The 126806-nt window shown below is 38.3% G+C and overlaps 3 protein-coding genes across 5 annotated transcripts; all 3 read left to right on the top strand.

The window, feature by feature from the left end:
• The first annotated feature begins 4356 nt into the window (after positions 1-4356).
• Positions 4357-5591, top strand: LOC128689636 (uncharacterized). The gene is made up of 2 exons (XM_053777993.2): positions 4357-4454; positions 4629-5591. The coding sequence occupies exons 1-2, from the start codon at positions 4440-4442 to the stop codon at positions 5322-5324; spliced, it is 711 nt and encodes a 236-aa protein (XP_053633968.1). The 5' UTR covers positions 4357-4439; the 3' UTR covers positions 5325-5591.
• A 2058-nt stretch (positions 5592-7649) lies between these two features.
• Positions 7650-8777, top strand: LOC128689635 (uncharacterized). The gene is made up of 2 exons (XM_053777992.2): positions 7650-7687; positions 7811-8777. The coding sequence occupies exons 1-2, from the start codon at positions 7673-7675 to the stop codon at positions 8504-8506; spliced, it is 711 nt and encodes a 236-aa protein (XP_053633967.1). The 5' UTR covers positions 7650-7672; the 3' UTR covers positions 8507-8777.
• Positions 8778-18527: 9750 nt separating this feature from the next.
• Positions 18528-120332, top strand: Nedd4 (E3 ubiquitin-protein ligase Nedd4). 3 transcript variants are annotated; one of them, XM_053778057.2, is made up of 22 exons: positions 18528-18687; positions 20180-20256; positions 36731-36824; positions 39208-39246; positions 40775-40935; positions 42768-42930; positions 52659-52786; positions 60899-61046; positions 72292-72465; positions 77287-77397; positions 82233-82323; positions 85030-85200; positions 86383-86507; positions 94762-94893; positions 101402-101499; positions 101669-101790; positions 101923-102029; positions 107918-108051; positions 109020-109128; positions 109376-109495; positions 118202-118371; positions 118629-118844. In XM_053778057.2, the coding sequence occupies exons 1-22, from the start codon at positions 18631-18633 to the stop codon at positions 118729-118731; spliced, it is 2634 nt and encodes an 877-aa protein (XP_053634032.2). In that variant the 5' UTR covers positions 18528-18630; the 3' UTR covers positions 118732-118844. The 3 variants fall into 3 exon arrangements, with proteins under 3 accessions (XP_053634032.2, XP_053634033.2, XP_053634034.2); XM_053778058.2 differs by lacking the exon at positions 72292-72465 and having other exon boundaries at positions 118629-120332; XM_053778059.2 differs by lacking the exons at positions 18528-18687; positions 20180-20256; positions 36731-36824; ... (5 more) ...; positions 72292-72465; positions 77287-77397 and adding an exon at positions 80906-81758.
• Positions 120333-126806: the final 6474 nt, after the last annotated feature.

A 126806-nucleotide genomic window follows, 5' to 3' on the forward strand; every position in this document is an offset into this window, starting at 1 on the left:
GTAGAGCTACAAGTGGAGGGAAAAGCAGGAAGGCCAGGACGAATGAAGCCAAACTACAAGAAACGGGACTACACGGGAATGAGGAACTTCCTGAACGGGGTTCAGTAGGACAGAGAACTGACAGGGAAGCCAGTTAATGAGATGATGGAATATGTAGCAACAATATGCAAGGAGGCTGAGGAGAGGTTTGTACCCAAGGGTAACAGGAATAATGAAAAAGCCAGGATGAGCCCATGGTTCACCCAAATGTGCATGGAGGCAAAAACCAAGTGTGCTAGGGAATGGAAGAAATATAGAAGGCAAAGGACCCAGGAGAATAAGGAGAGCAGTCATAGAGCCAGAAACGAATATGCACAGATAAGAAAGGAGGCCCAAAGACAATATGAAAACGACATAACAGCGATAGCCAAATCTGACCCGAAACTGTTATACAGCCACATCAGGAGGAAAACAACAGTCAAGGACCAGGTAATCAGGCTAAGGAAGGAAGGAGGAGAGACAACAAGAAATGACCGTGAAGTATGTGAGGAACTCAACAAGAGATCAAAGAAGTGTTCACAGAGGAGACAGAAGGGGCTCCAGAAAGATGGAGATGTGGGGCACACCACCATGTGCTGGACACAGTGCACACAGCCGAGGAAGAAGTGAAGAGGCTTCTGAGTGAGCTAGATACCTCGAAGGCAATGGGGCCAGATAACATCTCCCCATGGGTCCTGAGAGAGGGAGCAGAGGCGCTATGTGTACCCCTAACAACAATATTCAATACATCTATCGAAACAGGGAGATTGTCTGAGGCATGGAAGACAGCAAATGTAGTCCCAATCTTTAAAAAAGGAGACAGACATGAAGCACTAAACTACAGACCAGTGTCACTGACATGTATAGCATGCAAAATCATGGAGAAGATTATCAGGAGAAGAGTGGTGGAATACCTAGAAAGGAATGATCTCATCAACAGCAGCCAACATGGTTTCAGGGACGGGAAATCCTGTGTCACAAACCTACTGGAGTTCTATGACATGGTGACAGCAATAAGACAAGAGACAGAGGGATGGGTGGATTGCATATTTTTGGACTGCAAGAAGGCGTTTGACACAGTTCCACACAAGAGATTGGTGCAAAAACTGGAAGACTAAGCAGGGATAACAGAGAAGGCACTACAATGGATCAGGGAATACTTGTCAGGAAGACAGCAGCGAGTCATGGTACGTGGCGAGGTGTCAGAGTGGGTACCTGTGACCAGCGGGGTCCCACAGGGGTCAGTCCTAGGACCAGTGCTGTTTCTGGTATTTGTGAATGACATGACGGAAGGAATAGACTCTGAGGTGTCCCTGTTTGCAGATGACGTGAAGTTGATGAGAAGAATTCACTCGATCGAAGACCAGGCAGAACTACAAAGGGATCTGGACAGGCTGCAGACCTGGTCCAGCAATTGGCTCCTGGAGTTCAGTCTCATCAAGTGCAAAGTCATGAAGATTGGGGAAGGGCAAAGAAGACCGCAGACGGAGTACAGTCTAGGGGGCCAGAGACTACAAACCTTACTTAAGGAAAAATATCTTGGGGTGAGTATAACACCAGGCACATCTCCTGAAGAGCACATCAACCAAATAACGGCTGCAGCATATGGGCGCCTAGCAAACCTCAGAACAGCATTCCGACATCTTAATAAGGAATCGTTCAGGAGCCTGTACACCTTGTACGTTAGGCCCATATTGGAGTATGCGGCACCAGTTTGGAACCCACACCTAGCCAAGCACGTAAAGAAACTAGAGAAAGTGCAAAGGTTTGCAACAAGACTAGTCCCAGAGCTAAGAGGTATGTCCTACGAGGAGAGGTTAAGGGAAATCAACCTGACGACACTGGAGGACAGGAGAGATGGGGGGGACATGATAACGACATGCAAAATAATGAGAGAAACTGACAAGGTGGACAAAGACAGGATGTTCCAGAGATTGGACACAGTTGGAAGTTGAAGACACAGATGAATCACAGGGATGTTAGGAAGTATTTCTTCAGCCGCAGAGTAGTCAGTAAGTGGAATAGTTTGGAAAGCGATGTAGTGGAGGCAGGCTCCATACATAGCTTTAAGCAGAGGTATGATAAAGCTCACGGTTCAGGGAGAGTGACCTAGTAGCGATCAGTGAAGAGGCGGGGCCAGGAGCTCGGACTCGACCCCTGCAACCTCAACTAGGTGAGTACAACTAGGTGAGTACACACACACACACACACAGTGACCCAGTAGCGACCAGTGAAGAGGCGGGGCCAGGAGCTATGAATCGATCCCTGCAACCACAACTAGGTGAGTACACACACAGCATAGGATCAAGGAATGTGCCATCGAGTTATCAGTATTTTTTTCTTCAGCGCCAAGGTGGTTAGGAAGTATAATGATCTACAATAAGAAATTTAAGAACCAACTTAAAAAGTATACACAGACAGGTACGAGGATGCCCAAAACGACAGAAATCTGTAAAATCGTGAGTAAGAGGGTAAGCAGGAGCTGCAGCTCGACCCCTGACATCAAAACCATGTGAACGCAAGAACTGGGTCAATTAATGAAGGATGCCTGTCACTGTTTATCACCAACCAAGAATACCTGCATCCCTAAAAAAAAATTAATGATTAGATTAAAACTCAGCGTATATATGCTAGGAGACACAGAGACCTCTCAGTGTATATACATTGAGAGACACAGACACCTCTCAGTATATATTCGCTGAGAGACACAGACACCATTCAGTGTGTATACGCTGAGAGACACAGACACCTCTCAGTGTATATACGCTGAGAGACAGACACCTTTCAGTGTATATACGCTGAGAGACACAGACACCTTTCAGTGTATATACGCTGAGAGTCACGGACACCTCTCAGTGTACGTATATACATGGGTGTGGCTACCTGGTTACTGTAGTGAGCGACAGATGACGCACCCTCCTTCAACGACGGTGAAAGTAAATGATGAGTGTCGCTACTATTACTCTCAAATACCATTACAAGACTAATCTCTTTGCGTATCACTGTCAAACAACGTTGATTTAAAAAACTAATGAGAATATCGTACATGTAAGCGGGCACTTCATGACCCTCTACGGGCTTAGAGTTTCCCACGAAAATAATAACTATGACAGCAGTACACTATCGAGTGTAAAATATTTATAATTAGTTCCCAAGTAAGTAAACCATTCAGATTTTGTCTAATAATAATAATAATAATAATAATAATAATAATAATAATAATAATAATAATAATAATAATAATAATAATAATAATAATAATAATAATAATAATAATGCCCTAAAAAGTTAAGGTATTTATTTAGACTTTGAAAAACGAGAATTTTCCTGCTATTTTGATTACTAAAACGGGATTTATTTTAACCAGGGATGTATGGACTTTTGTATGTCCGAAAAATAATTTATATTATAGCCCTAGAATACAGAGTTAGTATATACATCGTAATTCATGAAAATTCCAGTCATACATCTTGTTTTGTCAGGGTGATGGTGGTGATGGTGGTGATGGTATGGTGGTGGTGATGGTGGTGGTGATGGTGGTGGTGGTGATGGTGGTGGTGATGATGGTAGTGGTAATGATGGTTGTGGTGGTGGTGGTGGTGGTGGTGGTGGTGGTGGTGGTGGTGGTGGTGGTGGTGGTGATGATGATGGTTGTGGTGGTGGTGGTGATGATGGTTGTGGTGGTAGTGGTGATGATGGTGGTGGTGATGGTGGTGGTGTAGCGGTGGTGGTAGTGGTGGTGATGGTGGTGATGGTGGTGATGGTGGTGATGGTGGTGGTGGTGGTGGTGATGGTGGTTGTGGTGGTGATGATGGGTGTGGTGGTGGTGGTGATGGTGGTGGTGGTGATCTATTCATCAGGAAACAGGACAATGTCTCCAGATAACTGTCCTTGATGATGACACTTTTATCTTGGTAAATCTCCTTTGGTTACAGATTGAACTTAATACAAAACAGTGATAAAGGAGTGTGCAAAAAAATACACATAGGAGAGTAAGTTCATTTATAATAGATCTTGATGAAGTCCTAAACAGGATTTTATCAAGTCTATATGTACAAATTACGTACGTACTACAGTGTACATTTCCAAAATGTCAACTACTCGTCATTCACTAAATAACTGTTGCAAGGCATCGATACCTTGCAACAAACCTTAAGGAACTCTCGATTCAGTTAGCTAAAATATGGTTAAACATTAATTATATTTAATTGACACAGGGTAACTGAAATGAGGATCATTTGGTTATCAGATAAATTGTTCACACTGTGATCATCCCATCTACAGTATACAGAGAGCGTGTGAAAGCCAGAAACATGGTGTGTGGTTGCGTCACTAGACCAGAAGACGTCAGCGTGGCAGGTATATAAGATGATGTGTGGAGACGGAAGGCAGCAGTACGACTCTCACATCAACACTTCATCATGGCTCGTGCTCTGGTACTAACTCAATATTCTGTGGTTGTCTTTCATGAAAAAGAAAATACGCTATTCTATGTAATTCTACGCATATAACTTTCCTCATCACTACTGACTAATTCATATTGCATTAGTTTATTAAGTATAATGAAATCTTTTCAGATAGATATGACAATGCAAAATTTTCTTTTTCAGTCGGTTGTTCTGGCGTGCGCTGCAGTTGTTCTTTGTGAACCTCCTCCTCCACATCCATATAGCTACCCAACCCCTTCCTATGGCCCACCACCCGCCTACGGCCCCCAGCCTTCCTACAAGCCGGCCTACTGTGACCCAACAAAACCTCCATCCTGCGCTGCCGGCTCCCACTTGCCCTACTGCTTAGATGATCCAGAATATCCAGAGTATGACATAAAAAATGCCATTACTGCTGACCATCTCTTCGCCAAGAAGTACGCTGATGTTGCCGACCAGTCGGCTGATGACCTGGTTGAATATGTGACCAAGAAGCAGGAAGAAGGCTTTGACTACTCCTATTATACTGGTGCCTCCACTGGTAAGTCTCCCTATGATGCCACCCACTGGGCTGGTCCCCAGGGTTACATCTGTCCTTCCCACGTGGCCTATGCCAGGCCCAGGCGTGCCCAGAATGTGGAGGGCCAGTGGCGTGTTATTGTGAACGATGTTCACTACTACACCCAGACGGCCCGCCTGGAGACCTGCTTGTACCCTAATGCTGCCTGCCGTGCTCTTGCTCCCTGCTACAAGAGCAGCTGTGTCCAGAAATATGTCTACCACCGCCTCCTCTCCTTTGACCCCTGCGATCACTACAAGGGTCTCTTCATCGACATCTACAAACTGCCATCCGCCTGCTCCTGCCACATCCCCGCCTAAGAAGTTTCACTAATGAGATTTTACTTAGAACCTTCATGCCACGACAGAGCGACCGACTTTCCCTGAAACTTTAACCTCTGCCGCGAAGGAGAAGCCCCGAGATGACTGGAGAACTGCTTTCTTTACGTACCATCAACAATAATGCCAGGGACTCCCGGGACGCTCCTCGTTGCTCCTCTTACTTCTCTTTCCTCTTATTGATGGTCATGTGAGTGCCAGATGCGAGAACTTACTGTATCATTTACATTTAATTAAATACAAAACTTATTTTTGTTTTGTTTTATATAGGATCCTGTTTTCAAGTCATTATGTTTGTTGTAGTTACAAAGATTCACTGACGAAAGCTTCTCAGTCGAGTTACAAAAATGAGTTTACAAACATACCTACATTTGTGGTGCGTGCAGTTCCCTTACGTTGATTCAAAAAATTAATGCTATTCAGAACAATGTCAAGAACTGTGGAAAATGTTCAGTAAAATACTATCACACTTAGTAAAAGAAATGACATTGATGAATATAAATTTGAGCGTTAAATGTTAATAAGAACATGAAGGTATGAGATCGTTCAATATTTTTAACATTTATTACTTTCAAAGTAGAACAGTTATAATGAAAGAAATACAACAATAGATTAAACTGCTGAAATATTCACTGCAGTCATGGTATTAATGGTAATGGTACATCGCTGGAACTCACTCTCAAAATTTTAGTTTATAAAAAAAGATATAGAACCAACCACTTTAACCAAATACGAGACACTGCAATAAGAGTGACCTTAAATATTTCATTAAAACACGCTGGAAAAATCCGGTAATGAACCACAAGAACCAAGGTTTACACCAAGTTCATCGGAGCTAATGGTTAATCCGGTTGTAAACTTCAACTGTGGTTCATAAATGACAGTATCACACAGCGGTAGCACACTAGTACTCAATGTACATGTAATCACTGCTTTTGCAAAACTTGCCACAGCTCAAATTTACCATGAAAAGAGATGCATCTACAAAATGTTGTCGAACAATAGAGTTTTTTGGTATGAGTTCATTACATCAGGTTAAGTTAGACTGACATATACATCAGCCAATGAGAATGACCAAGAAGTGACCACATCACCGAGCATGTCGCTTCAGGAGCACATCAATCAATCAATTTCAGCAGCGAAAGATTTTTTTTTAATTTAAAACCTGCATTTAGGAATTTCATCAGTCACGGCTAATATCAGGTATATCTTGTTCACAGCAGCAACATGAAGCCCACATCTGGTAAAGCATTTCAGTATATTAGAAGAAGTGCAAATGATTGAAATTATACCAGTACTTGAGCGAAGGCGAAAGAACAGAGAAGTGACTAAATGAACGGAACCTAATGACATTAGATGTAATAACGAAGATATGATAACGACGTATAAAATACCCAGAGGAATTGATGGGGTGAATAAGAAAAAAATGCTCAAGAGGCGGAAAAGTAGCACTCAAAGGCAGAGTTAGAAAGTTAAAAACACAAATAAGCCTCAGGGTGGTCATGCAGGGAAATAACCTGGATGAAGCAGTGGAAGAGGCAGCTACATATACATCTTTAAGAATAGGTATAATAAAGCCAACGAGGCCAGGAGAGAGTTCACCCATCTACTCCCAGGAGCTGAGACAAACAGATGAGACCCTATGACTCAGTCTTTTACTGATGAGAACACAATCTCGGGAAAATATGAATAGGGGAAAGCTATTAATGTCTCTTATCGTATTATAAAAATACTGATGCTGTTATGAATATTTTTCTGCAGCTTCACAAACATAATCATATGGTACAAAAATGGAGTTATAAATGGGCAGCAAAAGATGATCAATGAGCTTTACATATGATGGTGATACATACTGCTCCATCACTCCGGTTAAGTGCAGTCCGGTAACACCATGATCAATAATATTGATATAAACGCCCACGTAATGCTAATGAAACGTCCCTTTGTATGGGAGTCCTACCCCTATCTCCTTCATTATCCGGTGTTAAGGCAACATACAATAATATTCATTAGAGTGAAAACTGTAAGATGAAAATAATTTCTTATTTCCATTAGAGGTTTAGACAATTATCTTCAAAAAATCTTAACAATGCGTCTCATTAACAGCAAGAACGGTTTCTCGAAAAAAATTGGCTTAAATTCCCCTAATATCTTTCAGTAATCAAACAAAAACCTAGTAAAATTTAAACGTCCTTTAATAGATCAAGTGAAAGTTAAGATGTTATTCTTGGGTGGAGTTGCGTCACTGAAGGTGAGGTCGGGAACAACAGGTATATAAGACGAGGTGTAGCTCTGGTAGGCAGCAGTACGACTCACATCATCACTTTATCATGGCTCTTGCTCTGGTAAAAAGATAAAACTCTGTAGCCTACTGAAATTTTTCCTTCATATTTGTGAAAATGCATCGCATGCAATTTGGCAAGCTCTTAATTCTTAAAGTAATATAACAATTCAACATTTTTTTTCAGTCGGTTGTTCTGGCGTGCGCTGCAGTTGTTCTTTGTGAACCTCCTCCTCCACATCCATATAGCTACCCAACCCCTTCCTATGGCCCACCACCCGCCTACGGCCCCCAGCCTTCCTACAAGCCGGCCTACTGTGACCCAACAAAACCTCCATCCTGCGCTGCCGGCTCCCACTTGCCCTACTGCTTAGATGATCCAGAATATCCAGAGTATGACATAAAAAATGCAATTACTGCTGACCATCTCTTCGCCAAAAAGTACGCTGATGTGGCCGACCAGTCGGCTGATGACCTGGTTGAATATGTGACCAAGAAGCAGGAAGAAGGCTTTGACTACTCCTATTATACTGGCGCCTCCACTGGTAAGTCTCCCTATGATATCACCCACTGGGCTGGTCCCCAGGGTTACATCTGTCCTTCCCACGTGGCCTATGCCAGGCCCAGGCGTGCCCAGAATGTGGAGGGCCAGTGGCGTGTTATTGTGAACGATGTTCACTACTACACCCAGACGGCCCGCCTGGAAACCTGCTTGTACCCTAATGCTGCCTGCCGTGCTCTTGCTCCCTGCTACAAGAGCAGCTGTGTCCAGAAATATGTCTACCACCGCCTCCTCTCCTTTGACCCCTGCGATCACTACAAGGGTCTCTTCATCGACATCTACAAGCTGCCATCCGCCTGCTCCTGCCACATCCCCGCCTAAGAAGTTTCACTAATGAGATTTTACTTAGAACCTTCATGCCACGACAGAGCGACCGACTTTCCCTGAAACTTTAACCTCTGCCGCGAAGGAGAAGCCCCGAGATGACTGGAGAACTGCTTTCTTTACGTACCATCAACAATAATGCCAGGGACTCCCGGGACGCTCCTCGTTGCTCCTCTTACTTCTCTTTCCTCTTATTGATGGCCATGTGAGTGCCAGATGCGAGAACTTACTGTATCATTTATATTTAATACATTACAAATAAAAATAATTTTTGTTTTACTCAGAATCCGAGCACATAATTTTCATATATATATATATATATATATATATATATATATATATATATATATATATATATATATATATATATATATATATATATATATATATATATAAATATATATATGTGTGTGTGTCGTGCCGAATAGGCAGAACTTGCGATCTTGGCTTAAATAGCAACGCTTATCTTGCCATATAGGACAAGCGAAAATTTGTGTATGCAATAATTTCGCCAAAGTCATTCTGAACCTATTGAAAAAATATATTTCACTGTGTTTGTTTAGTATTAAATTACTGTAAACAAATCTAAAATATATTTAGTTGGGTTAAGCTAAAATAAATTGTTCTTGTTATAATAAGGTTAGGTAAGTTTTCTAAAATTCTTTTGGAGCAAAATTAGAAATTTTTGCATTAACATTAATGCAAAAAATATATCTTTAAGCGTATAAGAGAAAATTTTAGAAAGGACTTAATTTTAAATAAGTTCTTGCTAATTGACCAGTTTTTACCTATTCGGCACGACATATATGTCCTTGACCACATACATCATCATTTAGGTATGTGGTCAAGGACCTGTCGGACACATATTCTACCCAAGCTTTAAAATTTTAACTTGTCGAATATATTTTAAATTCTTCCCAAATTGTATTAATTATAAATTAATCCAATATGAATAATCCAAGAGCAATATTCATAAATTTCAAAACTATTTTTTTACGAAACTTAATTCTATTATATTTCTCTCAACCTGCTTTATACGACTTTCAACATTTTCAGCTCTTTGAAAATCAACTGAATGGTTGTGGGATATCATACAGTGCTGCTGTAGGGAGGTAATATAGCGCTACTGCTGTGAGGGTCATACAGTGCTGCTGTAGGGAGGTAATATAGCGCTACTGCTGTGAGGGTCATACAGTGCTGCTGTAGGGAGGTAATATAGCGCTACTGCTGTGAGGGTCATACAGTGCTGCTGTAGGGAGGTAATATAGCGCTACTGCTGTGGGGGTCATACAGTGCTGCTGTAGGGAGGTAATATAGCGCTACTGCTGTGAGGGTCATACAGTGCTGCTGTAGGGAGGTAATATAGCGCTACTGCTGTGGGGGTCATACAGTGCTGCTGTAGGGAGGTAATATAGCGCTACTGCTGTGGGGGTCATACAGTGCTGCTGTAAGGGGGTCATATAGCGCTACTGCTGTGAGGGTCATACAGTGCTGCTGTAAGGGGGTCCTACAGTGCTGCTGTAGGGAGAGGGGTCATACAGTGCTGCTGTAGGGAGGTAATATAGCGCTACTGCTGTGGGGGTCATACAGTGCTGCTGTAAGGGGTCATATAGCGCTACTGCTGTGAGGGTCATACAGCGCTGCTGTAGGGGGAGGGATCATACAGCGCTGCTGTAGGGAGGTCATATAGCGCTACTGCTGTGGGGGTCATATAGTGCTGCTGTAAGGGGGTCATATAGCGCGACTGCTGTGAGGGTCATACAGTGCTGCTGTAGGGGGGTCCTACAGTGCTGCTGTAGGGGTCATACAGCGCTACTGCTGTGGGGGTCATACAGCGCTGCTGTAAGGGGGTCATAAAGAGATATTGCTGTGAGGGTCATACAGTGCTGCTGTAGGGGGGTCCTACAGTGCTGCTGTAGGGGGTCATACAACGCTACTGCTGTGGGGGTCATACAGTGCTGCTGTAGGGGGGTCATACAGCGCTATTGCTGTGGGGGTCATACAGTGCTGTTGTAGGAGACATACAATGCTGCTGTGGGGGTCACACAGCATTGCTGTAGGGGGTCACACAGCGTTGCTGTGAGGGTCATACAACATTGCTGTGGAGGGTCGTACAACATTGCTGTGGAGGGTCATACAGTGTTGCTGAGGAGGGTCATACAACATTGCTGTGGAGGGTCATACAGCGTTGCTGTGAGGGTCATACAACATTGCTGTGGAGGGTCATACAGCGTTGCTGTGAGGGTCATACAACATTGCTGTGGAGGGTCATACAACGTTGCTGTGAGGGTCATACAACATTGCTGTGGAGGGTCATACAACGTTGCTGTGGGGGTCATACAACATTGCTGTGGAGGGTCATACAACGTTGCTGTGGGGGTCATACAGCGGCTGGTGTATGAACTCTCGATCCAAGGAAGACAGCTCAAATTTCTTGGATCTAGAGTCCTTTTCCGAGTCACCATGACTTCTCCACGAGAGCACTAAACCGCCAGGTGTAATTAAAGGAGAGCAGCTCGGATTCCTTGAATCAAGAGCCTTCACTATAAGTGCTCCCCTTTCAATTACATTCATGGGGAGCAATAACCCGTAGGGACCATAGTCTGGGGGATTAATATTATAATCATGGGGGAACGCTAAACCCGTAGGGATTATACAGAGCCTGTAGGGCGGGCAGGATGGAAGGTATTCAGGCTCAATTCATGGAACTTGAGAACAGATCCAATTCCCTAGATCAAGAACCCCTCACCAGCGTCAAGGAACCTCCCTTGAGGGGTGGGAGATTAATAATTAAGGGGAAGCACTAAACCCATAGGGGTTATACAGAGTTCGTGGGATGAAATTGGGTTCTAAAAAAGAAAGTGGACACGTCCAATTCCTTGGATCAAGAGCCCCTTACCAGCATCTAGGAACCTCCCTAAAGAGAGCGTCTGGGGGAATTAAAGGAATTCAGATTCGATTCAAGGAATTGAACCTATGCTCCAATTCCTTGGATCAAGAGCCCCTCACTAACATCACAGAACCCCCTTTCAGGCAACTTGATTATTATATTTAAGCCCTCAGGTCATACAGCAGGTCCCTTAATATTAAAAATAAGGGGCTCTGAAGTTCTAAACCTACAGGGGTCATATGGCAGCACCTCGATAAACGGGTAATTGACCGGACTGCTGGAAAGTGCAGTCCATATTCTTTTTGCTCAAAACAAACAATATTTCAAGTTCCAGCAAGCCTACTACACTTGTCGCCATCCTTGTCGCCAGTGAAAAAAAATGACCTCACGAGATTGATAAAGGGAATTTAAATCTACACGAAGGTCATGAAGGCTGCATGTTAACTGTTCACCACCACTCAAGAATACTTTAATATCTGAATAGGGGTAAGTAACATAAGCTCTAAACCCGGGAAAATAAGATTTAAACTCTGTACATGTAGGTATACACTTCAGTGTATATATCACACCTCCAATACGTTATGCCTAAAAAGTTTCAAAGATTTTTTCATACCTGTTGAAAATCGTATATAATATCGAAAAGTTGACGAGTAAGATAAATGTACAACAGTTAAGTATCTTTATTATTAAAACTTTTCGCCTATGCAGTAGACATCTTCAATAAATACAGAGGGTTGTAGGCAGTAGTGGCGAGGTAAAGATGAAGCAATCAATCCATCAACCTTGGACAAATAGTTTGAGGTGGTCAGTCCCTCAACCTGGAGAAGAGTTCAGCTCCATGGTCTGGAACAATGCAAAGTTGAAGCATGAAAATTGAGACTCAAATACTCGAGGGTGATATGTGGAAGATCTCGAAGACGTTGCAGGAGGCGGGGTCCACTAACAGAAGAATTATGAACTGCAGCAAGTCTGCTGACATGCTGCAGTTCTATTTCTAGAAGGTTGATGGACTGATTACATGATCTACCTCGCCACTCTCCTGTTGCCTACAATCCATTCTCTATCTGTTGCACACGCGTCTTACTCATCAACTTGTCGGTAATATATATACCGTTTTCAACATACTTGTCAGACACAGCAACATAACAGTGTCTTGCTACAGAAGACATATTCCACTTCATTGTTTAACTACTAATTTTAAGAAGGGTTGTATTCCAGAGGGACCTGCTAAGCAATGACCAGTAGGCTTGCTGCAGTTTGCATCTCTTACTTCCATTAGTGGAGCCCGCCCACCTGCAACGTCTAGTTTAATATGTTTATTATGCACCCCATACCCATCCTGTGGGCGGTAGTCAAAAGATTACAGAGGTACATAATTGGTCCAGGGACTGGACTCCAAAGTTTTGATAGATGAGCAAGTTACAAAGGTAATGAACTAGATCTGGTCATAATCATGACCAAATTACAAAGGTAATAAGCTCCAGGTAGAGCTGGTCACACATGAATAATTGCAAAGGTAATGAATCATAAACACATTAATCATGAGAATTTACAAAGGTAATGAGCTCCAGGTAGAGCTGGTCACAATCATGACAAGTTTCGAAGGTAATGAATGATAAACACGTTATGACATGATTACAATCATAGACAAATTACAGAGTAATGAGCAGTTAACAAACATAGTAGGGAATTCATCCATTGCCCCAACGTTGGTTTGCGTGCAGCCAGCAGCAACAGCCTGGTTGATCAGGCTCTGGTCCACCAGGAGGCCTGGTCACAGACCGGGCCGCGGGGGCGTTGACCCCCGGAACTCTCTCCAGGTAAACAAAAGATGAGATTAAGACACATGTGCAACATCTGGGTATCTTTATTGTAGACGTTTCGCCATCCAGTGGCTTTATCAATACAAATTCTTAGGACATAACTTGAAGACAGTAGAACTATGTACAGAAGATGAGGTAATCAGTCCCTCAACCTAGGAATAGGTGCGAAGAGCACCATAGTCGTGGAGATTCTGAAGCAGAAGAAAGGAGCCTGGCGCTTATATAGTAACGTCAGGTGTAGCAGACGAGGGCATATTCACTGGTAGGCGGGATTCCCCAGTGGAAGTAGGTCCTTCCCAAAGAGATGGGTTAGTTGTAGTAGTCGTGAAGGTTATGTACATGTCCTCAGAATTAAGATTCCATGATGTTGCAGTGTCTGACAAGTTCTGTACGAATGGTATATAATACCGACAAGATGAGATTAAGACACATGTGCAACATCTGGGTATCTTTATTGTAGACGTTTCGCCATCCAGTGGCTTTATCAATACAAATTCTTAGGACATAACTTGAAGATAGTAGAACTATGTACAGAAGATGAGGTAATCAGTCCCTCAACCTAGGAATAGGTGCGAAGAGCACCATAGTCGTGGAGATTCTGAAGCAGAAGAAAGGAGCCTGGCGCTTATATAGTAACGTCAGGTGTAGCAGACGAGGGCATATTCACTGGTAGGCGGGATTCCCCAGTGGAAGTAGGTCCTTCCCAAAGAGATGGGTTAGTTGTAGTAGTCGTGAAGGTTATGTACACTGGGGAATCCCGCCTACCAGTGAATATGCCCTCGTCTGCTACACCTGACGTTACTATATAAGCGCCAGGCTCCTTTCTTCTGCTTCAGAATTTCCACGACTATGGTGCTCTTCGCACCTATTCCTAGGTTGAGGGACTGATTACCTCATCTTCTGTACATAGTTCTACTATCTTCAAGTTATGTCCTAAGAATTTGTATTGATAAAGCCACTGGATGGCGAAACGTCTACAATAAAGATACCCAGATGTTGCACATGTGTCTTAATCTCATCTTGTCGGTATTATATACCATTCGTACAGAACTTGTCAGACACTGCAACATCATGGAATCTTAATTCTGAGGACATGTACATAACCTTCACGACTACTACAACTAACCCATCTCTTTGGGAAGGACCTACTTCCACTGGGGAATCCCGCCTACCAGTGAATATGCCCTCGTCTGCTACACCTGACGTTACTATATAAGCGCCAGGCTCCTTTCTTCTGCTTCAGAATCTCCACGACTATGGTGCTCTTCGCACCTATTCCTAGGTTGAGGGACTGATTACCTCATCTTCTGTACATAGTTCTACTGTCTTCAAGTTATGTCCTAAGAATTTGTATTGATAAAGCCACTGGATGGCGAAACGTCTACAATAAAGATACCCAGATGTTGCACATGTGTCTTAATCTCATCTTGTCGGTATTATATACCATTCGTACAGAACTTGTCAGACACTGCAACATCATGGAATCTTAATTCTGAGGACATGTACATAACCTTCACGACTACTACAACTAACCCATCTCTTTGGGAAGGACCTACTTCCACTGGGGAATCCCGCCTACCAGTGAATATGCCCTCGTCTGCTACACCTGACGTTACTATATAAGCGCCAGGCTCCTTTCTTCTGCTTCAGAATCTCCACGACTATGGTGCTCTTCGCACCTATTCCTAGGTTGAGGGACTGATTACCTCATCTTCTGTACATAGTTCTACTGTCTTCAAGTTATGTCCTAAGAATTTGTATTGATAAAGCCACTGGATGGCGAAACGTCTACAATAAAGATACCCAGATGTTGCACATGTGTCTTAATCTCATCTTGTCGGTATTATATACCATTCGTACAGAACTTGTCAGACACTGCAACATCATGGAATCTTAATTCTGAGGACATGTACATAACCTTCACGACTACTACAACTAACCCATCTCTTTGGGAAGGACCTACTTCCACTGGGGAATCCCGCCTACCAGTGAATATGCCCTCGTCTGCTACACCTGACGTTACTATATAAGCGCCAGGCTCCTTTCTTCTGCTTCAGAATCTCCACGACTATGGTGCTCTTCGCACCTATTCCTAGGTTGAGGGACTGATTACCTCATCTTCTGTACATAGTTCTACTGTCTTCAAGTTATGTCCTAAGAATTTGTATTGATAAAGCCACTGGATGGCGAAACGTCTACAATAAAGATACCCAGATGTTGCACATGTGTCTTAATCTCATCTTGTCGGTATTATATACCATTCGTACGAAACAAAAGATGTTGCTAGGTGCCTGTCTCTCCTCGGTAGACAGCCATTGCAAACAGCAGCAAGTTGCCCAGGGATCTGCTGCTTGCACGAGCACCATCGACCCTCCCCAAGAGGTCCAAGAAGCCAGTGACTCCGTTAGCAGCCCGATGGAGAGCTGTCCTAGGGACATGTCAGCGTCCTGGTGGACGCCAAGTTGATTGAAGATCCCAGGCCCTCGTGTGCATGGATGTTGAAGCTTGAGGAACTAAGTACACACTGCCTGTGGCACACCTGGCAGCTGCCTCGCGGTCGAACTCCACGATGCTGTCCCTGTAGTGGAAGTTCCTGTGAGCCCGGCACTCCCTGTGGCTGCAGTGCCATCGCTGACATCGTGGGTTAGGGGAGAAGTACCCTCTACAGATGGGGTGGCGCTGGGAGTTGGGTGGGTGAGGCGGGGGAGACGCGCAGGGGTGAGGCGTTATGAGAGGGTCACTGTTTACTACAGACGCCCTCCCCCTCCTCCCAGCGGAGAGGGGGGAGGCGCTGACTGGTCCTGACTCTACAACACCAAACCCTCTAAAACTGCACAACACTTCAACTATTTACGCTGAAACGATGCACTGGGATCTTTCACGCATCACATTCGACAGTATTTAAATCTCCATTCTCATGCTTCACCTTCATAGTTCCAAACCATGAAGCTGCAACCTTCTCCAGGCTGATGGTCTGACCATCTCAAACTAGAGCTAACAAACAATTTTGACCATGATATTCATTACCAGTGACCTAGTATTAGTTGGAAATTGCTACTCTGGCCTCGGGAGCATTTTAGTTGTTGACCAGTGTTATAAATGAATCCAATTTATATAAACCAAAAGAAATATTCACATTATTTTCAAAACTGCTCTTTATGGAACATGATTCTATTATAGTCATGTCGACCATGGACTTGTTTGATACAACTTTTTCAGCCTTTTGAAAATCAATTGGATGGTTAAAATGTCTCACATGAATAAACAGACTGTGAGGTGTAGTCTTGCATATGCCTTCCTGTTAATGTTTTATTTTTATAGTTCCTTGATAATATGAGACGTCACGAAAGCCCTTGGAATTTCACTATTTTTCACAGTGGTTGTTCTGCATATATATATATATATATATATATATATATATATATATATATATATATATATATATATATATATACATATATATATATACATATATATATATACATATATATAGGATGGGGTCCACCTCTGGTGTAAATTGTGGGACCCATAGCCTCGGAGAAGTGGATAAAAAGGCTTCAAGGAAAAATATTTGGATTTCTTCCTGAAGCCGTTTGAATATTCCACTTCCCCTACCACCCCATCTTTTCATATTTATTTTTTTTTTTACTAATAGGAATATTTTATTACATAATATGGTACAGAAGATCCAAGAGATACACTATTGATATAAAGGTGGCACATACGGTACATGTTGTTACGTGTGTATCACCGATTATAAGGCGAAAATCTCATCCAGCTCCTCAGAGCTGGGGCGTGTGCCCAAAATACAGCAGGCATTACCCCTTTGAACAGCCGCACTGAGCCGCTGGAACAGAAAACTAGCTGCTCTGGGATCCCTAGTTACCCTGATGAGTATTTTTCCCAGCTCCTTAAGGAATTTAGATGCATTCTTTCCCCATGAGCCAAGGGTCTCTGAGCCTATGGGAACAAACATATAATGATGGGCAAGTTCTCCATATTTTCTAGACTTTTGGGACTCCCTGAAGCTGGCAGCTGCCCCTCCTTCCTCCCTGGTGTATTGGAGATAGGTATCAGCCAAGGTAGATGCACATGTATATATATATATATATATATATATATATATATATATATATATATATATATATATATATATATATATATATATATATATATATATATATACATATATATATACACACACGACAAGCCACGGAGGGTGGAAATCTTGAGCTTAAGTACTTTCACACTTCTTAGTGCATCAGGAGCTGTGCTATGTTACAAGGGCAACAGCAGGAGAAGTAGGTTAAGTTTTCAGAGTATGGTAGCGCGGTGGCACCAACCAGTCTCTGAGATCAGAGACTGGGTTGTGTACGGCCAACAGTAACAGCCTGGCTGACCAGGCCCTGATCCATCATGAGGCCTGGTCACAGACCGGGCCGCGGACGCTCTCCATACATATATATATATATATATATATATATATATATATATATATATATATATATATATATATATATATATATATATATATATATATCCTATTGCCCTCTGTACTCTTCTTATTGTATGTATCGAGGTAGAGGGGCTTGGCTAATGTAACACTTGGTTACCTTGCTCGGATCGTACACTGACCGAAATACATTTGGTTAATATATGTATAAAGTGCCTACGTCCATTATTACACTGGATCAGTAGTCAGGGTTAAGTGGTTTCCTTTAACACGTTTACAGTAATAAAAATAATTATGTGTTCATTAGTGATAATTGTATACACCATTACGTCACTGGTTACTGCACGTGATTGAAGAGAGTTAATTGTGCAATAAATAACCCTCCTTGATAACTGTTATCATTATTCAATACCATGGCTACCCGTAAACGAAAAAGCAGGTCACATTATAACTGAGAGAAATGATTTCCCTATAGATAAGTTACACATGTACGTGTGGGAAATATTCAGTTTAAAGTTAACAGAAAGGGGCAATAGGAAATATATTGCAATAAAGTGTGTGCATCGTCTGTTTACATGGGATAATATAAGTGACAAGACCTTGCACAGCCTCCCACTGATTCTCCTGTATATTACCTTGGATTCTCTTTTACTTACATAGTAACGAACCATATATATATTTCCCACAAAGCTACACTTGTTTAACAGTATGATAAAGATAGCAATATAGTTGTTTATGTGCATTAATTTTAAAATGATATCCCTTAACAATTACAATAAACCTTGTTTTTATGATTGTAGAAGAGGATCAGGTTGATGCTTGCTTCATGTTTGTGCAGGGAATATTTGCTGATAGTTACAGTGTTTATACCGAGTGTCAAGTGATTAAGGAAAGGGAAGTGATAGGGGAACATTTTATATTTGATAAATACTAGCAAAATCTAGCTGATGGGGGAATGGCTCATACTGGACGTGTTGTAGGATACGTTCCTCAGCCCAGTTATGATGGACAGGTACGTCAGGTGAATGCTTCAGGCTCATTAAATAAATGATTATTTTGTAGTGTCTACAGTCGTCATTACATGTTTTAGATAGGTCAAAAGCATTTACCTCGAATTGAATTATTTGACCTCAGTATTCGTCTGTAATGCGCTATGATTCCCTAACATCACATTCTACTGTCAGAATTTTAATTAAGTTCGAATTTAGTTATATGAATATATTAGCGTGTAGGAAAGTGTCTTAATGACAATCTGTCATATGTATGTAAAAATTCCTTACAATCAGTTGCCTAATGACCCACACGGGTTTAGCTGATTTATTAGGCGAACTTGGGCATTTCTATACAATATATACAACTTATGTACACCACGGAATCAGTATTTCTTGTCCAAATTTTTATTTTGGAAGATAGCAAAAACAGTATATTTGTTTTGATTTCATAGCACGTCCCCTCAAGGTTCCTTGATGTTGGTGAGGGGCTCTTGATTTAGGGAATTGGATCTGTGCTCCAGTTCCCCGAATTAAGCCTGAATGCCTTCCACATCCCCCCCCCCCAGGCGCTGTATAATCCTCCGGGTTTAGTGCTTCCCCCTTGATTATAATAATAATAATAATAATAATAATAATAATAATTCATAACACGTCTGAGTCAATCAGTGGATAGTATTGAGTTATGTTATGGGCCTAGTCGAATGTAAACCTAAGACTCGCCAGTACTGATGGCAGAGTAAGGTTAAGTTATGTTAGGTATTCTAGGTTGGGTTAGGCGGGTTTCATTAGGTTACATTACTTTTTTTTTTTTTTACTGTTTTCAAAAATTATTGTGCAATTCTATTTATTACTAGGTAAACATGTAGCGGGTGTGAGGAGAGTTACCATGTCATATTTTGCTTAGGAATTTAACCTGGGTCCTTTCAGCTTGGAATTGAATGATGTAATCAAATAAATATTATCTTACTCAATTTATTACAATAGTTTCACATTGTTATTGCATTGCTTATATTTAGTAAATTAAAATTAGTCCGGTTGGGGTGAGGACATTATGTTATGTTGCATGTTGACCCAAGGAAAATCTCGTGTAATTGTAGCATATACAGTAAATCTTAATGCAAATATATGTATCTGAAATTTCGTAATGAAATTTCTTGGCACATTTTGTTTTAGTTTTTGGTATGTGAGACGTATCCTATTTACATTATGGTACATTTGAATTTACATTCAGTCTGATGTGATGACGAAAGTGGAGAGAAAGAAAATTTAACTCATGCCTATGTTGTTAGAAACCAAAAAATATACAGGGTATATACATATTTTACTTTTAGATTGACTGTACAACAGTATATATATATTTTATTTTACTAAACTAAGTACTTGTCTATCTTACTGTACAAGATATTATTATGCCTGTTAACCTATATACCACATAATTTGGGCATCAAAGTTTATCAGTGTAACAAACTTCTCTTTTAATTTATATATTTTTTTCTCTTTCTTTTCTTACAGATTGAACCAACAAAATTACTACGATTGCGTGTTATAGGCGGTAGTGGTTTAGCAAAAAAAGATATTTTTGGAGCAAGGTATGTAATGATAGCATTTTTTTAGACATGAATAATGTGCAGCAATATAGGCTTATTTGTTTTGTGACATACAGTCAACTCCCTTATAAAGCTCCTCTTGTAGTGTAATTTTTTTAAATGAGATTGAAAAAGTTCATCTAAAATTTAATAATATGAAGAGTTGATAAATCAGACACTTGAGAAACACTTAGGTATCCTAATTTTGGAGGTGTTTTGCCAGCCAGTGGCTTCATCAGTCCAGTACAGAAAAATGGTGTAAGATGAGAAGGAATTCATGGTAATAAGACTCTCAGCTGGAGATGATGTGTTCATTCCATCAATCATGATAGAAGTACAGCATATGCATGGAGAAGCGGGAGGCTTATATACTGGAAGCAGGCGAGTTGAAGCAGTTAGAGGTGGCATCACAGGTGGAGAAAATCCACTGATGGAAGTAGGTCATGCCAGTATGTTAGGCAAGCCTTGAAGAAATCTCTGTATTACGATCCCATTATGTTGCTGTGTCAGACAGGTATTATGTATATAAATGGTATATCAACATGTCAGTTTTCTAAATCATTTATATAATAATAAGCATGTGAAAAGGGCTTCATAGAATGTGCTATTATATTTTACTGTACTTTTTCAGTTTCATTTGCAAAAAATTGCACTATATAAGCAGGCTGACTGTGTGTATACATTACATAATTGTCAATGGTTTTAGATGGTCCTTTCATTTTTAAATGGATAATACAGGTTAAGTTACTTGAATATTTCAAACTGTCATCACATTTTTCAGCCTGGTACTGTCGATTCTCACTGAATTATGCGCACAGCACACTTGAAGTTCAAGTTAATCATAATGTATGCCATTAAGCAAAATTCATTAATAATGTCTATAAAAACTACATTATGTTCTTCCTTGTATAGATACTGATTATTGAAAAAATTATATTCATAAATATTTTGCATGTACAGATATGCAGGAGGGCTCTGCCTACACAGCACCTTCTTTTCAGGATTCCACATTTTCGTTGGACCATTGTTCATTATGTTCCACCTGCCAGCAATGGTCACTGCAGGTGGAACAATGACTCATTTTGAAAGCCAACAGAAACGTAGAACACCGAAAGTAGGTGCTGTATATACAGAGCCCCTCCTGTATTTTTATTTGTATTTTGATTAATTATAAGATCTGTCATAAAATAAACGAAAACTGATGTACAGTACAGGTATCCCTGTGCTTAGAGCTTAATTAATTCTGGGAGCAATGTCAACAGTCCAAGAGCTTTAATTCAAGCCATTATTTCCAGTAGGAGCATAGGAGCCATGTGATAAATGTTCGTTCAACTCCTGAGAACCATTTCCATACCCCAAGAATAAAAATTTTTAATGGGCTATCTCAGTGTGAAAAATAGTCATTAATATGGGGAGTGTAACTTGAGCTGTTATAAGTTGGGCATCACTATCATATTTGTTCATTTTATTCAGCTGATTCATATTTATTTGCTATAGAACTTAATTACTCAGTTGATAAAAGGCATTGTTGCTGTACTTTATGGCTTATTGAACAGTTTCAACTCTTTGAATTATTAAGATTCTTCGATGCTATTCTGTATTGTAGTTTATATAGGCTACAGTATAGTACAGGGTGATCATCACTAATCCGGCATCATCGGGATCTGTATGATGCTCAATTAGTGATTTTGCCAAATCACATAGTGATTAGGTTAGAATACACTGAACCCAATGGCGATATTTTTACATTGACAATTTCACCCACTTTACACCCTATTTTTGACCCATTCCATTGTTTTAGTATACCAAACTCACAGCTATTTTGCTAGTATTCCTTCTATTCTGTCGATTGAATACAAGAAGCTGCCCAATTACCTATTTCAACTACCCAGTAATGTGGTCAGAAATTGGTAATTTGGCAAATTTCACACAAATTTCAAGAGATGCCAATTTCAAAACAGGGTCCAGAATAAACAGTGCAGACATTCCTGGAACTAAAATAACATTTTCTCTGTTCATTAGTACACATCCCATAGATTTTGAAAAAGAAATGGACAACATGCCCACTCACTCAGCACCTGAACCAGATTCATGGAATGCTCTATTTATAAAGAAGTGTTAAGTACCATTAGCAGGAGCACTCAGCATTTTTTGGAGAAAGAGCTCTAGGTGAAATACCGGAGGCCTTAAAGAGTGCAGACATAGCTCCTTTGCATAAAGGAGGTAGTAGAGCACTAACTAAGAATTACAGACCAGTAGCCCTAACTCCTCACATCATAAAAATCTTCGAAAGAGTGATGAGATGGCAGATTACAAATTTCATGGACCAACACAACCAGCATAACCTGAACCAGCATGGTTTTAGAGCAGGATGATCATGCCTGTCAGCTGCTGAACCATTATGACAGAATTACGGAGGCATTGGAAGACAACCAAAACGCAGATGTGATTTGCACAGATTTTGCGAAGGCGTTTGACAAATGTGGTCATGGAGTGATAGCGCACAAAATGAGATCTATGGGCGTTACGGGGAAGGTAGGCAGATGGATTTTTAGGTTCCTAACATACAGAACACAAAAAGTAGTAGTGAACACGGCAAGATCCAGCATCAGTGAGGTCAAAAGCTCAGTGCCCCTAGGCACTGTCCTGGCACCTCTGCTGTGTCTCATCTTCATGGCAAATACAGATAAAAACACCCAGCACACTTTTGTATCATCATATGCAGATGACACTAAAATAAGCATGAATGTCACTACGGTAGAGGACACTGAAAAAGTACAGGAAGACATAAACAGGGGTTTCCAGTGGGCAGTGGAGAACAACATGGCATTCAATGGTGATAAGTTCCAGCTGCTTAGGTATGGAAAGAATGAAGAACTCAAAAAGAACACTATATACAAAACTCAAGAGGGTCACCAAATAGAATGTAAGGAACATATAAAACACCTGGGAATAATTATGTCAGCTGACCTTTCTTTTAAAGACCATAACAAAACAAAGATCACAACAGCCAGGAAGATGACAGGGTGGGTACTGAGAATTTTCAAAACAAGGGAAATAATGCCGATGGTGACACTCTTCAAATCACTAGTGCTCCCTCACTTAGAATATTGCTCAGTGCTAACAACCCCATTTAAAGCAGGAAAAATATCAGAGCTGGAACAAATACAGAGATCGTTTACTGCTCACATTGAGCCAGTAAAGCATCTAAACTACTGGGAACACCTTCAAATCTTGAACATGTACTCATTGGAGGGGAGGAGAGAGAGATACACGATAATATATACCTTGAAAGTACTTGAGGGCCTGGTCCCAAATCTGCACACTGCCATAACAACATACTGGAGTGAAAGATATGGGAGGAAGTGTAAAATAAACCCAGTGAGGAACAAGGGTGCAGTGGGGACAATAAGGGAACACTGTATCAACATCCGGGGTCCCAAACTATTCAACATCCTACCAGAAGATATCAGAAACACGGCTGGAGCAAGTGTAGAAACCTTCTAGAGGAAACTGGACAAGTATCTTCACCAGGTGCCGGATCAACCAGGCTGTGATGGATATGTGGGGCAGCAACAGCCTAGTTGACCAGGCAAGCACCAGACGAGCCTGGCCCATGGCTGGGCTCAGAGAGTAGAGAAGCTCTCAAAACTCTTCAAAGGTATATCAAAGGTATGTTTCGAGGCCCCTCTTATATTATACTTGCTTTCATTTTGAATTTTTATTCACACAAAAAATAGAAGATTTAGTGTTATGCAGACTACTGCATTATTGTAACAATTGTATAAATAATGTCTGCCCATTTGTGACTGTATTAGACTGGCCAGTTGGACATGTATTGGACGGTGACATAATTTGTTTACCCTTGAACATTGGCTACTTTGAGTTCAATCTCAAGGTACTTTCCACGTGAAACCAATCAAAATCATATTTATTTCTCTACTATATCTTCCATTCTATCAACTGAAACCCAAAAATGAGAATATAACCGTAAAAAACATACGAAAATACACCGCAGTCACTATTTTACACTAAAAATAAGGTCGTAGTTTTTTCTCATTATGCACTGCGTGCTGCAGGATTTTTTATATACACATAGTGCATACTTACCACACAGACATATTCTCTCACATATAGTCTAAAATTTACCGGTCACGGCTTATCTGAGTGGGACTGAGCTCATGGCGACTGCTGGCTTCAAAGCCACCTTATCTTTTATGGACAATGTATGGTGTATGTGCTTTAAACAACAAGAAGCATTTCTTTTATTCGTTGGAACCATGACTAGTGCTAAAAGCGAGTAGGTTATAACAATAAATGGAGAAAAACAAATTGTAATGTCTTACGCAGCAAGTAGCGGCAGGTTGGTGTTTTGACCCTGCAAATTCGAAATTATGCTAGCCGAAATTAGTTCTGGATTACTGATGAAACCGGATTACTGACTGCCGGATTAGTGGTGGCCAATCTGTACTTAGGCTGAATAAACTTTACCTGTAAATGTACTCAATCTTACAGTACAGGACATCTCAGAATATAGGATAATTTTATAATCCACAGAGAGAATTCATTTCCTAGGTTTGACTATTTTTCATAATTTTTTTTTTTTTTTTAAGAAATGAGGCTGGTTAAGTGCATGTAACCTTTTATCCATAACAGTTGATTTTAAAATTAACATGATAGTTAAGACAGTGGTAAGTATAGTACCCTCTACTCACTTAGTGATGTACTCGTTTACTGACGACTCAGACTTACGACAGGCTCTCTGACCAGTATGCATACCTAAATACTGTGGATTAGAGCTGATTTTGTCTATTCTGTTTATTACAATATACTGTATAAACATTTAAAAATATACCTGAAATGTTATAAACGGTGCAAAGGTGACATTAAAAAATATCAAAGATGGTTGACACAAACCCACTACCATTATAGTATGCTCCTCACTTAGCGATGAATTCGTTTACTGATGCAGTCTTAGGAACGGAACTCTGTTATAATCTAGTAAAATTCAGTTATGCTTGCTGCACAATAAATTGGGACTAGTAATGTAATATGGATAATTTTGTTGAATTTCTTATACAGTTATAAAAGTACAGTGATTAATTATTTTGCATAATATTTTTTTTTTTTCAACAAGTCAGCCATCTCCCACCGAGGCAGGGTGACCCAAAAAGAAAGAAAATACTTTGATCATCATTCAACACTTTCACCTTAATAGGGCATATATTAATATTGATTGTACACACTTAAAATTCATATCATTAACTCTTTCAGAGTCTTCCAAGTAGATCTAAGTTATTGACACCAATGTCATTCACATAGATCCATGTTATAAGCATTTTTTTTTTCAACAAGTTGGCCGTCTCCCACCGAGGGAGGGTGACCCAAAAAAGCAAGAAAATACTTTCATCATTCAACACTTTCACCTCACTCATACATAATCACTGTTTTTCCAGAGGCGCCCAGATACAACAGTTTAGAAGCATATATAAAGATATGTAACATATCCCTCCAAACTGCCAGTATTCCAAACCCCTCCTTTAAAGTGCAGGCATTGTACTTCCCATTTCCAGTACTTAAGTCTGGCTATACAAAAACAACTGGTTTCCTTGAATCCCTTCACTGAATATTACCCTGCTTGCACTCTAACAGCTCATCAGGTCCCAAAAACCATTCGTCTCCTTTCACTCCTATCTAACACGCTCACACATGCTTGCTGGAAGTCCAAGCCCCTCGCCCACAAAACCTCCTTTACCCCCTCCCTCCAACCTTTTCAAGGATGACCCCTACCCTGCCTTCCTTTACCTTACAGATTTATATGCTCTCCAAGTCATTCTACTTTGATCCATTCTCTCTAAATGACCAAACCACCTCAACAACCCCTCTTCAGCCTTCTGGCTAATACTAATTTCCACACTTCGAATTCTCTGCATAATATTTATACCACACATTGCCCTAAGATAGGACATCTCATCTGCCCCCAGCTGCCTCCTTGCTGCAGCATTTGCAACCCAAACTTCAAACCCATATTAGAGTGTTGGTACCACTATACTTTCATACATTTCCCTCTTTGCTTTCATAGGTAACGTTTTTTTGTCTCCACAGATACCTCAACGCACCACTCACCTTTTTTCCTTCATTAATTCTGTGGTTAACCTCATCCTTCATAAACCCATCTGCTGACAAGTCAACTCCCAAATATCTGAAAACATTCACTTCTTCCATACCCCCTCTCTCCAGTGTGATATCCAATTTTTCTTTGTCTAAATCATTTGATACCCTTATCACCTTACTCTTATCTATGTTCACTTTCAACTTTCTACCTTTTACACACCCTCCCAAACTCGTCCAATAAGCTTTGCAACTTTTCTTTAGAATCTCCCATATGCCACAGTATCATCAGCAAAAAGTAACTGTGTCAACTCCAATTTTGTATTTGATTCTCCATAATTTAATCACACCCCTCTTCCCAACACCCTAGCATTTACAGTGGACCCTCAAGTTTAGAACTTAATCCGTTCCAGGAGCTAGTTCTGAAGTCAAAATGTTCGACAGTTGAACCAATATTTCCCATAAGAAATAATGGAAATACAATTACAGTAATCCGTTCCAGAAACCCAAAAATATTCACAAAAAAATACATTTTATAGAGATTACATTAGTAGTAGGTTGGTAGACAGCAACCACCCAGGGAAGTACTACCGTCCTGCCAGATGACTGTGAAACAAAAACCTGTAACTGTTTTGCATGATGGTAGGATTGCTGGTTTCTTTTTCTGTCTCATAAACACGCTAAGATAACAGGGATATCTTGCTACTCCTACTTACACTTTGGTCACACTTCACAGACACGCACATGCATATATATATATACATACATCTAGGTTTTTCTCTTTTTTCTAAATAGCTCTTGTTCTTTTTTATTTCTTCTATTGTCCATGGGGAAGTGGAAAAGAATCTTTCCTCCGTAAGCCATGCGTGTCGTATGAGGCGACTAAAATGCCGGGAGCAATGGGCTAGTAACCCCTTCTCCTGTATACAATTACTAAAAAAGAGAAGAAGAAAAACTTTATAAAACTGGGTTGCTTAAATGTGCGTGGATGTAGTGCGGATGACAAGAAACAGATGATTGCTGATGTTATGAATGAAAAGAAGTTGGATGTCCTGGCCCTAAGCGAAACAAAGCTGAAGGGGGTAGGAGAGTTTCAGTGGGGGGAAATAAATGGGATTAAATCTGGAGTATCTGAGAGAGTTAGAGCAAAGGAAGGGGTAGCAGTAATGTTAAATGATCAGTTATGGAAGGAGAAAAGAGAATATGAATGTGTAAATTCAAGAATTATGTGGATTAAAGTAAAGGTTGGATGCGAGAAGTGGGTCATAATAAGCGTGTATGCACCTGGAGAAGAGAGGAATGCAGAGGAGAGAGAGAGATTTTGGGAGATGTTAAGTGAATGTATAGGAGCCTTTGAACCAAGTGAGAGAGTAATTGTGGTAGGGGACTTGAATGCTAAAGTAGGAGAAACTTTTAGAGAGGGTGTGGTAGGTAAGTTTGGGGTGCCAGGTGTAAATGATAATGGGAGCCCTTTGATTGAACTTTGTATAGAAAGGGGTTTAGTTATAGGTAATACATATTTTAAGAAAAAGAGGATAAATAAGTATACACGATATGATGTAGGGCGAAATGACAGTAGTTTGTTGGATTATGTATTGGTAGATAAAAGACTGTTGAGTAGACTTCAGGATGTACATGTTTATAGAGGGGCCACAGATATATCAGATCACTTTCTAGTTGTAGCTATACTGAGAGTAAAAGGTAGATGGGATACAAGGAGAATAGAAGCATCAGGGAAGAGAGAGGTGAAGGTTTATAAACTAAAAGAGGAGGCAGTTAGGGTAAGATATAAACAGCTATTGGAGGATAGATGGGCTAATGAGAGCATAGGCAATGGGGTCGAAGAGGTATGGGGTAGGTTTAAAAATGTAGTGTTAGAGTGTTCAGCAGAAGTTTGTGGTTACAGGAAAGTGGGTGCAGGAGGGAAGAGGAGCGATTGGTGGAATGATGATGTAAAGAGAGTAGTAAGGGAGAAAAAGTTAGCATATGAGAAGTTTTTACAAAGTAGAAGTGATGCAAGGAGGGAAGAGTATATGGAGAAAAAGAGAGAAGTTAAGAGAGTGGTGAAGCAATGTAAAAAGAGAGCAAATGAGAGAGTGGGTGAGATGTTATCAACAAATTTTGTTGAAAATAAGAAAAAGTTTTGGAGTGAGATTAACAAGTTAAGAAAGCCTAGAGAACAAATGGATTTGTCAGTTAAAAATAGGAGAGGAGAGTTATTAAATGGAGAGTTAGAGGTATTGGGAAGATGGAAGGAATATTTTGAGGAATTGTTAAATGTTGATGAAGATAGGGAAGCTGTGATTTCGTGTATAGGGCAAGGAGGAATAACATCTTGTAGGAGTGAGGAAGAGCCAGTTGTGAGTGTGGGGGAAGTTCGTGAGGCAGTAGGTAAAATGAAAGGGGGTAAGGCAGCCGGGATTGATGGGATAAAGATAGAAATGTTAAAAGCAGGTGGGGATATAGTTTTGGAGTGGTTGGTGCAATTATTTAATAAATGTATGGAAGAGGGTAAGGTACCTAGGGATTGGCAGAGAGCATGCATAGTTCCTTTGTATAAAGGCAAAGGGGATAAAAGAGAGTGCAAAAATTATAGGGGGATAAGTCTGTTGAGTGTACCTGGTAAAGTGTATGGTAGAGTTATAATTGAAAGAATTAAGAGTAAGACGGAGAATAGGATAGCAGATGAACAAGGAGGCTTTAGGAAAGGTAGGGGGTGTGTGGACCAGGTGTTTACAGTGAAACATATAAGTGAACAGTATTTAGATAAGGCTAAAGAGGTCTTTGTGGCATTTATGGATTTGGAAAAGGCGTATGACAGGGTGGATAGGGGGGCAATGTGGCAGATGTTGCAAGTGTATGGTGTAGGAGGTAGGTTACTGAAAGCAGTGAAGAGTTTTTACGAGGATAGTGAGGCTCAAGTTAGAGTATGTAGGAAAGAGGGAAATTTTTTCCCAGTAAAAGTAGGCCTTAGACAAGGATGTGTGATGTCACCGTGGTTGTTTAATATATTTATAGATGGGGTTGTAAGAGAAGTAAATGCGAGGGTTTTGGCAAGAGGCGTGGAGTTAAAAGATAAAGAATCACACACAAAGTGGGAGTTGTCACAGCTGCTCTTTGCTGATGACACTGTGGTCTTGGGAGATTCTGAAGAGAAGTTGCAGAGATTGGTGGATGAATTTGGTAGGGTGTGCAAAAGAAGAAAATTAAAGGTGAATACAGGAAAGAGTAAGGTTATGAGGATAACAAAAAGATTAGGTGATGAAAGATTGAATATCAGATTGGAGGGAGAGAGTATGGAGGAGGTGAACGTATTCAGATATTTGGGAGTGGACGTGTCAGCGGATGGGTCTATGAAAGATGAGGTGAATCATAGAATTGATGAGGGAAAAAGAGTGAGTGGTGCACTTAGGAGTCTGTGGAAACAAAGAACTTTGTCCTTGGAGGCAAAGAGGGGAATGTATGAGAGTATAGTTTTACCAACGCTCTTATATGGGTGTGAAGCGTGGGTGATGAATGTTGCAGCGAGGAGAATTCTGGAGGCAGTGGAGATGTCATGTCTGAGGGCAATGTGTGGTGTGAATATAATGCAGAGAATTCGTAGTTTGGAAGTTAGGAGGAGGTGCGGGATTACCAAAACTGTTGTCCAGAGGGCTGAGGAAGGGTTGTTGAGGTGGTTCGGACATGTAGAGAGAATGGAGCGAAACAGAATGACTTCAAGAGTGTATCAGTCTGTAGTGGAAGGAAGGCGGGGTAGGGGTCGGCCTAGGAAAGGTTGGAGGGAGGGGGTAAAGGAGGTTGTGTGTGCGAGGGGCTTGGACTTCCAGCAGGCATGCGTGAGCGTGTTTGATAGGAGTGAATGGAGACAAATGGTTTTTAATACTTGACGTGCTGTTGGAGTGTGAGCAAAGTAACATTTATGAAGGGATTCAGGGAAACCGGCAGGCCGGACTTGAGTCCTGGAGATGGGAAGTACAGTGCCTGCACTCTGAAGGAGGGGTGTTAATGTTGCAGTTTAAAAACTGTAGTGTAAAGCACCCTTCTGGCAAGACAGTGATGGAGTGAATGATGGTGAAAGTTTTTCTTTTTCGGGCCACCCTGCCTTGGTGGGAATCGGCCGGTGTGATAATAAAAAAAATAAAAAAATAAAAATACATTATCGTTTTACATACACAGAACACACATACATATACATGTATGTACATAGTACAATTAGTAATAAATTTAAATAACATATAAAATAGCATTTTTATTTAGCTTTATTGAAGATTGGTGATGGCATCTCGAAGATAGGGAGGAGGAGATAGGGAGTTGGGGTTAGTGTTTGGAAGGGGAATCCCCCTCCATAAGGACTTTAGGTAGCAAAGCCCTCTCTGAGGTTCCCTTCTCTGTCTTTTAGTGCCACTAGGACCAGCTTAAGAGTCACTGGACCCATGTCCCACAAAATAACTGTCCACAGTCCTCTGTGTCTGGCACCTCTTTAAGATTTCCCTAAAATGGGACATGATTCTGTCACTGAACATGTTGCAAAGATGACTTGTTTCAGCTTGCTCAGGGTGGTACTTTTCCACAAACATTTGGACATCATTCCACTTGGCACAAATCTCCTTAATCTTTGAGGAAGGCACCTCATCCACTCCCTCTTCCTCCTCCTCCTCCTCCTCTGAAGCAAGTCTTGAGCTGTGGTCTGATACTGTTCCAGATGAAGCTCTTCCAGCTCCTCAGTGGTTAGCTCTTCCCTGTGATCCTCCACCAACTCTTCCACGTCTTTTGCCACTCCCTTAAAGCCCCAGGGTGTTCCTCAATGCCACAGTAGAGTCCACAACAGGCAGAGGGTCAGCAGGGTCAGGGTTAGGGTCAGCCTCAAACCCTTCAAAATCCCTCTTTTGGACACAATCTGGCGAGAGTTGTCTCCAAGCAGAGTTGAAAGTCCTGGAAATCACTCCTTCCCAAGCCTTACCTATAAGGCTTATGGAGCTGTAGATATTGAAGTGATTCCTCCAGAACTCCCTTAGGGTCAACTTAGTGTCTGTGGTCACTTCAAAGCACTTGTCAAACACTGCTTTTGTGTAAAGTTTTTTGAAGTTAGAAATGACCTGCTGGTCCATGGGCTGGAGGAGAGGAGTGGTGTTAGGAGGCAAGAACTTCACTGTGATGAAACTGTAGTCCCTAGACAGTAGATCTACCAAGTTTGGAGGCTGTGCAGGAGCATTGTCACTTAACAGGAGGCACTTGAGTGGCAAATTATTTTCTAGGAGGTATTTTCTCACACTGGGGCCAAACACTTCATGGACCCACTCTTTGAAAATTTGCCTTGTGACCCATGCCTTATTATTTGCTTTCCACAAGACACATAACTTGTTCTTAATGACATTGTTTTTTCTTAAACACACTGGGATTTTCTGAGTGATACACAAATAAAGGCCTCACTTTAAAATCACCACTGGTAAACTCCAGTGTTAGCAAAGAACAGAAGAGTTAGGCTGTCTTTCATAGGCTTTTGTCCTGGGAGTGCCTTTTCCTCCTGTGTGATGTAGGTCCTCTTTGGCATTTTCTTCCAAAACAGGCCTGTTTCATCACAATTGAACACTTTTTGGGGTTTTAATTTTTCAGTGTCTACGTACCATTTAAACTCCTGTACAAACTTCTCAGCTGCCCGTTTGTCTGAACTGCCTGCCTCACCATGCCTTACAACATTGTGTATGCAACTATGCTTCTTAAATCTTTCAAATCAGCCTTTGCTGGCCTTAAATTCATTGCTTCTAGGAGTTTTCTTTGCCAGGTCGGCATGCAACTTCCTTGCCTTTTCACAAATGATTGTCTCAGAAACATTATCACCTGCCATCTCTTTATCCTTGATCCACACCAGCAACAACTTCTCAACCTGATCGACTGTCTATTTTTGGTTAGCATATCAACACCTTTTGTCACATCAGCTTCCTTGATATGTTCTTTCTTTGCCAGGACAGAAGTGATGGTTGACTTGTTTTTGTTGTACATCCTTACAAGCTCAACAGGTCTCACACCACTCATATTTTTGTACAGTGGACCCCCGGTTAACGATTTTAATCCGTGCAAGAGGGCTCATCGTTATGCGAAATAATCGTTATGCGAATGAATTTTCCCCATAAGAAATAATGGAAATAAAATTAATCCGTGCAAGACGCCCAAAAGTATGAAAAAAATTTTTTTTTACCACATGAAATGTTAATTTTAATACACACAAACTGAAAAAGGCATGCACAATTACATGACACTTACTTTTATTGAAGATCTGGTGATGATTGATGGGATGGGAGGAGGGGAGAGCATTATCTTCTTACTGTTTAGAAGGGGAATCCCCTTCCATTAGGACTTGAGGTAGCAAGTCCTTTTCTGGGGTTACTTCCCTTCTTCTTTTAATGCCACTAGGACCAGCTTGAGAGTCACTGGACCTCTGTCGCACAACAAATCTGTCCATAGAGCTCTGTACCTCCCGTTCCTTCAAGACTTTCCTAAAATGGGCCATAACATTGTCATTGAAATAGTCACAAGCACGGCTTGCAACAGCTGTGTCAGGGTGATTTTCATCTATAAAGGTTTGCAGTTCAACCCACTCTGCACACATTTCCTTAATCTTTGAAGTAGGCACAATGGATTCCACAACTGGCATAGGCTTCTCAGGGTTAGCCCCAAACCCTTCAAAATCTTTCTTAATTTCCATACTAATTCTCACCCTTTTTACCACAGGGTTGGCACTAGAAGCTTTCTTGGGGCCCATGGTCACTTATTTTCCAGAAACAGCACCGAAAATACTGTAATAATACGAAATATTCCGAGTGTATGCTTGGATGTTACCGCGGAGGCTGGCTGGTAAACAATGGGACGGAGCGGCACATGTGAGGCAGGCTGAGGGCACATTGGACGCGTCTCGGACGAAAATCGGTATGCGGGTTTTTAATCGGTATGCGGGGCAAAAATTTTGCGATAAAAGTAATCGTTATGCGGAAAAATCGCTATGCGATGCCATCGTTATGCGGGGGTCCACTGTATTTCCTTCTTCAAGTCTATGATGTTTCTCACTTTCTTTACCACAGGGGTACCACTAGAAAGTTTCTTTGGGCCCATGGTAGCTTATTTCACAGTCACACAAGCACTAAACACAATGAATATTTGAATGAGCGTGCAGGTTAGTGTTCACTCGAGCATCAACAAAGCCAGACTGCTCGCGACACCTGCACAGGGATACGGACAGGGTGAGCTGGCGGACAGGTCCGGTACCCGGCGGTTTGAAAGACGGGTAGAGTTCCATACTCAAGACAAAATTGGTTCAAAAAAGTGGTCAAAACTCGAAAAGTTCGATAATCGGTAGGTTCGTCACTCGATGGTCCACTGTACTTCTTTTACAACCCCATCTATAAATATATTAAGCAGCCATGGTGATATTACACATCCCTGTCTAAGACCTACTTTTACCGGGAAGTAATCTCCCTCTCTCCTACACACCCTAACCTGAGCTTCACTATCCTCATAAAAACTCTTTACAACATCTGCCACATTGCTCCCCTATCCACTCTATCATATGCCTTTTCTAAATACATAGCTGCAATGAAAACTTTTTATTTATTATATTTATTAACACACTGGCCGATTCCCACCAAGGCAGGGTGGCCCGAAAAAGAAAAACTTTCACCATCATTCACTCCATCACTGTCTTGCCAGAAGGGTGCTTTACACTACAGTTTTTAAACTGCAACATTAACACCCCTCCTTCAGAGGGCAGGCACTGTACTGCCCATCTCCAGGACTCAAGTCCGGCCTGCCGGTTTCCCTGAATCCCTTCATAAATGTTACTTTGCTCACACTCCAACAGCACGTCAAGTATTAAAAACTATTTGTCTCCATTCACTCCTATCAAACACTCTCACTGTTCACATATATGCTTCAATGTAAACACTTGATCTACACATCCCTTACCCACTCTAAAACCTCCTTGATCATCTGCAATCCTACTCTCTGTCTTACCTCTAATTCTTTCAATAATAACCCTACTGTACGTACTCTTTTCCAGGTATACTCAGTAAACTTATTCCCCTATAATTTTTACAGTCTCTTTTGTCCCTCTTCCCTTTATATAAAGGAACTATACATGCTATCTGCCAATCCCTAGGTACCTTCCCCTCTTTCATACATTTATTAAACAAAAATACCAACCACTCCAACACTATATCCCCCCCCCTGCTTTTAACATTTCTGTCATCCCGTCAGTTCCAGCTGCTTTACCCCCTTTCATTCTACATGCCTCTCCCACACTTACATCCTGTTCTTCTTCACTCCTAAAAGATGTTATACCTCCCTGGCCAGTGCATGAAATTACCGCCTCACTTTCTTCATCGGCATTTAAAAGTTCCTCAAAATATTTATGCCATCTACCCAATACCTCCAGCTCCCCATTTACTAACTCCCCCTGTTCTGTTTTTAACTGATAAATCCATTCATTCCCTAGGCTTTCTTAACTAGTTTAACTCACTCCAAAAATTTTTCTTATTTTCATCAAAATTTCTTAACAATGCCTCTCCCACTCTATCATCTGCTCTCCTGTTGCACTCTCTCACCACTCTCTTCACCTTTCTTTTACTCTCCATATACTCGGCTCTTCTTATAACACTTCTGCTTTGTATATATACAGTGGAACCTCTACTTGCGAGCGTGTCCACGTGCGAGTTTTTCCAAATACGAGCAGTCGATGGGTCGATTTTTAGCTTCCATACGTGAGCAAAATTTCCATAAGCGAGCAGACCTCAAGACTGGTTCCTTGACACTGGTGAGGGGCTCTCGCTCTTGATCTCGGGAATTGTATCTCATTTGTTTGTTGGGCTATCTTATTGAAACTTGGGCAATGTATGATCGAAAGATGCTTCTTAACATACACCAAAAATGAAAGAAATCTAAGCATAAATAATGGAGCTCACTTCTCAGCAATTAGCCACCCCTTAGAGGTATTTTTGTACGTTTTTATGGTTTTATTCTCGTTTTTTTTGGTCTCATTTGATAGAATGGAAGATATATTACAGAAATAGATATGATTTTGATTGCTTTCACAACGAAAAGTACCTTGAAATTGAGCTCAACGTAGGAGAAATGGTCCATTGCTTGTCTATGTTTAAGAGTAAACAAATCACGTCGCTGTCCATTCCAGTATGCATTCATGAATGGGTTAACATTATTTATACAATTATTGCAATAAAAATAACAGTAAATCTTATATTTTTTGTGTGAATAAAAATTACAAATTATTTATATAATAATAATAATAATAATATGAGTAATAATAATACGTATAATAATAGTATAATACTACAATAATATGTACTAATAATAATTATAATATATGTATAATAATAATACATATATAATAATAATATACTACATATAATAATTATAATATTAAATGGCTTCAAAAGGCCGTCACTAGATAGCAGTGTTTACCACAACAAAGAGGGAGCGGTTGTGGCCGCCTCCACCTCTTACATAATGACATATTTTATTCATTCTAGAGTATGTCAGGTTTCTATGTGGTTTATGTTGTTTATTATTTCATATTAGACGAACTGTGATAGATAAATAAGCCGTAGAGTTGATGATAGCGAAATATTCAAGGAGTATGTTGTCCTGTCTCTAGACAAACTCTCGTCGGCCGCCGACACCGCCCATACCATTACATGAATGACATGTGTTATTCAGTCTAGAGTATATATCAAGTTTCTATGTGATTAATATTGTTTATTATTTCATAGAAGAACTGTGATAGATAAATAAGCCGTAGAGTTGATGATTGAAGTATTTTGCCCGGTCTCTAGACAAACCTCTCGTCCACCTCCGACATCGCCCATACCACTACATGAATGACATATTTTATTCATTTTAGAGTATATATCAGTTTCTATGTTATTTATATTGTTTATTATGTAATATTAGATGAAGTGAGATGGATAAATAAGCCGTAGAGTTGATATTAGCGAAATTATTGAAGTACAGAGTTCCACTGGAATGGATTAATTGCATTTCAATTAATTTAAATGAGGAAAATTGACTCTGCAAACGAGCAAATCCAGTTGCAAGCAAGATCTTGGAACGGATTAAACTCGCAAGTAGAGGTTCCACTGTACTTGTAGAAATAAAAATATTATTGTATTATATTATTAGTAAATAAAGTAAAGATTAAGGTATACCATGTAGTATATTCTATACATTGTGTTTTATGTTTAATTTAAACAGTACAGGTAAAGCGGGTTGGTTTGCCGTGTATTTGATGTACTCTTACAATGTGTACAGTACTTGTCAGAAATAAATTATTGTTCATAATTCATTATCTTAATTCTTTCAGTGATCCCTATGTCAAAATTGAGTTAGTGAATGTGACAACAAATGGAAGTGATGATGATGTTGTTGACTGCGTTCTCACCAAAACCAAGAAAAAGGTAAAACCACAGTACTAAAAATTATGATTCAGAATATGGCTATACACCATAGTTTCCCATTGGAGTAAAATAAAATTATTTATTCCTAGTTGTACATTATCAGTGTTTATTATATAATCATTTTATTATCCTGAATTAATAAAATGATGTTCTAACCTTAATGGATGGTGTGGAATGCTGATGTAGCACAAGTATGAAAATTATGGCTAGAATGGTAGAAATACAAGCTCTAAATAGCATGTGTGCAGTTAGGCTAGCTAGAATTGTAGGAATAATGCAATAATAATAATACATCTAAAAATGTGTACTGTGAAGGCCTGAATAATGAGATTAATTAAGAAAGGCATCAGACTGTGCGGTGACCATGTGGAATGAATGCATGAATGATGATAATGTACATGAGTGAATTTGAGAATAGGAAAAAAAAAGGATCATTGAGTGCACAAGAAGTGGCAGTGAGTGAGATGGAGTGGAAGTTTTAGAAGGAAATAGACAGTTGATGTTTTTGTTTCAGTTTCATGGAGTTTTTTTTTTTTCTTCCAAGTAGTCTGTGAAATGGTTGAAGTGTTGCACTATATTGGATATTTTACTAATATGTATAATAATAAATAATTTGGGATTTTGTTATTCTTGAGGGCCTGTTCTTTTAAGAAATTCATAAGTGCTCACACATCAAGCTATAAATGCAAAAACAGTGATGAAGACAAAATTCTTATGTTTATATTCAAGTGTGACAATATAATGATCAAGATTATTAGCTCTAGAAAAGAGATAAGCTTTCAACCGAGACTTGAAAGCTTGAGCAGCCTCTTGACTCTGAACAAAGCTGTGTTACTTTTCCGTGCTGCTGCTTTGGTTAACCCTTTGACTGTCGCGGCCGTATATATACGTCTTACGAGGTACTGTGTTTGACGTATATATACTCATAAATTCTAGCGGCTTCAAATCAAGCAGGAGAAAGCTGGTAGGCCCACATGTGAGAGAATGGGTCTGTGTGGTCAGTGTGCACCATATAAAAAAAATCCTAGAGCACGCAGTGCATTATGAGAAAAAAAAAACTCCGACCGTTTTTTTTAATTAAAACGCCGACTTTGTGGTCTATTTTCGTATAGTATTTATGGTTGTATTCTCGTTTTCTTGGTCTCATTTGATAGAATGGATAACATGTTATAGAGATAGAGGTGATTTTGATTGATTTTACTATAAAAAAAAAACTAGAAATGGAGCTCAAAGTAGGGGAAATGTTTGATTTTTGCCAATGTTCAAAAGTAAACAAATGATGCCATTGTCCAATAAATGTCCAACTAGCCATTCTAATATGCAGTCATGAATGGGTTGATGTTATTTATACAATTATTACAGTATTGCAATAGTCTGCATAATAGTAAGTCTTCTATTTTTTGTTTGAATAAAAATTCAAAATAGAAAGCAAGAGTAATATCAGAGGGGCCTGGAGACGTGACTGATGAACAAAGAAAATGTTATTTTAGAGCCAGGAATGTCTGCATTGTTCATTCTGGACCTTATTTTGAAATTGTCATATTTTTTAGTTTTCGTGAAATTGGCCAAATTGCAAATTTCTGACCACATTATTAGGTAGTTGAAATCGGTAAATGGGTAGTTTCTTGTACTCAATCGATAGAAAAAATGGAGTTCTAAAGAAATAGCTATGAGTTTGGGCGACTGGAACAAGGGAATTAGCCGAAAATAGGGCTCAAAGTGGGCGAAATCGCCGATATGTAAACAGCACCGAGGTCGCTAACTTCGCGAGAGCATAATTCCGTCAGTTTTCCATCAAATTTCGTTTTTTTGGTGTCATTACAATCGGGAAAAGATTCACTATCATTTCATAAGAAAAAATAATTTTTTTTTTTTTTAAATTTTGCGACACCAGGAGACACCTCAGGATTAGGGGTTGCGACAGTCAAAGGGTTAAAAGTGTGTATGCAATATGTATCAAATGAGTATCTTAAATCTTTTACCTCTGTCACACACTAGTACAGTGGACCCCCGGTTAACGATATTTTTTCACTCCAGAAGTATGTTCAGGTGCCAGTACTGACCGAATTTGTTCCCATAAGGAATATTGTGAAGTAGATTAGTCCATTTCAGACCCCCAAACATACACGTACAAACGCACTTACATAAATACACTTACATAATTGGTCGCATTCGGAGGTAATCGTTATGCAGGGGTCCACTGTACTTCTTCATCCTTTTTTGGCAGGTATCTTCCTACCCAGTGAAGATGGTGAAGTGGTTAGTAATGATGATGCTGAAGATAATCTTACAGTTTTTAACACATGCATATCATTATGACTTGAATATCTTATAAATTTATATCATGTTTATTAATTACACTATTTATCCTTTTATTTTTCAGACCTTAAATCCACGATGGGATGAAGAATTTGTATTTAGAGTAAGTGTGGCAGTATGTTTCAGTATGGTACAGTGTGATCAGTTTAGATAAATTTTAATGGTTCATAGATAGTACATTAACTTTGTAATCAATATATACAGTACATATATTGACATAGGGAAATAGCCATAAGTCTTCTTTTTGGTATTTATTTTCATCTTGACACTAGGTGGTCAGCAAGGTATTTCACAGCTAAGCAGCAGTTTATAAAGAAAATGGTGGCTAGTGTTTCATTTCATAATGGATCTTTATCAAGTCAGTGTTGACTTGATAATGGTCCAGAACAGATCATGACATCATCTAAAGTTTCCTTTACAAATGGCAGGTTATTTGTGATTTGTTTCACTCATGGTATTGTGGCTTTTATTCTTGAAGTTATTATAATTGCCACTGGAAGCACAGTTTTTGAAGTAAATAAGAAGTTCATTTCTTATTATTTCTGTATAATTGTTCTGTTCATACACCCAAGAGGATGTATAAATCTGGGGTAGAAGGAAGTGTAGGGGTCATTCCAGGAAGAGTTGGAGGGAGGGGAGCAAAATTGCTAGTGGCTTGAACACCCAACAAACTTGTGTGAGCATACTATAAAAGTGGTTTTTATGGATTGAGCAAGGTTAACATTTGTGAAGGCAATCATTGAAACTGGTTTGCTGAACTGAGAGCCCTTGAGGTGGGAAGTACAGTGCTTGCACTTTGGAGGAGGGTCTTTGGATCTGTGATGTCTTCATACTTTTTTGAAGATTGCTATTGAATATGGGATGGTGAATGTAATTTTTTTTTTTTTTTTTTTTTTGGGGGGGGGGGGGGGTGTTATCCTTACCTGAAAAGGTCTTTCTACATTGAAAAATGTATGTTGATTCCTCACTTTGTATTAGTTATTTTCTGAACAATCAAATATTTATGTGAACTTGTTAAAGGACTATCACTTTTCCAAGAAAATCTGAAGGGAAGAGGTAAAGAAGGTTTTGTAAGTTAGGTGCTTGAGTATCCAGCAGTCTGATGTGAGTATATTATGTCAGAGTGAGTGATGACAAGTTTGACCTGCTGTTGGACTGTGAACAAAGTAACACTTATGAAGATATTTAGGGAAACCGGTTAGCCGGACTTAATTCCTGGAGGTGGGAAATGCAGTGCTTTTATGCTGGAGGAAGGGAGGGGATGTTGCAATTTAGAGGGTCATTTGATTTGTGATGTCTGTGCACTTCCAGCAACACAGCTATTAATTGAATGATGGTGAATGTGGTTTTTATTTTTGTGAGGGGGAGGGTGAGGTTTAAATTTTTTTATTTAAATATTGATTTTCCCATCACTTGGATTTTTCTACTCTTTTCAAGTTCCTGTTCTAGCAGATACCCAAAAATAGGCTAATAGGAGACTGCCATTTCATATACATGTGCATGAAGTTTTGAGAGAGTATTTTAATTATATGTTTCTAAAGTTGATATGAATTATATCCCATTAAGTTCTATAGTACAGAAAAAAAAAGATTATTTTCTTAAGTGCATGCGTGTTTTTGATGTACCTACAGGTGAAGCCAGCAGAACACAAGCTCTTGTTAGAAGTATTTGATGAAAATCGTTTAACCCGGGATGATTTCTTGGGTTTGGTTGAACTGCCATTAATAAACCTACCACGTGAGGCAGAGAGTAGACAAATTCCACATCGACACTACAGACTTCAACCCAGAAGGTAATTTTTAGTTCTGCCTAGATTATTCTGAGGTAGCTTTAACCCTTTCAGGGTTGGTGCCATACTAGTACGGCTTGCACGCCAGGGTTGGTGCCATACTAGTACACATAAATTCTAGCACCTTCAGATCTAGCGAGAGAAAGCTGGTAGGCCTACATATGAAAGAATGGGTCTATGTGGTCAGTGTGCGTGGTATAAAAAAATCCTGCATCACACATTGCATAATGAGAAAAAAAACTCCGACTGTGTTTTTGGTTTAAAATAGCGACTTTGCAGTGTATTTTCGTATGCTATTTATGATTGTATTCTAGTTTTCCTGGTCTCATTTTATAGAATGGAAGACATACTATGGAAATTGAGATGATTTTGATTGGTTTCACAATGAAAAGTACCTTAAAATTGAGCTCAAAGTAGCAGAAATGTTCGATTTTTGCCAAAGTTCAAAGGTAAACAAATCATGCCACTCGTCCAATACACGTCAACTGGTGAGTGTAATGTTCTTTCACAAGTGCCCTGATATTATTTATACCATTTCTATGCCATTTCTACACGAATGCAGTAGTCTGCATAACATTAATCTACAATTTTTTGTGAGAATAAAAATTCAAAGTGGAAAGCAAAAGAAATGTAACAGAGGCCTGGGGACATGAGTAATGAACAGAGGAAATGTTATTTTAGTGCCAGAAATGTCTGTCTTGTTTATTCTGGACCCTATTTGGAAATTGGCATCTTTTGAAATTTGTGTGTAATTGGCAAAATTGCCAATTTCTGACCACGTTATTGGATAGTGGAAATCTGTAAATGGATGGTTTCTTGTACTCATTCGATAGAAAAAATGGAGTTCTAGCAAAATAGGTATGATTTTTGTCGACTGGTACATAGGAATTGGCCGAAAATAGGGCTCAAATTGGCCGAAATCGCCAATGCGTAAACATCGTCGAGACTGCTAGCTTCGCGAGAGCATAACTCTCTAAGTTTTCCATCAAATTTCATACCTTTGGTGTCATTATGATTGGGAAAAGATTCTCTATCATTTCATGAGAAAAAATAATTTTTTTTTTTTTTTCGAAAAATTTCCGACCCTGAGAACAAATTTAGGAGAGGCCCTGCCGACCCTGAAAGGGTTAATTGAGGCTCTATTTTGTACAGTGGTACCTCAAGTTATGAACTTAATTCATTCCAGAAGGCTGTTCGAGTGCTGATACTAAATGAATTTGTTCCCATGAGGAATAATGTAAATTAGATTAGTCCATTTCAGACCCCCAAAAATAATACACTTACTAAAGCACTTACAAAAATTCACTTACATAATTGTTCAAGTTGGAAGCTGTTTGAAACTTGAGGTACCACTGTATTGAAAATTTACTCTTGCTTCATTTACGCTCAAAAAAAATTAAACTTACTGCAGATTAGCTTCAAAATTTTCAGGAAAAGTTAAAGCATTTGTAAAACATTTTTTATATTGCTTAATTTAAGTGTAGGCTTCAAATTCTGTTAACCATTTCCTTACATTTTGTTCGTCTAGTTGATCTTTTTTCTTGTCTTCCATTCAATTTGCAGAGTTTAACAGGACTACTAATGTCATTATAATATCCCATTATTATGGGAAAATGGTGTCTTGAGACTAAATGTCCCTAGAGATAGTTTGAACCTTGTCAGGGTTAACTGAAATGATTCTGGATGAAGTCCTAAAGTGATTTTGCAGAAGTAAGGAACTGGAAACCATACTTTCTGTACCAGATTTGTTGCAAATAATTTGTTTGTGTGAGACATAAAGGCTAAAAATTTGACTTGTTTTAACATATGTAATGATCCTGGAATGCATTTTGCAGTACTCGATCACGAGTGAAGGGTCACCTACAGTTGTATGTAGCTTATATTGTTGATGATGGAGCTAGCAGCAGTGGAGCTTCTGGAGAACAAACTCCAGAGGAAGCAGCATGGGAGGTGGTGAGCATTGACAACAGTAGTGGTCACGAAGAATCTCCAGCTCAGGTGAGAACCCCAGTGTCATTCCTTATTTTAGATGTAACACCATATAGATGCCTTTAAGTAGAATGGATTACTTTACATAAAATTAGATAGACAAGCCATGATTTCTGAGATTTTAAATTGTGTCGCTGTTGTATTCAGTTGTAGCTATATTATCGAGTAGAAATTCCTCTTAAAGCATGCATTGTTTCTATAATGGTTTGTGACATCTTGGAAAAATGGTATGATGAGTGTATTACTTAAATGTTATTGGCCGCAGTAGCCAGGTTGATCAGTAATTAGGAAAGACTGGCTTCAAGCTGGGGACAAATATGTGTCTTATCAGTTTATATGCAGTATAGTGTAGTACTATAAGACTAATAAGGGGGATTGTATGAGTGTCTGTTAAATCAGAATAATGTTAAAAGGTACTCTAATGTATACTTAATATAGTACTTTACACACACTTTATAAATATACTTTATTCTTCCAGTTACAGCATTGTGCCTTAATATTTTTTATACTATAATAAACATTGATAATAAAGGAGGTACAAGTACAATTTACCCACTGGATTTTGCCCATTATTTTAAAAGCCTGTTATGTCAAGGGATTTCTGTAAGTGTAATGTGAGACAGGTAATGTGTGTACGTGATTTAGAGGAATGCAAAAACTAAAACTGTATAGCTTAACAAAAGTGTGTTCTTATTTCAGTGTCATGACATTTTGTATTGGCAATGATGCTCTTGCTTATTGAATATAATGTATTAAGTGTGAACAGATCATCTTAATCACGTGAATTTTCTGAACTCGCTCAGTAGGCTTTCTCCTCTTGTGCAGGGGCTATCCCATGATATGCAAGGGATATCCCATGCTATGATCTCATGAAATCTCTCTGCATTTTTTATTTGTATTTCTGCATTCCTACTATGATGTCAAAATCTTGTCATGCTAGTAGCTCTGAGTACGTATGTAAAATTTTTGATACACATTATATTAGGTGATTTTGGCTTCTTGGTTCCCTGATTGTTTATTCAGTTTGTATTAATGACAACTTTTAGTAACTTTCACTTCCCTATATAAGTTTAAAGAATAGTGTTAAGTAACTATTATTTTGTATTTCTGATGGAAATCTATTTTTTGGAATCCTCTTTCATAGATTAATTACAAATACTGTGAACTACAGTAGTATGTTCTGATCCCCCATTTTATGCTAAATGTCATTTTACAGTTTACTGCATTTCGGAAAAAGTGCAGCGTTCAGGTTGGTCCACTTTGGTTATCTTCAGGATAGTTTGCTCCAGTAATAGATTTTAAGGTTTATAATTTAACTGTTAACTTGATTTGCTAATCAGTGAGGTAGTGATGTTTTATTGATAAATATTTTTGGTAGTGATGTACCTTGGTCATCTCATTACACTGTTTCTTGTGGATTTTTCTGAATAAGGCATGTCCATTGGAGTACAGTACAGGGGGTCACCAAACCAACAAACGAGTTGCTTTCCTGGTGTTCCAACTTATGAACCAGTTCTTTGTAACTCGGAACCTATTATCTCATAGAAAACAATAATACAAAAGATGTTTTGTTTTTGTCTACACATGTTTTCAACTTTGGTTTGGTATAACTTTGATGAGCTCAAGAGTTGTTCTACTCCCAGAGCCAACCTTGAGCCAGGCTCATGTTTGTAAAACTTTTTGTCATTTTTTTGCTCATGAACCTCATTTGTAAGTGTGGATGTTCATAACTTGGGGGTTCATAACTTAGGGACCCCCTGTATATTATCTGTGAGTAAGGTTTAATGGTTACCAAGATACACATTTTCCTCTAGGGTGATGTTAGTGATGATTGAATTCTCATTAATATACTGGTTATTTTCACTTGAAAATCATAAAAAAATTAATTATCACATGTTACTCTTAAAGAATATTTACTGTTTAATGAAATTTAAACTGCATTTATTATAACATATACTGATATAAAGTAAATATTATTAAAATTAAATCTTTCAGTTTTACAGATTAAATACTCTTGTATATGATGAGTTACCAGTATAGTATAGTATTGCTGCATCACCCAGGAGTGAATTAGCTGTCTTTTTCAATTAGTCTTAGGCTTTTAGAGCATTGTTAGTACTGAAAAACTTACAAAAATTTTGAGTTTCTTCCTAAGTTTGAGATTCACAGTTTAGTAGTTTTCTTTTTGTATAATTAGGATGATGTTTGGCATGTGATAGCATAAACAATCTCTGTTTCTCATATATTTAATTACCTCCCTTATGCTTTTAAGCATGGTAGTTTTAAACGTTTGTGCATCTGCTCTAAGGCTCACTTTTTACAGCAGGCAGATGTAAGACTTTCCTACAACAGTTCATAAGTTTGTTTAGCTGGTCACATTTTTTTTTAGTTGCTATTCATATGTATCTGTTGGTGATAATAAAATCTACTCTTTTAGACAAAATGTATTTAAAAACTTCAGAATCCTTCTTGTAACTATATTCTATTTTACTTAAACTAAAGAGGGTACAGATGGGGCACTGAAATGGTTTTAAAGTACATTTCCAGCAATCTCTATGGGGAAAGTGGAGAAAAATCCTTCCTCCAAAAGCCATGCATATTGCAAGAGACGTTTAAAGTGCCAGGAGCAAGGGGCTAGTGACCCCTTCTCCTATATAAATTACTAAATGTAAAAAGGAGGAGGGGCAGGGATATCTGCAGTTTTGAACTATAGTATTGGTGCCCTTCTGGCAAGACAGTGATGGAGTGAGTGATGGTGAAAGTGTTCCTTCATTTTCTGGTCACCCTGCCTCAGTGGAAGATGGTCGGTTTGTTAGAAAAAAAAATCAGTGGCATGTGTTGACATTCACATTGTTGTAATGTTCATCCGGTGTTTATGTGATGCCAGATTTCAGCATAAGTACAGTGAAACCAAAATTACAGTCTCATCGGACTAGGAGTTGTCTGTTGTTGACGTTAATCTTTTGCTGTCATTAGTAACTATGGGAAAATATATTGCCCAAAAATTTTAAAATATACTTGTGAAAAGATGAGCTGTCCATCCTCTTCTAAATTCTTCAGTTCTGCTTGCTGAGAATTGGATCATCACAAGCATTCTTTTTTAAATAAGGATGTCAGTATCATTTGCTTCATACCTCTACCTTTAAGTTTCTTTCTGATTATTTTTTTTTTGTGTGCATCCTTTGCAGCTGTATAAATTCTTGGTTGGTAATGCATGACTTTTTTTCAAGTTGGTTATAAGTGTGCCTAAATTTAATGTACTGTTTTTCTTTTCACACTCAGATCATCTGGTTCCTCATTATTTTTATCACTCTTGTCACTCTCTGTAGTTAAGGGCTTTAAGAATATCAATAATGTCTGAGTTGGCGAGAATGTAACAAACAGGATTGTTTTTGTTACATTCAATCTCTTCCTCAATGTCTTGATCACAAGCATCAGGAATCATGTCATGTATCCCTTTGAAGTATTTCATCAGTTCAGCAAGTTCTGTTTTCCCCAAAGGTACACTGAATCCTCCAAAATCAGGAAGGTTACCTGTATATTCATTGACAAATGAATGTACAGCAATCTTGCCAGGACTGCAGAGTTCGGCTATATTTCTAATAGTGAATTATTCTATATTTTTTTATGTCCTCCAGCTTTGCAGACTAAGTGTTCCTTTATTACTGTGTTGTGATATTTGGCTTCCAAATGTCTAAATATTGGTTAATCCATGCCATGGACAGGAACAGGAATGTGCAGTTATATAGCATATTAATTGTTGACAACTAAATTTTTATCATACTGGTTAACAGACCAGTTATCAAGCTGCAGTGCAGTCCTGTAATCTTTGGGGAGTTTGATTTTTTTTTTTTACAATGAGTCTTTGCCTCAGATACAAAATGTTTCTCAGATTGGTCACAAGTTTGATTTATGTACTCCAGGCTCACTTATTAGGCTAGTAAGTAATGTACTAACTGGTTTCTTCATTGTTGAATACCTTCCAATATGCTTGGCCAAGCACTGTTTTCAGTAACAAGTAATTTTTATCCTTGCATGCTGGGAGCATTGGCACATCTCAGCTCAGACTCTTCTTGGCTTCTTTCAATCCATTAACAGTTTTCCATTCTCATCTATATTTGATCGGGAGTTAAGTTATGCGAGATTAGGAGCATGATCTGGAGAGAGCTTTAAAGTGGTTATATTAGTATTTGAAAGGGAGACAGGATGCCCTGAACTATGAGTCAGTGGCCCTAATCAGTATGTATAACAAACTGCTGGAAACAATTTTAAGAAAAAGAAGAGGATCTAGAAAGGGCTAAATTCCTAACAAAACACCAACATTGAAGCCTTACAAATTTTATAGCAACATCAAATAGGTTCTGAGGTCTTTTTTAGCTACTGCAGTTTCTTCTTTTGCTCCTCCCGTGTCTGTTTTTTAGCTCCTTTTTATTTTTTGTTACATCCCCCCCTGCCTTTTTTTTAATTTTTTTTTTTTTTTTTTTTTTTACTTCATTTTTGCTTTGTATTTTCTTAGGTATATATTTTCTGTTGCTTAATCCTGCTCATGCTTGCCATAATCACAAAGTTACTTATGTTCATGTGTTCTTATGTTGGAAGGACATTGATGTTTTGTGTACACATTTTTTTAAACCTTTTCTTTTCCTTCATAAATTTAGATAAGTTTTATCTTGTAATGTTTCCTATGATTTGTAGCTTTTCTAAGGGCACACAATTTCAAGTGCTTAAGTGTATCTTGGTAAGCAGCTGTGTGTGCTAAGGCATAATGTGCAAATCTGTTGCATTAAGTGTCCTATGCTCAAGAGTACAAGTTTTGTTAAAGCTAAAGAAAAATATATACACTTTCTGCTAAAGCTAAAAGTGTACAACTGTTATATTTATAAACATACCCCTGTTAAAAGATAAAAAAATGGTACACCTGTTAAAAAGAGCCTTACACTAAGTAAAAGTGATGTTGATAGCTTATTCTGAGGTAATTGTGGTTATGATGTAACAGCTTTTACTTGACATGGAACTTTGTATATTCAAATGTTCCTGTATAAAAGTTTCTTTATGTTTGGATGGAGCTAAGGATTTCATACTATTAATAGGACTTTGTAGAATTTAGTCTTACTGTGATGTGGCTGTGCCTGAGAAATAGGATTATTTATGAATTTTCTTTTCTTTCTTATGTACAGTACTTAATATATTTATTACTTGAATATGCTCTTATGTAAGAACACATTATAGTCTTTTTTATATATTGTTTGAGTGGTTTTAAGGTTTATAAATGGATAAAGTTTTTTTTTTGTAGTATATTTCATTATTATTATAAAGTTTATCAAGTTAAGACCATATTGATTTGCTTTTACAAGTCAAATTATGTAAATGGAAAGACATCAGTGAAGATTAATACTCTGTTTAAGCTGTCATTTTTAATTGCTATTATATTTTGTACACAATGCTCTCCGAGTTGAATGTGTGCATTATTGTAGTTCTGAATTTGCACACAGTACTGTACACACCCTTTCCATCTCATTTAACTGGTAATGGAATAAAGAGAACAGATATTGTGTTACTTATTATAATACTCATACAAGGTGTGTAAGCTGTATAGCTATAACTGTGGGTTCCTAAAGACTGTAGAGGTTCCTCCACAAACCTGGTAGCTCCACTTTTCACATTCTTTCACTTACATATTTGTCTTCCCCAAGTCTTCCTACAACATACACGTATCATTAGTTCCTCATGCTTCATAATGTTTTGATTGCAACCATTAGATCCGATGTTTAAAAATTACTATTGTGTGATTTTATGCAAACCTAAAAGATAGAGATACTGTATGTCGAGGAAAACGATGTGATATCAGCAAGCCACAGGAAGTTGAATGCATTTTATTAACTGTGGGAGTGAGTGAATATGGTTAGAATAACAGCAAGAATATTTTGAGCAGGATGATCAAAGTGCACAGCTGGAATACAGATAGTACATTGTATATCTAATAGAGGGATACTGATTTATATAGAGAAAAGAGTGGAGGCTTACTCTGAAGATTCTGCTTAGTTCACCTCATTATGGAGTAAGAAGTAGCATATCAATTATAGAAAGGCAAAAGGCATATATGCTTGTGACTGCATTTGAACATTGAGGTTGTTGAAGAGACACCCAGATTAAAAGAACTTATTTGGCATTTCTGCTAAGTTAGGAAGTTGTTTGAAACAAGGTGGAAACCCCATTTGCAGACCAGCATTTTATTGAGATAATGTTTTGCTCAAGGTAAACTCAGTTTGGAGGGATATATTGTGTATTTTTATACGTACACCTACCATCCGACTTACGACCTGCTCGACTTACGACCACTCGACTTACGACCGTGTTTTTTATGCCAAATTTCTGGGAAATAAACAACTATTTGTGTTGTACACAGTGTTTATCCTAAACCTTTCAGTATAAAATACAGTACTAACAACATAAAAAGTAAAGTAAAACATGAAATACCAAAATAAAACAATAAAATAAAGTCATTACAAAAATGTTTTGTTGATATTCGGTAGTAAAGTCTGACTTAAGACCATTTCGAATTATGACCGGTTTCTCGGAACCAAACTCGGTCGTAAGTCGGATGGAAGGTGTATATACTTCTAAACTGTTGTGTTCTGAGCACCTCTGCAAAAACAGTGATTATGTGTGAGTGAGGTGAAAGTGTTGAATGATGATGAAAATATTTTCTTTTTGGGGATTTTCTTTCTTTTTGGGTCACCCTGCCTCGGTGGGAGATGGCCGACTTGTTAAAAAAAAAAAAACACACACACAAAAATAACACATACTTTTGTTCAACCCAAGACAACATGGTTTAGCAGGTCACTTCTGCCTCTTGCAGTTGTTGGACCATTATGACACAAGGCAAAAGCCTTCGACAGGTGTGATCACAGTGTAATAATGCATATAATGAGTGCCAGAGGTAAAGGTAAAAAAAAATAGGCACTTGAATTTTAACTTCCTAGCAAGTAGAACCCAAAGAGTATAAAGAACAAAGTAAAGCCAGAGGATACCATAGTAAAAAGCTCTGTTCCCAAGAAACAGTACTTGCCCCAGTTCTCTCTCATTTTAATAGCACCCCCATCATCTTTTGCTTTTGATACCAGAATTTGCATGAGTGGCATCCATTGAGAACACATCTGATATAAATCAAGCTTTTCAGTGCACAACTGAAGACAGTACAATATGATGTTTGATGAGAACAGATTTCATTTACTCTGCTGTGGAAAAATTTGAGGAAATGGAAACTGATAATTTCTGAAAATCTCACATTCAAGAATAACAAGTGTTGTTATCACAACTGAAAGGGAAATGATAGGCTGGATAATTAGAGCCATCAAAACAGAGATGCCAAGCCAGTGATGATATTCCTTAAATCACTTTATTTCTTTAGACTGGAAAATTGCTCTATACTGACAGCCCCCTTTTAAGGCAAGCAAAATTTCAGATATGGAGAATATATAGAGAACCTTCACTGCCTATATAAATTCAGTCAAGCACTTGAATTACTGAATTACTGTGAATGCTTGAAGTCCCTTAACCCTTTGACTGTCGCAAGCCTCTTTCTGAAACTGTCATTCTGTTTTGCAAAATTTTTGGGAAAAAACAAATTATTTTTTCTCATGAAATGATAGAGAATCTTTTCCCAATGGTAATGACACCAAAAGTGCGAAATTTGGTCGAAAACTCACGGAATTACACTCCTGCAAAATTAGCGGTCTCGGTGACATATACACATCGGCGATTTCGCCAACTTTGAGCCCTGTTTTTCACCAATTCTGTTGTTCTAGTTGACCAAACTCATAGCTATTTCTTTAGAACTCCATTTTTCTATCAATTGAGTACAAGAAACTGCCCATTTACCGATTTGAACTACCCAATAAAGTGATCAGAAATTGGCAATTTGGCCAATTTCATGCAAATTAAAAAAGATGCCAATTTCAAAATAGGGTCCAGAATAAACATTGTAGACATTCTTGGCACTAAAATAACTTATCCTCTGTTCATTAGTCATGTCTCTAGGCCCCTCTTATATTAGTATTGCTTTCTATTTTGATTTTTTTATTCATACAAAAAATGCAAAATTTACTGTTATGCAGACTACTGCATTATTGTAAAAATGGTATAAATAATATCAGTGCACTAGTGAAAGAATATTAGATTCCCCAGTTGACGTGTATTGGACGTGTGGTTTGTTTTGCTTGCTCTTGAACATTGGTAAAGATCGAACATTTCCGCTACTTTGAGCTCAATTTTTAGGTCGTTTTCATTGTGAAACTAATCAAAATCATCTCTATTTCTGCAATATGTTTTCCATTTTATCACGTGAGACCATGAAAACGAGAATACAGTGGACCCCCGGTTAACGATATTTTTTCACTCCAGAAGTATGTTCAGGTGCCAGTACTGACCGAATTTGTTCCCATAAGAAATATTGTGAAGTAGATTAGTCCATTTCAGACCCCCAAACATACACGTACAAACGCACTTACATAAATACACTTACATAATTGGTCGCATTCGGAGGTAATCGTTATGCGGGGTCCACTGTACAACGATAAATACTATACGAAAATACACCTCAAAGTCGGTGTTTTAATCCAAAAAAATGATCATTTTTTTTTTTTCATTATGCACAGCGTGCTGCAGGATTTTTTTATGTGGTGCACACTGACCAAACAGGCCCATTCTCTCACATGTGGGCCTACCAGCTTTCTCCTGCTTGATTTGAAGCCGCTAGAATTATTGAGTATATTTACGTCTGAAACACTGGCTCGTAAGACGTATATATATGACCAAAACAGTCAAAGGGTTAAACTGCAATGTAGGCAAGAAAGATGCATCACAAATTTCACTTAAATAAATTCTGGAGGGAAAATTTCAAAATCTGCACATAGCAATCATTCCAATGAAAGCAAGAGGCCCAGCAAACAGTGCAAAATAGCCCAGTGAAGATCAAGGGTGCAATATCTGGAGAGGGTTTTGGGGGTCAATGCCCCTGCAGCCTGGTCTGTGACCAAGCTCATGGTGGATCAGGGCCTGATCAACCAGGCTGTTACTGTTGGCCGCATGTAAACCGGTGTATAAACCACAGCCCGGCTGGTCAGGTATTGACTGTAGATGCCTGTTCACTTAAGAGAGAACTCAGGAAGTACAAAGCTGTTACATGAGAGGAATTACCAGCAGAACCCTTGCTGTCTTCAAGAGGAAATTGATCAGTTCGTTATCAGCTAGGCTGTGGTGCATATTGGACTGCATTCGTCTAGCTCCTTCAGCCTGGTTGATCAGGCCATCAGAGTCCTGGTCTGGGACCAGGCTGTGTTGAAGTCAGTACAATAACCATCATGTCAAAGAGGAGCTTGATGAAGCTTTATCCTGAGTGAACTGTTTTGTAGATAGAAGCTTGTTCTACATACTGTCTTCATGCCTATACCTGTGAGCATTATGCTAGCACATGCAAGGGTAGAAATAAAACTATTAGTTTAATAATGTATATTTTTTGTTTGAATAATAAAACTCAGCCTCCTTAATAAATCATACTTTACATTTTCACTGTGAACACTTTTTTTTGGTACTGCATTTAAGAATTATGATATAAGTCTTTGTAAATTTTTATATTGCAAGGTGTTTAGAATTAGTCATTCACATTACTTTGGGAGAGAGAAACGTGCATTTTTTAAACTTTTTTGCTCTTAATTAAAAAAAATATGCCCACGCAGCCAGTTCTTGTGCCCAACGATGGCCAGAGTCCATTACCAGATGGATGGGAGGAGCGCCAGGATGCCAATGGCCGCACTTACTATGTGAATCACAATGCCCGAACAACACAATGGGACAGACCAACCAGGTACAGTTATTATTTTTGTTTTATGGCCATGTTACTTAAAAAATGTTGGTGCTAAAATAACATTTAATATCTTAAAAGTTAATAAAAGTATTAGTCAGAGGGCTGAAGAGGGGTTGTTGAGGTGGTTTGGCCATTTAGAGAGAATGGATCAAAGTAGAATGACATGGAGAGCGTATAAATCTGTAGGGGAAGGAAGGCCGGGTAGGGGGTCGTCCTTGAAAAGGTTGGAGGGAGGGGGTAAAGGAGATTTTGTGGGCGAGGTGCTTGGATTTCCAGCAGGCGTGCATGAGCGTGTTAGAGAGGAGTGAATGGACACAAATGGTATTTGGGACTTGACAAGCTGTTGGAGTGTGAGCAGGGTAATATTTAGTGAAGGGATTCAGGGAAACCGATTATTTTTATATAGACGGACTTGAGTTCTGGAAATGGGAAGTATAATGCCTGCACTTTAGAGAAGGGATTTGGGATATTAGCAGTTTGGAGGGATATGTTGTGTATCTCTATATGTATATGCTTCTAAACTGTTGTATTCTGAGCACCTCTGCAAAAACAGTGATTATGTGTGAGTGAGGTGAAAGTGTTGAATGATGATGAAAGTATTTTCTTTTTGGGGATTTTCTTTATTTTTTGGGTCACCCTGCCTCGATGGGAGATGGCCGACTTGTTAAAAAAAAAAATCTTAAAAGTGCAAGTCAGTATTAAGATACTGATATGACAGTCTAACACCAATATTTATTAATTTTTTCATTCTGAATACCTGATTTTTGACCAATTTTCATGAGTATAAAAGGAAGAGAAATTTATTACCTTTGACCACAGTGAGAATTAAAGTACAGTAGGGCCCCACTTTATGGCATTTCGCTAATACAGTCATTTCAAATTATGACCAAAACTCTCTATACGGTTCCCCCCACCTGACTTTCTAATACGGTCACCGCACCTCACCCGGTTTGTTTACATTCTATGTGAGATCCGTAAGCACTACATCTCTCCATTATGTCTGGAAACTCCAAAATTTCAAGTGTTTTTAAAAGTCATTTCATATTTTATATATACAGTGGACCCCTGGTTTACAATATTATTTCATTCCAGAAGTATGTTCAGGTGCCAGTACTGAACGAATTTGTTTTCATAAGGAATATTGTGAATTAGATTAGTCCATTTCAGACCCCGAAACATACACGTACAAACGCACTTACATAAATACACTTACATAATTGGTCGCATTGGGAGGTGATCATGAAGCGGGGGTCCACTGTACTCTGATAATTATACTTATGTATACCTGTACCTAAATAAACTTACACACTGTGCTGGCATGCAGGTACACATTAAAATCAGTAATAGTGTCTTATGTCTCCAGACGCCATATTAGTAATGATAATAATCACCAAGTCTCATTAAATGTCGTATATTACGTTAATATACATATTTTCATTAATCCTTCTATGATATTTTTTTCAAAATTATATAATAAACACGATACATAGCATATAAAGATGATAAATACACCCCACAGTAGAATAAATAGACATAAATATGAGATGTGGTAGCCAGAAGTGATGGCAAGAATAACATTTTCTCTAGTCCAACATAAGAGAAAATGTGTTACCGAGGGTAACTTTAGAAAATTATTCCTTTCATATGTAAGTAAGTTTTTTCAGGTATACACAAATACAATTACATAGATTATCACACATAGCAGCATATGTGTAAAGTACTTAGGATAACCCAAAAAAGTCATAGTGACTTATTACCTTTGCCTTCACTCAGCATCATTTCTTCTAAAAATGGTGTTACATGAGAATGGGAGTGTTCCTCTTTATTTATTCTACCGTATCAATGTAGAGACAACTTGTACACAATGTAACTTGTACACAAACCAGACGTGTACACTGTTTGTTTACAAAACTTGTGTTCACCTGTCTACATAACTCTGTGCCTCTCCTCCCTCATGTACTCATTCTCTCTTCTCTCTCTCATTTATTCGTTTTATCTCGTTTACTCACCCCTGACCCTACATTAGCACTACAAATATTTTAAGGTAAGTAATGAGTGAACTGTATATACATTTTATCACTATGGGGTGCTTAACCATTTCAGGGTTTCCGACGTACTAGTACGGCTTACGCACCAGGGTTTTTGACTTACTAGTAGTACGCCTAAATTCTAGCGCCCTCAAATCTAGTGAGAGAAAGCTGGTAGGCCTACATATGAAAGAATGGGTCTGTGTGGTCAGTGTGTGCAGTATAAAAAAATCCTGCAGCACACAGTGCGTAATGAGAAAAAAAAACTTTGACAGTGTTTTTGGTTTAAAACAGTGTCTTTGCACTGTATTTTCGTATGGTATTTATGATGGTATTCTAGCTTTCCTGGTCTCATTTTATAGAATGGAAGACATATTACAGAAATTGAGACGATTTTGACTGGTTTTACAATGAAAAGTACCTTGAAATTGAGCTCAAAGTAGCAGAAATCTTCGATTTTTGCCAAAGTTCAAAAGTAAACAAATCATGTTACGCATCCAATACACGTCAACTGGTGAGTCTAATATTCTTTCACAAGTGCGCTGATATAATTTATACCATTTCTACACTAATGCAGTAGTCTGCATAGCAGTAAATCTTCTATTTTTTGTGAGAATAAAAATTCAAAGTGGAAAGCAAAAGAATGTAAGAGGGGGGTGGGGACGTGACTAATGAACAGAGGAAATGTTATTTTAGTGCCAGGAATGTCTTTCTTGTTTATTCTGGACCCTATTTGGAAATTGGCATCTTTTGAAATTTTTGTGAAATTGGCAGAATTGCTAAATTCTGACCACTTTATTGGATAGTTGAAATCGGTAAATGGGTGGTTTCTTATACTCATTCTAGCGAAATAGTTATGATTTTTGGCAACTAGTACACTGGAATTGGCTGAAAATAGGCTCAAAGTGGGCAAAATCGCTGATGCGTAAACATCGTCGAGACTACTAACTTCGCGAGAGCATAATTCTGTAAGTTTTCCATCAAATTTCATACTTTTGATGCCATTATGACCGGGAAAAGAACAAGTCTGGGAGAGGGCCTGGCGACCCTGAAAGGGTTAAATGTAATAGAATATTATGTATGGGTGGGGTGGCCTGGCTGGCTACCATGCATACAACACTTGATTTCTTACAATAAATACTACTCATCTCACCCTAGATTAAAACTACAAATATTTTAAGGTAAGTAATGAGTGAACTGTATATGCATTTTATCACTCTGGGATGCTTAGCCCTTTCAGGGTCCAGAGGCCAAGAATTTTCAAAAAATAATTTTGTTATTTTTTCTTATGAAATGGTAGAGAATCTTTTTCTGAAAGTAATAAAACAAAGAGTACAAAATTTGATGGAAATTTGACGAAATTATGCTCTCATGAATTTTGATGTGTCAGCGATATTTACGCATCGGAGATTTTGCTGACTTTGACTTCCATTTTAGGCCAATTACATTATTCCAGTCAACCAAATTCTTAGGTATTTCACTAGTATTACTTCTATTCTATTGATTGAGCACAAGAAATCGCCACGTCAGCTGTTTCAACTACAAAATAAAGTGATCGGAAATTGGTAATTTGGCCAATTTAATGCAAAGTTCAAAATATTCTAATTTCAAAATAGGGTTCAGAATAAACAATGCAGGCATTCTGTAGGCATTCCTGGCACTAAACTAACATTTCCTCTGTTCATTAGTTATATTTTCAGGCTTTACAAATGAATTCCACTTTAATTTTTTATTCACATAATGAATTTTTATTCAAACCAAAAAATAGAAGATTTACTGTTACACCATATTGTAATAATTGTATAAATAATATCACCACATTTGTGAACGTATATTAGACCCACCAGCAGTCGTGTATTTGTCAGCATAGTTGCTGATCCCTGTGTTATATAGCATAGCATATTAGTATCGTCCATGTGCTTTAGATAGGAGATCCCTTGTAGGCCTGTGACTTTGTGTGACGTCACGGGATGCGCATGTGTAGGCTCGTACCTCTGCCCCGGTCTCACTCGGCGGCAGACCATCCAGACTAGAACACGGCAAGGCTGGGCTCCATTCCTCATCATCTCAGTCTGACAATATATGTTACCATCCAACAAGTGTGTCTACCTTCAATCCTCGATATCTCCATTTAAGAACCCCTATGATAAAATATCGTGAGTGGTTGGGTCTATGGGTTGAACGGCGTAAGCCTCACTGAGAACAACCACACTGCCGCGAAAATATTTCTAAGCCGACCGGCTTAAAAACAAACCCACAAAATACTACAACACCACAAGGATGAAAAAGAGCACTCAGAATGCTTGGAGCTTGAATCACAAGCGATGAAGACTACTCACGTGGCTTGCTCGAGTACTGGGGTAAGACACCTGGGTTAGTTGCTAGCTGGCTTATCTTAACCCTTCACACAGAATGGCTTGACAACTTCACACGATGAGCACAACAGAGGTGGAAGCTGGCTTGGCAGGCAAAAGAACTGGATGGGGTAGACTAGGCTCGACTGGGCTTCCTCACCACAGACTGGAAGCTGGCTTATTTTGCAAACTCGGGTCAACCCCTCGGGAGTGATGCAAATAAGCAGATACACTAATACAAAGAGACTGACCAGTGAATAATGTAGAAGCTGGTAGGAGCTTGGGCGGGAGAACTGGCTTGAGGTAGCAGGCTGGCGTTAACCTCGGTAGGCCTACTCACAAGATGGCCGGCTCGATCGAAATTTATCTCCAGAAATCGCTGTAATCGTCAGAATTACAGGCCCTCCGCTGCCACCATTTTATCGTAGGGGTTCTTAAATGGAGATATCGAGGATTGAAGGTAGACACACTTGTTGGATGGTAACATATATTGTCAGACTGAGATGATGAGGAATGGAGCCCAGCCTTGCCTTGTTCTAGTCTGGATGGTCTGCCGCCGAGTGAGACCGGGGCAGAGGTACGAGCCTACACATGCGCATCCCGTGACGTCACACAAAGTCACAGGCCTACAAGGGATCTCCTATCTAAAGCACATGGACGATACTAATATGCTATGCTATATAACACAGGGATCAGCAACTATGCTGACATATTAGATGTGTGAGATCATTTGTTTATTTGTTTACTCTTGAACATTGGCAAAAATTGAACATTTCTGCTATTTTGAGCTCAGTTTCAACCCATTTCCATTACTAAAACTAATCAAAGTCATCTCTATTTCTGTAGCAAATACAACTATAAAAAACATACGGAAAAACACTGCAAAGTCGATGTTTTAATAAAAAATTACAGTCTCAGTCTTTTTTCTCTCATTATGCACTGTGTGCTGCAGGATTTGTTTTATGTGGTGCACACATACCATATAGATGTATTCTCTCATATCTAGGCCCAAATTTACCGCTCACAGCTTATCAGAGTGAGCTGAGCTCATGGCATAGATCTACGGTTTGGACCCTCAACGTATATCTAGATCTACAGTACGGACCCTGAAAGGGTTAAATGTCGTAGAATGTTATGCGTGGATGGGGTGGCCTGGTATGGTAGCCCTGCTGGCTACCATACATACCACAATTGATTTCTTACAATAAATACTACTCATCTCACCCTAAATTAAGACTACAAATATTTTAAGGTAAGTAATGAGTGCACTATATATGTATTTTACTTTTTTATTGTTTTTTAATGCCTAGTTCTATTGCTAACTTAATATATGTTAGTGTAAACTTATCTAGTATTTGTATGCATTTGTAAGTGGAAAAAAAGGGTGTTCCACTTTACGGCGATTTTTGCTTTACGGCGGTAGCCTGGAACCTAACCTGCCATATAAGTGGGGCCCTACTGTACAAGGTACTGACATGACAGATATAACGGAGAGAGTAGTATGGAGCCTTTACTAATCACCAGTGTTTTGCTTTTGCGGGAACTTTATAAAGTTAATAGAAGAGCATAGAACAAGAAGTATATACAGTGTATATAAAAAGCAGTGAGGTGAAGGCGAAGATGATAATAGGAAGGGCCAGTGCTGTTATGTCTGGTCTGCAGTTTTTTTTCTGGTAGAGTAAGTAATGTGTCAAAGGGTTGAGTATTTGAAGGCTTCCCTAGTTTTGGAAAACTGTCAGAGTTGGAAATCAGGACAGATCCTACACTGTTCCTCCTAGATTTATTCCCTTAATGAAATGGTCTGATGCTATATTGATCTGGTGCTGAACTGATCATCATGAAAGGGGATAAATGCAGAAGAATATCTGAAAATAGTCCTGATAACTACCTCTGACACTATTTCCTTAAGCTATATTAGCTTTCAATTAACTAAAATTCCAGTACGTTACTTATTCCTCCAGAAATGGAATTGTTAACTAAGACTTGACATAATGGCCATGCCCCTTCCTTTGTTCCATTCATCTACACTTCACTGCCTTTCATATATACTGTATGTGCTTTATGTATCTGTATTCTCTATTAACTTGATAAAGTTCTTGAGTGAGCAAAACATTGGTAAAAAATAATCAGTATTTCCTATCTCTTATATGTCCATCCTGTGATTGTGTAGGAGAGGTGCATTCTAACCATCTAGTTATCTGGCACTCTATTTTTATGAAAATGACCAATATATTAATGGAAAAATATGTATACTGATTATCTCTGGTCTGCTACTATGTATGGAAATGTTTCATCAGCTTCTTTCTCATTAAGTGGTGTTTTGATGAAATGTCTCCAAAATATATAGAGATCATGTGGGGGTGTAAATGAGTTGGCTGAGTTATACCTCATTAATACAGTGGGTTAGGTTCCAGACCGCTGCCATAAGGCAAATATTGCCTTAAAGTGAATCAAAGCCTTTTTTTTTTCACTTGCCAGTGTATATAAAAGCCTTGAAACATGTTTATACTTTCATTTCTTAAGTGCCTAATAGCATTAGGCCTAAAAACAATGCAAAAGTAAAATTAATAAATAAACAAAATTTGCAAATTGCCAAAAACCATCTTAAGAGCAAGGCAAATACTGAAAATAAACAAATACAGCCTCTCCTCACTTAGCGACATACTCGTTTACCGACGATTCAGACTTATGACAGGCTCTCTGACCAGTATGCATACCTGAATAATGTATATTAGAGCTGATTTCCTCTTGTTCTGTTTATTACAGTATACAGTACCCTACTGTATAAACATTACCAGAAATGTTATAAATGGTGCAAAGGTGACATTAAAGCAGTATCAAAGATGGTTGACACAAACTCATTACTATTATAGTATGCTCCTTATTTAGTGACGAATTCATTTACTGATGAATTCATTTACTGACATGGTCTTAGGAATGGAACCTCGTTGTTAAGTGAGGAGAGGCTGCATAATTGAAAAGTGCTGTATTAGCAAAGTGCTCTAAAGCGAACACCGTATTAATGAGGTATGCCTGTATTGAATTGTGGAATTTGACATGTTGAATATACTTGCAAGATTGGTAGCTAAGGTTAAAAGGAGATTAAATGAGGCAGCCTTTATGTGAGAGAGTTGTTTTGGCACAGGAATTTGCTGTCTTATATGTGGATATGGAGTTAGGGAACAAGCATTCTTTCTACCATATCTGTTAAAAGAAGGCATGTTGTATGTTGTAATGTAGGGGACATTCTTCAGAATTGGCATGTTATATTCAGACATGTTATGTTAATTGAAGAACATGAGGGGGAGGAATTGGGTTACATTCCAGGTATCTGTGTTAGCAGTTTTACAATCCACTTTTCTTGACTAAATTGTGCAAAGCAAATAGACCTATACCAAACATAAGTTCATTAATAATAAAGAAAAGTAATAATATAAATACTGTATGTGGTAGGCTGTCCAGGTGGTTGGTAAGGAATGCTAGATCATGTTTGGTGTTCACACAATCATAATTTTAAACTGAAGATTTCTTGACCAAATTGTACCAAACAAATATGAGTCCAAATTAATTACTCAAAACAAACATATACCAGAGATCAATGCATTGGATGAAGTAATAGCTGAGAAACAATAGTGTAATAAGTGTAAGTTTACTTTATTACAGTGTACATGAATAGATCCCTTTGTATTTTGTATTTATGTTTATAATCTTGCAAAGCATATTTTTAACAGCTCTCAAGCAAACAATGAACAGGAGCGGTTTCAACGTATGGAATCTGCACAGAATGAATTTAGAAATGAATTTCGGAGGAGGTTCCACATTTCAGTGGATGACAATGAAGTGTCCAGAGCAGGAGATAATTCTGCTATCTTACAACGGGTAGGTTTGTTATTATTAAAATTTAATTATTCAGTATACTATCTTATTTACTGCTGTATCTGTCAACTTTACTGGTAAACCTTGGAGCCATTTTTTCCACTGTAGAAATTGCAGGCTTTAGTAATGGGAAATTTCTATTACATTCCTTAGTAATTTATAAAAAAAATTGTACCAAACATATCATGCACTGAAATTAATAGTAAAATAATGTCACATGCATCCAAAGGTAAGAATCAGAATAATTAAGGAAATATTAAAAGAAGTTTAAATTTGAAATATTAAATTTTAGTTAGTTATTCTTGTCATGTTAAAGTAGCTTTTAACATTATACGTATTTGGAATATCAACACCTAGGATGAGAGGTAAATCTTGCAACAAACAACTAACATCCAGTATACATTAAATGCATGTGAAAGTGTATGTGCATATACTGTAAGTGTAACACACTTGTCTGACTTTTCTTCTGAATTTCCTTTCTAGTTATTGCCCTTGTAGTGTTCCCTTTCAATTCCATAGGAAAGTGGGTTAGAATTCTTCCTTCATAAGCAGTCATAGAAGGTAACTAAAATGCTCAAAGGAAGGGGGATGGGTTTATTACAGATACAAAGGAAGCATAATTGTTAATGTTAAGAAAGAAAGGTAGCTAGAGATAATAGTAATAGAGAAACAGAGCTAAAAGAAGAGAGCAAATTTCAGTGGAGCAGAGTAAATTGGGTTAAATTAAGCATATTTTAGAGCAGTAGAGCTAAAGAAGGAGGGAGTGATATAAGTGTTTAAATTCCAGAATTAATTTGATTAGAGTAAAAATAAGATGTGATAGGTGAGTTAAAAGTACGTGTTTATGCACCTGGGTGAATGTTTAAGGAGTTTTGAACAAAATAAAACAAATTGTGGGTGACCTAAATGCAAAAGTAGGAGAGATTGTTTTAGAGGAATGAATGGAGACGAATGGTTTTTGGGACCTGACGAACTGTTGGAGTGTGAGCAGGGTAATATTTTGTGAGGGGATTCAGGGAAACTGGTTAGCTGGACTTGCTAATATTTAGTGTGTGCGCCATCATAATTTTAAAATAAATGTTTCTTGGCCAAATTATTCCAAACAAATGAGAGTCCACCAAAATTACACCAAAGGTCAATGTATTTGATGAAGTAAAAGGTGAGAAAAAATAAATCAGAAGTTTTAGTGTAGGTTTACTGTATTACAGTACAAAAGAGGCAGAAGAGACGTTACACAAAATGTGTTAGAATTTTTTATGACTCCCATCATCTCATACTAGTTTTCTTGATCTACAAGAAATCATCTAAAATTTTAGATGATTTCTGTATGCACAGATCAAATGATAGTGACTTAATCTTGGTAGAGTGTAACTTTAGACCTCAAGAATGTATTATATCACATCACAATTGAGATTTATGTTAAAAAATTCCTTGTTATTCCATCTTCAGGGTTTTAACTACTAATTCAAAATAATGCCTTCTTGTTTGGCTGGCAAATGATGCTGACATTTTGCTCAGTGTTGAACTTTATCAAGTCACAACTTGGTAAAAGTCATAAGTTGATATTCATGACTTAGTAAAGCACAATACTGAACAAAATGTTATCAGAATAACGACTAACGACTTGCTGTGCCCCTTGAGTGAATGATGGGACTTGTAGCATGGGAGGCAAAGCTTATTCAAGGGGAGATGGAGGGCAGTGTCTTTAGACACATTGAATCTTAAAAGAATAATTTTTCTTTGTCAAAGGTGAGTATTTGTGATCCAAGCTGAGGATGGCAATGTCCTTTTACCAGACTGACATATGTGTGCATAATTTTTCTTATGTACATGTGTATATGTATTGTGTATACTGTGTGAATTGATACAGTTTATACATGAAGTAGCATATATGTATGGATGTACTGTTTTGTATAGTAATGTATACTGGCATGCATGACAAGTCACTCCTGCACCCTTTTCATCACTCGTGTTCCTGAACATGCTTTTTAACCCCACTGCCGTATTTAAACACTGTAGATATTGGTTCATGTTTTTATATTTAAACACTTCCTGCTAAGTGTGATGTTCAGCTCTTATTTTCTGGAAATGTGAGCAGGGTGTCATTTTTATTCATCACACAATGTTGAAGACATGGGAAGAGATCACTACAAAGCAAGGACATACATTTAGAGTAAACTACTTTATGCATCTATATATTTTTTCAGGATTACTGTATTGTTAGATGATGTAGTTATCTTTCCATACATTAATATGTATATACGTAGTTATAATCGGGTTGTATAATTCGTTTGTTTCATGCCAAAATGTATAATGTTTATGACTGTACAGCATTTTGAAAGAGTAACCTAAAATAAATAAAAATATAAATCTTGAACCTCTCAGTCAGATTGGAAAAAAAATGTTCAGTCAGTGTTTCTTTATAACATGCTATATCATACGAAAATGTCAACAAAAAATCAGTAAAGTATCCTTGAGCTAATAACATGTTCATGTGAAAAAGAGCAAAGCACTATTATTACAGGGGGGGGGGGGTCCCAACAGAGTCTCATCTAGAGACTCTCTGGTCTTTTAAATTTCAGGCAAATCATTTGTAATCCTTATCCTATTATTCCATTGAAAATTATAGTAAAAGGGATAGTTATTTGTCGCACTTGCTTATAACTGCAGATTTACGTTCATTTAACAATTATTTTTTCAATTTCATATTTGTTAGACTTCATTTATAAGTGTCATTCATAATACTGTACTGTAGAGTATATAAGAAGAGAGAAGGAATTAGGTTTCTCAGTTGGAAAAAAAGTGCACATGTGTGTGTGTGTAAATGTGCATATGCATGTGTGCACTGTGTGCACACACGTGGGAGGAAGAAAGAGGAAAATCTACCTCTTGAACTTATAAACATTTAAGGAGGGGCTTTTGTCATAGAGGGGTTGAACTTAGTGAACAGTTGATGAGGGGGATTGTTGCTGGGTGGTTATACAAGTTAGAGAGAGACTGCTGCTGCTACTCATGAAGTAGGTGATAGTCTAGCAAATCTATTGTCTAATTACAGTGGGCCCCTGGTTATCGTAATTAATCCATTCCAGAGAGTGTGACTAAAACCGAATTTGACGATATCCGAATTCATTTTCCCTATAAGAAATAATGTAAATCCAATTAATCCGTTCCAGACACCCAAAAGTATTAAAAAAAAAAATAAGTTTTTTACATGAAATATACATTTACCTACTTTACCTACACAGAAAACAGTGAGACATGAAGAATAACACAATAATAACATGCCACTTACCTTTATTGAAGACTTGTTGATGTGTGGAAGATTGGAGGAGGGAAGAGGATGGAGAAGTTACTATTGTTGGGAAGGGGAATCCCCTTCCATAAGGACTTCAGGTACCAAGTTCTTTTCTGGGGTTACTTCCCTTCTTTGTTTCTTAATGCCACTAGGACCAGCTTGAGAGTCACTGCACACCTGTGGCACTAAATATCTGTCCAGAGAGCTATGTTTCTGGCATTTCTTTAAAATTTCCCTAAAATGAGACACAACTTTGTCATTGTACATGTTGCCAACACGGCTTGCAACAGCTTTGTCAGGGTGATGTTCATCCATAAATGTTTGCACCTCACACCACTTTGCATAGATGTCCTCAATCTCTGAAGAAGGCACCTTCTTCCATCTCTCTTCCTCCTCCTCTGAAGCAATTTCCTGAGCTATGGTCTGTTGCTGTTGCAGATGAAGGCCTTGCAGCTCTTCAGTGGTTAGCTCTTCATTGTGGTCCTCCACCAACTCTTCCACATCCTCGCCACTCACATCCAACCCCATGGAATTCCCCAATGCCACAATACTTCCACAACTGCCATAGGCTCATCAGGGTCAGCCCCAAACCCTTCAAAATCCGTCTATTGGACACATTCTGGCCACAATTTTCTCCAAGCAGAGTTCAAAGTCCTGGAAGTCACTCCCTCCCAAGCCTTACCTATAAGGTTATTGCAATGGAGGATACTGAAGTCATCTTTCCAGAACTCTTTTAGGGTCAGTTCAGTGTCCGAGGTTATGTAAAAGCACCTTTGAAACATTGCTTTGTTGTAGAGTTTTTTGAAGTTTGCAATGATGTGCTGGTCCATGGGCTTAATGAGAGGAGTGGTATTAGGGGCCAAGAACTTCACTGTGATGAAACAAAACTCCTCCACAATTTGGTCATCCAAGTCTGGAGGATGAGCAAGAGCATTGTCCATTACCAGGAGGCACTCGAGTTCCAATTTATTTTCCAGGAGGTATTTCTTCATACTCGGGCCAAACACTTCATTGAACCAATCAAGGGAAATTTCTCTCATGACCCATGCCTTACTGTTTGCCTTCCACATCACACACAATTTACTATTGGTGACACTGTTTTTCTTGAACACACTGCTGTTTTCAGAGTGATACACCAGTAAAGGCTTCACTTTGAAATCCCCACTAGCATTACTACAGAGAATGAGAGTTAGCCTGTCTTTCATAGGCTTGTGTCCTGGGAGTGCCTTTTCCTCCTACGTGATGTAGGTTCTCTTTGGCATTTTCTTCCAAAAGAGGCCTGTTTTGTCACAATTGAACACTTGTTGGGGTTTGAATTGTTCAGCCTCTATGTACATCTTGAATTGCTGAACATATTTTTCAGCCACATATTTATCAGAACTTGCAACCTTGCCATGCCTTACCACACTGTGTATTCCACTATGCTTCTTAAATCTCTCAAACCAACCTTTGCTGGCCTTAAATTCACTAATATCAGCACTAGCTCCAGGCATTTTCTTTACAAGATCATCTTGCAACTGCCTTGCCTTTTTTGCAAATGATCGACTGCATGACACTATTTCCTGCTAACTGTTTTTGGTTGATCCACACCAACAACAAAGTCTCCATATCTTTGAGTATGGTGGTACCTCGAGTTACGAACTTAATTCGTTCCAGAAGGCTGTTCGAGTGCCGATACCAAACAAATTTGTTCTCATAAAGAATAATGTAAATTAGATTAGTCCGTTTCAGACCCCCCAAAAATGCACTTAGAAAAACACTTAAAAAAATACACTTACATAATTGTATGAGTTGGGAGCTGTTCAAAACTTGAGGTACCACTGTATTTGCGATCTCTGTTTTGTGAGCATATTTGCACCTTTTGCAACAACAGCTTCCTTGATTTCCTTTTGCTTGGCCACGATAGAAGTGATGGCTGTGTAGGGTTTCTTACATAACCTGGCATGCTCTGCCACACATACTCCACATTCATATTTTGCAATGATGTCTTTCTTGAATTCTATAGTGTTTCTCACCTTCTTTACCAAAGGGCTGGCACTAGAAGCTTTCTTCGGGCCCATGGTGGCTTATTTAGCAGTTGCAAGCACAAAAAAAAAATGGAATATTACGAAATGTATTGTATGAATGCGTGGGTGACAGTCACTCGCTCATAAACACTGGCAAACGGGCTGTGGATGGTGTGTGGGGCAGCTCGGGGCCGCATGTACGACGCTTTTGGGACGAATGACTATTTCCGAGGTAAATGACGATTACCAAGCCAATATTTTGACGAAAAAACGTTATGATTACCGAATATTACAAAATTCAATGACTACAATATCCGGGGGTCCACTTTAGTTTAGAAATTATTGTCTCTAGAATGTTATTCATGACTGACAGCAGTGATACTGGTTTGTAGTTGTTCATCACTCAGGTCCTTTTTTTGTGACTTGGGACTACATTTATCTTCTTCCTTAAGGAAGGTAATTTACATTATGCTGGCCTGATATCTCTTTCTAAGTCCAGAGATAAAGAGGGGACCTTCAATTTGTTTTTTGCTTGAACAAGTTTACTGTGTATTAACATTGTTTGGTTATTTTAAATATAAAATGTCTTTACAGTCTAAATGATTGTATCTTTTTATTTTCAAAATTTTCCTTTTGACATTACAGTACCATTGTAAATTTCAGTATGAAACTGACACACTACTCATACAACTTGTTCTCAGTTGTAGGCATGGAGAAAGAAATATTTGTCAGTAAATATTTTGCTGTATTATTTTTTTTTAGCACACTGACTGTCTTTCACCGTGGTAGGGTGACCTGACATAGACGATAACACTTTCACTGTCACTCATTCAATCACTGTGTTGCCAGAAGGGCACTTATATCATGGTTCAGATGGACCCTTCAAACTGCAACATCCTCACTGTATATACATCACTGATTATTCTCATGTCTGTATTTTCAAAATTTATTGTGTAAATCTCTCCTTGTAGTTCTATACAGAAATAAATAACTGATAAAAGGCACTGTAGTAAACAAAAGCTGCTCAATAAATTATCAAATTAGACCCCAATAGAGTGTTCCAAAGTTGTAATGTATTTGAGGCTTCACAGTTTTTTTATGTATTTTTCTCAGATACCATAAACACGCTAGATAACAGAAATATCTTGCTACTCCTACTTACACTTTGGTCACACTTCACAGACACGCACATGCATATATATATACATACATCTAGATATTTCTCTTTTTTCTAAATAGCCCTTGTTCTTCTTTATTTCTTCTATTGTCCATGGGGAAGTGGAAAAGAATCTTTCCTCTGTAAGCCATGCGTGTCGTATGAGGCGACTAAAATGCCGGGAGCGATGGGCTAGTAACCCCTTCTCCTGTAGACATTTACTAAAAAAGAGATGAAGAAAAACTTTATAAAACTGGGATGCTTGAATGTGCGTGGATGTAGTGCGGATGACAAGAAACAGATGATTGCTGATGTTATGAATGAAAAGAAGTTGGATGTCCTGGCCCTAAGCGAAATAAAGCTGAAGGGAGTAGGGGAGTTTCGGTGGGGGAAATAAATGGGATTAAATCTGGAGTATCTGAGAGAGTTAGAGCTAAGGAAGGGGTAGCAGTAATGTTGAAGGATCAGTTATGGAAGGAGAAAAGAGAATATGAATGTGTAAATTCAAGGATTATGTGGATTAAAGTAAAGGTCGGATGCGAAAAGTGGGTGATAATAAGCGTGTATGCACCTGGAGAAGAGAGGAATGTAGAGGAGAGAGAGAGATTTTGGGAGATGTTAAGTGAATGTATAGGAACCTTTGAACCAAGTGAGAGAGTAATTGTGGTAGGGGACCTGAATGCTAAAGTAGGAGAAACTTTTAGAGAAGGTGTGGTAGGTAAGATTGGGGTGCCAGGTGTAAATGATAATGGGAACCCTTTGATTGAACTTTGTATAGAAAGGGGTTTAGTTATAGGTAATACATATTTTAAGAAAAAGAGGATAAATAAGTATACAAGATATGGTGTAGGGCGAAATGACAGTAGTTTGCTGGATTATGTATTGGTAGATAAAAGACTGTTGAGTAGACTTCAGGATGTACATGTTTATAGAGGGGCCACAGATATATCAGATCACTTTTTAGTTGTAGCTACACTGAGAGTAAAAGGTAGATGGGATACAAGGAGAATAGAAGCATCAGGGAAGAGAGAGGTGAAGGTTTATAAACTAAAAGAGGAGGCAGTTAGAGTAAGATATAAACAGCTATTGGAGGATAGATGGGCTAATGAGAGCATAGGCAATGGGGTCAAAGATGTATGGGGTAGGTTTAAAAATGTAGTGTTAGAGTGTTCAGCAGAAGTTTGTGGTTACAGGAAAGTGAGTGCGGGAGGGAAGAGGAGCGATTGGTGGAATGATGATGTAAAGAGAGTAGTAAGGGAGAAAAAGTTAGCATATGAGAAGTTTTTACAAAGTAGAAGTGATGCAAGGAGGTAAGAGTATATGGAGAAAAAGAGAGAGGTTAAGAGAGTGGTGAAGCAATGTAAAAAGAGAGCAAATGAGAGAGTGAGTGAGATGTTATCAACAAATTTTGTTGAAAATAAGAAAAAGTTTTGGAGTGAGATTAACAAGTTAAGGAAGCCTAGAGAAAAATGGATTTGTCAGTTAAAACAAGGAGAGGAGAGTTATTAAATGGAGAGTTAGAAGTATTGGGAAGATGGAAGGAATATTTTGAGGAATTATTAAATGTTGATGAAGATAGGGAAGCTGTGATTTCATGTATAGGGCAAGGAGGAATAACATCTTGTAGGAGTGAGGAAGAGCCAGTTGTGAGTGTGGGGGAAGTTCGTGAGGCAGTAGATAAAATGAAAGGGGGTAAGGCAGCTGGGATTGATGGGATAAAGATAGAAATGTTAAAATCAGGTGGGGATATAGTTTTGGAGTGGTTGGTGCTATTATTTAATAAATGTATGGAAGAGGGTAAAGTACCTAGGGATTGGCAGAGAGCATGCATAGTTCCTTTGTATAAAGGCAAAGGGGACAAAAGAGAGTGCAAAAATTATAGGGGGATAAGTCTGTTGAGTATACCTGGTAAAGTGTATAGTCGAGTTATTATTGAAAGAATTAAGAGTAAGATGGAGAATAGGATAGCAGATGAACAAGGAGGCTTTAGGAAAGGAAGGGGGTGTGTGGACCAGGTGTTTACAGTGAAACATATAAGTGAACAGTATTTAGATAAGGCTAAAGAGGTTTTTGTGGCATTTATGGATTTGGAAAAGGCGTATGACAGGGTGGATAGGGGGGCAATGTGGCAGATGTTGCAGGTGTATGGTGTAGGAGGTAGGTTACTGAAAGCAGTGAAGAGTTTTTACGAGGATAGTGAGGCTCAAGTTAGAGTATGTAGGAAAGAGAGAGATTATTTCCCAGTAAAAGTAGGCCTTAGACAAGGATGTGTGATGTCACCGTGGTTGTTTAATGTATTTATAGATGGGGTTGTAAGAGAAGTAAATGCGAGGGTCTTGGCAAGAGGCGTGGAGTTAAAAGATAAAGAATCACACATAAAGTGGGAGTTGTCACAGTTGCTCTTTGCTGATGACACTGTGCTCTTGGGAGATTCTGAAGAGAAGTTGCAGAAATTGGTGGATGAATTTGGTAGGGTATGCAAAAGAAGAAAATTAAAAGTGAATACAGGAAAGAGTATGGTTATGAGGATTACGAAAAGATTAGGTGATGAAAGATTGGATATCAGATTGGAGGGAGAGAGTATGGAGGAGGTGAATGTATTCAGATATTTGGGAGTGGACGTGTCAGTGGATGGGTCTATGAAAGATGAGGTGAATCATAGAATTGATGAGGGGAAAAGGGTGAGCGGTGCACTTAGGAGTCTGTGGAGACAAAGAACTTTGTCCTTGGAGGCAAAGATTGATGGACTGAACACATCGACTCCAGGTTGAGGGACTGATTACCTCATTCTCCTCTCCTTACGCCTTCCTCTTTGTATTGGACTGATGAAGCCACTGTGTGGCGAAATGTTTCTTGAATAAAGATTCCCATATGCTGCATAAGTGTCTCAATCTTCAACTTGTCGGTTTTTCAAACCATTCATCACAAAGAGGGGAATGTATGAGAGTATAGTTTTACCAATGCTCTTATATGGGTGTGAAGCATGGGTGATGAATGTTGCAGCGAGGAGAAGGCTGGAGGCAGTGGAGATGTCGTGTCTGAGGGCAATGTGTGGTGTGAATATAATGCAGAGAATTCGTAGTTTGGAAGTTAGGAGGAGGTGCGGGATTACCAAAACTGTTGTCCAGAGGGCTGAGGAAGTGTTGTTGAGGTGGTTTGGACATGTAGAGAGAATGGAGCAAAACAGAGTGACTTCAAGAGTGTATCAGTCTGTAGTGGAAGGAAGGCGGGGTAGGGGTCGGCCTAGGAAAGGTTGGAGGGAGGGGGTAAAGGAGCTTTTGTGTGCGAGGGGCTTGGACTTCCAGCGGGCATGCATGAGCGTGTTTGATAGGAGTGAATCGAGACAAATGGTTTTTAATACTTGACATGCTGTTGGAGTGTGAGCAAAGTAACATTTATGAAGGGATTCAGGGAAACCGGCAGGCCGGACTTGAGTCCTGGAGATGGGAAGTACAGTGCCTGCACTCTGAAGGAGGGGTGTTAATGTTGCAGTTTAAACTGTAGTGTAAAGCACCCTTCTGGCAAGACAGTGATAGAGTTAATGATGGTGAAAGTATTTCTTTTTCGAGCCACCCTGCCTTGGTGGGAATCAGCCAGTGTGTTAATAAAATAAAAAAAAACAATAAATCCAAGCACTAATGTGCCATCCACGTACTGAAAATTTTTGTCACATTGCAGCCCTATTTGTTTATCACTAATGTAAAATTTCTTTCCATAATTGCAGTAGTTTAGACATTCTGGAATTACTTTCTGTAATATATTTTGTTTAAAAAAAAAAAAAAGTTTATTTTCATAACCACTGTAAATTTTGGCATGACATTTAACACACATGATTCATTAACCTTAATCCAAAATAGGCTTGGGTTTAGATATTTGCAGTACAGAATAGATAGCAGTGTCCTAGAAACACCTATGCAAAATAATTTCATAATTCAATTTTCACATTTAGTGTGAATTTCCAAACTTATTTCTATCCTGTTGTCTTTCTTTCTTGGATTTTTCTTCTTTTTGGGTCACCCTGCCTCAGTGGGAGACGGCCAGTGTGTTAAAAAAAAAAAGAAAATTCTATTCAGAATTAAATGACCTCTTAGATGTTCATTAATGAAGGAAAACTGTTCAGTAATCAAATTAAACCCAAGAGAGTTTAGAATTTAAAATTTAGAATTTAAAATCTATGGCTAAAGATTTATTCATTTATGGAAACTGATTGTCCAGTAATTTGTGGTAGTCTCAAAACCCTGATAAAAATGTTGACATCAGAATCACATTTTTTTTTTTTGGGGGGGGGGGGGGTGCCAGGGAGGGAATTGACCTGAATGACTCCTTTTTTTAAATACACTATCCTCCATTTTCCCTTCTCCCTCCTGCCTCTCTTCTCTTTCTCCCTATCTCTTTCTCCTTCTCACCTCCAGTTCTGCCACTCCTCACTGCCCCTCCTCTCTTTGCCTTCCCCTCCCTCCCCCCTTTTTTTTTTCTACAATAAATTTATGCCATCTTTAAAACTGATCATATCACTAGCAAGACTTTTGTTTATTTTGTCCCTTATAGACTGTTTCTGATTTTCTTAATGTTCTCACATGTTAATATTTTGGTATTTTCACCATTTTGTCTTTTGTTTGATGTCTTTTGTACTGTTATTGTATTTTGTTAAAGTAGAGGTGTTAGTATGTGACTTTAATTTTGAGTAGTTGTTGGTGCCCGTAATGACTAACAGATTTACCTCTTTTCCACTGGGTCTGTGCATGTGTTTGTTGCATGTTTACATGACTGCTCTGTTGGGGATCACTGTAGGAATCACTCAGTGACCGCGAACAGGAACAGGGGGAGGAGGAGATGGATGATGATGATGATGAGGAGGAGGAGGACCAGGAGGAAGAGGGGGAGGAAGATGAGGAGAATGGGGAAGAGGGACAAAGCCAGGAGGAAGAGGCACAGCCTCGCTTTGATGAAGTGGTCTCCGAAGAGGTGAGACGTGCACCAAGCAGCAGACAGTATAGAGTAGCTTCTTAACTTATGTAATTCCTAGATATATAGTGTGATATAGAGCTTTAAGAACTGATGATTAATGTTTTGAGCAGAGCTATGGTAAATAAATGAGCTTCGTAACACCCATATCTATTAGGCCAAAGTTGTGAGCTTAGTGCTTAGATTTTAGTGCTGGTATTTTCAGTGGTATGTAGCTAAATGTAGTCAAATGTAAATAATCATTGATTTTTAAATATATCTGGATGTTTTGTTCTTTTGAGTAGATGAATTATTACTCTGGCTGTATCTACCACATTACTTATGGGACCATTCTCTCAAACTCATTGGGATCAGGTGTTTCTGTTCATTAACATATCCCATTAATGATAACAACTACTGTTACAGAGCACATTAATATTTACTAACTAGAAGGCGATCTGTATGTCCTCTTCAAGCACTTTGTGCAGGCACTTAAGATGTATATACTAAATTATTTGATAAGTTAGAATTTTAAGTAAAAATAGGATTGGAATATGTGTATTCTCTCCTCCATGTTCTTTTAATTCTGATTTTGGTCAGTGATTGGTCATCATCAAAGCCATGAAATGTCTCAGCCTTAAAAATTCATTAGTGCCCATTTTTCCTTCCATATTAGGTGTGTTCCACCAAGATAGGTTGACCCAAAGAAGGAAACACATTTATTATCATTCATTCAAATGCTCTCTTGCTAGAAGTGAACGAACATCATAATTCAAATGACCTTTGGACTGCATCATCCCCATCAATCTTTAACTCTAGTCTGGTCAATGGCCACTAAAAATCCATCCTGATAAATTGGTTAGTTTATAACAAGAACAAATAAAAGCTTTGTAATGCTTGTAGATATATTTAGTTCATACTACAGAATTGATTTGTACATAGAATAGTGTGAAAAGGGAAAGTCAACAGGAGCTGTATCATATAACTGATTGCTTTTTTGGTGGAAAATGAGGAACGTGTAACTCAGAGTAAGTTGGGTTTAACACACACAGTATGAGTGACAAGGAAAGGCCAGTGAAATTAAATCTAATGACATCAGAGGACAGACAAACCTGGGAAGACATGATGACAACATACAAAATACTTATATAAATTGATAGGGTAGACAAGGATAGGTCATTTAAGAGGCAGAAAACAGGTTTTTAGGGGTATGGCTGGAAGTTAATAACACGGGTGACCTCAGGGATATCAGGAAGTATTTCTTCAGTCTCAGGGTGGTTAGGAAGTGGAATGAGTTTGATGAAGTCATTCCACTTCCATACTCCATATACAGTTTTAAGAGCAGGTATAATAGGATCCTTGAGGCTATGAGGGAGTGAATATAACAAGTTGAGAGGTGGAGCCAGGAGCTAAGACTTGACCCCTGCAACCTGCAGTAGGTGGATACAAATAGGTGAGTACTGTCTCCTAGTTTATACTCTGAATTTGTTGCATAATATTCAGACTACATATTGCTCTCAAACATGACATCTCGACTGCCTGCAGGCTCCTCCTTGCAGCAACATTTAAAGTTCGTGCCTCACATCTGTGTAACAGATTTGGTAGTTCTGTACTCTGATACATATCTCTTAGCCTCCATAGGTAAACTTCTCTCTCTCCACAGGTGCTTCAACCCTCAACCCACCTTTCTTTCCTCTGACCATTCTGTGGTTCACCTTAGTCTTTCATGGATCTGTTTGTTGACACGTAAATTCTCAAATATATCTAAATACAGTCACTTCCTCCATAATTCCTCCTTCCAAACTGAATCTAATTTTTCATTACCTGATCTTTTATTTACTTTAATCACTTTGCTCTTTTCTCTGTTTATTTTTAATTTCCTTCTTTTACGTACTTTCACAAACTCGACCACCAACCTTTGTAGCTTCTCTTTAAAATCTCCCAAAAGAACTGTGTCATTGGCAGAAAGTATCTGCAGCAACTCCCACTTGGTATCAGATTCGTTATCTTTTACTCCTACACCTCTTCCCTACACCCTAGCATTTACTTTTTATACAACCTCATCTGTAAATACAGTGGATCCTTGGTATACGACCAGCTCCATACTCAAACAAAGCTCAGCACTCGACCAAACAAATACGACCTTCCAGAACTTTGCTGTAAACTATTTCATGTTTCTTCGCATTTTTGGTGTTTTTTTGTATTACAGTGGACCCCCGCTTTACGATCAGCTCCCAATGCGACCAATTATGTAAGTGTATTTATGTAAGTGCGTTTGTACGTGTGTGTTTGGGGGTCTGAAATGGACTAATCTAATTCACAATATTCCTTATGGGAACAAATTCGTTCAGTAATGGCACCTGAACATACTTCTGGAATGAAATAATATCGTAAACCGGGGGTCCACTGTATTTTTATAAACAAGACACCATGGGGCCTATGAAGATTAGTGATAACAGCCAACCAAACAGAAAATTGGTTGGGAAGAACTTGTTCGATACTTAAACGGAGCGGCACTCGAACAGCCTTCTGAAATGAATTAAGGTCGCATACCGAGGTTCCACTGTACTTTAAATTATTTCACACATCCCTGTCTAAGGCTTATTTTTACTGGAAAATGGTCCCCTTCTGTCCCGTATACCCTAACTTGACCTTTACTCTCCTCATGAAAACTCCTTACTGCTTTGAATGATGGTATAAATTTATCCCTCAGTGCCACAATACTGTTTGGGTTCAGTCTTCTGGGACACCTTGCAATTTAACCAGTGCCTCTTTTTTTAATAAAAACACCAATTACTCTAATTTTTACTTTATTCCTGACTATGGATAAGTAAAATTGTAAAATAATTTTAACAATGTGCAAAAATATAGTTAAAAATTTATAATTCATTTGTAGAAACAAAAATTTAATTTTAGAATGATTTTGCCATTGAATGTACCTCTTCTAACAAAACTGTAATTAATAGTGTTACAGTCATTTTAGTAATCATTATTTTTTTTATGCAAAATATAATTTGTTGATTCAAATTTATTTTAACCCTTTGAGGGTCCAGAGGCCAAATCTCAGAGTGACAGCCAGGGTTGAAGAATTTAAAAAAAAAAAATTGTTATTTTTTCTTATTAAATGGTAGAGAATCTTTTTCTAAAGGTAGTAAAACAAAAATTATGAAATTTGATGGGAAATTGATGAAATTACTCTCTCGCGAATTTTGATGTGTCAGCGATATTTACGCATCGGTGATTTTGCCAACTTTGACTCCCAGTTTAGGCCAATTACATTATTCCAGTCAACTGAATTCTTTGCTATTTCGCTAGTAATACTTCTGTTTTATCGATTGAGCACAAGAAATCATCCAGTCAACTATTTCAACTATCCAATAAAGTGATTGGAAATTGGTAATTTGGCCAATTTAACACAAAGTTCAAAATATTCCAATTTCAAAATAGGATCCAGAATAAACAATGCAGGCATTCCTAGCACTAAACTAACATTTCGTTTGTTCATTAGTTACGTTTTCAGGCTTTACAAATGAATTCCATTTTGATTTTTTATTCACATAATGAATTTTTATTCACACCAAAAAGTGGAAGATTTACTGTTATGCAATAATGTAATACTTGTATAAATAATATCACCACATTCGTGAACATATATTAGACCCACCAGCTGACACGTATTAGACACGTGACATATGTTTCCTCTTGAACATCAGCAAAAATTGAACATTTCCACTACTTTGAGCTCAGTTTCAAGTCATTTTCAATATTTAAAACCAATCAAAATCACCTCTGTAATATATCTTCTATTCTGTCAACTGAGACCAAGAAATTGTGAATACAACTGTAAAAAACACAAAGAAACACCGTAAAGTCACTGTTTTAATCCAAAATTAGTCGTAATTTTTTTTCTCTCATTATGCAGGATTTGTTTTATGTGGTGCACACTTACCACACAGATGTATTCTCTCATATCTAGGCCTAAATTTACCGCTCACAGTTTATCTGAGTGAGCTGAGCTCATGGCATAGATCTACAGCTTGAACCCTGGCTTCAAAACCATAGATCTATGGGACAGAGACCCTGAAAGGGTTAAATGAAAAAAAAATTTAAAAATAAATGTGCGAGTAATGGAAATCTCTCTGGGATCAATAATATTCCTACATTCACTTCATAGTACTTCTTAATAATTTTGGACTCTAATTTCTTTTTTACTTTCCCATGCTTTTGATATTTTGTATCCTAGTGTATAAATTTGAGCATTATCATTTTTGCTTACCTCCTCCTCTCCTGTTTTCCTTCATTGTGTGTGATTACTCAACAGTTTTCATTCTTCTAAATCCTCTGCAAGCAACTAGCAATTATTCTTAACTAGTAGCAAAGACCAAATGTAGAATTCTTCACCTGCAGTTGTAGGAAATTCAAGTATGAAAGTAATAAGTAGATGAAATGTTCAAAGAAGATTCTTCAGGTGGTAACCTCTAAAGGAAAGGAAGTTCAGGTGGGAAGAAGCCATTACAGATTTTGATAGGTTGGTAAGTTAGAGCAATATTTTAATGTCTGTGCATTACTTACATTGTTTAAATTATACTTTCAAATTACTATACATACTACTTTTCCATATCCAGTGATTTATCTATAAATTTCCTAACTAGTGCCTGAGCTATCTAGCACCTGCACCATAACTATAATTAGTCCAGAATTTCAGATATAAAACTTTGGTAATCTCTTTCCTGTACTAAACTCACTTTTAGCATCTTTATCACACTCCTTTGTATTGTGATCATCTGATAGATGAGCTGAGATGGTGTTGTGCCTATGCTTGACTACAGCTTATCTTAACAGATTCAGGAGTCACAAAACACGGGGGTGCAACAATCATCCTCTACAGCAACTTCCCCTGCAACCCCTACCACAATCATCAACAACTCTAGTGTCACCAATAATGCACCCAAGGTATGCACTTGTGCACACTGCTTCTTATCACTTGCTGTGCTTCAGCTTTTAACCCTTAAACTGCCCAAACGTAGATCTACGTTCACGTGCGTAGCGCTCCGACCTTGATTTTCCCCATTTGAAATCATGTAAAAAAAAAACGTAGATCTATGTTTGGAGCCCCCTGCACATGGACATAGATCTATGTTTAGGCAGTTTTATATGCACAGTATACCTGTAGTACTAATGTCAAGCTGACAGGTATGAATTTATTAATTTTAACAATGATACTGTCTTTGGTCTCAGTGTGTTTGGTTGATGCTTTATGCTCTGGTTCAGCTTCATCTGGATCAGTGTTAAAAGGGAACCAGAATAATTTTTTGTGGAGTTTTCTCAATGTAGAAACACAAGGAGTGACTTTGCAAGTTATTTTGTTAACTGATAATAAGACCCAACACTATGCTGTTGTTTTCAAGAATTCTGTAAATAAAGCAACCCAAGTAGTGCTTACTGCTCTTTCCAATGGTCTTGGAAATGGCTAATTTTATTAAGCAACAGGTCAGAATGCTTTCTATTAGTAGTAATCTTAGTAACTGAAGTCACTTGACTCCCTTAACATTAACCTTATTTCCAAGATTACAAGTTATTTAGGAGAATCTGAGAGTAATACATTCCTTATCTGATGTTACATTAAGTGATAAAGTTAGCTTTCCCATTTTTTTTTTTTTCAACAAGTCGGCCGTCTCCCACCGAGGCAGGGTGACCCAAAAAGAAAGAAAATCCCCAAAAAGAAAATACTTTCATCATCATTCAACACTTTCACCCCACTCACACATAATCACTGAATGAACAATTGGAATTTAAATAGAGTTACGAAAATCTCCAGGCTCAGTATTAATGTTTTAAGCACGTCTTGCACTGTGTGTAAATGAATAGGTCCTTGTCACGAAATGATTGTTTTCCATTGAGCAACTATCCTGATACGTAGTAAAATTCTTCTTCTTTCAACAAATCGGCTGTCCCACTGAAGAGCATGTATAGTCCCTTTATATAAAGGAAAAGGGGACAAAAGAGATTGTAAAAATTATAGAGGAATAAGTTTACTGAGTATACCAGGAAAAGTATACGGTAGGGTTATAATTGAAAGAATTAGAGGCAAGACAGAATGTAGAATTGCGGATGAGCAAGGAGGCTTCAGAGTGGGTAGGGGATGTGTAGATCAAGTGTTTACATTGAAGCATATATGTGAACAGTATTTAGATAAAGGTAGGGAAATTTTTATTGCATTTATGGATTTAGAAAAGGCATATGATAGAGTGGATAGAAGAGCAATGTGGCAGATGTTGCAAGTATATGGAATAGGTGGTAAGTTGTTAAATGCTGTAAAGAGTTTTTATGAGGATAGTGAGGCTCAGGTTAGGGTGTGTAGAAGAGAGGGAGACTACTTCCCGGTAAAAGTAGGTCTTAGACAGGGATGTGTAATGTCACCATGGTTGTTTAATATATTTATAGATGGGGTTGTAAAGGAAGTAAATGCTAGGGTGTTCGGGAGACGGGTGGGATTAAATTTTGGGGAATCAAATTCAAAATGGGAATTGACACAGTTACTTTTTGCTGATGATACTGTGCTTATGGGAGATTCTAAAGAAAAATTGCAAAGGTTAGTGGATGAGTTTGGGAATGTGTGTAAAGGTAGAAAGTTGAAAGTGAACATAGAAAAGAGTAAGGTGATGAGGGTATCAAATGATTTAGATAAAGAAAAATTGGATATCAAATTGGGGAGGAGGAGTATGGAAGAAGTGAATGTTTTCAGATACTTGGGAGTTGACGTGTCGGTGGATGGATTTATGAAGTATGAGGTTAATCATAGAATTGATGAGGGAAAAAAGGTGAGTGGTGCGTTGAGGTATATGTGGAGTCAAAAAATGTTATCTATGGAGGCAAAGAATGGAATGTATGAAAGTATAGTAGTACCAACACTCTTATATGGATGTGAAGCTTGGGTGGTAAATGTAGCAGTGAGAAGACGGTTGGAGGCAGTGGAGATGTCCTGTCTAAGGGCAATGTGTGGTGTAAATGTTATGCAGAAAATTCGGAGTGTGGAAATTAGGAGAAGGTGTGGAGTTAATAAAAGCATTAGTCAGAGGGCAGAAGAGGGGTTGTTGAGGTGGTTTGGTCATTTGGAGAGAATGGATCAAAGTAGAATGACATGGAAAGCATATAAATCTATAGGGGAAGGAAAGAGGGGTAGGGGTCGTCCTCGAAAGGGTTGGAAAGAGGGGGTAAAGGAGGTTTTGTGGGCAAGGGGCTTGGACTTCCAGCAAGCGTGCGTGAGCGTGTTAGATAGGAGTGAATGGAGACGAATGGTACTTGGGACCTGACGATCTGTTGGAGTGTGAGCAGGGTAATATTTAGTGAAGGGATTCAGGGAAACCGGTTATTTTCATATAGTCGGACTTGAGTCCTGGAAATGGGAAGTACAATGCCTGCACTTTAAAGGAGGGGTTTGGGATATTGGCAGTTTGGAGGGATATGTTGTGTATCTTTATATGTGTATGCTTCTAGACTGTTGTATTCTGAGCACCTCTGCAAAAACAGTGATAATGTGCGAGTGTGGTGAAAGTGTTGAATGATGATGAAAGTATTTTCTTTTTGGGGATTTTCTTTCTTTTTTTTTTTTTTTGGGGGGGGGGGTCACCCGGCCTCGGTGGGAGACGGCCGACTTGTTGAAAAAAAAAAAAATATATATATATATATATATATATATATATATATATATATATATATATATATATATATATATATAAAATTTACTGCAAGAGATACCTGTGTACTGTATTATAGTTTTGAATAGATTGCAGTGTGTATGAGCTCATGATTATTGGAAATTTTCTGTGTCCAACCAAAACCATAAAAGTTATTTGTTGCAACATACATAATCTACACTTTCCTTATTCTCCCTCCTCTCTTCCTCCTTCTTCTCTCCCCTCTTCCTTCCTTCCTCATTTCATTTTCCTCTTTATTCCTCTTCTTCATGTCCTCTCTTTCCTCTTCCTCTCTTCCTCTCTTCCTCCTCCTCCTCCCTCTCTTCTTCTTCCCTCTTCTCCTTTCCTCCTCCCTCCTCTTTTCCACTTTCCCTCCTCTATTTCTCTCTCCCTCCCTCCTCTCCTCCTAATGTCACATGGCAAATGAGGAAGTGTATGAATGATGCATGGTCCAGACATGAGGTTACACACGTGAGCAGTTACTTGGCTTCCTACCATGCTGACGTCACTCCCTCACGCCAGCCACAGTTCTTCATGGGCTTGTCATGAGAACATAACAGGAACCTCCACCATCCAAATTATTGACACGTTCTCAATGTATATGATATTCTTCGGCATTGCAACTAACGTACTCAACTTTTAAGTGCAGTGAGAATATTGACTCTTGAAAATACGAGACTTATATTTTAGCAATTTATTAAAAGTGCAGTTTTTTAGTTCTTTAGTTCACTTGTGCCAATGACATGTGTTCCATTTATCTTAACTTGTTCACATTTTTCTGACCTTACCAATAACTAGCACAGTTGTAGAATGTTCCTTTAGTTACCTCAAGCAATTCCTTCATTGTTCTGAGCTTCAATAATTTTATGAAAAAAGTGAAAGACCAAGAAAAACAAGATGCAGAATATGGAAATAGTTATTGTAAACTTTTCTTCGGAAAAACCAATGTTTACTGAAGCTGTTTTTCCTGATCCCGAAGTTAGAAGTATATTTGCTGATCATGAGGAGGCGGCAAGAAATCAAAGACGTGAAGCTAGAAGGCGACTGCGTCGTAATCAGCGTCGAGCTGCCAGGTCTGCCATCAGTAACTCAGATAATAGAGAGCATTGGCAGGAAAGCTCAGGTCCTAATAGTCTCATTCAGTATCATACCACAAGCAACATAAACACCAGTGAAATCAGGCATGTGCGTATCAGTGGTAGTGAAGATGAATGGTTTGTGCTTTCATTAGGTGGAGAGAGCACAGACGAGGATGCAGAGTCTGTTGGCCCACAGCAGGACGTGGCATCAACACACCGGTACCTTTTGGTCCCATCAACCATTAGACACCAACATTCTACCCAGTCTGGAAGTCAACATCTTGCTCTTCCTCTAGCCAGCCAGCACCGTCATCACCCTGGTGAAGAAGAGGAGGAGGAGGAGCAAGAATGGAGGTTAAATTCAGAGCCATTGGCAGTCAACTCTATTAAGCCAAATCCAATTAACTCAACATATCAACAAATGAGTAAAAACAGGAAGAAGTCGGTGGCTTGGTCAAGGGGTTGCAAGACGTGCAAGGGGGATCTAGCTATTCTTTCCCATCACCGTCCTCGCTTAAGACAAGCTTTATTTTCCCAGGTGTCTTAATTCTTTTATATGTGCTTAGTTGTACACATGTATATGTTCCTTCTCTGTTTTATCCTCAGTCTTCTCAGCAAATACATTTTTATTATTATTATTAGTAGCAATATTAGTATTATTGTTGTTTATTTTATTGATGGGTATTGTTATTGTTATAATGATGAATATCAATATTTTATAATGTAAATGCAGCACTGTATTTGGTATGCTGAACCACAGCATGAATTAATAATGTATTTTATTTATCATTACTAGTTCCCTAGTAATTATCAACCAGTTACACCCTCAGTGTGGGAAAGGGTGCCTTGATGCTGAAGGGTTCTTGATCCAAAGAATTAGAGCTACCCTCTCCTTTCTCAGATCAATTCAGATTACTTCTCATTCCCCAGGTGTTGTATGAACCCTTCAGGTTTTATGCTTTCCCTATGAATATAGTAATAACCAAAAGTAATGTTCTTAATAATGTTTTAGCCTCAAACCCCGACTCCTACTGGAGTAGATGAGACTCTGCCTCGCGGCTGGACTAGTCAAGTGGCTCCAAATGGTCGCGTCTTCTTTATTGGTGAGTTATGCTAAGTTTAAGTGGAATTAGAGGAGTATTAGGTGACTTGATGGTTTTAATATGTTCATGATGCAAAGGTAAAAATCTTAAATGTTATTCTTGCTCTTTAATGCATGTGATGGTTTGTCCATAATGCATTTTACTCAAGAGTGACATTAACATCAGTGACCTGTGTTAAATCACTATTATTATTATTAGCAGGTTGGGGACTGTGCTGACCGAGCCTAATTTCTTCATTTCTTTGCTTCTTCCCGAGCTCTCCTTTACCTCTCTCTAACTTCCTCTCTTTTTCCACTGTCTATTTTCCTTGTGTTTCTCTCCAGTTACAAAAGCCCTTTGCACCAATATTTTACCCTATATCACCACACCTTGTCTTTACATTAATCAATTCCCTTCTGTCCTTTCATCACCAACAACTTGACTGCTCAAGATTTCCAGCCATGATTTGAGGACAGGATCGATCCTCTACTATTCCTTGTTCTGAATGATTCACATGGGTTTAATGCCTCATGTGATACAATCCTCTTTCCTGCAGCTACCTTCCTTGTACAGTACGTACCTTAAATCTCTGCTGCAGATTCTGACAGGTGTTCCTAAATTCACTCAACATCTATTCCACATCCTTTACATTGCTGTTACAAATTGACAATATTTGCATTCATATTTCTTTCAACTACTGGCACTCTTCACCTTGCTGTGTATTATCATATCTTGTGTTCCTATTTATTTTTTTCTTCAATACACTTTTTATTACCTATTATCAAAATTTTTACATTAAAGTTTCATAAAATGTTGATTCTTTCACTTGTCTCAAAAACTTCCTAAACATTCACCATACATGTCTAAGGGTCTCCCATATACTTTCCACATACAGCTGTATACTAAACATTTTCCCTTTCTTGCAGCTTTCTTTTGTTTTCATCTACATACATTTCTCTAATTAAAACACACTCATACCTCTACATTTGTTTCTATAGTTGTGTATTCAGCATCACCACACTTGTAACTCTTACTGTCTCAGATACATAACAGGAAGCATCTAATATGATAGTCAATATAACTTCTGATTTATCTGAAAATTACACTGTGGCCTTGCCTGTAACTTTTTATGATTGAAGCAACAGTTTTGTAGTTTTAATTTATAGTTTTATTATGATTGGAACAATAACTCTTCTCTAATTAAGTAGAAATCATAACCAGTGAAGATTTAACTACACAACTAACAGATGTTGCAAGTGTATGGTGTAGGAGGTAGGTTACTGAAAGCAGTGAAGAGTTTTTACGAGGATAGTGAGGCTCAAGTTAGAGTATGTAGGAAAGAGGGAAATTTTTTCCCAGTAAAAGTAGGCCTTAGACAAGGATGTGTGATGTCACCGTGGTTGTTTAATATATTTATAGATGGGGTTGTAAGAGAAGTAAATGCGAGGGTCTTGGCAAGAGGCGTGGAGTTAAAAGATAAAGAATCACACACAAAGTGGGAGTTGTCACAGCTGCTCTTTGCTGATGACACTGTGCTCTTGGGAGATTCTGAAGAGAAGTTGTCTATGAAAGATGAGGTGAATCATAGAATTGATGAGGGAAAAAGAGTGAGTGGTGCACTTAGGAGTCTGTGGAGACAAAGAACTTTGTCCTTGGAGGCAAAGAGGGGAATGTATGAGAGTATAGTTTTACCAATGCTCTTATATGGGTGTGAAGCGTGGGTGATGAATGTTGCAGCGAGGAGAAGGCTGGAGGCAGTGGAGATGTCATGTCTGAGGGCAATGTGTGGTGTGAATATAATGCAGAGAATTCGTAGTTTGGAAGTTAGGAGGAGGTGCGGGATTACCAAAACTGTTGTCCAGAGGGCTGAGGAAGGGTTGTTGAGGTGGTTCGGACATGTAGAGAGAATGGAGCGAAACAGAATGACTTCAAGAGTGTATCAGTCTGTAGTGGAAGGAAGGCGGGGTAGGGGTCGGCCTAGGAAGGGTTGGAGGGAGGGGGTAAAGGAGGTTTTGTGTGCGAGGGGCTTGGACTTCCAGCAGGCATGCGTGAGCGTGTTTGATAGGAGTGAATGGAGACAAATGGTTTTTAATACTTGACGTGCTGTTGGAGTGTAAGCAAAGTAACATTTATGAAGGGATTCAGGGAAACCGGCAGGCCGGATTTGAGTCCTGGAGATGGGAAGTACAGTGCCTGCACTCTGAAGGAGGGGTGTTAATGTTGCAGTTTAAAAACTGTAGTGTAAAGCACCCTTCTGGCAAGACAGTGATGGATTGAATGATGGTGAAAGTTTTTCTTTTTCGGGCCACCCTGCCTTGGTGGGAATCGGCCGGTGTGATAATAAATAAAAAAAAAACTAACAAACCCCTGCCATTAATATTATTGTCAAATAATATTCCCCATACAGCTACTATTATTAGTACAGTATCGACTAAGAAAATCTTAATGCTGTAAGCTTATGAGGTAGGAAATACAGTGCCAGCTCTCTGAAGGATAGGTTGGGATGTTGTAGTTTGGAGGGCCATTGTAATGGTGATGTTCATTCTCTTTTTGAAAGAATGTATTTTCGTCTTTGGATCACTCTACCTTGGTGGGCAATGGCCAGTATTATAAAAAAAATTAAAGAACTTTAGTTTCTCTCAGGTTGGTTACCATATACCTACCACTGAGAGTACTGTTACTTATATAATCATCCTGATTATTTCAGTTAATATCTCTGTCTCACAGATCACATCAACAAACAAACAACATGGATAGATCCCCGATCAGGCATGCCAAGTTCTCCTCCTAACCAACGTCACACAAACAACTGGAGACATGAAGATGAGCTGGGACCACTACCTGAAGGTTGGGAACAGAGAGTACACACTGATGGCCGTATATTCTTCATTGATCATAGTAAGTGCAAAGTATTTTCAGCTTCTTACTGTTTGCTATTAGATACAATACTCTACATTTATCAGTCTATCTCAGTATGTGCATGGGGTAAATGTGTACATTTATCCCAGTGGCCATCAGCCATTAGCCATTAGCCCCAGTGGCCTGATGGCTAAAGCTCTCGCTTCACACGTGGAGGGCCCAGGTTCGATTCTCGGCGGGGCGGACACATTTCATCGTGTTTCCTTACACCTGTTGTCATGTTCACCTAGCAGCAAATAGGTACCTGGGTGTTAGTCGACTGGTGTGGGTCTCATCCTGGGGGACAAGATTGAGGACCCCAATGGAAATAAGTTAGACATTTCTCGATGATGCACTGACTTTCTCGAGTTATCCTGGGTGGCTAACCCTCCAGGGTTAAAAATCCGAAGAAAATCTTATCTTATCTTTTCTGAGCAAGGTCATGTCTGTTTTGTCATGAGAGATACAGGATTGAGCCTCCACCACTACTTGCATTGAATGGGTGTAGCACTCTATGTAAAGGAATTAGAAATTAAGTTATGTATGTGCATGTATATGTGCTTTGTGAAGATACTTTATAATTAAGTAAAAGGAAGCAAAAGTGTTTATATTTTATGTAGAGCATTACATCTGTGGAGATCATTCAGCTTTAGTAATGTAGGTTCAATCCACCATCTGCTAAGGACCTGCCAGAGACTACTCTCATAACTCTTCAAAGTAGACAGGCAAGAGTATAAGGAAAGGTATACTGATTTAGTTAGCAATATTTAGTACTAATAAGGCTACAGATCATGAACAGTAAAAATACTTTTTTGAATATATATGACAGGAAGTGAAGCCATTGTACTCTCGAAAATTAGCATAATGTGCACATTGAGTATAAATAAAGCATTTAATGATACAAAAGAATCTTTAAGCTTCTAAGTATGTATATGCAAGTTAAAAAGTGCTTGAGTAAAATACGAAAGAAAATGCATTCAGTATACCCCATTTATGATAAGAGATAAATATTTAACCTGACTATAAGTGTTGCACAGCAGTGAATTCAAAATTTTCTTTTGTTTTCTAAATGAAGAAACTTTGTTGTTAAATTTACATACAAAGAGTAGCCTTTCTTGACATATATATTATTATATGATAGTACAATATATGAAATTTACAATTTGATTTTTTTATACATAGAGAACCGCACAACAACATGGGAAGATCCACGATTGCTCAATCCCGCCATTGCAGGCAAAGCCATACCATATTCTAGAGATTACAAGCAGAAATATGAATTCTTCAAAAATAGACTACCCAAGCCAGTAAGTGCACTTTTACTGTTATCATTATATATCAAAATACTGACTTTTATTTTCTTTAATTCTTTGGCTGTTTCCCCACCGAGGCAGGTATCATTAAGAATAAAACATTCACCATGATTCATACACTGGCTGTCTCAGGTTCCAGTTTCTATACTACCACCTGCGCACCTCATATTGCATACCTGGAGAGGGCTATATTGAACCCAGTAACAAAGTACAGTGGAACCTTGGTACATGAACAGCTCCCTACTCGAACAAAGCGCAACACTTGACCAAACAAACATGACCTACCAGAACTTCACTGTAAACTGTTTCGTGTTGATGAGCATTTTTTGGTGTTTTTTTATATTGTATAAATAAGTCACCATCGAGCCTACAAAGATTAGTGATAACAACCAACCAAAAAGAAAATTGGTTGCAAAGAATTTGTTCGATTCTCGAACAGATCGACACTTGAACAGCCTTCTGGAATGAATTGTGTTTGAGTACCAAGGTTCCACTGTATGTGAAAGCTTAATATGACAAAAACAGTAAAATGTGTGGGAGTGAATTGGAAGGTGCAGGATTAACTTTTATGGGTGTGAGAGTTGTCTGATATGGAAGCAAGTAGCACTTTTCAGACCCACGGCAAATGGTAAACTTTAATGAGCTATAACCAAGTTTGGCCATAGAATGCAAGAAATCAGAATCAAATCAAATTCCCCTCTTTTCCATTTCTTCGTGGAGGAGGTGCTTTTCTTTCTTTTATTACTAGCACTAATAACAACAAAGCTGCCTACATCTGATGATAGGAAATATCAAGAAATTTATTTTCAGATAAAGATTTTTTCATATCCATTATCCAACAAAGTAGGATAACCCAAAAAAGGAAATGCATCTGATATCTTTCATTCAATAGCTATCTTGCTAGAACTGCAAGGACATCACATTCAAATGACTCTCCAAATTGCAGTAGCCTCCATCATCCTTCGAAGAACTCTGAAGTTTAAGCATTGTACTTCCTACCTCCAGAATTCAAATCCAGCTACCACATCCCTGAATCTTTGTGAATGTTGCCTTGCTCATACTCCAACAGCACAGCAAATCTCTAAAACTCTTTACATAATGAAAAGTTGCATAATAGCATATTCTTCATTTGTTCTTCTTTAACTAAAGTTACATGCTTTTTTTTTAGATGCAATATCCCTATATCTAACATACTCTTTTTTTTTTTTTTTTTTTTCTAAATCATTTGATGCTCTCATCACCTTACTCTTTTCTATGTTCACTTTCAACTTTCTACCTTTACACACACTCCCAAACTCATCCACTAACCTTTGCAATTTTTCTTTAGAATCTCCCATAAGCACAGTATCATCAGCAAAAAGTTACTGTGTCAATTCCCATTTTGTATTTGATTCCCCATAATTTAATCCCACCCCTCTCCCGAACACCCTAGCATTTACTTCTTTTACAACCCCGTCTATAAATATATTAAACAACCATGGTGACATTACACATCCCTGTCTAAGACCTACTTTTACCGGGAAGTAGTCTCCCTCTCTTCTACACACCCTAACCTGAGCCTCACTATCCTCATAAGAACTCTCTACAGCATTTAGTAACTTACCACCTATTCCATATACTTGCAACATCTGCCACATTCCTCCCCTATCCACTCTATCATATGCCTTTTCTAAATCCATAAATGCAATAAAAACTTCCCTACCTTTATCTAAATACTGTTCACATATATGCTTCAATGTAAATACTTGATCTACACATCCCCTATCCACTCTGAAACCTCCTTGCTTATCTACAATCCTACATTCTGTCTTACCTCTAATTCTTTCAATTATGACCCTACCGTATACTTTTCCTGGTGGTTTAGAAAGACACGTAAGCAAACACTATAACATATTTATTAGAAAACGTTTCGGTCCTGGGACCTTGATCACTTCTAACATACAGAGGTAGGAACACATTATATATAGGCGGAGAGTGAGGTGTGACGCACGTGACCTGAGGAATGTCATAAGAACATAAGAATGGAGGAACACTGTAGAAGGCCTACTGGCCCATGCGAGGCAGGTCCTTATCAAAAACAACCTCTGCCTATGATGAGGACGGGTAGACGATGAAATCACGTGACTCCTGTGTTGTTGGGTTGGTGCTGCTTAACCCTTTGAGGGTCGACAGGCCCTCTCCGAAACTCGTTCTCAGGGTCGGCCAAATTAAAAAAAAAAAAAAATTATTTTCTCTTATGAAAAGATAGAGAATCTTTTCCCGATCATAAAGACACCAAAAGTTTGAAATTTGATGGAAAACTTACGGAATTATGCTCTCGCAAAGTTAGCGGTCTCGGCGATGTTTACGCATCGGCGATTTTGCCCACTTTGAGCCCCATTTTTGGCCAATTTCACTGTACTAGTCGACAAAAAACATGAATATTTCGCTAGAACTCCATTTTTTCTATCGAATGGGTGCAAGAAACCACTCATTTATGAAATTCAACTATCCAGTACAGTGGTCAGAATTTAGCAATTTTGCCAATTTCACACAAATTTCAAAAGATGCCAATTTCCGAATAGGGTCCAGAATAAACAAGAAAGACATTCCTAGCACTAAAATGACATTTCCTCTAGTCATTAGTAACGTCTCAAGGCCCCTCTTATATTCTTTTGCTTTCCACTTTGAATTTTTATTTTCACAAAAAATATAAGATTTACTGTTATGCAGACTACTGCATTAGTGTAAAAAATGGTATAAATATTATTGGTGCACTTGTGAAAGAATATTAGACTCACCAGTTGACGTGTATTGCACGCTTGGCACGATTTGTGTACTTTTGAAGTTTGGTAAAAATCGAACATTTCTGCTACTTTGAGCTCAATTTCAAGGCACTTTTCTTTGTAAAACCAGTCAAAATCATCTCAATTTCTGTAATATGTCTTCCATTCTATAAAATGAGACCAAGAAAACTAGAATACAACAATAAATACCATACGAAAATACACTGCAAAGTCGCTGATTTATTAAAAAAAATGGTCAAAGTTTTTTTTTTCTCATTATGCACTGTGTGCTGCAGGATTTTTTTTAGACTGTGCACACTGACCACATAGACCCATTCTTTCATATGAAGGCCTACCAGCTTTCTCCCACTAGATTTGAGACCGCTAGAATTTATGAGTACTAGTACGTCAAAAACCCCTACGCGTAAGACGTACTAGTACGACGAAAACCCTCAAAGGGTTAAGTATCATGTATGCCAATGTTTTTGAAATTTTGTAGGTATTTATTACCAAGGTTTATACCACTTTTCCTGGTATACTCAGTAAACTTATTCCTCTATAATTTTTACAATCTGTTTTGTCCCCCTTCCCTTTATATAAAGGGACTGCGCATGCTCTCCGCCAATCCCTAGGTACCTTCCCCTCTTTCATATATTAAACAAAAGTACCAACCACTCAACACTATATCTCCCCCTGCTTTTAACAATTCTGTCATGATCCCATCAGTTACAGCTGCTTTACCCCCTTTCAATCTACGTAATGCCTCACGTACCTCCCCCACACTTACATTCTGCTCTTCTTCACTCCTAAAAGATGGTATACCTCCCTGGCCAGTGCATGAAATTACCGCCTCCCTTTCTTCCTCAACATTTAAAAGTTCCTCAAAATATTCTCGCCATCTACCTAATACCTCCCTCTCCCCATCTACTAACTCCCCTACTCTGTTTTTAACTGACCAATCCATACGTTCCCTAGGCTTTCTTAACTTATTTAACTCGTTCCAAAATTTTTTCTTATTTTCATTAAAATTTCTTGACAGTGCCTCTCCCACTCTATCATCTGCTCTCCTTTTGCACTCTCTCACCACTCACTTCACCATATACTCTGCTCTTCTTATAACACTTCTGCTTTGTAAAAACCTCTTATAAGCTAACTTTTTCTCTTTTATCACACCCTTTACTTCATCATTCCACCAATCACTCCTCTTTCCTCCTGCCCCCACTCTCCTATAACCACAAACTTCTGCCCCACATTCTAATACTGCATTTTTAAAACTCATCCAACCCTCTTCAACCCCCCACTACTCATCTTTGCACTAGCCCACCTTTCTGCCAATAGCCGCTTATATGTCACCCGAACTTCCTCCTCCCTTAGTTTATACACTTTCGCTTCCCTCCTACTTGTTGTTGCCACCTTCCTCTTGTCCCATCTATCTCTTACTCTAACTGTAGCTACAACTAGATAATGATCTGATATATCAGTTGCCCCTCTATAAATATGTACATCTTGGAGCCTACCCATCAACCGTTTATCCACCAATACATAATCTAACAAACTACTTTAATTACGTGCTATATCATACTTTGTATATTTATTTATCCTCTTTTTCATAAAATATATATTGCTTATTACCAAATCTCTTTCTACACATAGCTCAATTAAAGGCTCCCCATTTACATTTACCCCTGGCACCCCAAATTTACCTACTACTCCCTCCACAACATTTTTACCCACTTTAGCATTGAAATCCCCAACCACAAGTACTCTCACACTTGGTTCAAAACTCCCCACGCATTCACTCAACATTTCCCAAAATCTCTCTCTGCTCTACACTTCTCTCTTCTCCAGGTGCATATACGCTTACTATAACCCACTTTTCACATCCAACCTTTATTTTACTCCACATAATCCTTGAATTAATACATTTATAGTCCCTCTTTTCCTGCCATATCTTATCCTTCAACATTATTGCTACTCCTTCTTTAGCTCTAACTCTGTTTGAAACCCCTGACCTAATCCCATTTATTCCTCTCCACTGAAACTCTCCCACCCCCTTCAGCTTTGTTTCACTTAAAGCCAGGACATCCAGCTTCTTCTCATTCATAACATCCACAATCATCTCTTTCTTATCATTTGCACAACATCCATGCACATTCAGACTTCCCACTTTGACAATTTTCTTCTACTTATTCTTTTTAGTAATCTTTACAGGAAAAGGGGTTACTAGCCCATTGTTCCCAGCATTTTAGTTGACTTTTACAACACGCATGGCTTACGGAGGAAAGATTCTTATTCCACTTCCCCATGGATATAAAAGGAAAAGTAATAAGACCAAGAACTATTAAGATAAAATCAAAGAAAACTCAGATGAGTGTGTATAAATAAACGTGTACATGTATGTGTAGTGTGACCTAAGTGTACGTAGAAGTAGCAAGACATACCTGTAATCTTGCATATTTATGAGACAGACAAAAGACACCAGCAATCCTACCATCATGTAAAACAATTACAGGCTTTCGTTTTACACTCACTTGGCAGGACGGTAGTACCTCCCTGGGTGGTTGATGTCTACCAACCTACTACTTACTAACATACTCATTAACATAATTATTAGTTTAAAACTCACATGTAACATTGCAAATAATATGGACTTTACAAGAATGCTAAACAAAGTACAGTGGTACCTCGGTATGCGTCCTTAATCCGTTCCAGGACCTTGGACTTATACCAAACAGGATGCATATCAAATGAATTTTCCCATAAGAAATATAGGGAAAACGATTAATCCATTCCCATAAAAAAAAAGCCAATTATTTTTGGCATATTATACATTGATGGGGTTGTATAAAATAATTTAAATACTGCTTGATAATAAATTATGTAATTTAAACACTGCTTAATACTAAAATACTTAAACACAAAAGAATTAGATGAAATAAATGCAAATTTAACCTCACTTTGCTGAAAAGAGTTGAGTGCCTACTAGGATAGTTCTGAGAAGGGAGGAGGAGAAAATGTTATTGTTTGGAAGGAGAGTTCCCTTCTCTTTTTCTGTCTCTTTTTTCCTATTTGGACCTGGTTGAAGCTCACCAGGTTTGACTTTTACTAAAAATCTGTCCGAAGAATTTTGTTTCTGCCTTTTCCTCAGGATGTTTCAGAAATGTGACATTGTCTGGTCATTCCAGACAATGCTATTATGGCTTGTTTGGGCTTTGTTGGGGTTGTACTTCTCTGCAAAGTTTTTGATGTCCATCCATTTGGCAAAGATATCCTTGATTAATGAAGTAGGGGCTTCCTGTATCTCCTCTTCTGAGCCTGAAGAGAGTGCATCTGTCTTAGTCTTGTGCTCCTTCTCAAATTCCTGCAACTCCTCAGTGGTCAGCTCTTCCCTGTGCCCCTCCATTAACTCCTCCACATCACCATCATTCACATCCATACCCATGGACCTGCCCAGAGAGACAGTATCCTGGAAATAAATAACAAAAAGGCACAATACCGTGACTGGAACGATACACAAATAACCCACACATAAAAGAGAGAAGCTTACGACGACGTTTCGGTCCGACTTGGACCATTGACAAAGTCACACTAACAGAGGTGGAGCAGGACGGCTATATATAGGCAGGAAGAGGTGGAGGTAGTAGTAGTAGTAGTAGTACAAAAATTGTATATAATACCGACAAGATGAAATTAAGACACATGCACAACACCCGGGCATCCCCATTGTAGACGTTTCGCCATCCAGCCAGCCACTGGATGGCGAAACGTCCACAACAAAGACAACCAGACGCCGCACATGTGTCTTAATTTCATCAGTAGTTGTAGTAGTAGTAGAAGAAGAAGAGGTAGTAGTAGTGGTAGTGGTAGAAGTGGGAAATAAGGATGACGAGCCAGTCAAAAACAAAAACAAAGGAAGGGGAGCACTGCAAGAGAGCTAGATGCCCACAGAGGGAGAGCAAGTGCACAGAGGTGCATGAAAGGGGAAGTGGTGAAATAAAATAAATGAAGAAGGAACAGAAACACGAGACAGGAGAGAGAAAGACAACCCAGAGGAGAAAAGGAAAGAGGAAAGGGGAAGAGGAAGAAGAAAAAGAAAGAAAAAATGAGGATTCAGGTTAAGTCACAGGTGTTCTGAAGTTTGGAGCATTTTACAATGTAGTGGGAGAGGAAGGCATCTACAGAGACGAAGCCAGGGCTAAGGTTCATACAAGGAAAGTTGTGTATTAGAGAGGATTCAACTAGACGGCGACTGTTCGAGTTGGAAGTAGGGAAGACAGTTTTAGCAGAAGACCAGTCAATAGGATGGCTATGATCTCTGATGTGACAGAAAAGAGCATTGTTAGTGTCGGCAAGCCTAACACTATTTTTGTGCTCCCTAAGTCTGTCAGAAAGAGATCGACCAGTTTCTCCGAAGTATTGAAGAGGACAGGAGGAGCAAGAAATAGAGTAGACACCACGAACATCTGTAGAGGGAGGAGAGGTATGAACAAGATTAGTGCGAAGAGTGTTAGTCTGGCGGAAGGTAAGCTTGATGTCTAAGGGACGGAGAGAATTGTTGAGATTAGAAAGACCGGAAATGTAGGGAAGGCAGAGGATAGAAGAGTTCCCATGAGTAGAGAGTTTGGGAGAGAAGAAATTGCATTTAGCACGTGAGAGGGCAGAGTCTATGAAATGGGAAGGGTAGCCAAGACGGGAGAACGAATTATGAAGAGTGGAAATTTCTGCTGGAAGGAACTGAGGATCACAGATGCGGAGGGCACGGAGAAAGAGGGAGATAAGAACACTTTTCTTGACAGGGGAAGCATGCCACTGTGCATAGGTTTACGGTAAACGGAAAAGGAAAAACCTGTATCTGAGTGGTGGACATGGACATCAAGGAAAGGAAGCAAGGAATTAGATTCCCATTCAGCTTTAAACTTAATGGAAGGGGCAAGATTATTAAAGCTTTGTCTCGAGAGAGAGGTAAACAAGGGTAGCGTGCGGTGTTGTGTCTCATTTTGACCCATACAAGTTCGATCACGTGAGTCGTATTAAAAACAGAGATTGTATACCAAGCAAAAATTTTCGCGTTTAAACGGGACATATACTAAATTGGACTTATTCCAAAGCAGATGTATAGCGAGTTACCACTGTATCAGTATTATGTATAATTCTTCATAACTCTAAAGTATTTTTTAAATCTAATTTTTATTTTATTTAGATATTAAGGATTGTAGATGTCACTCCAAACAGCCAATATCCTAAACTGTCATATCTGAACACCTTTGCAAAGACAAGTGATTATGTGTAAATGATGGTAAAAGTGTTTCTTTCTTTTTTGGATCACCCTGCCTCGGTGGGAGACGTCCGACTTGTTGAAAAAAAAAAATAAGGACTTTTAATTCCTTTCTGTAATACAGTAATACAAATGCAGGGAGTGCTTAGCTATCATGCATATATCACCTACCTTTGAGTAATAATTTTAATATTTTTTTTCTTTTCAGGCAAATGTTCCCAACAAGTTTGATATCAAGGTGAAGCGAAACAATATCCTGGAGGATTCCTTTGCCATTATTAGCCAGGTGTCTCGTGTGGATCTGTTGAGAACCAAGCTGTGGATCGAGTTTGAGGGAGAGGTAGGACTCAGTTATTTATGTTTTACTAAAATGATAATGATTAAGCAGGATTGATGCAAGGCTGTTAACCCTTTATTGGGCAGACCCTATGTGAACTGTCAGCTTAGTGTCTTTTTTCCTGTAATTACCTTTAAAAAATAAATATATATTTCGCTAGTATAAATACAGCTGCATTTGTAATTATGTGAAAATGAGTATATTGATATAAATTGTATTGTAAGGATCTAGTAACTGTATATGATAATACAAAACTGGATTTGAAGATTTAAATCAAATTTACTCTTAAGTTTGGAATAGCAGTCTTACCGTTGATAATGATAAAGAATTCGATATTGTTTATTTGGATTTCAGTAAGGCTTTTGACAGAGTACCACATTAGAGACTGTTAAAGAAAGTGGCAGATCATGGCATTGGGGAAAAAGTGCTGTCGTGGATTGAGTTATGGCTCACGAACAGGAAGCAGAGTGTGTGCATAAATGGGGTTAAATCCAAGTGGGGATCTGTAACAAGTGGCATTCCATAGGGATCGGTCTTAGGACCGTTGTTTTTTATAATGTATATCAGTGACCTTGACGAGGGAATTGCTTGTAACATGAGCAAATTCGCCGATGACATGAATTTTTTTTTTTTTTTTTTTAATAAGTCGACCGTCTCCCACCGAGGCAGGGTGACCCAGAAAGAAAGAAAATCCCCAAAAAGAAAATATTTTCAGCATCATTCAACACTTTCACCTCACTCACATATAATCACTGTTTTTGCAGAGGTGCTCAGAACACAACAGTTTAGAAGCATATACGTATAAAGATATACAACATATCCCTCCAAACTGCCAATATCCCGAACCTCTCCTTTAGAGTGCAGGCATTGTACTTCCCATTTCCAGGACTCAAGTCCATTTATATAAAAATAACTGGTTTCCCTGAATCCCTTCACTAAATATTTCCCTGCTCACATTCCAACAGATCATCAGGTCCCAAATACCATTTGTCTCCATTCACTCCTATCTAACACGCTCACGCACGCCTGCTGGAAGTCCAGGCCCCTCGCCCACAAAACCTCCCTTACCCCTTCCTTCCAACCTTTTCGAGGACGACTTCAGGAGGATTTAGACAAACTCAATTAAACCCAAGGCTCTGAAGCTCGGGAGTGTCTGTAACCCTAGCACTTACAAGTTAAATAATGTAGAACATAGCGATACAGAATGCGTAAAGGACTTGGTGATTATGGTAAGCAGCAAACTTAAACCAAGACAGCAATGCCTAAGTGTACGTAATAAGGCAAATAGATTTACATCAAGAAGTGTAAGCAACAGAAGTCCAGCGGTTATACTAGAGCTTTTTATTAGTAAGGCCTCGCCTAGATTACGCAGCTCAGCTCTGGTCTCCATTTTACAGGATGGATATAAATTTGATAGAAAACATTCAACAGCAAATGACAAAGTTAATACATAGCATTAGAAATCTTTCGTGTGAAGAAAGATTGAAGTCCCATGAATTACATTCACTTGTAAGACGAAGAATGAGGGGAGACATGATCGAAGTGTATAAGTGGAAGATAGGTTTTAGCAAAGGGGATATAAACAAGGTCTTGGGGATCTCTCCCTAAGAGAGAACCCTCAGTAATGGATTCAAATTAAACAAGTTTAGATTTAGAAAGGATATAGGAAAGTATTGGTTTGGAAATTGGGTAGTTGATAAGTGGAACAGTCTGCCTAGTCAGGTTATTGAGGCTTAAACCTTGGGTAGTTTCAAATTTTGGTTGAACAAACACATGAGTGAGAGGGATTGGATTTGAGTGGGACTTGCACATGAGTAAATTGAATTATCAAAGCTTATTGCTTGGGTAGCATTGAAAATTGGGTTGGGCAAATATTCTGTTATTGGGATGGATTGTGAAGGACCTGCCTAGTATGGGCCAACAGGCCTGCTGCAGTGTTCCTCCTTTCTTATGTTCTCATGTTCTTATTATTAGCTATGGATCTACAAAATTCTGAATATATCATGTAAGGTGACCTGTTGATAATAGGTAGTCCTAAATGGGTGCCTTGATCCTAATAATAATAATAATAATAATAATAATTTAGTTTCATATTTATACTACTATTGTTCTCTCTATAAAAAATCCATATGAAGATAATCTCTGACTAATTGTATTTGCTAGGTTTAAGCAATTTTATTATAGATCAACTTAATCTGGACTACAGTAAGATGGTTCTTTCCTGTCATCACCTGTTGATAAGGCTTAGCTTGCAACTGGTTTCAAGAAAACATGTCGGTGGGAGACGGCCAACTTGTTGAAAAAAACAAAAAAAAATTATTATTATATAGGTAGTAGGTTGGTAGACAGCAACCACCCAGGGAGGTACTACCGTCCTGCCAGGTGACCGTGAAACAGAAACCTGTAACTGTTTTACATGATGGTAGGATTGCTGGAGTCTTTTTTTTCTGTCTCATGAACACGCTGGATAACAGGTATATCTTGCTACTTCTACTTACACATAGGTCATACTACACAGGCATGCACATGCATATATATACATACACACATCTAGGGTTTTTCTTCATAGCTCTTGTTCTTGTTTTTTTTTCTCTCTCTATTGTCCATGGGGAAGTGGAAAAGAATATTTCCTCCGTAAGCCATGCGTGTTGTATGAGGCAACAAAAATGCTGGGAGCAATGGGCTAGTAACCCTTTCTCCTGTTCACATTTACTAAAAATAAGAAGAAATCTTTATAAAACTGGGATGCTTGAATGTGCGTGGATGTAGTGCTGATGATAAGAAAGAGATGATTGCTGATGTTATGATGAAAAGAAGTTGGATGTCCTGGCCCTAAGCGAAACAAAGCTGAAGGGGATAGGCGAGTTTCAGTAGGGAGAACTAAATGGGATTAAGTCAGGAGTATCTGAGAGAGTTAGAGCTGAGGAATAGGTAGTAATAATGTTGAAGGACCAATTATGGAAGGAGAAGAGGGAATATAAATGTATAAATTCAAGGATTATGTGGATTAAAATAAGGGTCGGATGTGAAAAGTGGGTCATAATAAGCGTGTATGCACCTGGAGAAGAGAGAAGTGTAGAGGACAGAGAGAGATTTCGGGAGATGTTAAGCGAATGTATAGGAACCTTTGAACCAAGTGAGAGAGCAATTGTGGTAGGGGACCTAAATGCTAAAGTAGGAGAAACATTTAGAGAGGGTGCAGTTGGTAAGTTTGGGGTGCCAGCTGTAAATGATAATGGGTGCCCTTTGATCGAACTTTGTATAGAAAGGGGTTTAGTTATAGGTAATACGTATTTTAAGAAAAAGAGGATAAATAAGTATACAAGATATGATGTAGGCCATAATGACAGTAGTTTATTGGACTATGTATTGGTAGATAAAAGACTGTTGAGTAGACTTCAGGATGTACATGTTTATAGAGGGGCCACAGATATATCAGATCACTTTCTAGTTGTAGCTACAGTGAGAGTAAAAGGTAGATGGGATACTACATGGAAAATAGAAGCAGCAAGTAAGAGAGATGTGAAGGTGTATAAATTAGAAGAGGAGGCAGTTAGAGTAAGATATAAACAACTATTGGAGGATAGATGGGATAGTGAGAGTATAGGCAATGGGGTCGAAGATGTATGGGGTAGGTTTAAGAATGTAGTGTTAGAGTATTCAGCAGAAGTTTGTGGTTACAGGGTGTGCAGGAGGGAAGAAGAGTGATTGGTGGAATGATGATGTAAAGAGAGTAGTAAGGGAGAAAAAGTTTGCATATGAGAGGTTTTTACAAAGTAGAAGTGATGCAAGGAGGGAAGAGTATATGGAGAGAAAAAGAGAGGTTAAGAGAGTGGTGAAGCAATGTGAAAAGAGAGCAAGTGAGAGAGTGGGTGAGATGTTATCAACAAATTTTGTTGAAAATAAGAAAAAGTTTTGGAGTGAGATTAATAAGTTGAGGAAACCTAGGGAACAAATGGATTTGACAGTTAAAAATAGGAAAGGAGAGTTATTAAAGGAGAGTTAGAGGTATCGGGAAGATGGAGGGAATATTTTGAGGAATTGTTAAATGCTGATGAAGGTAGGGAAGCTGTGATTTCATGTATAGGGCAAGAAGGAGTAACATCTTGTAGGAGTGAGGAAGAGCCAGTTGTGAGTGTGGGGGAAGTTCGTGAGGCAGTGGATAGAATGAGAGGGGGTAAGGCAGCTGGGATTGATGAGATAAAGATAGAAATGTTAAAAGCAGATGGGGATATAGTTTTGGAGTGGTTGGTGCTATTATTTAATAAATGTATGGAAGAGAGTAAGGTACCTAGGGATTGGCAGAGAGCATGCATAATTCCTTTGTATAAAGATAAAGGGGGATAAAAGAGAGTGCAAAATTTATAGGGGAAGAAGTCTGTTGAGTATACCTGGTAAAGTGTATGGTAGAGTTATTATTGAAAGAATTAAGAGTAAGATGGAGAGTAGGATAGGAGATGAACAAGGAGGCTTTAGGAAAGGTAGAGGGTGTGTAGACCAGGTGTTTACAGTGAAACATATAGGTGAACAGTATTTAGATAAGGGTAAAGAGGTTTTTGTGGCATTTATGGATTTGGAAAAGGCATATGACAGGGTGGATAGGGGGGCAATGTGGTAGATGTTGTAGGTGTCTGGTATAGGAGGTAGGTTACTGAAAGCAGTGAAGAGTTTTTATGAATATAGTATGTAGGAAAGAGTGAGATTATTTTCCAGTAAAAGTAGGCCTTAGACAAGGATGTGTGATGTCACCATGGTTGTTCAATATATTTATAGATGGGGTTGTAAGAGAAGTGAATGCGAGTGTCTTGGCAAGAGGTGTGGAGTTAAAAGTTAAAGAATCAAACACAAAGTGGGAGTTGTCACAGTTGCTCTTTGCTGATGACACTGTGCTTTTGGGAGATTCTGAAGAGAAGTTGCAGAGGTTGGTGAATGAATTTGGTAGGGTATGTAAAAGAAGAAAATTAAAAGTGAATATAGGAAAGAGTAAGGTTATGAGGATAACAAAAAGATTAGGTGTCGAAAGATTGGATACCAGGTTGGAGGGAAAGAGTATGGAGGAGGTGAATGTATTCAGATATTTGGGAGTGGACGTGTCAGCAGATGGGCCTAGGGAGGATGAGGTGAATCATAGAAATGATGAGGGGAAAAGGGTGAGTGGTGCACTTAGGAGTCTGTGGAGACAAAGAACTTTGTCTGTGGAAGCAAAGAGGGGAATGTATGAGAGTATAGTTGTACCAACACTCTTGTATGGGTGTGAAGCATGGGTGATGAATGTTGCAACGAAGAGAAGGCTGGAGGCAGTGGAGATGTCATGTCTGAGGGCAATGTGTGGTGCGAATATAATGCAGAGAATTCATAGTCTGGAAATTAGGAGAAGGTGTGGGATTACCAAAACTATTATCCAGAGGGCTGAGGAGGGGTTGTTGAGGTGGTTCGGACATGTAGAGAGAATGGAACAAAGCAGAATGACTTTGAGAGTGTATAAATCTGTAGTGGAGGGAAGGCGGGGTAGGGGTCGGCTTAGGAAGGGTTGGAGGGAGGGGGTAAAGGAGGTTTTGTGTGCGAGGGGCTTGGACTTCCAGCAAGCGTGCGTGAGCGTATTTGATAGGAGTGAATGGAGACAAATGGTTTTTAATACTTGATGTGCTGCTGGAATGTGAGCAAAGTAACATTTATGAAGGGATTCAAGGAAACCAGCAGGCCGGACTTGAGTCCTGGAGATGGGAAGTACAGTGTCTGCACTCTGAAGGAGAGGTGTTAATGTTGCAGTTTTATAACTGTAGTGTAAAGCACCCCTCTGGCAAGATAGTGATGAAGTGAATGATGAAAGTTTTTCTTTTTCGGGCCACCCTGCCTTGGTGGGAATCAGCCAATGTGTTAATAAAGATATTATTATTACGTATTATTATTATTATTATGTGGTGCTGATTTTTCAGACTATTTGTTCTGTATTATATACTAACCTGCTTTGTATATCTGTATACGTATAGGTGTTTATAGAGGAGGGAGCTTATATGCTCTGTATTACATACAGTTACCATGCAGTTAGGGCTGACTATTCCCGGAGTAGCATATCCCCCCCACTTAACCTAACAGACACTACCAAAAGCTGGCCCGCTAAACTGACAGCCGTACAGCCACTGGCATAATAATGGTGTATATCTGAGACTTCTTTCCAACTTCTGAGATGTGTTTGTTTACTTGCCTAATTTCAGCAGTGATGTGTGTAGTTTATTCATTTGGTAGATAGTAGTGTAAATTGACAAGTGGTAACTTCTGAGGCACTTTTAGCAATGATACTCAGCACTTAAGAAAGCCCCACAGTTCATTCAGTTTTTTGCTGGCCCCTACCCCACTCTCTCCCCTTCCTAAAAATGTCTCTTTGTGCAGCTGACTGATTTGCCTGATTGTGGCAATTGCTTTCTGTTTTTCATTGTTGAGTAGGAGTTTAAAATTAAGCATATGTTGCATTATTTGTGGCATACTGCATAACTTTCACCTTTTCACTTAGGTTGGCTTGGATTACGGAGGTGTTGCTCGAGAATTCTTCTTCCTCTTATCAAAGGAGATGTTCAACCCCTACTATGGCCTCTTTGAATACTCTGCTACGTAAGTTTTTCAAACAGAGTTTCAATCACTGCATTTTATTGTAATGTAGTTTTTAAATAATTTCTACTGTACTTTCTCAGTTGCTACTAACAATCCATGAATGTTTCTTTAAATCTTACTTATAAAATTTATTATATTAGTTATAGTAAAACAAGTGTATCTTTCTTAGAGACAACTACACACTGCAGATCAACCCATATTCTGGAATGTGTAATGAAGAACATTTACGATATTTCAAATTCATTGGTCGTGTGGCTGGTATGGCTGTTTACCACGGAAAGTTGCTTGATGGTAAGTCGAAACATTGTACAGTGTAATTTTTCTTTGGGGGGGAAAACAAAAGATATGTTTTGTTATGAATGGTGAAACTTTATAAACATTCGAGCTAAATTTATTAATGTTTATCTTTTTCATTTTCTGTAGCCTTCTTCATCCGGCCATTTTATAAGATGATGTTATCCAAATCCATTGAACTTAAGGATATGGAAAGCGTTGACTCTGAATATTACAATTCTCTCCTCTGGATTCAGGTGAGTTCTGATAGGATATTTTTTTCTTTTTTAACACGGCCGTTTCCCACCGTGGCAGGGTGACCCAAAAACAAAAGTAAAAGCTTTCATCAACATTCATCACTCATACATAATCACTGTCTTTGCAGAGGTTCTCAGATGCAACAGTTTAGATGTCTGTCCAAACTGCCATTATCCTAAACCCCTCCTATAAAGTGCGAGCATTGTACTTCCCATTTCCAGGACTCCAGTCCGACTAACCGGTTTCCTTGAATCCCTTCACAAAATATTACCCTGCTCACACTCCAACAGCTCATCAGGTCCCAAAAACCACTTGTCCCCATTTACTCCTATCTAACTCACTCAAACATGCTTGCTGAAAGTCCAAGCCCTTTGCCCACAAAACCTCCTTTACCCCCTCCCTCCAACCTTTTCGAGGACAACCCCTACCCTACTTTCCTTCCCCAATAGATTTATATACTCTCCAAGTCATTCTACTTTGTTCTATTCTCTCTAAATGACCAAACCACCTCAACAGCCCCTCTTTAGCCCTCTGACTAATACTTTTAGTAACTCCACACCTCCTCCTAATTTCCACACTACAGATTCTCTGCATAATATTTACGCCACATAATATTTACACCCTTAGACACGACATCTCCACTGTCTCCAGCCACCTCCTCGCTGCAACATTTACAACTCATGCTTCACACCCATATAAGAGTGTTGGTACCACTATACTCTCGTACATTCCCTTCTTTGCCTCCATGGCTGACGTACTTTGTCTTCACAGATACCTCAACGCACCACTCACCTTTTTTCCCTTATCAATTCTATGGTTTACCTCATCCTTCATAAACCCATCTATTGACAAGTCAACTCCCAGTTATCTGAAAACATTCACCCTCCAATGTTATATCCAGTTTTTCTTTAAATTGTTTGATACCCTCATCCCCTTACTCTTATCTATATTCACTTTCAACTTTCTACCTTTACACAACCTCCCAAACTTGTCCACTAACCTTTGCAACTTTTCTTTAGAATCCCCCAAAAGCACAGTATCATCAGCAAAAAGTAACTGTGTTAACTTCCATTTTGTATTTGATTACCCATAATTTAATCCCACCCCTCTTCCCAACACCCTAGCATTTATTTCTTTTACAACCCCATCTATAAATATGTTAAACAACCATGGTGACATTACTCATCCCTGTCTAAGACCTACTTTTACAGGGAAGTAATCTCCCTCTCTTCTACACACCCTAACCTGAGCCTCACTGTCCTCATAAAAACTCTTTACATCATTTAGTAACTTACTACCTATTCCATACACTTGCAACATCTGCCACATTGCTCCCCTATTCAATCTATCATATCTTCTTCTTCTTTCAACAAACCAGCCGTATCTCACCAAGGCAGGGTGGCCCAAAAAGAAAAACGAAAGTTTTTCTTTTTAAATTTAGTAATTTGTACAAGAGAAGGGGTTACTAGCCCCTTGCTCCCTGCATTTTAGTCGCCTCTTACGGCATGCATGGCTTACTGAGGGAGAATTCTGTTCCACTTCCCCATGGAGAGAAGAGGAAATAAACAAGAACAAGAACTAGAAAGAAAATAGAAGAAAACCCAGAGGGGTATGTATATATATGCTTGTACATGTATGTGTAGTGTGACCTAAGTGTAAGTAGAAGTAGCAAGATGTACCTGTAATCTTGCATATTTTGAGACAGACAAAAGACACCAGCAATCCTACCATCATGTAAAACAATTACAGGCTTTTGTTTTACACTCACTTGGCAGGACAGTAGTACCTACCTGGGTGGTTGCTGTCTACCAACCTACTACCTATAACCAACCTACTACCTATAACCAACCTACTACCTATAACCAACCTACTACCTATATTTCATACATTTATTAAATAAAAGTACCTGCCACTCCAACACTTTTAACAATTCTGTCATGATCCCATCAGTTCTAGCTACTTTATCCCCTTTCATTCTACGTAATGCTTTTAACAATTCTGTCATGATCCCATCAGTTCTAGCTACTTTATCCCCTTTCATTCTACGTAATGCCTCACACACCTACCCCACACTCACATCCTGCTCTTTTTCACTCTTAAAAGATGTTATACCTCCCTGGCCAGTGAATGAAATTACTGCCTCCCTTTCTTCATCGACATTTAAAAGTTCCTCAAAATATTCTCGCCATCTACCCAATACCTCCAGTTCCCCATCTACTAACTCCCCTACTCTGTTTTTAACTGACAAATCCAATCGTTTCCTAGGCTTTCTTAACTTGTTTATCTCAACCCAAAATTTTTTGTTATTCTCGGCAAAATTTCTTGACAGTGCCTCTCCCACTCGATCATTTGGCTCTCCTTTTGCACTCTCTCCCCACTCACATCACCTTTCTTTTACTCTCCATATACTCTGCCCTTCTTATATCACTTCTGCTTTGTATAAACCTCTCATAAGCTACTTTTTTCTCTTTTATCACACCCTTTACTTCATTCCACCAGTCACTCCTCTTTCCTCCTGCACCCACCCTCCTATAGCCACAGACTTCTGCCCCACATTCTAATACTGCATTTTTTAAACTTTCACATCCCTCTTCAACCCCCCACTACCCATACTTGCACTAGCCCACCTTTCTGCCAGTAGTTGCTTATATCTCACCCTAACTTCCTCCTCTTTTAGTTTATAAACTTTCACCTCGCTCTTACTTACTGTTGCCATTTTCCTTTTGTCCCATCTGCCTCTTACTCTAACTGTAGCTACAACTAGATAATGAGCAGATTTATCCATTGCCCCTCTGTAAACATGTACATCCTGCAACCTACCCATCAACTTTTTATCCACCTATACATAATCTAACAAACTACTTTCATTATGTGCTATGTCATATCTTGTACACCTACCATCCGACTTACGACCGAGTTCGGTTCCGAGAAACCGGTCGTAAGTCGAAATGGTCGTAAGTCGAACTTTACTACTGAATATCAACAAAACATTTTTGTAATGACTTTATTTTATTGTTTTATTTTGGTATTTCGTTTTACTTTACTTTTTATGTTGTTAGTGCTGTATTTTATACTGTAAGGTTTAGGATAAACAATGTGTACAAACACAAATAGTTGTTTATTTCCCAGAAATTTGGCATAAAAAACACGGTCGTAAGTCGAGTGGTCGTAAGTCGAGCAGGTCGTAAGTCGGATGGTAGGTGTATACTTATTTATCCTCTTTTTCATGAAATATGTATTGTTTATTACCAAACCTCTTTTTACACATAGTTCTGTTAAAGGCTCCCCATTTTCATTTACCCTGGCTCTCCAAATTTACCTACTACTTCCTATACAACATTTTTTATCCACTTAAGCATTGAGATCTCCAACCACACATACTCTCTCACTTGGTTCAAAACTCCATGCACTTACTCAGCATTTCCTAAAATCTCTCTCCTCTAAATTTCTCTCTTCTCCAGGTGCATAAACACTTACTATAACCCACTTTTCACATACAACCCTTATTTTACACCACATAATCCTTGAATTTATACATTTATATTCCTTCTTTTCCTGCCATAACTTATCTTTCAACATTTTTGCTACTCCTTCCTTAGCTCTAACTCTGTTAGAAACCCTTGACCTAATCCCATTTATTTCTCCCCACTAAAACTCTCCTACCCCCTTGAGCTTTGTTTCACTTAGAGGCAGGACATCCAGCTTCTTTTCATTCATAACATCCACAATCATCTCTCTCTTATAATTTGCACTACAATCACACACATTCAAACATCCCACTTTGATGGTTTTCTTCTTTTTCTTTTAAGTAGGCTATATGGGAAAAGGAGTTACTAGCCCATTGCTCCTGGCATTTTAGTTGACTTTTACAATACACATGGCTTATGGAGGAAAGATTCTTATTCCACTTCCCCATGGATGTGAAAGGAAAAGTAATAAGAACAAGAACTAATAAGATAAAATCAAAGAAAACTCAGATGAGTGAGTATACATAAACGTGTACATACATGTGTAGTGTGACCTATGTGTAAGTAGAAGTAGCAAGACGTACCTGAAATCTTGCATGTTTATGAGACAGAAAAAAGACACCAGTAATCCTACCATCACGTAAAACAAATACAGGCTTCCGTTTTACACTCACTTGGCAGTACGGTAGTACCTCCCTGGGCAGTTGCTGTCTACCAACCTACTACCAATTATTATTATTATTATTATTATTTTTTTTTTTTAACAAGTCGGCAGTCTCCCACTGAGGCAGGGTGACCCAAAAAGAAAGAAAATCCCCAAAAAGAAAATACTTTCATCATCATTCAACACTTTCACCTCACACATAATCACTGTTTTTGCAGAGGTGCTCAGAATACAACAGTTTGGAAGCATATACGTATAAAGATACACAACATATCCCTCCAAACTGCCAGTATCCCAAACCTCTCCTTTAAAGTGCAGGTATTGTACTTCCCATTTCCGGGACTCAAGTCCAGCTATATAAAAATAACCGGTTTCCCTGAATCCCTTCACTAAATATTACCCTGCTGATAAGATAGTGGAGATTAAGGGGCTTATTTAAAAGGGCAGTAATTTTTCAACTTTGCTGACAGGTTGCTTATATTGTAAATAAATACTCTTCATTTTCCAGGGTTTTGGGTTAGCTTGGATTAATAATAAATTATTCAAGCAATACTGTTTTTTGTGTTGGGAAGAGATGGAAATCTGCATAATGCCTGCACATAAAGTCATAAAATGAATGTACCTATATCCTAATCAGCAATATTATGTGGCTCATGTATGACTTGAAATTACAATATTTTTTGTTATATTGTTAAAAGTTAGATTTTTTTTTTCTAAATGCAGGTGTCCTGGAATATTAGAGAAAAACATTAATATTGTTTTGTTAGGTAAGGAGATTAGACATATTGCAGTAACTAGCATCTCTTTGAATAAGCAAGGAGAAATGGTAGCTCACTAGAGACAGGTTCCTCTTGGTAATGAGAGCAGTTGGGATAACAACCCATAGAAGCTCAAAGCTCACTGTTCATGCTGTTTACAAAATATTCCATCTGGCAGTGCCAGCAAAGATAGAGGTCTTCCCCAATGGACCATGGGTAAAGTCTTTGTGCTAGACCTGTTTGTGAGACTTTTTCTGTTTTTTACTCTATGTAGGTGGCCACCAAATTACAGTTGCAGTTAGGAGTGGGCCAAAAGCCCACACTAAGGTAATTAACAACCAGGGTTTCTGAGTAATCATCCCTGGAATGTTAGGCCAGAAGCTAGTAATCTTTCTTTGTACATAAATGTTAGTTAAGTAAACTCAGTGAATACATGGACCCCTAAAGTGTACACTGGGATTACTAAATTTTTATTAACTACTTACAGGAATCATTTCCCCTGTACACGTGGCATCTAGTAAAGTGAGAGTCATTAGAAGTTCGTAACCTGGTAGATTCAGGGGATTTCTAGCTAGGGTAGACTCGCTCCACAGCAAATAAGTCTGTTGTAGTCTGTGCATGGAAAGTGGCAGGAATTTCCTGTTAGGCAGTTAACTTTGTAAAAGAGTGTTCCCATAGGGTTAGTTGTGAGAAAAGAACAAAGGAGTCTTGTGTTATCTGTCATTGCCAGAGTAGGTATCTCGCAAGTTCCTACAGGTTCCTTGAGGCAAACTGTTCCCACAGTACGTACCTAGTGTGGCAGAGGAATTTTTGTTGATTTGCACACCAGTGTCCCAGGCCTACTTTATCCCATGTAGGCCTAACATTCCCAATTGCAGCTATTTTTAGGGAGCTAGGATTTATACATTGGTCTATGTATGTGGTAGTATATGCACACCCATTGATCAGCATGTGGCAGTTTAAGGGTTACTTATTGTATTAATTTTGTTTTTCCACAGGAAAATGACCCAGCAGACTTGGATTTAACATTCAGTGTTGATGAAGAATCATTTGGAAGAACGTCTTCACATAATCTGAAAGAAAATGGGGGAGACATTCCAGTCACAAATGAAAATAAGAATGAATATATTGAGTGAGTTTTATTTTCTTTTATAACAGTACACTCTACTGATACAGCTGCATCTATGGAACACACACAAAAAAAAAAGTCTGCCTACTTGCATACAAAACTGGGGTGCACAACTGTAGTATCATGTCAGCACTTACAAAAGTTTAGATATTATTATTATTATTATTATTATTCTTCTTCTTCTTCTTCTTCTTCTTCTTCTTCTTCTTCTTCTTCTTCTTCTTCTTCTTCTTCTTCTTCTTCTTCTTCTTCTTCTTCTTCTTCTTCTTCTTCTTCTTCTTCTTCTTCTTCTTCTTCTTCTTCTTCTTCTTCTTCTTCTTCTTCTTCTTCTTCTTCTTCTTCTTCTTCTTCTTCTTCTTCTTCTTCTTCTTCTTCTTCTTCTTCTTCTTCTTCTTCTTCTTCTTCTTCTTCTTCTTCTTCTTCTTGCACTAAACTCATAGGAGCCATACAGCACCTAGGGAAAATGGAAAGCATTCAGACTATTCACAGAACTGGAGGATGGGTCAAAGTCCTTGTATCAAGGAACCTTGAAGTTGAAAAATGTAGATAAAGCAAAAAAAAAAAAAAAAAAAATATCAAGACCACTACAAAAATGGCTTCCAGAGTCACATATCTATCTTTGTCTTTTATGGTTTATTCTTGTACTGCTATATTATGGCAGAACTTACATAACTGAACAGTATTCTTGCAAAGTTCTTGCTATTTTTTATGCTTGTCACAAGTCTTCAGAGTTGATCCAGAGCTAGCTAACTAATTATGTATTGTTTTTGACAATTATTAGCTTATACTACAGACCATCTGTTAGAGATGTTCTTTAGCAAACCAAGTTATTCAACAGATCCTGTACTTATCTCAGTGAAAGTCATTAAGATAATCTTACAATGAAGTGCAATTTCAAGCTTTTCCCCACTTATATTTTTTCACATAATAATGTGTGTGATAGATCACTAAGTAAATATTTTTGCTTACAGATTAGTAATTAACTGGCGCTTCGTTCAACGTATCCATAATCAAATGGAAGCCTTCCGGGATGGTTTCAACGACGTGGTACCAGTGTCTCATATTAAGATTTTTGATGAGGTGAGTTTTAAATTTGTTTAAACCTTTCTGTATTATGACCAGTATTTATCAATATGCAAAACATTGTGCAAGTGAAGTGAAATAAACAGTCCCAATTGCCTGTTATATGGAAGAACAAGAGCAGTTAAGCAACAGAGTCTTAAAGGAAATAATCCAATCCCATTTCTGTTTTTGTAGTATGATCTTACAATTGTACCAAAATAAAGATTCTGATATACAGTACCTTACATTTTTTTTATCATGACAGAATGAGCTAGAGCTGCTTATGTGTGGCATTGTTTCAATTGATGTCAAGGATTGGCGAGCCAATACAGTCTACAAGGGAGAGTACCATCCTAACCATATAGTAATTCAGTGGTTCTGGCGGGTATGTACATAGGAATGTATCATTTTGTGCTTTGCTTTTTTATATTTTCTGGTGTGACTGTTTACTTTACTACTTCAGTGCAATACTGAATTTCATAGATTTGTAATAGACTCTCCTCACTTAATGACGGAGCTTCGTTCCTAAGACCACGTCGTTAAATGAATTTGTTACTAAGTGAGGAGCATGGTAGTGGGTTTGTGTCAACTATCTTTGATACTGTTTCAATGTCACCTTTGCACCATTTATAACATTTCTGGTATACAGTGGTACCTCGAGTTTCGAACAGCTCCCAACTCGAACAATTATGTAAGTGTATTTTTGTAAGTGCTTTTGTAAGTGTATTTTTGGGGGGGTCTAAAATGGATTAATCTAATTTACGTTATTCCTTATGCCATAAGGAATTTGTTCCCATAAGGCTTATGGGAACAAATTCGTTCAGTATCAGCACTTGAACAGCCTTCTGGAATGAATTAAGTTCGTAACTTGAGGTACCACTTTATTTTTAAGTGTTTATACAGTAGTGTACTGTATATTGAAATAAACAGAATAGAGGAAATCAGCTTTAATATATGTACATTATTTAAGTATACATACTAGTCAGAGTACATCGCTAAGTGAGGAGAGGCTGTATAGTAACATTAAATGTTCAGGGAAACTGTTTGGCAAGACTTAGAGTTCCTAGGTGGGATGTACAGGGCAAGGGTTTGGGAGGCTGGGTGGTGATGTTGCAGCTTCAAAGATCATTTGAATTATGATGTTCATTCACTTCTGGCAAGTTAATATAATAATAATAATAATAATAATAATAATAATCCTAGGTAGTAGGTTGGTAGACAGCAACTGCCCAGGGAGGTACTAGCATCCTGCTAAGTGAGTGTAAAATGAAAGCCTGTAATTGTTTTACATGATGGTAGGATTGCTGGTGTCCTTTTTTCTGTCTCATGAACATGCAAGATTTCAGGTACGTCTTGCTACTTTACTTACACTTAGGTCACACTACACATACATGTACAAGCATATATATACACACACCCCTCTGAGTTTTCTTCTATTTTCTTTCTAGTTCTTATTCTTGTTTATTTCCCTTTATCTCCATGGGGAAGTGGAACAGAATTCTTCCTCCTTAAGCCATGCTTGTTGTAAGAGGTGACTAAAATGCTGGGAGCAAGGGGCTAGTAACCCCTTTTTCTGTATAGATTACTAAATTTAAAAAGAGAAACTTTTGTTTTTCTTTTTGGGCCACCCTGCCTTGGTGGGATACGGCCGGTTTGTTGAAAAAAAAAAAATAATAATTTTATTTCAGCATGATACATGTTTATACAATGGAGTATAACATATATATTTTTTTTTTTTAAACAAGTCGGCCGTCTCCCACCGAGGCAGGGTGACCCAAAGAGAAAGAAAATCCCCAAAAAGAAAATACTTTCATCATCATTCAACACTTTCACCTCACTCACACATAATCACTGTTTTTGCAGAGGTGCCCAGAATACAACAGTTTAGAAGTATATACGTATAAAAATCACAATATATCTCTCCAAACTGCAAACCCCTCCTTTAGAGTGCAGTCATTGTACTTCCCATTTCCAGGACTCGAGTCCGGTTATATAAAATAACCGGTTTCCCTGAATCCCTTCACTAAATATTACCCTGCTCACACTCCAACAGATCGTCAGGTCCCAAATACCATTTGTCTCCATTAACTCCTATCTAACGCGCTCACGCACGCTTGCTGGAAGTCCAAACCCCTCGCCCACAACACCTCCTTTACCCCCTCCATCCAACCTTTTCGAGGATGACCCCTACCCTGCCTTCCTTCCCCTACAGATTTATATGCTCTCCATGTCATTCTACTTTGATCCATTCTCTCTAAATGACCAAACCACCTCAACAAACCCTCTTCAGCCCTCTGACTAATACTTTTATTAACTCCACACCTTCTCCTTATTTCCACACTCCGAATTTTCTGCATAATATCTACACCACACATTGCCCTTAGACAGGACATCTCCACTGCCTCCAACTGCCTCCTCACTGCAGCATTTACAACCCAAGCTTCACACCCATATAAGAGTGTTGGTACTACTATACTTTCATACATTCCCTTCTTTGCCTCCATAGATAACATTTTTTGCCTCCACATATACCTCAATGCACCACTCACCTTTTTTCCTTCATCAATTCTATGATTAAACTCATCCTTCATAAATCCATCCGCTGACACGTCAACTCCCAAATATCTGAAAACATTCACTTCTTCCGTACTCTTTCTCTCCAATTTGATATCCAATTTTTCTTTATCTAAATCATTTGATGCCCTCATCACCTTACTCTTTTCTATGTTCACTTTCAACTTTCTACCTTTACACACACTCCCAAACTCATCCGCTAACCTTTGCAATTTTTCTTTAGAATCTCCCGTAAGCACAGTATCATCAGCAAAAAGTAACTGTGCCAATTCCCATTTTGTATTTGATTCCCCATAATTTAATCCCACCCCTCTCCCGAACACCCTAGCATTCACTTCTTTTACGACCCCATCTATAAGTATATTAAACAACCATGGTGACATTACACATCCCTGTCTAAGACCTGCTTTTACCGGGAAATAGTCTCCCTCTCTTCTACACACCCTAACCTGAGCCTCAAACTTACCACCTATTCCACATACTTGCAACATCTGCCACATTGCTCCCCTATCCACTCTATCATATGCCTTTTCTAAATCCATAAATGCAATAAAAACTTCCCTACCTTTATCTAAATACTGCTTACATATATGCTTCAATGTAAACACTTGATCTACACATCCCCTACCCACTCTAAAACCTCCTTGCTCATCCGCAATTCTACATTCTGTCTTACCTCTAATTCTTTCAATAATAACCCTACCATACACTTTTCCTGGTATACTCAGTAAACTTATTCCTCTATAATTTTTACAATCTCTTTTGTCCTCCTTCCCTTTATATAAAGGGACTATACACGCTCTCCGCCAATCCCTAGGTACCTTCCCCTCTTTCATACATTTATTAAACAAAAATACCAACCACTCCAATACTTGTTTCCCCCTGCTTTTAACATTTCTGCCATGATCCCGTCAGTTCCAGCTGCTTTACCCCCTTCAATTCTACGTAATGCCTCACGCACCTCCCACACACTCACATCCTGCTCTTCTTCACACCTAAAAGATGGTATACCTCCCTGGCCAGTGCATGAAATTACTGCCTCCCTTTCTTCGTCGACATTTAAAAGTTCCTCAAAATATTTTCGCCATCTACCCAAAACCTCCATCTCCCCATCTACTACTCCCCATCTACTACTCCCCTTCTCTGTTTTTAACTGATAAATCCATTTGTTCCCTAGGCTTTCTTAACTTGTTTAACTCACTCCAAAATTTTTTCTTATTTTCATTAAAATTCCTTGACTACCTCTCCCACTTTATCATCCTCTCTCCTTTTGCACTCTCTCACCACTCTCTTCACCTTTGTTTTACTCTCCATATACTCTACTCTTTTTTATAACACTTATGCTTTGTAAATACCTCTCATAAGCTAACTTTTTCTCATTTATCACACCCTTTACTTCATCATTCCACCAATCACTCCTCTGTCCTCCTGCACCCACCCTCCTATAACCACAAACTTCTGCCCCACATTTTAATACTGCATTTTTAAAACTATTCCAACCCTCTTCAACCCCCCCACTACTCATACCTGCACCAGCCCACCTTTCTGCCAATAGTTGCTTATATTTCACCCGAACTTTCTCCTCCCTTAGTTTATACACTTTCACCTCCCTCTTACTTGTTGTTGCCATTTTCCTCTTATCCCATCTACCTCTTACTCGAACTGTAGCTACAACTAGTCTACACATAGCTCAATTAAAGGCTCCCCATTTTCATTTACCCCTGGCACCCCAAATTTACCTACTACTCCCTCCACAGCATTTTTTTCCCATGTTAGCATTAAAATCCCCAACCACAAGTACTCTCACACTTGGTTCAAAACTCCCCATGCAATTACTCAACATTTCCCAAAATCTCTCTCTCTATACTTCTCTCTTCTCCAGGTGCATAATCCCCTCAAGGAAGGTTCCTTGATGTTGGTGAGGGGCTCTTGATTTAGGGAATTGGATCTGTGCTCCAGTTCCCCGAATTAAGCCTGAATGCCTTCCACATCCCCCCTAGGCGCTGTATAATCCTCCGGGTTTAGCGCTTCCCCCTTGATTTTAATAATAATAATAATAATCCAGGTGCATAAATGCTTACTATAACCCACTTCTCACATCCAACCTTTATTTTACTGCTCATAATCCTTGAATTAATACGTTTATAGGTAGTAGGTTGGTAGACAGCAACCACCCAGGGAAGTACTACCGTCCTGCCAGATGGCTGTGAAACAAAAACCTGTAACTGTTTTGCATGATGGTAGGATTGCTGGTTTCTTTTTCTGTCTCATAAACATGCTAGATAACAGGGATATCTTGCTACTTTTACTTACACTTTGGTCACACTTCACAGACACGCACATGCATATATATATACATACATCTAGGTTTTTCTCCTTTTTCTAAATAGCTCTTGTTCTTCTTTATTTCTTCTATTGTCCATGGGGAAGTGGAAAAGAATCTTTCCTCCGTAAGCCATGCGTGTCGTATGAGGCGACTAAAATGCCGGGAGCAATGGGCTAGTAACCCCTTCTCCTGTAGACATTTACTAAAAAAGAGAAGAAGAAAAACTTTATAAAACTGCGATGCTTAAATGTGCGTGGATGTAGTGCAGATGACAAGAAACAGATGATTGCTGATGTTATGAATGAAAAGAAGTTGGATGTCTTGGCCCTAAGCGAAACAAAGCTGAAGGGGGTAGGAGAGTTTCAGTGGGGGGAAATAAATGGGATTAAATCTGGAGTATCTGAGAAAGTTAGAGCAAAGGAAGGGGTAGCAGTAATGTTAAATGATCAGTTATGGAAGGAGAAAAGAGAATATGAATGTGTAAATTCAAGAATTATGTGGATTAAAGTAAAGGTTGGATGCGAGAAGTGGGTCATAATAAGCGTGTATGCACCTGGAGAAGAGAGGAATGCAGAGGAGAGAGAGAGATTTTGGGAGATGTTAAGTGAATGTATAGGAGCCTTTGAACCAAGTGAGAGAGTAATTGTGGTAGGGGACCTGAATGCTAAAGTAGGAGAAACTTTTAGAGAGGGTGTGGTAGGTAAGTTTGGGGTGCCAGGTGTAAATGATAATGGGAGCCCTTTGATTGAACTTTGTATAGAAAGGGGTTTAGTTATAGGTAATACATATTTTAAGAAAAAGAGGATAAATAAGTATACAAGATATGATGTAGGGCGAAATGACAGTAGTTTGTTGGATTATGTATTGGTAGATAAAAGACTGTTGAGTAGACTTCAGGATGTACATGTTTATAGAGGGGCCACAGATATATCAGATCACTTTCTAGTTGTAGCTACACTGAGAGTAAAAGGTAGATGGGATACAAGGAGAATAGAAGCATCAGGGAAGAGAGAGGTGAAGGTTTATAAACTAAAAGAGGAGGCAGTTAGGGTAAGATATAAACAGCTATTGGAGGATAGATGGGCTAATGAGAGCATAGGCAATGGGGTCGAAGAGGTATGGGGTAGGTTTAAAAATGTAGTGTTAGAGTGTTCAGCAGAAGTTTGTGGTTACAGGAAAGTGGGTGCAGGAGGGAAGAGGAGCGATTGGTGGAATGATGATGTAAAGAGAGTAGTAAGGGAGAAAAAGTTAGCATATGAGAAGTTTTTACAAAGTAGAAGTGATGCAAGGAGGGAAGAGTATATGGAGAAAAAGAGAGAGGTTAAGAGAGTGGTGAAGCAATGTAAAAAGAGAGCAAATGAGAGAGTGGGTGAGATGTTATCAACAAATTTTGTTGAAAATAAGAAAAAGTTTTGGAGTGAGATTAACAAGTTTAAGAAAGCCTAGAGAACAAATGGATTTGTCAGTTAAAAATAGGAGAGGAGAGTTATTAAATGGAGAGTTAGAGGTATTGGGAAGATGGAGGGAATATTTTGAAGAATTGTTAAATGTTGATGAAGATAGGGAAGCTGTGATTTCGTGTATAGGGCAAGGAGGAATAACATCTTGTAGGAGTGAGGAAGAGCCAGTTGTGAGTGTGGGGGAAGTTCGTGAGGCAGTAGGTAAAATGAAAGGGGTGTAAGGCAGCCGGGATTGATGGGATAAAAGATAGAAATGTTAAAAGCAGGTGGGGATATAGTTTTGGAGTGGTTGGTGCAATTATTTAATAAATGTATGGAAGAGGGTAAGGTACCTAGGGATTGGCAGAGAGCATGCATAGTTCCTTTGTATAAAGGCAAAGGGGATAAAAGAGAGTGCAAAAATTATAGGGGGATAAGTCTGTTGAGTATACCTGGTAAAGTGTATGGTAGAGTTATAATTGAAAGAATTAAGAGTATGACGGAGAATATTATAGCAGATGAACAAGGAGGCTTTAGGAAAGGTAGGGGGTGTGTGGACCAGGTGTTTACAGTGAAACATAAGTGAACAGTATTTAGATAAGGCTAAAGAGGTCTTTGTGGCATTTATGGATTTGGAAAAGGCATATGACAGGGTGGATAGGGGGGCAATGTGGCAGATGTTGCAAGTGTATGGTGTAGGAGGTAGGTTACTGAAAGCAGTGAAGAGTTTTTACGAGGATAGTGAGGCTCAAGTTAGAGTATGTAGGAAAGAGGGAAATTTTTTCCCAGTAAAAGTAGGCCTTAGACAAGGATGTGTGATGTCACCGTGGTTGTTTAATATATTTATAGATGGGGTTGTAAGAGAAGTAAATGCGAGGGTCTTGGCAAGAGGCGTGGAGTTAAAAGATAAAGAATCACACACAAAGTGGGAGTTGTCACAGCTGCTCTTTGCTGATGACACTGTGCTCTTGGGAGATTCTGAAGAGAAGTTGCAGAGATTGGTGGATGAATTTGGTAGGGTGTGCAAAAGAAGAAAATTAAAAGTGAATACAGGAAAGAGTAAGGTTATGAGGATAACAAAAAGATTAGGTGATGAAAGATTGGATATCAGATTGGAGGGAGAGAGTATGGAGGAGGTGAACGTATTCAGATATTTGGGAGTGGACGTGTCAGCGGATGGGTCTGTGAAAGATGAGGTGAATCATAGAATTGATGAGGGAAAAAGAGTGAGTGGTGCACTTAGGAGTCTGTGGAGACAAAGAACTTTGTCCTTGGAGGCAGAGAGGGGAATGAATGAGAGTATAGTTTTACCAACGCTCTTATATGGGTGTGAAGCGTGGGTGTTGAATGTTGCAGCGAGGAGAAGGCTGGAGGCAGTGGAGATGTCGTGTCTGAGGGCAATGTGTGGTGTGAATATAATGCAGAGAATTCGTAGTTTGGAAGTTAGGAGGAGGTGCGGGATTACCAAAACTGTTGTCCAGAGGGCTGAGGAAGGGTTGTTGAGGTGGTTCGGACATGTAGAGAGAATGGAGCGAAACAGAATGACTTCAAGAGTGTATCAGTCTGTAGTGGAAGGAAGGCGGCGTAGGGGTCGGCCTAGGAAAGGTTGGAGGGAGGGGGTAAAGGAGGTTTTGTGTGCGAGGGGCTTGGACTTCCAGCAGGCATGCATGAGCGTGTTTGATAGGAGTGAATGGAGACAAATGGTTTTTAATACTTGACGTGCTGTTGGAGTGTGAGCAAAGTAACATTTATGAAGGGATTCAGGGAAACCGGCAGGCCGGACTTGAGTCCTGGAGATGGGAAGTACAGTGCCTGCACTCTGAAGGAGGGGTGTTAATGTTGCAGTTTAAAAACTAGTGTAAAGCACCCTTCTGGTAAGACAGTGATGGAGTGAATGATGGTGAAAGTTTTTCTTTTTCGGGCCACCCTGCCTTGGTGGGAATCGGCCAGTGTGATAATAAAATAAATAATAATAGTCCTTCTTTTCCTGCTATAGCTTATCCTTCAACATTATTGCTACTCCTTCTTTAGCTATAACTCTGTTAGAAACCCCTGACCTAATCCCATTTATTCCTCTCCACTGAAACTCACCCACCCCCTTCAGCTTTGTTTCACTTAAAGCCAGGATATCCAGCCTCTTCTCATTCATAACATCCACAAACATCTCTTTCTTATCATTCGCACAACATGTTTTACCTATGTTCATGATATTGAGTGAATGCATGTATAGTTTTTACATATGTATTTATGATGGGCTGGGATAGGTTAAGGAGATAAGGTGTTTTCTAATTGTAGTTGGCTGTTGACCGAATGATTGTAAATGAGTTTCCATCTTTGGCCACTGTACCTTGGTGGAAAAAAAACAGCTGATTCAGTAAGAATAATGTACATTTCTCAAGTCTATACAGTGAAACTTTGGTATAATGGACAAATAGGGGAGGGGGTGTCTGTTTAATCAAGACCCTATTGTATCAAAATGCCAATTCAGCAGACACAGTCCTATATGTAGCAAGCTTAACAGACACACACACTACTGAAATGGACAAAATTTTCATACAGTAGACTGCATCCAGTGCATTGAACATTTGTTCAGTCAAATATTTTGTCCATTATATCCAAAATCTGTTATGAAGGGATCTTTTATATTGAGGTTTTACTGTAATTCAATCTGGAGTAAATATGTCTTGAGAAACTTATTCACTTTGAATTCATTTGACAATAATTCAGTTTTACCCACAAACCTTGTTTACAGGTAGTTCTGTCTTTTACAAATGAAATGAGAGCTCGTCTGCTACAGTTTGTTACTGGTACTTCGCGTGTTCCCATGAATGGGTTTAAGGAACTGTATGGCAGCAATGGACCACAGCTGTTTACTATAGAGATGTGGGGAGAAACCAAAAACTATCCTCGTTCTCATACATGGTAATTATTGTCTAGAAATTCAATGTTAAAAATATTGAATGTGCCCTTAAATGTAATAGTGTTAATTCAAACTTATCTTCAAAGTTTTCATGCAGTACAGTAGAAATATTATGATTGGAATTGTCATCGTTTATTGTGGCATTTAAAAGATTGTTTTCTTAGTAGTAGTATATTATCAAAAAGGTATTGAAGAGTATATACTAAATTATCATAATACTTCATTTGTATACATAGGTAATGAAAATTTTAATTTTCAGCTTTAATCGACTGGATTTGCCTCCATACCAGTCATATCATGAACTTCGTGAGAAGCTTATCAAGGCCATTGAGGGCACAGTGGGCTTTGCAGGAGTAGATTAAATGCATTTTGAGACTGCTTAAATAATGGTTATTGAGAGAATAAGCAATTAGGAGAATTAGAAGAAAGTGGAAGAACATATGGAAAAATGTAAATCTTTTGACATGTATGAAATTCAGTGTTACAACAAAGGGAATAGGTGAATTTCCCATGTAAAGCTTTTTTCTTCAACTAAATTGATTCCCTTCAACTCTAGGATAAGATCAGTGGAACAATAAATGAATTATTTAGCTTGATGCAAGAACATTTACAAGAATGTCATGAGAGGACAATAATTTTTCTGTTGGCATACCCAGAATTCTCATTTCAGGTCTTGATAAAATCTTAACATCTTCAAGATTAATCTACTTCTGTCTCTTGTTATATGGTAGTTAGGTATTTTTCCTTGTTTATTACAAGGTTAGTGATCCATATTATAGCATCTTTCTGAGAATTGAATATTAATAATGTACCTATATTATAGCTTTTCATTGACCTCTGAATATCAGTAAGTCAATATTTTATAAACATTGTTTGTTATTAAGATAAAGAACTTTACATATTGTGATATAAATGTCATATTTAGATGTTGGGAGCATGGCTATATAAGCTTGTATTTGTCCTACAGTATAGTATAGTTTTGTTCAAATGTGTTGATTTTTATGTGATTAGTTGTGCATGTGTGAATGTATATACACTTGGATGTATGCATGCATTGGTTGCATGTGCAATTTTGGGTGTATGTATGGGTACAAATGTTTGTATATTAATTTGCATTTACAATGTACATGCAAGCATGGGTGCATGCCTAGTTGCATCCATTTGAGTGTGTATGTGTACATGTAGGTATATCTATGTGTACACATACCTTCAGTATTTGGGTATGTTTTATATGTGTGCATATGGAGTTGTGTTTATATACTGTATGCTCATGTGTACATACATCTCATTATTGGTGAAATACACACATGTTGCAAATATGAAATGTATGCATATAAAATTCCATGTGCACATGGCAGGAGTCCTCTATATGCAAAGCTTTGTTAAATTCTGTGAATCCTCAAGTTAATATGATTTTTTTTTATATACAGCATTTTCATTATAGGATTTGTAATTATCCATTGAAAAGTGGAGAGCCATGTTTGAAGCTTTACAAATGATCCTTAAATATACGGTAAAGATGTATGGTGTTATACAGTATTTGTGCTTTATTAAGGTAGAATTTTTGTTTTTGTTTTCCTTTCCATTCCTGTTCTTATTTTAAATTGTATATAATGACACAATTTGCATGTATACAGTCAAAAGGAAAGCATTACTGGCTGAGAGATGTGGACTGAGAATTCATATTATTCAAATCATAATTATTTTGCTGTATATACTCGAGTGTATGGCAGGTGGTCATCTCTTGTTGAGGTCGATCCCTGACTTTCCATAAATTCTTAATTTTCATGTCTTGTTGTATATGTTAACCCTACTTTTTGAGGGAGATTTGAAGTACTATACAGGGTACCATATGTTAATAAATTTAGAATGCCTTTCCCATGAATAGGATTTGCTTGTAGGTATGTACACATATAACTGTACAAAACATTATACAGTACTTAATAATAAAAGAAGTCTATCAGTCTAATGTTTCTCTTAATCAAACTTTAGCCTAACACACAGATATACAGAAAATTTTAAAATTAAGAGAGAACTTTGGAAACCAACTTCTTGATAATGGTTGAGTCAGTGTCTCTAGGTCTGATGTGCCACGAAGCTTGCTCCATTAAAAAAATCTAGTCTTACTATTCAATTCTAACAAACTGTTGTGTGATCAGCTTTATTTGTATATATCTAAGAAGGAATATTATTACAAATTTCTGTTTGCCCTTGATGCACCCAAGCAGTAGGAATTTAGTGTGTAGTTGGCACACAATACATGAATTTCAGCCCTCTGAAGAAGTTTCATGAATAAATTGATTCAGTTCTTTTTCCTTTTAGTCTTAAACCCTTGGCCTATATTCGAGTATATACTGTGTTTTTTTTTTTTTTTTTTTTTTTTTTTTTTTTTTTTTTTTTTTTTTTTTTTTTTTTTTTTTTTTTTTTTTTTTTATGATAGTTATCAAATGTAGTTGTAATTAGTTTTCTCATAGTTTGTGTGTTTCTTGTCATATTGTTATGGTCAAAATAATCAAACAGTTAAATAATGACCAGACAAATAGATATTCTTCTAAATAGTGAAAATTATGCTTTAAAGAATACTTATATATATATTGTAAAAAATATGCATCTTGACATTACCATGCCTTGTATTAACATATCTGACAATTTCTTCATCTTCAGTCCTAAAAAAAATAACATCTCAATTTGTCAGTAGGTGGATATGTTGAAGGAAAACTGACAACAGTTGTGCTTCCTAACAACATATCTTCCTTGCATATTGGCAGCTTCACAATCCTTATGTATGAGATTTTCTGCTAAGGCTAGTCCCACTTCCAAACCATAGAATTTTGATAGATTAGTTAAAAGATTTCTTTTTTTGAATAAATCTCAAAAACTTCCTTATAAATGTGCAATTTCATTCTAACAAATTATTTCTCTTCTTTATCCACTCATTAGAAAGGATCAAAATCTTTGTTTTATTTTTTTTTGTTAGGAATAAAAACCAGTGTACCTAGAGAGAAAAAAGGTACGAAAATACTTAGGGTAATTTCATCACTTGTAATTGATGGTTGGAGGGGATCAAGCAGACATTGTTGTTATTGTACAGTATACATTATATCACTCATTTTGTTTTCAACTTAAATTTATCTTTCTGGCACTGTTAATGTTCTTTAAATAAATATATGATATACTTAAACTATTTCCAATAGTTGAACTTATAATTTTATTAAATTTTATTTTTTAAACATACCCTGATAACTTGTTAAACTAAAGTTATGAAATTTAAGTACTGTATATGGAATAGTCCAACACTTAAATCATTGTAACTATTTATCACAGCCTGTGGAATTAATTGAAACATGAACTTATTACATGCTGTATTGCATTTAATATACTGTATAATTAAAATTTCTCAACCAATAACAAAGGAAACTTGTTTTACTCACTTCTTTATTTGTAATCCTCTCTTTTAATCAACTGCTTATTCTTTCACTATTCCTCAAGCACGTGTGTATGCACACTTACTCTCACCCTGTTCATTACTTGTCCAAAAATGCATAATTAGTTATCACTAAACTTTTGCATGCTTGTGCATCTTCATTAGTGTACAAAGTAGTTTATCCAAAATGAACATAAAATTTTCACAGTCATTTTTGGTTGCTCTGCTGTGGATGATCAAAGGGATACTCTATGGCACTTGCTCCAGTGGTATATCACTGGGTCATGGACTGACTTGAGAGGTTTTGATGGTATCTGTGTTGACTTTAGAATACTTTTCTACAGGGAAAGTTTAATACCTTGGTTTGCAAAATCAGATCATTTGATGTATTTTGTCTGGAGGAATATCGTTTTCTTTCACTTGCTATATCCTCCCAATTTTGTATATATTATTAGTGTGTTCATACACATTTATGTATAAAGGATTTTAATAGTTGTAATATTAGTTTGTAGTCGGGTGATTTAATGTTGGCACCTCGGAGTTGATTGTGGCTGGTTGTATCTATCCATAATGTTTGCAGTGCTCTTGAGTATAAATAAGAAACATTAAAGTTGGCCTTACTTTGTCATTAATGTTATATATTAATATAACCCATCTTGCATTAGAAAATACCGATCAGAGGCTCATTATTTAAGTGGATGCATCATATGGAATTTTAAGACATATACACATGCACCTGAAGGGAACCTATAGCTGTAAAATTTAAGGTTGGTTAGTTTTTCCTCAGTCTATACTATGAAAATATTTATTTTTCTTGTTCCAGCAGTTCATTTTCTATTAGATAATGTAGTTGTCTTTTTAATGGGCATTTATTAAGAGGATGCACTCATGTCAGATTTTAGTATAAAGGTTGGCACTGATCAAACACACTTCTTACTGTAGATAAAATGGAGAGAAGTTGTTTCCATAGTTGTGATGCTGAGGTTGATGTAAGTTATTACATAATACCTCTCAGATAGTACATTCCAAATGATTCTGTCCATATTTTAGCAGGGAAGTAATTAACACTTCTTTTCTTTTAATTTTAGCTTGAGATTTAATAACCAAATAAATTTATTAAGAGCTAGTTTCTGAAACAGTTCACTTAGATGGCCTTTGATTTATTTATATCACTATATTTTTGATAACTTGTTCTCTATGAGAACTTACCATCCTTGTTGGGGTGGCTACATGCATAATCTTTCCCAAACGTTTAAAAAATTATTTAATTTCTTGAGGGAAATCCTTGAAACATTTTATCAAAATATTGTATATGGCAATTTAGTTACAAATGTTATGCAGCTGCCGTTTGCTTACAGCAAGGAAAAAATGTGAGAGAATAGTGATTGCCCTCGACAAGTAAATTAGAAAAGAAGCTTGAAGACAAAGTACACTGGAAAAGGAAAGGAATAAGAATGGGACAAAGGTAGGAGAAAGAGTAGACCACAAAGGAGCATTACAGTGTAAATATAGCCAAAGAAAAGAACCATTGGTGAAGGAAGGGGTAGCCCTTATACTTACCTTACCACAGTGCTTCCTGGGATTTTATCAAATTATGTAGTTAAATTATGTGGAGTCAAAATGGTCAGTTTTCCTCAAAAATTAATGGCCTCATCATTATGCCATGGCACTCCACAGCAACAAATGCTCATCAAATGCTTTGAATCATAGTGCTGTACTTGATTGCTGTATAATTCATGTACAGTGTCACATTTTGTTATTTGTACCATTGTACATCCTGGAGATGGTTTCAGTCTTATTTTTTGTGATGGTATAGTAGTTATCAAGTTTATGCTACGAACTAATTAATGTTACTTTAATGTGCATTTTTAATAGTTAAGAGCAAAATTTATTGCTGTGCATACACTGACATGATTTCATCTTCAAAATGTGGTTATTCAAGTTATGAGAGTGGCCATAAATGTATTGAATCATTTTCTTACCTTCTGTTATGCAATTATCCCCTACTTATCTATAGTGAGAAATACAATACAGTGAGATATATACACTGTTTTATGTACTTTTTACATAACTAGTTCTTGGAAATTTTATAAAACATTATTAAATTATTTCAGTAAAAAAAATGACAATTTAAAATAGGCCACTATGTCAGCCAGTCTGTTCAAGAGGCATGTTATTATACAGCTGTGTTAGCTTTTATTGTGCAGTGAGAGGATTGAGTTGTAACGAATTGTGTTAGCTTTAGTCTGTATTATGTACTGAAATAGTGAACTAATTATTTGGAAGATTTTTTTATTAAAAATATGTATGTATGCTGGCAAAGAAAGCTCGATTTTCATAGGTTTATTCAGTGATGTTTATTATCAAATTAATGTTTTCCAATTTTTAAGTTTATATTTAATGTGAATAATATTTTTAATATTTGGTCTTGGGAAATCTGTATGATAAATATAAGAAGACTATGCCTAATACATCAGTTTCAATTCCTTGCCCAGTAACTGGATAATTATGAGGAGGACAGAAATGTCTGCCATTCACTAATATTGGCCAGAATGTTAATAAAGTTGTTACTAAGCTAAAATGTTATGTATGCCTGATTGTTTAAACTGAAGGGTTTATAGGACTAGAATGCAACAAAATACCCAATAGCCACCTATTTAGACCCATCAAGGAGAGGGAAAAGGGCCTTGGTGCTGATGAATGGCTTGAACTTGGAAATCGGAGCTACCCTCCCCTTCCTCGGATCACATCTAATTCATGCCCATTCCTCAGGTGATTCATAACCCCTCTGGGTTTAATACCTCCCATTTTCTAGTTTTTTATATAATAAAAAAAAACCTGGTTAGGTTGCTAATGAGCAATGAAAACCTAGTCAAGTCAAAGGTGTTAAATATGTAAATTGAAAATACTGAACTGCAGTACAGGTACCAAGTTATATTTTTTAAGCAGGTCTCTAAGATCAAATAATTTTCCTGTGTTTGGATTATTGACTGCCTTTCTCCTAACTAATTCAACAAAGGAATTCCACAAGAATGTATATTTATCCTCAGTGTTTAATTTTCATTTGCACACTGATGACTCCAGTCCTTTTCTGGTATGGGTTACATAACATTTCCATCCTCCCTCCTGTCAATGTAGACTCAGTTATGTCATTTATTTTCTATGGAATTATAATCATAAAAAAGCACTAAACCCACAAGGGTCACACAGTCTATGGAATTATTATATTCACAAGGCCAAAACTATGACCCATAGTTTTGGCCTTTTTGTGAATATAATACAGTAAAGTGACTGTAATAATACATATTAGATATGTTATTTACCTGTCTCACTGGTAGGACCTCTCCAGGGGATTTCCCTTAATGCTAGTGAACTCTATCCAGGAAATGGGCCTTCTCTCTCATTCATTGGATTGAATCTAAATGCCTCTCATTTCTCCAGGTGCTGTATGGCCCTAATGGGTTTAGCACTCCTCAGTTGTCTGTTAATAATATAATAATAATGATGCAAGGAACCATACCTGTTGTACCCTTCCTTGGATCAAACACAATAGCTTCCTACTTTTACCAGAGGTGGTATGACCCCTATGTGTTTAGTGCTTCCCCTTGCACATTACAAGAACAGAAGGAAGGAACACTGCAACAGGCCTACTGGCCTATGCGAGGCAGGTCCAATTCTCCCACCGGCTTAAGCCAATGCCTTGACCTAGTGAGATCAGACACGTCACTTAAGGGAGGAGCACTAATACTACTATTACTACTACTATACTGCTACTTGGTTTAGTGCTTCTTTTTGATAATATACTGCTGCTGCAGCAGTAGTAGTAGTAGTAGTAGTAGTAGTAGTAGTAGTAGTACTACTACTACTACTACTACTCATCGACACCATGCCTAACCCTTCTAGGGTAGGGTAGGTGCCTGAGCCCGAGCCTTTAGCTCATAAGACTGTCATTCCCATTTGCCCCCTTGGGGCGGGGATGGCAGACCAGAAAGGCCTAGCTTGTGGCTAGGCCTGGGGACAGTTGGTCCCAAAGATGAGGAGGTACTTGTGCCTCCTCCCATGGGAGACTTCAGTCTCAGACACTCCCTCAAGAGGGAGCCAAGGCCGGGCCACCACTTGGAAAAGGCCCGGGCCGGGAGAATACCGGCTAATCTTTAATAATAATAATAATTACTACTACTACTACTACTACTACTATTATACTACTACTACTACTACTACTACTACTACTACTACTACTACTACTACTACTACTACTACTGCTGCTGCTGCTGCTGCTGCTGCTGCTACTACTAGTACTACTATTACTAATGTTTATGCTGCCATTACCATGGAGACAGTACGAACAGCAAGCAACAAAATTATCATGGGTGTGTGGTGGTCACCCCTGTACGTACATGATCGATGGCACAATGACTGCCTAATAGCCTTCCCCTTGTCATGCATACACACCCACCACCACCACCACCTGATAAATAATATCACACATTTATGAAGGCGCACCTGCTGCTTGATGGAGTGTCTTAATTAAAGTGCAGAGAATAGTGCGACGGTACATTAGTCTCCCAGTACCTGCCTCATGCAGTGACACTTTTTTAATGAAAGTGCAATATGAGGGCACAATGAATATGGTAATACAGTGAATATGGAAATAAAGTAATTAATATGGAGATACAGTATGATGATGCATTGAATATGGGGATGCAATATAATGCAATGAATATGGGAATACACTGAATATGACAATACAATGAATATGGGCATGCCATATGACAATGCTCTGAATATGGGTACTGGATATGGAGATACAGTGAATACAGATATACAAACCTTGGACTGACCCTATGGGTTTAGTTCTTCCCCATAATAATAATAATAATCCTTGGACTGAACCTGGTTGCCTTCTGTGCCTCAGGTGTCATGTCACTCCTACGGGTTTAGCAATTTACCCTTGGTTAAAATAAAAATAATATGGGATACAATGACAGATAATGCAATTGCTAGGGGATGCTA

The sequence above is a fragment of the Cherax quadricarinatus genome, chromosome 22 (genome assembly GCF_038502225.1).
Source record: "Cherax quadricarinatus isolate ZL_2023a chromosome 22, ASM3850222v1, whole genome shotgun sequence".
NCBI classification, from domain to species: Eukaryota; Metazoa; Arthropoda; class Malacostraca; order Decapoda; family Parastacidae; genus Cherax; species Cherax quadricarinatus.

Coding starts and splice junctions, on each gene's coding strand:
- Nedd4 (XM_053778057.2), top strand. CDS start 18,631: ATGGCTCATACTGGACGTGTTGTAGGATACGTTCCTCAGCCCAGTTAT. Junction 102,030..107,917: donor ATTCTCTCCTCTGGATTCAG/GTGAGTTCTGAT, acceptor GTTTTTCCACAG/GAAAATGACCCAGCAGACTT. Junction 109,496..118,201: donor TAATTCAGTGGTTCTGGCGG/GTATGTACATAG, acceptor CCTTGTTTACAG/GTAGTTCTGTCTTTTACAAA.